A 144,179-nucleotide genomic window follows, 5' to 3' on the forward strand; every position below is an offset into this window, starting at 1 on the left:
GGTCCCTGGGAGGTTTGGCCCTTTAAATACAAGATTTGGGCATAATGGATTTGTGTTGTGCTGTTGCTGGCCCTTTAAACCACAGAGAAAGGATTTGTACTTTTAAACTGGCACTTCGGATGCTGCCGAAGTGGCCGCCATTCGAAAACCAAGCACGTGGCGGCGGCCATTTTAATTTAGTCGAACATGGTCAGCGGTGCGTGCCACTGAATCTATGGAACTAAAATCGGCTACGCATTTGCACGAACACCGCTGACCCTTACCTTCTCAGGAACTTCGACGCTTCGGCTGGAATCAAAGTGCGTTCGACAATTCGAACACACTGTTAGACTGGGCTACTTTCACGAACGGCATTGTTCGTGCATTCGAATGGGATTTAGTAGATTTTTCTAAGTGAACTGCCTTTAACATCAGAAATTGACCGGCCGCACAGCCCAAATCTATGGAACTGTTTTGGGCAGGGAAATGTGCTTGCGGTCGGTCATAAAGGACTTCCGGCTAACTTTTTATGTACTGGAGGGATTTGTATGATTGTTGGTTAGGTTTATAGTTAAAGTATGCTGATTCTGAATATGTATCATATTTATGTGAATATGATGCATATTTTTAAAGTTACAGTGTATGTATAAAAAGTGTATTTTTCCTGCCTGTGATAAATTACATTAACCCATTGTGTTCAGCAATTATATCACAGGCAGAGGGGAGGGATTGTATGTTGGTGCTGGGTGTGTTTTACGGTTTTCCTGTAAATGATTGGTTGTACTGTGTCCCACCCTGTGGGATGTCCCCTTGCATGGGGACTTGCATAAAAGCCAGTGTATGGTCATTAAAATCAGATCATCTTGTACCTTCATGAAGTTTCGGCTCATGTTTGGGGTATTGGAGAACTACACTCTGGAGATTGCTATAATCACTATACTCCCCAGGGTATGGTCACTAAGCTCTGCTAAGTGCTTGTTCCTGTTCCTGCTCTCTGGGGAAAGAGAGGTTCACCCACTGGAAGCTGGACCCTAGCCTTGGGTCCAGGGTGGGTGGAGACTGCGAAACCCCGGCGCAGCTGCTGATGGTGTCGGTTGGAGTGTATGGAGTCCTCAGCGAGCACTAAGCGCATCGATTGGCGGAGGTACTCAGTCGGAGTGCAAGCGGTCCGTCACAGGGACAATATCCTAGTAACTGGTGAAGATATTCTTACTGAAAACTACTAACTGGGCCATTCAAACATCAACCTAGCATGAGTAGTGGGATAACTAGTAATCAAGATGTTTAACCAGCGCTGGACAATAATCAAGAGAACAATGGGCTTTTGATTACTAGTGTTTGTCATATCACTATAATTATGATGGTTGGGGAGAGGTAACTAAGACAGAGGAAATTAAATATTGACAAGAAACTAGTTATGGCAAAGGTTAGGATTATACCTCCATAACGAATAACAATGAAGGTTAGAGGTTATCTAGTCACAGCATAGTTACCCAGTTAATCAGCAAGGATGAACATTAAAGTGGTAATTAGACATTGGCAAATTGGCAAGTTACATAGTTACATATATAGTTATTGTCAGGATTACAAGTTGATCCAGCACGCAGTACTGTGTCACACCTAGGACTAAGGATAACGTATAACCGGACCATAGAATGGCCGGACTTAACGTCTCCAAATATAGTCAAAATACTAGCCGAGGTCAGGGACACAGAATCAGACACAAAGATGAGGGAAAGCCAAAAGTCAAGGATACCAGATATCAGGGAAGTCAAAACAAAGTCAAATACCAGAAAATAAAGATCAGGAACGCGCTCTCGGATAACCATACGCATGAAACAACGACAGGGCACAGAGCAAGAGGAGAACTGGGCCTAAATACCCCTCCTGTGGATCTGATTGGCTGTAACCGGCCTTTGACCCCAAAGGCAATTACCAGGTTTCCATTTGCATGATTGCTGCTCAGCACAAACCCTCCTGTGGATTTGATTGCTGCTCGGCACACATTTTCCTGTCAGGACAGTAAATGCCATTAACCACATTTTTATGTGCGGATGAATATGTGACAGTTATACAGCTAGTTCAGCCTTCCTCACATATGTTTTTGCTGTTCAACGAAAAGAAGGCAAAAAACCCAGTCTGAAACGCTTCCAATTTTGCAACTGTGGCAAACCTAGCCACTTCTGAACTACATTCAGTACAGGTTGTCCGTAGGCTGAAGATATACTGTGTAACGTTAAATGTATATGTATTGTCTTATGGCCGTTCGCATGCTGGCAGCCGTATGCTGCCAGCATACAAAGCATTCATACGACGAAACACGGCTATCCTGGCCGTTCGCCGTACGACTGTGGACTCCCCAGGTAGACCACACATTCACAGGTCGTGTGGCACCAATTAACCGGTTGCAACATTGTTGCAATCGGTAATTAAGGGCTCTCCTAGGTGGCCGTCGTTCGACTACCGACCATGCGGCGGTCGGCCATCTTGGATCCTTTGTCTCTGCAGCGGTGTTCGGTCGTCGAGAGCCTGGAACTGAAAACGGCTACTCAATGATCCGAACACCGCTGGACTTCCAGAGCGTTCGGGAGTTCCGCGTTCGGTACATTATATGTCCCGTACTTATTCGGTACTTTTAAACCCACTTTAATGTTTAACTGTATTATGTGCGGCGTTCGGTCAATTCAGCTGGGATCAGAGCGGTATTCTCACAAAGTGTGCGCTCCGACCCCAGCTATCTACCGAACGTTCAGTTATTCCAAAGTACCGAATATTGTGTGAATTATGTATTTTAATGTCAATTGTCGGTTTTGCTGCACGAGGGGATAATCCACTTAATCGTCCATTTTAGTGGGAGTATCCTTCTCGTGCAGCAATGCCTGTTGGGAAAGTCACAGTGCATGTTGGGAGAAATCCCCTGGAATTACTGTCTGGAAACCCCTTGCATGGGGAACTGTATAAATATGCTGCTTGTGAATAAACCGAGTTAGTTGACTCCCAAACTGTGTTTCGTCCGGTTATTGGGAGGATTGGGAATATTGCCTTGCTTTCTACTCTGACTGTGGATTTCCTGGATGGACCAACGGATATCGTATGCTATTACACTGCATTCCGTTACAGCAACAAACTAGGAAAAATTCCTTCTTGACCCCAAAATGGCAGTCTGATGTCTCCTTGGATCAAGCAGCTATTACCCCACTAATTAGAAATGATATCCCTGTATGTTATGTTTTTGCAAGTATTTATCCAATTGCAGTTTAAACATCTGTATGGACTCTGATAAAACCACCTCTTCAGGCAGAGAATTCCATATCCTTATTGCTCTTACTGTGTAAAAAAAGAACAACTTTTCTTTGCCTTAGATGAAATCTCCTTTCTTCCAGCCTAAATGTGTGACCTCGTGTCCTATGTATAGCTCTGTTTATGAATTGATTTCCAGATAATGGTTTGTACTGGCCCCAAATATATTTGTATAATGTCATCATATCCCTTCTCAGGCGCCGTTTTTCCAAACTAAAGAGAGTTAAATTTTTTAACCTTTCTTCGTAACTAAAATGCTCCATTCCTTTTATCAATTCTGTAGCTCGTTTCTAGTGCCATGATATCTTTCTTTAGAACAGGTGCCCAAAATTGCACATCATAGTCAAGGTGTGGTCTTACCAGCGATTTATAAAGAGGCAAAATTATATTTCCATCCCGAGAATTTATGCCCCTATTTATACATGACAAAACCTTACTGGCCTTAGCAACTGCAGATTGACATTGCATATTGCTGTCTAATTTGTTGTCTATAACAATTCCCAAATCCTTCTCGTGTGTGGTTATCCCTAATTCACTACCATTTAGGGTGTACATTGCTTGGTTGCTTGGTAGTGGACGCATTGAATAGCCTTAGAGCTGAAGTGGTAGATATTAGCACAGTGAAACAGTTTAAGCATGCGTGGGATAGGCATACGGCTATCCTAACTATAAGAAAAGGCCAGGGACTAATGAAAGTATTTAGAAAATTGGGCAGACTAGATGGGCCGTCACTTTCTATGTGAATGGAGGACAGAGAGGTAGTTTGTTATAGATCACTAGTGATGGTGAATGGAGGACAGAGGTAGATCATTATAGATCACTAGTGATGGTGAATGGAAGACAGAGGTAGATCATTATAGATCACTAGTGATGGTGAATGGAGGACAGTGGTAGGTTGTTACTGGCAGTGGGGGAGCTGGTTTTAAACCCAGGATTGGGCACTCTATACTGAGCACATTTCTCCTTGTGTTAACAGAAACGTTCCCACGTTTTCCAGACGCGGTGTTAATAATGACCAGTACATAAGGTTAAAATGACAGAATTTATTAATCTTTTCCTGCCTGGCTTACAATATGTATTGCTGAGCCAGGCTTCATACAGTATATTTCTCCCTCCACACTGCATTGGAGTGTGTAACCCAGGAGGGGGCGCAATGAGTTCCCAACGTGTGGAGATCCGACTTTTCACAGTGATCATAGAGATGGAACGTGGCTCCCCAAAGCAGGGAACCAGCTGCACTATACAGCTGTCGAGTATGACCATGGACCTGTAACAGTCAGTTCTGCTGTTCAGCAAGAAGTTAGTTACCCAGCGGTCCTCACGGACAGGGCTTCCCAGAACAAACAGTCCATGATTTACACTCCTTATACCAGGAACAATAGAGGATGAAGCGGTTTCTGTTGTGTACAGATACTTGGTATCACTATACAGTGCAGCATGGTACTAGTAAATCTGCTGCAGTGTCCTCTCGTAGAGAGCAGTTACCTAACCCCTTATCCCATGGGGTGGGGGCTGGTGAGGTAGCTACACTGTGATTGGATGAAACGCTGGCTTACAGGGGGTAGGGGACAAGCTTGGCTTCCCAACAGAGAGCAAAGCTATGGGGGGCTGATTGCATAGTGCTACATGTGGTCCCTGTGGTGACAAGGAAGCAGCCAGTAGTATGATTGCGCCCCCCAGAGAACTTCCTGCAGCACATGGACGGGATGTGAGGGCACGTATGGCTTGTATTTGACTTTCTGCCCCTCCCTCCCCATCGGTGAGCAGCTCCTGGTCTCACAACCAATGGTTACTCTTTGTGACATCACAGGTCCCAGGAGTGCTCTCCTAATGTCAGTGTCCATGGGGAGAAAGGGGGCAGGGGTAGGTTAGTGCCCTCCGACATTGCTCTTCCCCGTCGTCACCCAGTCCACAATGATGAAACTCAGGCTCATTATCATGAAGACAAAACCAAGAGACGCAAACAGGGCAGCCTGTAATGAAAAAGTTGAGGGGAGATTACAGAGGCAGTTCATGTGGTAACCGTGAAGGAGGTGGGGGAGGCAGTTAATGGGGGAACATTTAAAGAGGTGGGGGATGCAGTTAATGGGGTGACAGTGAAAGGGGCGTGGGGGAGGCAGTTAATGGGGTGACAGTGAAGGTGGTTGGGGAGGCAGTTAATGGGGTGACAGTGAAGGGGGTGGGGGAAGCAGTTTATGGGGTAACAGTGAAATAGGTGGGGGAGGCAGTTAGTGGGGTAACAGAAGTATGTGCGGGAGGCAGTTAATGGGGAATGGTGAAGGAGGCCGGGGGTAGTTAATTGGGAAACAGAAGGTGGTGGGGGGCAGTTATAGGAAGACAGTGAAGGATATGGGGAAGGCAGTTAATGGGGTGAAGGGGGTTATATTGACATTTTTCAGGATGAAGTTAGAAGGATAAAAACTGGGGGGAGGGAGGAGATTCACCTGGATCTTTGGACGTGATGACAGTGGCTCCTTCTCATTGGGAACAATACGGATGTAGAATATACTAGGCAGGATGAAGATGAGACTAGGAGCTGATGTGGCCCCTGTGGGAAGAGACACGTAGTTAGTGTATGGGGTGCATACCAAGACACCATCACTACATGGGGTACGGATTAGAGAAACTGCGAGCAAAGTCTACTAAAATATGAAAGAAGGAATCGCCTCTGAGGTTGTTTCGTAATTTTGCAGCAATTGCTAAAGTGATATAAGGACTACTTTACCTTAAAGCCCTTCTTCCAGATGACGGTCACAGTGTTAAGCCCACTTCTGTTTGTGTCTTAGTAACTACAGCAGTGAATTCACACAAGGCATCAACCCAAAACAACTAAACAGAATAATAGTAAAAGAGTGTCTAGAGCTCTTCAATAAATAACCAAATATGGTAAAATAAATAATGACATTGTTTAATAATTGAGAAATGATTGAATTATCTCCCTTAAAGGAACACAAAGGCATAAGGAATACAATTCCAAGAAATTTTGACTTCCCTTTTTCCTCTGCTGCTCATACGACATCCACTAGAGGTGGACTTAACCCTTCATGGCAAACAGACGTTTTACATTCCAGGTTTAAAAGGACAGGGACACTGCAAACTGAAAGCATGGGAATGAGGGGAGGAGGGGTTGGGATTTATTACCAATGACGCCAAATATATCCTTGATGTTTGAAACACAGATGACCAGAATATTGACGGCTGTCAGCAGAACCACGGCAATAAGGATGTGACGCCACCATCGGAAATCCTGCCCGGGGCACAGCAGTTGCTGAACTGCTCTTCGTATCTGGAGAAAGAGCGACATGAGAATTTAAGGAAGGGTTTTGTGGTAGGACACACCGGTAGTATGCAAATGATCACTTACTGGGAAAAGCACAACCGGAACAGTGAGAGTGACTGCAACCAGCACTGCCAGGCGTACACACAGCACCAGTTTATCCATGGGATCAACCTTCATATAGGTGTGTAACATCTCCGACTCAACGTTACCTGATGGTAAAGAATAACGGTCACTCACTGGGAAACTGACAGACAGTATGGCACTGGGAAACTGACAGACAGTGTGGCACTGGGAAACAGAGACAAACAGTGTCACTGGGAAACAGAGACAAACAGTGTGGCACTGGGAAACAGAGACAAACAGTGTCACTGGGAAACAGAGACAAACAGTGTGGCACTGGGAAACAGAGACAAACAGTGTCACTGGGAAACAGAGACAAACAGTGTGGCACTGGGAAACAGAGACAAACAGTGTGGCACTGGGAAACAGAGACAAACAGTGTCACTGGGAAACAGAGACAAACAGTGTCACTGGGAAACAGAGACAAACAGTGTCACTGGGAAACAGAGACAAACAGTGTGGCACTGGGAAACAGAGACAAACAGTGTGGCACTGGGAAACAGAGACAAACAGTGTGGCACTGGGAAACAGAGACAAACAGTGTCACTGGGAAACAGAGACAAACAGTGTCACTGGGAAACAGAGACAAACAGTGTCACTGGGAAACAGAGACAAACAGTGTCACTGGGAAACAGAGACAAACAGTGTCACTGGGAAACAGAGACAAACAGTGTCACTGGGAAACAGAGACAAACAGTGTCACTGGGAAACAGAGACAAACAATGTCACTGGGAAACAGAGACAAACAGTGTCACTGGGAAACAGAGACAAACAGTGTCACTGGGAATCAGAGACAAACAGTGTCACTGGGAAACTGAGAGACAGAGTGTGGCACTGGGAAGCTTAGAGACAGAGTGTGGCACTGGGAAACTGAAAGACAGAGTGTGGCGCTGGGAAACTGACAGACAGAGTGTGGCACTGGGAAACTGAGAGACAGAGTGTGGCACTGGGAAACTGAGAGACAGAGTGTGGCACTGGGAAACTGAGAGACAGAGTGTGGCACTGGGAAACTGAGAGAGAGTGTGGCACTGGGAAACTAAGAGACAAACTGTGTCACTGGGAAACAGAGACAGAGTGTGGCACTGGGAAACAGAGACAGAGTGTGGCACTGGGAAACTGAGAGACAGAGTGTGGCACTGGGAAACTAAGAGACAAACTGTGTCACTGGGAAACTGAGAGACAGAGTGTGGCACTGGGAAACTGAGAGACAGAGTGTGGCACTGGGAAACTGAGAGACAGAGTGTGGCACTGGGAAACTGAGAGACAGAGTGTGGCACTGGGAAACTGAAAGACAGAGTGTGGCACTGGGAAACTAAGAGACAAACTGTGTCACTGGGAAACTGAGAGACAGAGTGTATCACTGGGAAACTAAGAGACAGAGTGTGGCACTGGGAAACTGAGAGACAGAGTGTATCACTGGGAAACTGAGAGACAGCAGTGTCACAGGACAGACAGACCGTAAAACAATGACTTCCGTGACAGTTACACAGGTTACCACCGCAGTGGGACTCACCATAGAAAGTCAGATACCCAAACACAGCCGTCAGTAGGTACATTATGAACATGGCAAATATAGACACGTTGGCCACATTCTGCATCCGAGATTTCGTAGCCCTGCAGGAGAAAAGTCATGTAGGTCGTGCAGCCATGCAATATGTTATGTGCAGTAACTGTATCTGTGTGATATGCCATAAGTACATTGCATGTACCTGTGAAGTTGTACAGTGGGCAATATAGCTAACTACAGAATTAAGAATTACTTGTTAATGGAGCAGAAAGTAATCATTTTGAGACAGAGCCAGACCAAACACTGCAAACAGGGAACTTTCAATATGAACATTCATTGTTCATCTTCAATGTTTTCTTAATACTAAGCTGCATTTCCCTCTTTAAAAAAAAATAAAAAATAAAAATATCCATACTTTTCTGCATTTGTGGGCAACATATCAAAGAGCATATTATGGTAAAATACATCATTAACCCCTTAAGGGCGGAGTCAAATGTATACGTTTTGATCAAAACAAAAAGTAAACAAAACCTGGAATTTGACCAAATGTCTGTTCAGCAGTAATTCACCTCTTTCATCTGAAGTGCACCTACACAGGGCCGGATTAACGTAGGGGCTGATGGAGCTGCAGCTCCAGGCCCAGGTCCATGGAATAGGCCCATTGGTTTAAAAAAAAAAAAAAAAAATTCTCAGAAGTATTTCTCAGGTATTTGAGGTTGCCTAGCCGGTGCTGGTATTGCAGTAATACCGGCAATACAAATGTATGTTTCAGTATAAACAGAGATTATTCTGCAATACCAGCGCCGGCCAGTAGGGGTCGCTGTTTGTGTGGAGAGAGGCACGGATAAGAAGTTACAGCATCTCCCTCTCTGCCTCTATCTACTCACTGATCCGCGGGGGAGCAGCTCTGCACAGAGAGTCCAGACAGCAGTTTCGAGCCCGAGAGACATGGGCACTGTGAGAAACTTGGGGACGCTGAGACATTGGGACACTGGGAGACATAGGGACACTGGGGAACATGGGGACCCTGAGACACTAGGGACACAGTGGCCCCTAGTCTCTCAGTGTCCCCATATCTCTCAGTGCCCCTATGTCTCCCAGTGTCCCTGGTGTGTCTCAGTGTCCCCATTTCTCCCAGTATGCCCGGTGTCTCTCAGTGTCCCTAGGGTCTGTGTCCCTAGTCTCTCAGTGTCCCCATGTCTCTCTCAGTGTCCCCAAGTCTTAAGTGTCCCAATGTCTCTAAGTGTGTCCTAGTGACATCGGGACACTGGGAGACATGGGGGACACAGACTCTAATGGACACTGGGAGACATGGGGATACAAACACTAGGGAACACTGAGACACTAGGGGACACTGAGAGACATGGGGACACTGTGCGACTATGAGACGCGGGAGATATGGGGCACTCCCAGTGTCCCCATGTCTCCCAGCCAGTATCCCTAGAATCTCAGTATCCCCACGTCTCCCAGTGTCCCTGGTGTCTCTCAGTGTCCGTAGTGTGCAACTGTCCCTAGTGTCTCGGTGTTTCCTAGTCTCCCAGTGTCTCAGTTTCCCAATGTCTCCCAGTGTCCCCATGTCTCCTAGTGTCTCAATGTCCCCTAGTATAAAAGAAAAATTCTCAGGCACTCACTGTGATAGATTTAAGCAGGTTTATCGGACACCGCAACAAAGGTACTTACCTTTCCTGCAGCTCCTGTCAGCTCTCTCCTCCTCCGCGCGTTCTGTGCAGCTCCCTCTGTCAGCTCACACTGTAAGTCTCGCGAGAGTCGCGGCTCTCGCGAGACTTACACTGGGAGCTGACCGAGGTGCTGAACGGACGGCGCGGAGGAGGAGAGAGCTGACAGGAGCTGCAGGACAGGTAAGTACAGCTCTGCCAGCCCCCCTCTCCCCCCAGTCTGTATTATGGCAATGCAAATTGCCATAATACAGACTATTGACTCGAGTATAAGCAGAGTTGGGGTTTTTTAGCACAAAAAATGTGCTAAAAAACTCGGCTTATACTCGAGTATATACGGTATATTATTTTGGATAATCTTTGTATTATGTTTTATTAACATATTTGCAATATGAAGGCTAAATAAGTGCCATCAATGACTAATACTGTTTCCCATATTTTCTATATTCTATGCCCTCAACCAAGATGGCCGCCGCACTACTACTACTAGTATGGAGAGATAAGATATGCCCACTCTCCATACTTTCTGTCTTGCAAAGCTGGCCCCTAATGAGCGCTTTTGGAACGCAACGCACGCCGAATCATGGGCGTTACGTGCGTTCCAGCGCAATAGTATCAGCTAATGCCGGTCTCCAGCTATACGCGAGCACCGCGTCATTTCCGGCATGACGCGAGTGCCGCGTCACTTCCGGTGCGCTGTATGCGTTCCACCGGTACCCGGAACTAGGAAGAAGAAACACACCAGACGAAAATCTACTAATCTACCACCATATAAAAACGGGTCTGAGAGGAGGTTGCACCACACTTCTGAAGAAGCCCTGTGAGGCGAAACGCGTTAAGTGGGACATTAACTTTTTATACCTTTTATGGTTTTTGTTTATATTGTATTAATATTAAAGTATACTTTTTAAGTTACTTTTTATATTCATTCTTTTACCTCCTGGATCCGGTATATCCTTGGTGGGGATTATACCACCTAAGCTGACCACACTAGAGTAGGTTACATGCTCTAGCAATTGTAAGTACAATACCATCCATTATTTACACCATTATTGGTACTTACTTCACCATTGGCTGCTATTTTTCCTTTTTTCTGCATATACCACGCATATTGCACTTTGGAAGCACCTGCATATACTACAACAACATATCCCAAGACGGGGATTGTACCGTCCAAGCGCTGCACAGCTGAGCTCTGTTATAGCTCATATAAATGTGAGTGGATTATATATAGCTGTACTCACCACCGTAACAATATTTTTTATCACTGTATTGCACTATTGTGTTTTATTCTCTGTTTTTATTCTGAGGTTCGGTTCCTTCTGGATATACTTGAGAACATATGTATGCATTTTTTGCACATATAATATACTAGGCGCGGGATGCACCTTTCCTTTTTCTATGTATGAGTTACTATGAGGACACAGCCTCAGTATATGTACCCACTATATGCTCTATGTATGAGTTACTATGAGGACACCACCTCAGTATATGTATCCACTATATGCTCTATGTATGAGTTACTATGAGGACACGGCCTCAGTATATGTACACACTATATGCTCTATGTATGAGTTACTATGAGGACACCACCTCAGTATATGTACCCACTATACGCTCTATGTATGAGTTACTATGAGGACACGGCCTCAGTATATGTACCCACTATATGCTCTATGTATGAATTACTATGAGGACATCGCCTCAGTATATGTACCCACTATAGGCTCTATGTATGAGTTACTGTGAGGACACGGCCTCAGTATATGTATCCACTATATGCTCTATGTATGAGTTACTGTGAGGACACAGCCTCAGTATATGTACCCACTATATGCTCTATGTATGAGTTACTATGAGGACACAGACTCAGTATATGTACCCACTATATGCTCTATGTATGAGTTACTATGAGGACACAGCCTCAGTATATGTACCCACTATAGGCTCTATGTATGAGTTACTATGAGGACACCACCTCAGTATATGTACCCACTATAGGCTCTTTGTATGAGTTACTGTAAGGACACAGTCTCAGTATATGTATCCACTATATGCTCTATGTATGAGTTACTGTGAGGACACAGTATCAGTATATGTATCCACTATATGCTCTATGTATGAGTTACTGTGAGGACACGGCCTCAGTATATGTACCCACTATATGCTCTATGTATGAGTTACTGTGAGGACACAGTATCAGTATATGTATCCACTATATGCTCTATGTATGAGTTACTGTGAGGACACGGCCTCAGTATATGTACCCACTATAGGCTCTATGTATGAGTTACTATGAGGACACAGCCTCAGTATATGTACCCACTATATGCTCTATGTATGAGTTACTGTGAGGACACAGCCTCAGTATATGTTCCCACTATAGGCTCTATGTATGAGTTACTATGAGGACACAGCCTCAGTATATGTACCCACTATAGGCTCTATGTATGAGTTACTATGAGGACACAGCCTCAGTATATGTACCCACTATAGGCTCTATGTATGAGTTACTATGAGGACACAGCCTCAGTATATGTACCCACTATATGCTCTATGTATGAGTTACTATGAGGACACAGCCTCAGTATATGTACCCACTATAGGCTCTATGTATGAGTTACTGTGAGGACACGGCCTCAGTATATGTACCCACTATAGGCTCTATGTATGAGTTACTATGAGGACACAGCCTCAGTATATGTACCCACTATATGCTCTATGTATGAGTTACTGTGAGGACACGGCCTCAGTATATGTTCCCACTATAGGCTCTATGTATGAGTTACTATGAGGACACGGCCTCAGTATATGTACCCACTATAGGCTCTATGTATGAGTTACTATGAGGACACAGCCTCAGTATATGTACCCACTATAGGCTCTATGTATGAGTTACTATGAGGACACAGCCTCAGTATATGTTCCCACTATAGGCTCTATGTATGAGTTACTGTGAGGACACAGCCTCAGTATATGTTCCCACTATAGGCTCTATGTATGAGTTACTATGAGGACACAGCCTCAGTATATGTACCCACTATAGGCTCTATGTATGAGTTACTATGAGGACACAGCCTCAGTATATGTTCCCACTATAGGCTCTATGTATGAGTTACTATGAGGACACAGCCTCAGTATATGTTCCCACTATATGCTCTATGTATGAGTTACTATGAGGACACAGCCTCAGTATATGTACCCACTATATGCTCTATGTACGAGTTGCTATGAGACACAGTATGTGTGACTGATATCTCTGTATAGGAGTTGTTACGTCACACCCTCAGTATATGTACATAGAAACATAGAATGTGACGGCAGATAAGAACCTTTCGGCCCATCTAGTCTGCCCAGTTTTCTAAATACTTTCATTAGTCCCTGGCCTTATCTTATAGTTAGAATAGCCTTATGCCTATCCCACGCATGCTTAAACTCCTTTACTGTGTTAACCTCTACCACTTCAGCTGGAAGGCTATTCCATGCATCCACTACCATCTCAAGAAAGTAATACTTCCTGATATTATTTTTAAACCTTTGTCCCTCTAATTTAAGACTGTCCTCTTGTTGTGGTAGTTTTTCTTCTTTTAAATATAGTCTCCTCCTTTACTGTGTTGATTCCCTTTATGTATTTAAATGTTTCTATCATATCCCCCCTGTCTCGTCTTTCCTCCAAGCTATACATGTTAAGATCCTTTAACCTTTACTGGTTTTATCCTGTTTTATCCTGCAATCCATGAACCAGTTTAGTAGCCCTTCTTTGAACTCTCTCTAAGGTATCAATATCCTTCTGAAGATACGGTCTCCAGTACTGCGTACAATGCTCCAAGTGAGGTCTCACCAGTGTTCTGTACAATGGCATGAGCACTTCCCTCTTTCTACTGCTAATACCTCTCCCTATACAACCAAGCATTCTGCTAGCATTTCCTGCTGTTCTAATACATTGTCTGCCTACCTTTAAGTCATCAGAAATAATCACCCCTAAATCCCTTTCCTCAGATGTTGAGGTTAGGACTCTATCAAATATTCTGTACTCTGCCCTTGGGTTTTTACGTCCAAGATGCATTATCTTGCACTTATCCACATTAAAGTTCAGTTGCCACATCTCTGACCATTTTTCTAGTTTACCTAAATCATTAGCCATTTGACTTATCCCTCCTGGAACATCAACCCTGTTACATATCTTGGTATCATCAGGAAAAAGACATACCTTACCCTCAAGACCTTCTGCAATATCACTTATAAAAATATTAAAGAGAATTGGTCCAAGTACAGATCCCTGAGGTACCCCACTGGTGACAAGCCCAAGCTTCGAATATACTCCATTGACTACAACCCTCTGTTGCCTGTCACTCAGCCAGTGCCTTACCCATTTAACAATATTGGAATCCAAACGTAAAGATTGCAATTTATTGATAAGCCTTCTATGTGCAACAGTGTCAACAACCTTACTGAAATCTAGGTAGCAATGTCTACTGCACCACCCTGATCTATAATTTTAGTTACCCAATCAAAAAAATCAATAATGCTGTATTTATCTTACTTCACTGTTTGACCAGACATGCCTAACATCTAGCAAGGTTTACCTTACCTAATCTATGTCTAGAAAGTTGAGCCAGACGCACAACGACTTTAGCGAGATGACTTGTACTCACACTACCAAACACTAACTTAATCACTCATTCTGTTGAAGCATACTGGTCTGCTTAATGTATAAGCACACAACATGTCATATTTCTTTGTTATTACACCCTAAAAAATGTGCAGTTACTCACGTCATGCCATTGTATTTACCTGTCTACTAAATTCCTGGCGATAGCTATTGTGGCATGGCCAGAAAAATGTTATCTGTATAACCTATGCACACAAAAATAAAGAATTTAAAAAAAATAAAATAATAATAATAATAATAAGATTAGTTTGGCATGATCTCCCTGAAGTAAACCCATGTTGTCTCTGATCTTGAAATCCATGTGTTTTTAGATGTTCAACAATCCTATCCTTTAACATGGTTTCCATCACTTTCCCCACTACTGAAGTAAGGTTTACTGGCCTATAGTTGCCCGACTCCTCCCTATTACCTTTCTTGTGAATGGGCACAAAATTCGCTAACTTCCAATCTTCTGGGACTACTCCTGTTCTCAATGATTGGTTAAATAAATCTGTTAATGGTTTTGCTAGTACACCACTAAGCTCTTTTAATAGCTTTGGGTGTATTCCATCAGGTCCCATTGACTTATTTGTTTTTACTTTTGACAGTTGAAATAGAACCTCTTCCTCTGTAAACTCACGTGTATAATATTTTTTGTTTTTGTTTATGCGGCCCCCAGCCACACCTCCCTTGGCTGTTGCCAATACAGCCAAATGTAGTAAACTTCATCCAGGTCTTACAGCAAAGTGTATTTACTTTAGAAGTTAACACTTCATGCTCTGTTACTTGAACTTTAATCCCATACAGGAGGTTCCTGCAGGCTATAACCAGAGCAGGAGATAATAAATTCTAAATTAAAAAGACTGTGCAATAAAGGAAGTATAAACATTAGATCTCTTTTTACAGGAAGTGTTTAAGTAGGCTGTGTAAGTTAAATGCAGGAAAGCATGACTGGATATAGGGGTACATTTCCCAACAGCTGTACTCCTACCTGCGAAGCTCAGTGTAAATGGGCAGGACCTCAGGGTGACACACAAAGGCAAAAGCCACGATCGGAATTGAATATGCAGTCTGTAAAAAGGAAATATACGCTGTAATTGGCAAATCATGGAATTAGAGCAATACTCTGCACGGAGAATCAGTGATAAATAGTGCAAAGCTCTGCACCGGGAGTCGAGAAGGGTCAGTGTATATTGCTCTGCACGGGGAGTCGGGAAGGGTCAGTGTATATTGCTCTGCACGGGGAGTCGGGAAGGGTCGGTGTATATTGCTCTGCACGGGGAGTCGGGAAGAGTCAGTGTATACTGCTCTGCACCGGGAGTCGGGAAGGGTCGGTGTATATTGCTCTGCACGGGGAGTCGGGAAGGGTCAGTGTATATTGCTCTGCACGGGGAGTCGGGAAGGGTCAGTGTATATTGCTCTGCACGGGGAGTCGGGAAGGGTCAGTGTATATTGCTCTGCACCGGGAGTCTGGAACGGTCAGTGTACATTGCTCTGCACGGGGAGTCGGGAAGGGTCAGTGTATATTGCTCTGCACGGGGAGTCGGGAAGGGTCAGTGTATATTGCTCTGCACCGGGAGTCTGGAACGGTCAGTGTATATTGCTCTGCACGGGGAGTCGGGAAGGGTCAGTGTATATTGCTCTGCACTGGGAGTCGGGAAGGGTCAGTGTATATTGCTCTGCACCGGGAGTCTGGAACGGTCAGTGTATATTGCTCTGCACGGGGAGTCGGGAAGGGTCAGTGTATATTGCTCTGCACTGGGAGTCGGGAAGGGTCAGTGTATACTGCTCTGCACGGGGAGTCGGGAAGGGTCAGTGTATATTGCTCTGCACGGGGAGTCTGGAAGGGTCAGTGTATATTGCTCTGCACGGGGAGTCGGGAAGGGTCAGTGTATTTTGCTCTGCACGGGGAGTCGGGAAGGGTCAGTGTATATTGCTCTGCACGGGGAGTCGGGAAGGGTCAGTGTATATTGCTCTGCACCGGGAGTCTGGAACGGTCAGTGTATATTGCTCTGCACGGGGAGTCGGGAAGGGTCAGTGTATATTGCTCTGCACGGGGAGTCGGGAAGGGTCAGTGTATATTGCTCTGCACCGGGAGTCTGGAACGGTCAGTGTATATTGCTCTGCACGGGGAGTCGGGAAGGGTCAGTGTATATTGCTCTGCACTGGGAGTCGGGAAGGGTCAGTGTATACTGCTCTGCACGGGGAGTCGGGAAGGGTCAGTGTATATTGCTCTGCACGGGGAGTCTGGAAGGGTCAGTGTATATTGCTCTGCACGGGGAGTCGGGAAGGGTCAGTGTATTTTGCTCTGCACGGGGAGTCGGGAAGGGTCAGTGTATATTGCTCTGCACGGGGAGTCGGGAAGGGTCAGTGTATATTGCTCTGCACCGGGAGTCTGGAACGGTCAGTGTATATTGCTCTGCACGGGGAGTCGGGAAGGGTCAGTGTATATTGCTCTGCACGGGGAGTCGGGAAGGGTCAGTGTATATTGCTCTGCACCGGGAGTCTGGAACGGTCAGTGTATATTGCTCTGCACGGGGAGTCGGGAAGGGTCAGTGTATATTGCTCTGCACTGGGAGTCGGGAAGGGTCAGTGTATATTGCTCTGCACCGGGAGTCTGGAACGGTCAGTGTATATTGCTCTGCACGGGGAGTCGGGAAGGGTCAGTGTATATTGCTCTGCACTGGGAGTCGGGAAGGGTCAGTGTATACTGCTCTGCACGGGGAGTCGGGAAGGGTCAGTGTATATTGCTCTGCACGGGGAGTCTGGAAGGGTCAGTGTATATTGCTCTGCACGGGGAGTCGGGAAGGGTCAGTGTATTTTGCTCTGCACGGGGAGTCGGGAAGGGTCAGTGTATTTTGCTCTGCACGGGGAGTCGGGAAGGGTCAGTGTATATTGCTCTGCACGGGGAGTCGGGAAGGGTCAGTGTATACTGCTCTGCACGGGGAGTCGGGAAGGGTCAGTGTATACTGCTCTGCACGGGGAGTCGGGAAGGGTCAGTGTATACTGCTCTGCACGGGGAGTCAGGAAGGGTCAGTGTATACTGCTCTGCACGGGGAGTCGGGAAGGGTCAGTGTATATTGCTCTGCATGGGGAGTCGGGAAGGGTCAGTGTATATTGCTCTGCACGGGGAGTCGGGAAAGGTCAGTGTATATTGCTCTGCATGGGGAGTCGGGAAGGGTCAGTGTATATTACTCTGTACGGGGAGTCGGGAAGGATCAGTGTATTTTGCTCTGCATGGGGAGTCGGGAAGGGTCAGTGTATATTGCTCTGCACGGGGAGTCGGGAAGGGTCAGTGTATACTGCTCTGCAAGGGGAGTTTGGAAGGGTCAGTGTATATTGCTCTGCATGGGGAGTTGGAAGGGTCAGTGTATATTGCTCTGTATGGGGAGTCGGGAAGGGTCAGTGTATATTGCTGTGCCTGGAGGATTAGTTCAAAGCTCTACATGAAGAATTGAGAATGGTCTGTGCAATGCTCTGCTTGGAGGATGGGGCTGAAACTTATAAGTAGTACGCTCTGTGCAGTCTCACCTGTGTGTTAACTGTGAATAACTTGGCAGTACACATGTCCTCATGGTCTTCGTCCACTGACTGGCTGGTATTGTTCACAATCTCAGTGGCATTCAGTGGGCATGGAATAACAGTCTTCTTGTAGATCACCTGGCAAGAAACTGCAGCATTAGAAACTCTAAAACCAGACGGTAGAGAATGGGGACAGAGAGACAGTCCGGGCGCGACCGAGACAGAGAGACAGTCCGGGCGCGACCGAGACAGAGAGACAGTCCGGGCGCGACCGAGACAGAGAGACAGGCCGGGCGCGACCGAGACAGAGAGACAGGCCGGGCGCGACCGAGACAGAGAGACAGGCCGGGCGCGACCGAGACAGAGAGACAGGCCGGGCGCGACCGGGACAGAGAGACAGGCCGGGCGCGACCGGGACAGAGAGAAGCATAATATTAATAGAGACAGGAGAGGAAAAATAAAAATCTAGCTGATATTTAGTCCTGAGGCGAGCACTTACCGAACACAGAAAGAATACCATGCAAGTCAGTGAGAAGCCACTGGTATAACCCAGATACCCTGCAGGCAGGAACATTCAGAGAGTGAGGACAGAGAAACAAAATTCTGATCACAAAATAAATAAATTTCCCAATAATAAACTGCACACAAAGCTCAGACTGACTATTCATTTAAATACACACACACACACAGAGCGCGGACTGACCATTCACTCACACACACACACAGAGCGCGGACCGACCATTCACTCACACACACACACAGAGCGCGGACCGACCATTCACTCACACACACACACAGAGCGCGGACCGACCATTCACTCACACACACACACACAGAGATCGCAGACTGACCATTCACTCACACACACACACACACACAGAGATCGCAGACTGACCATTCACTCACACACACAGAGATCGCAGACTGACCATTCACTCACACACACAGAGATCGCAGACTGACCATTCACTCACACACACAGAGATCGCAGACTGACCATTCACTCACACACACAGAGATCGAAGACTGACCATTCACTCACACACACAGAGATCGCAGACTGACCATTCACTCACACACACAGAGATCGCAGACTGACCATTCACTCACACACACACACACACACACACACAGAGATCGCAGACTGACCATTCACTCACACACACAGAGCGCGGACCGACCATTCACTCACACACACAGAGCGCGGACCGACCACTCACTCACACACACAGAGCGCAGACTGACCATTCACTCACACACACACACACAGAGCGCGGACCGACCATTCACTCACACACACAGAGCGCGGACTGACCACTCACTCACACACACAGAGCGCGGACTGACCACTCACTCACACAAAGAGCGCAGACTGACCACTCACTCACACAAAGAGCGCAGACTGACCACTCACTCACACAAAGAGCGCAGACTGACCACTCACTCACACAAAGAGCGCAGACTGACCACTCACTCACACAAAGAGCGCAGACTGACCACTCACTCACACAAAGAGCGCAGACTGACCACTCACTCACACAAAGAGCGCAGACTGACCACTCACTCACACACACAGAGCAGACTGACCATTCACTTACACACACAGAGCAGACTGACCATTCACTCACACACACACAGAGCAGACTGACCATTCACTCACACAGAGCAGACTGACCATTCACTCACACAGAGCAGACTGACCATTCACTCACACAGAGCAGACTGACCATTCACTCACACACAGAGCGCAGACTGACCATTCACTCACACACACAGAGCAGACTGACCATTCACTCACACACACAGAGCAGACTGACCATTCACTCACACACACAGAGCAGACTGACCATTCACTTTCAAACACAGAGTATAGACTGACCATTCACTTTCAAACAGAGCGTAGACTGACCATTCACTCTCAAACACAGAGCGCAGACTGACCATTCACTCTCAAACACAGAGCGCAGACTGACCATTCACTCACACACAGAGCGCAGACTGACCATTCACACGCACAGAGAGGACTGACATTCTCACACACGGAGCGCAGGCTGATTATTCATTTACATACACAGGAGGTTGGTGGATGTAGATCTTACCCAAGTGTTTCATGAGTGCAAGAGGTAGAATAACGATGATAGTGACTATAATGATGAGGTTGTTCCCATTCATGTACCAATCGCTGTAGAGAAGAAACAACTGAGATCTCATAATTTGGAAGCATATAAAACAATACATACAAATGAGACCATTCATCACACCTGCAAACACACAAATATACAGAGAGTAACAAACACATACAACATCCAGATATCATATCTGCAAGTACAGAGGTATATATAGACACGAAGACACATCATGTGGACAGGAAGGCATAGCCTGGGCACGGCACGTAGACACACAGGTATAGCCTGGGCACAGCACGTAGACACACAGGTATAGCCTGGGCACGGCACGTGGACACACAGGTATAGCCTGGGCACGGCACGTGGACACACAGGTATAGCCTGGGCACGGCACGTGGACACAGGTATAGCCTGGGCACGGCACGTGGACACACAGGTATAGCCTGGGCACGGCGACACACAGGTATAGCCTGGGCACGGCACGTGGACACACAGGTATAGCCTGGGCATGGCACGTGGACACACAGGTATAGCCTGGGCACGGCACGTGGACACACAGGTATAGCCTGGGCACAGCACGTAGACACACAGGTATAGCCTGGGCACAGCACGTAGACACACAGGTATAGCCTGGGCACGGCACGTGGACACACAGGTATAGCCTGGGCACGGCACGTGGACACACAGGTATAGCCTGGGCACGGCACGTGGACACAGGTATAGCCTGGGCACGGCACGTGGACACACAGGTATAGCCTGGGCACGGCGACACACAGGTATAGCCTGGGCACGGCACGTGGACACACAGGTATAGCCTGGGCATGGCACGTGGACACACAGGTATAGCCTGGGCACGGCACGTGGACACACAGGTATAGCCTGGGCACGGCACGTGGACACACAGGTATAGCCTGGGCACGGCACGTGGACACACAGGTATAGCCTGGGCACGGCACGTGGACACACAGGTATAGCCTGGGCACGGCACGTAGACACACAGGTATAGCCTGGGCACGGCACGTAGACACACAGGTATAGCCTGGGCACGGCACGTGGACACACAGGTATAGCCTGGGCACGGCACGTAAACACACAGGTATAGCCTGGGCACGGCACGTAGACACACAGGTATAGCCTGGGCACGGCACGTGGACACACAGGTATAGCCTGGGCACGGCACGTGGACACACAGGTATAGCCTGGGCACGGCACGTAGACACACAGGTATAGCCTGGGCACAGCACGTGGACACACAGGTATAGCCTGGGCACGGCACGTGGACACACAGGTATAGCCTGGGCACGGCACGTAAACACACAGGTATAGCCTGGGCACGGCACGTGGACACACAGGTATAGCCTGGGCACGGCACGTGGACACACAGGTATAGCCTGGGCACGGCACGTGGACACACAGGTATAGCCTGGGCACGGCACGTGGACACACAGGTATAGCCTTTTTAGATATCCCAATTTATTTTCTTGCCATGAGCGTGCATATGTTTGAAAAGTTGATGCCCCACGGTGTTGTATATGGAGTGTTTTTATGCCTTTGATGCAATCGTTTTAGTCAAAAAAACGTTTGAGAAAATGTGTGGTGGTAATTTTTCAATTTTCATTTTTACACACACATTTGTGTGTAATTTAGGGGAGCCTATTGTTGGTTATTGCAAAAAAACACTCCAGGTTGTTTTTTGCAAGGCCTCCTGAGTACATCATACCTCTTCCTCGACATACATTGGGAGTAAATGGGGGTAGGTTTGCCTGGATTTTGGGAAGGTTCAGCTACAATTGTATAAATTGTAATTTGAGTTGAAATTGAGAGCATTTCTTCTGGTAGGCCTATATTTAGCTTGGGGATTATCACGCATCCCATTTTTATTTATTATTATTATAGCGCCATCAGATTCTGTAGCGCTGTACAATGGGTGGACTAACAGACATGTGATTGTAACCAGACCACTGGACGTACAGGTACAGAGAGGTGGAGGGCCCTGCTCCATGAGCTTACATGCTAGAGGGAGTGGGGTTTAGTGACACAAAGGGTAAAAGTAGAGTTACAAAGTAAGTTGTTAGAAAAGTATTCACTGAGGGCTTAATAGGTCATTTCTGACAGTTGCAGGAGAGGAGTCATGGACAGTTTAATTGATATGCTTTCTTGAAGAACTGAATTTTCAATGATTTTTTAAATGAGTGGAGACTGGGTGAAAGTCTTATGGAGGAGGGAAGGGAGTTCCACAGAAGAGGAACTTTTGCCATTGCCATGAAAGTGTATATATTGGAAACATAGCCACTCCGAGGTATTGTATACGGAGTACTTTGATGCAACCGTTTTAGCCAAAGAAATTGGAGAAAGTGTGTGGTGGTAATTTTTTCCTTTTTTATTTTTACACACGCCAGTTGTTGGTTATTGCAAGAAAACACTCCAGGTTGTTTTCTGCAAGGCCTCCTGAGTACACCCATGTATGTACATAGGGTAAACGTAACCCAAAAAAAAGAAACAAAAAAAAAACTTTTTTAAATGGACAAGTGTGTGGTTTCATTTGAAGCAGTCCCTGATAGTGAGGAATCTATCAGTCCCCAATGCAGAGTCCAAGCTGTCCAGGACAATCAGGACAGTGATATACAGTATTTTTTCACTGCCCCCTCTTAAAACAGATTGCATCTTTTTGGGGGATTTTAAAAATAAAATGTGTAGCCCCAACTCTGCTCTCTCCCATCACCGCCCGGGGCGCAGATGCATCATGGTACAAAATCCCCAAAATGATCTGGAGCTGAAACTGTAAAATACTCAGATTCATTCCGGGGTTTCCTTTTGTGCACAACAAAAAAGCATTGTGGGTTGCAATCTGCATTTAGTAGATTGCAATCTTTTTGTACCAGGCCCTTGTCTTCCGTATAATTAGGTAGGGCTGCAGCAGCTGATCTGCCAGATCAACCCCACCCATATGACGGTTATAGGCCTTGATGCACACTGGCTTCCTTGTGCTCTCAGCTCTGCCACGTACAGGGACCTCCACAGTTCCCTCAGTGTGGATGGTGGTAAGAAGGTACACATCCTTCTTGTCTCTGTACTTAACTGCCAACAGCTCCTCTTGGCGCAGAGCTGAGGCCTCCCCCCTCCGTAGCCGGGTGCGTGCAAGTTGTCCTGGGAAACCTGTGCTGTTCTTTTTAATTGTGCCGCAAACTACTGTATCAAAACAGTACAGTAGCTTGAACAAAGGGACACTTGAATAAAAATTGTCAGTATACAAGTGGTACCCTTTGTTCATCAGGGGGAATATCAGGTCCCAGACAATCTTGCCACTGGTTCTCATATGTTCTGGGCAACCTGGAGGGTCAAGGTGGCTATCCTTTCCCTCGTACACCCGGAAGGCCTGAGTATACCCAGTCTTTCTATCACAGAGCTTATATATCTTTACACCATACCTAGAGCGCTTGGAAGGAACATACTGCTTGAATCCCAGCCTTCCCTTATACTTCATCAGGGATTCATCCACGCAAATATTCCTTCCAGGTGTATAAGCCTCTGCAAACCTGGCAGCAAAGTGGGTAATCAGGGGGCAGATTTTATACAGCCTGTCAAACTGGGGATGCTCCCTAGGGGGACGCAGGCTGTTGTCGCTGAAGTGCATGAAATGTAGAATCATACCTCTTCCTTAACATACATGGGGGTAGAGCAGATGGGACTACTGCTCCAGTAGGAGCGGATGGAGGGCTTCTTTATGATGCCCATCACCATAGTCAATGCCCAGAATGTTTTTAATTCTGTCACATCGATGAGGGCCCATTGCTGCTTTGCCAAAAAAGACCCAGGCTTAGAAGCACGGAATTGATGGGCATAACAATTAGTTTGGGCGACAATGTTCCCCAATACATTATGGCCCCAAAAAATCAGAGTCGGAGTCAGACTAACGCAAGGATGGCATACTCAGCGCTATACAACCTCTGTGACTTAATCACAATCACTTTACTTAGTGATCTCTCACAAAAAAATTAAAAATAAAAATAAAAAAAATGCACAGACAGCAAAAAAGTGCTGCTGTGCAAGAACCAGTGATTATAGTGTTTTAACACTACAAGGTCAGGCATACATGTTTGTGTTCCTGACCCTATAGGGTACCTTTAAATCACTTTTATAAAGCCCTAGCCACACCTTCCTGTTGTTGACTTACACAGCCTTCCTAAACACTTCCTATAAAGAGAGATTCATATCTACTGCTTTGTAAATAGCTTGCTAGACTCTGCAGGAGCCTCCTGTGTGTGATTAAAGTTCAATTTACCGGGCAGGAGATAAAAACGTCTAAAGTAAGTTACATCTGATTGGAAATTATACCATTTTGTTTCATGCAGGCTGTCAGTCACAGTCAGGAGTACATAAACAGCAACAAAAGTTATTTAATTTCTAAATGGCAGAAAATCGAGCAGTGAGACTTCAGGGGAATGATCTATATACCAGTACTGCTTCATTAAGATAAAGTTGTTTTAGTGACTATTGTGTCCGTTTAACTCCCTGTCAGTCATTGTTCTAAGCTGGCGGTCAGTACTGAGAAGTAGAGAACCCAATGGGAGGAACTGCCATGGAGCAAACGGAGTCAGACCCGGCTGGCTAGGACAGTACTGGATTGTCATTAGCGAAGCCACAGGAAAAGAAACCTCACACGATATAAGTTAATACCACACATTACAGCGGCTTTCCAATGTTTACAAAACTAAATAGTGCAATTTCTAATGAAGTGATAATTATAGTTACATAGGCTGAAAAGAGACTTGCGTCCATCAAGTTCAGCTTTCCTCACATATGCTTTTGCTGTTGATCCAAAAGAAGGCAAAAAACCCAGTCTGATGCACTTCCAATTTTGCAACAAACTAGGAAAAAATTCCTTCTTGACCCCAAAATAGCAGCCAGATGTCTCCTTGGATCAAGCAGCTATTACCCCACTAATTAGAAATTGTATCCCTGTATGTTATGTTTTTGCAAGTATTTATCCAATTGCAATTTAAACATCTGTATAGACTCTGATAAAACCACCTCTTCCGGCAGAGAATTCCATATCCTTATTGCTCTTACTGTAAAAAAACACCTTTCTTTGCCTTAGATGAAATTTCCTTTCTTCAAGCCTAAATGTGTGACCTCGTGTCCTATGTAAAGCCCGGTTTATGAATAGATTTCCAGATAATGCTTTGTACTGGCCCCGAATATATTTGTATAATGTTATCATATCCCCTCTAAGGCGCTGTTTTTCCAAACTGAAGAGATTTACATTTTTTTAACCTTTCTTCATAACTAAAATGCTCCGTTCCTTTTATCAATTTTGTAGTTCGTCTCTGCACTTTTTCTAGTGCCATGATATCCTTCTTTAGAACAGGTGCCCAAAATTGCACAGCATATTCAAGGTGTGGTCTTACCAGCGATTTATAAAGAGGCAAAATTACATTTTCATCTCGAGAATTTATGCCCCTATTTATACATGACAAAACCTTACTGGCCTTAGCAACGGCAGATTGACATTGCATATTGCTGCCTAATTTGTTGTCTATAACAATTCCCAAATCCTTCTTGTGTGTGGTTATCCCTAGTTCACTACCATTTAGGGTGTAAATTGCTTGTGCATTCTTAACCCCGAAGTGCATAACTTTGCATTTTTCTACGTTAAATTTCATCTTCCATTTTAGTGCCCAGTCCCCCAATCTATCCAAATCCCTCTGCAGCAAGGCAATATCCTGCTCACATTTTATTACTTTACAAAGTTTTGTGTCATCTGCAAACACTGATACATGGCTTTCAATGCCCATTCCTATGTTTAAATACAGCTGCTCTGTCTACTTGGCTTAGCATGCTTCCACAAGGTGCCACTGTTTTGGGCACTTCCTGTGTTTTATTATCCATCACAGGAAGGGTTAAACAGACATTTTATTCCTCTTGTATTTAAATCTGCAAGTTAGGACTGAACACTCTGCTCCCTCCTTGTCCCATAGCATGGAGACCGTAACAAGAGTCTCCCGTGCATTAAGAGATGTTTGGACCCGCCATCGCTGGGGTATTTTGATGGGCAGTGCATAGTATGGTAACATCACATGAGATGGGGGTTTAAATCACCCCAGAGGGCATTGATTAGCAGCCTTATACTGGAGATTTAACAGACACAGGTCCACGTGGAATAAAACATTTCATCTCACCTTGAATTGCCTGTCAGACCCATGAAGGTTTGAATTACAAGAGGCAACTCTGACTTAATGATGTACAAATAGCTGGACATTGCTGGAAGAGAGAGAGACACACACAATCAGTATTCCTCGGGTAGTAAATACCTGTAACAGCCTTCCAGAGGAAGCCGTAAAGACCAACAGTGATATAGAAAGGGAAGGAGATACCTGGAATAGCCTTCCAGTGGGAGTAGTAAAAGTGTTATAGAAAGGGTAGTAGATACCTGGAATATGGTGCTGAGCTTTTTGCCCCTTTCTCACACCTCACTTGGTACCACGGTTTTATCACTATGCTTAATTTTTCATAATAGAGTTTCTTTTGGGTTTTTTCGTTTAGCTCTAGTAAGGAGATATAGTTTAGGTAGGCATTAGTGGCTAGCCCACGGTGCCAAGGTAATCAAAAGGGAGAGACCATTGAGGTTTTTATTTTTTATTTTATAGAGGCTGATCTGTTAAACTCTATTCTCCAATTACCTACTTACTGCTCTGTACCTACCCACTCAGCCGGATGCTAGGGGGAATTAGGGGCTTTTTAATCATAATAACATTATTATATTACATTTAGGAGGCTCTCTGTATCTCTCCACTGTTCCCTTATTTCTGGAATTCAGATTGCTTTACCCCCTTAACACCGTTTAGTAAATCTCCCTCTTGCCTTCCTTCTTATTGCTAATATTTACACATATCCTTAGATTCATTAAAGGTCGGGTCTCCTTCCCTTATTCTTCTGTGTTGGTCGAAGCTCCATTTCAGTCTCCCGAAGTGGGATTCTACATTAGTAAATGCTTCCTGGGCTCTGGCTGTATGGGACGCACAGCGCTCCGCGGGCTCTGGCTGTATGGGGCGCATAGCGCTCCGCGGGCTCTGGCTGTATGGGGCGCACAGCGCTCCGCGGGCTCTGGCTGTATGGGGCGCACAGCGCTCCGCGGGCTCTGGCTGTATGGGGCGCATAGCGCTCCGCGGGCTCTGGCTGTATGGGACGCACAGCGCTCCGCGGGCTCTGGCTGTATGGGGCGCACAGCGCTCCGCGGGCTCTGGCTGTATGGGGCGCACAGCGCTCCGCGGGCTCTGGCTGTATGGGACGCACAGCGCTCCGCGGGCTCTGGCTGTATGGGACGCACAGCGCTCCGCGGGCTCTGGCTGTATGGGACGCACAGCGCTCCGCGGGCTCTGGCTGTATGGGACGCACAGCGCTCCGCGGGCTCTGGCTGTATGGGACGCACAGCGCTCCGTGGGCTCTGGCTGTATGGGACGCAAAGCGCTCCGCGGGCTCTGGCTGTATGGGACGCACAGCGCTCCGCGGGCTCTGGCTGTATGGGACGCACAGCGCTCCGCGGGCTCTGGCTGTATGGGACGCACAGCGCTCCGCGGGCTCTGGCTGTATGGGACGCACAGCGCTCCACGGGCTCTGGCTGTATGGGACACTGTGTATATATAAAACTTACCTCCCACATTGTGGATCGTTATGATAAGAGCCGCTAGAATCTTCCCACCGGATCCAAACGCTCTCTGTCCGAGCTGCTCATAGGCGCGAATACCTGGGCAGTGCGGATAGTAGAGAGGGATAAAAAATTAAAGGTTCATAAATGGAGGAGACAGATATGACTGAGCAAGGGGGAGGTTTATTTTTGTGAAAAGATAATATGAAAATAATGAAGTTTTGTAGATTTATAAATGTAATACTCACCTACCACACTCGAGCACTTCAACAAGAGATGGATGGAATAGCAGGACAGTACGGCAATGGAGATTAGCAAGAACCTGCAACACACAAAACATTTTCTTCAAATGGACACCAACAATCTTGAAACATGGTCTCTGGCTGCAAACAAAGTACAGATATGGGCTGGTGACGGAGAGTGCACCGCACGTGCAAGGGTGGAGGGGCAGGCAAGGTGGTGCATGGAATGAGAGATGCTATAGATTGAGGAGGCAATGTCTCAGGGAGCCAGCTATATTGATTACTTGCTGATAAAGAGGTCACGCCTGTAAAAATGTGAGAAGGAGGTCAACGAGACAGCGAGCTACTTACACAAACAGGATGATGCCGGTGCTAGCCATGGCAAACGCAAGGCCCAGAATACCGCTGCCCATGATAGCATTGCTCAGGTTAAACACAGACATGCCAAATGAGGTTTTCCCGTCAAACTGCAGGAGTAAAACAGCACAGGATTAGAGGACGCTGAACAGCAAAGCTAGGAGCTAAACAAACCAGGAGGGTGTAACTGGGTTAATTTATATAAGTGACAATTTATATTGAAAGCTGCACTTTTTGTAAAATGGAAGGAAAAAATACACACTTTTCACAGACAAAACATTCAGCAAGATAAACTGCTTTAGAGGTTTGGAGTGTCCCTTTAACGGAGTTTATCTGGCGTATTAGAATTAGAGAGAGGTAAGTGGCTCTAGGTAAGGAGTGGACATGTTTGTACAAGGATTAGCCCAGTTGATTCCCAGGCAACTTACTGATGCTGGTAAGCAGGACATGAAGAGAGCTTCCCTGAGATATTTAGTAGTATTGAAATGCTACAGGTAGGAAATCAATGATTAGACACGAATAATCCTGAAAGATGGCACTTTTAACATGAAGAATGCATGTCTAGTAGCTCCATGTGTCCATCAATATGTTACAAAGCCTACAGCTCTACTCCAATCATTTATTTACATAGCTCCAACATAGTCTGCAGCACTGGGGACTCGATACACAGAAACACTATGGACTACTAGAACATTCTGAGAGACGCGTCTTCAAGCTTGCAATGTAAACGGATGTGACGGGGAGGGGGTGATAGAGCAATGTGTTGGTTACACAGTGTAAGAATATATAGGATTTGCATTAGTTCAGAGAGGTTCTGGCCCAGAGGAATGGATTGGATGGACTGTACACACACCTATAGGGTGTTCAGAAATGGCTTATTTACTTAGTGACTTGAAATCCTGCAGTAAAATGTTATTTCTATTTTCCTAGTTATTTCTTATAGCTGTATTATATTTTATGTTACGTGCAGATTGCTGGCTCTAGAACCCACAGATCTGGTGACGTTTTACCCACAAGGGCTGCTGCAATGTCTAATAAGGGTTGTTACCCACATCCAAGAGGGAGGGGGGAGCACTTATAGATTTAGAAACTTAGTTTTTTTTTATCACAACTGTACCCCTCAAGGACACAGCTTCAGAAGCAAGACTTATACTTAAAGGGAAAGTATAGTCACCAGAACAACTAAAGCTAAATATACAGCTTATTGTATTTGTTCTGGTGAGTAGAATCATTGCCTTCAGGCTTTTTGCAGTAAACACATTTTTTTCTGAGAAAATGCAGTGTTTACATTACGACCTAGGGATAACTCCACAAGCTACTCCTCAGATGGCTGTTAGAGGTGCTTCCTGGGGCAGTGCTGCACAGTGTGACTGCCATTCAGTGTTTCCACCCTCTGCATGGAGACACTGAACTTTCCTCATAGAGATGCATTGACTCAGTGCATCTCTATGAGAAGATGCTGATTGACCAGGGTGGCGTTTGGCCCCGCCACCCACACCCTCGGCAATGTGGGAACTCATTGACTCAGTGCATCTCTATGAGAAGATGCTGATTGACCAGGGTGGCGTTTGGCCCCGCCACCCACACCCTCGGCAATGTGGGAACGCATTGACTTGGCTGAGCTCATCAATTCTGTGGAGATCTGTAAATAATGTAAGTTTTACCCTTCCTAAGGGGGCAAGTAACCTAAATAGTGCAGTTGGAGGGTCAGACATAGTGTTAATGGGTCTGTTTTCCATTGCATACCATTTCTTAAAGAAGACACCCCAGGGCAAGCATGTCAAACTCAAAGTCTAGCACAGGCCAAATAAAGAAGGTTTAAGTTTGTGGGCCGGAAAAAAACAAACTTACATTTTCATAGAAACTTAGGTTTATTTTTAAATTACAGTATACATTTTTTTTTTTTTTTTTTTAAAAAGCCAGCATCCGCCTCTACTGAACTACAGCACCCCTCTCTACTAAATCCCAGTCCCCCCATATACCAAACTCCAGTTCCCCCCTCTAATAAATCCCAATACCCCCTCTAGCCAACAAGCAGACTCCACTCACATTGCCGCTGTCAGTATGAGAGTCCGGAGTCCGGCCTCTGGTACATCCCAAATGGTGCCAAAGCAGATCCTCCCGCTATTTCTTGAAGCCGTGTGAAGGTGGAGCCAGTCGACGTCACGTTGGAATGTGACGTGGCATTGCGTGCCTCTGTGCACCACCACTGCGGCCATCGCAACACTGACCGATACAGACACACTCACTGACACACACACACACTGACAGACACACACTCACATCATTGTATTTATCCCTGGGGTCCAGTGGGGATCTACTATCTGGAGATCTCCTTCCTGCTGCTCACAGCTCCCTCACGCACGCAGTGTAGTGATGCCGGGTGCCAGAATCTGACAGCATATACCGGCATCACTTCAGACGGCGCGCCGAGGGAGCAGGAAGACTGAGCTCCTCCAGCAACCGCTCCTCCTGGCCGGGTAGGAACCTGCAATGTGGAGAAAGCAGGTGCCTACTCTGCTTTAACACGAAGCATGTACTCGCGGCTCGCCGGGCCGCAAGTTTGACATGCTTTCCCCAGGGGATTTGTAACCTTAGTGTGGGATCATTTGTTTTGCTAGTTTGTACCAAGTGTAGTGGAAATAAGTATTTTTTTAATACTGTTACCTCCTAACTAGCCTAACACTAAATTCCCCAATCTCCCACTAACTAAATAACCAATTTAAAAATATTACAGTAACCCAGAGGGTTAAAAGAAAACAATCAGATTGCAGTAAAATACTGTGATCTGTATTTTGATCATGACAGGCAGCGATTAAAAGGCCCAGAAAGGTCTACATTTTATTAGAATGGGGTAAAGGTGGTTGGAGTTCTTCACTAACTTTTATTTTTAATTTACAGGTAGAAACAGATCAGCACGGAGGTGGGGTAAGGCAGATCAAATGTCCCAGCATCACAGTGATCGCTGTGACTGACTATCACATGTGCCGGGATAGAGTGATTGGCTACTGCTGGTCTGCCACGGTGTAGCGGTACTTACCCTTCCGGGTGCCGGCCGGGGTCCTCTATTCAAGCCGCGCACGGCTCATCCGACGGCTGGAAATGGAGGACGGGCAGTGACCGCGAGAAGCGGTCACGTGTCCCGCCTGAGACTAAGAGCACGCCTAATTAGAAAAGGTCTCCCATTGGTCCCTGTCATGCGGATATGACAGGGACCAATCATAATAGATGTTTGGCTATTTATACTTGCCTCTTTCCCTTTGTTCCTTACCCTATCGTGGTTTCTGCTACAGTTCCCTGTAGCGCTTGTGGTGTTCAGTTGTGTTTCTTCGTTTTGACCTTGGCTTTGTATTCTGACTTAGTTTACTCTTTATCCTTATCTGTTCTGTTTGCCGGCTTGCTGTTTACTGTGTACCAGACCCCGGCTAGTTCTAGTTTACGCTGTCTCTTTACCCCTTTACCTCGGATCGTTCCTGACTCTGTACTTCTCCTATATACGTTGAGTCCGGCCACTCTAAGGACCGGTAGACGTATCTTCCCTCTGTGTTGTCTTCTGTTTTGCTGGATCCTGCGTGTTGGGGTATAATCTCGTTACACACGGTCATTGAGGCAACCTGCATCAGCATTAACCCAACGATCACAGCGATTTGGCGTTAATTTTGGTAAATGATGGTGTGGGGGACCGCCTGGCACCCCAACCGGGTGCCTCCGCCAATCGATGCTCCTAATGCTCACAGAGTACTTCCAGCACTCCAGCAGACACCATCAGTACTGTAGTCCTCACTTCCAGCGTTACAGGTTGGTTGGGGTCTCGCTGTCCTCCACCCACCTTGTACCCAAGACCAGGATCCAGCTTCCAGGGGGTAGACCTCTACTCCAAGAGCAATATGCTCTTAAAAGAACAAGTGATTATAATCCCAGGGGAGTATATTGATAAAGCCTTGTCTCATGTGTGGGGGAAACGGCTCTATCTACCCTGGGTATTGCTATATGTTAAGGGTAAGCAGAAACTCATTTATTGGTAGCCACAGTTGGCCTTTTATGCAAGTCCCCATGCAAGGGGCCATCCCCTCTGGATCTGAGAGTAGACTACAGTAAAAACAACCAAACAATGACATTGGCTCTCAGGTCCAAGACACTCCCATACATAATCGGATAATCCCTCCTGTGTGCCTGAGAGATAATGGAATCAGGAACTGTACTAATCTTATCCAATTTCCAAGCACAGAAAAACATATTTTTACAAAATCCCCATAATACCTTTAAACACACAAACCCCCCACAAAAGTTACACCCCCCGATAGCCCTGATGTAGGTGACCAACATATCCACAAATATCACCCAGATTGGTTCAGGGGTTTGGAATTTTTTTTGAAGTCATAATTTTGACCGACTGTGCACATGGTCCTATTCCCAAAACAGCTCCATGAAATCAGTGCTAACGGGCAGTCAAGTTTGGTAGTCTTTTACAGGTTTCCATGCAGGGCCCATAGTCTGTGGGCAGGAGGCTGGCAAGCAAGCTCCTCCAGGAGCTCGTGGCCAACTCACGTGGGAAGGGGAGTTTGTCACAGATGGAAATTTTCCGCCCAGCGTCCTTAAGGGTAGGACTGCCATGGCGGAAAAGTTCTGTCCCGCGTTAAAGGGTTTAATGGTATTTTGCATATATTTAAGTATTTTGTGTAAATGAAATAAAACAGGAAGTTGGTGGTCCAGTTAGTAAGAGCCTGGTCAGGTAGCGTTATAATGGAGGTGATGAGCCTCCTAACACAGGCGAAACGCGCGTCGGGTTGAAGTGTGGCACCTACCACTGGCTTCGGGTTTGATACTTACCCGTCCCCCTAAAGGTTACCTTTATTCCTCGGACATCACCTCACTCACTTCCCGGTTGACCAGAACCACTTACTCCGGTTGCATTATTATATAGTAACCTGGTTCACTACTCTATTCATACGGGACGCTAATTGAGCCCTCCGGGTGAACAGGAACCTTGAGTACCTATCAGGGTACTATTCACTTTCTTAAGGCAAATACAAGGGCAAACACCGACTACATACCCTCCTTTCTTCCTCCTCTCCTACTTCTTTACTATACCTGGTGCCCATGAAGGCACCGTTCCACCTTCTTTGCAATAATCCTTTCAGTTTATCATGCACATATTGATTAGGTGGATATTTAGTATTTGATGGTTAGGACGAGAGCTTTGATATATATATTTAGTTACCGCTACTGATTGCCCGACACCGGCAACCATAGGTAACAATAGTGACTTCGATCTACATGGGTATGCACGTTCGCACCCTGAGGGAGACGCACTTTGATCTGACATCTTTTTTAGTCGGATGACAGTTCTCCCCTCTCTCCCTTCCCGAAACCGATACCCGGTAACTCCTGTCTCTTCTACACTGCCTATTACCGGTCACGACCTCGAGTCAGGGACCTGGACTTAGATATTTTGTGATATATGCGCTTTAATATCACACTTAGTATCACTTACCTCATGAATACAATTTAATTAATCAGCTAGTGTTTATAGTTAGAGACTGATCTGTGACACTTCTGTGTTACTATATGACTTTTCTGTTCTCCGAAAGAGACCCACTTTTGGACACATTATGTTACTGTAGGATATCAGTACTTTCTGTCTAAATAATAATACCATTGCCACTACGAGATATTTGTTACACTACTCCTTACCGTTACTTACCACATCTGTTGCTGGGCTATTGTCACATCTCTCCATATTTACTATTAGAAACCTTTGTGGCACCTGCAACCAGCAAATAGACCAATTGCGGTAGTAGCAGTATAACGCCAGTTTGGCGGCAGTAGGGCATCAGTACCTACATCTATTATTATTTAGCTTTTATTTGACACACACTTCCTTCCTCTCAGTGTGTCTTACCACTCTTCCCTCTACCTTTTTCGTTAATAGTTTTTCGTTATGTTTACCCCATCCTATTAAAGGGTATTTTTAACTGTTTCTTACCCAACTGTATACATTGCGATTTATACTTCATAGGACAGATCCTTCTCTTCCTTGTTTCAGGTGGGTAAAGGTGTTCCGCTCAGTATATGGGGTCTGGTTAGGAATGTGGTTATAATGGAGGTGGGTTAAGGTGATCCGCTCAGTATATGGGGTCTGGTTAGGAATGTGGTTATAATGGAGGTGGGTAAAGGTGTTCCGCTCAGTATATGTTGTCTGGTTAGGAATGTGGTTATAATGGAGGTGGGTAAAGGTGTTCCGCTCAGTATATGGGGTCTGGTTAGGAATGTGGTTATAATGGAGGTGGGTAAAGGTGATCCGCTCAGTATATGGGGTCTGGTTAGGAATGTGGTTATAATGGAGGTGGGTAAAGGTGATCCGCTCAGTATATGGGGTCTGGTTAGGAATGTGGTTATAATGGAGGTGGGTAAAGGTGATCCGCTCAGTATATGGGGTCTGGTTAGGAATGTGGTTATAATGGAGGTGGGTAAAGGTGATCCGCTCAGTATATGGAGTCTGGTTAGGAATGTGGTTATAATGGAGGTGGGTAAAGGTGATCCGCTCAGTATATGGAGTCTGGTTAGGAATGTGGTTATAATGGAGGTGGGTAAAGGTGATCCGCTCAGTATATGGGGTCTGGTTAGGAATGTGGTTATAATGGAGGTGGGTAAAGGTGATCCGCTCAGTATATGGGGTCTGGTTAGGAATGTGGTTATAATGGAGGTGGGTAAAGGTGATCCGCTCAGTATATGGGGTCTGGTTAGGAATGTGGTTATAATGGAGGTGGGTAAAGGTGATCCGCTCAGTATATGGGGTCTGGTTAGGAATGTGGTTATAATGGAGGTGGGTAAAGGTGATCCGCTCAGTATATGGAGTCTGGTTAGGAATGTGGTTATAATGGAGGTGGGTAAAGGTGATCCGCTCAGTATATGGGGTCTGGTTAGGTATGTGGTTATAATGGAGGTGGGTAAAGGTGATCCGCTCAGTATATGGGGTCTGGTTAGGTATGCGGTTATAATGGAGGTGGGTAAAGGTGATCCGCTCAGTATATGGGGTCTGGTTAGGTATGCGGTTATAATGGAGGTGGGTAAAGGTGATCCGCTCAGTATATGGGGTCTGGTTAGGAATGTGGTTATAATGGAGGTGGGTAAAGGTGATCCGCTCAGTATATGGGGTCTGGTTAGGAATGTGGTTATAACGGAGGTGGGTAAAGCTGTTCCGCTCAGTATATGGGGTCTGGTTAGGAATGTGGTTATAATGGAGGTGGGTAAAGGTGTTCTGCTCAGTATATGGGGTCTGGTTAGGTATGCGGTTATAATGGAGGTGGGTAAAGGTGTTCCGCTCAGTATATGGGGTCTGGTTAGGAATGCGGTTATAATGGAGGTGGGTAAAGGTGTTCCGCTCAGTATATGGGGTCTGGTTAGGAATGTGGTTATAATGGAGGTGGGTAAAGGTGTTCCGCTCAGTATATGGGCCTGGTTAGGAATGTGGTTATAATGGAGGTGGGTAAAGGTGTTCCGCTCAGTATATGGGGTCTGGTTAGGAATGTGGTTATAATGGAGGTGGGTAAAGGTGTTCCGCTCAGTATATGGGGTCTGGTTAGGTATGCGGTTATAATGGAGGTGGGTAAAGGTGTTCCGCTCAGTAAGTAGGGTCTGGTTAGGAATGTGGTTATAATGGAGGTGGGTAAAGGTGTTCCGCTCAGTAAGTAGGGTCTGGTTAGGAATGCGGTTATAATGGAGGTGGGTAAAGGTGTTCCGCTCAGTATATGGGGTCTGGTTAGGAATGTGGTTATAATGGAGGTGGGTAAAGGTGATCCGCTCAGTATTTGGGGTCTGGTTAGGAATGTGGTTATAATGGAGGTGGGTAAAGGTGTTCCGCTCAGTATATGGGGTCTGGTTAGGAATGTGGTTATAATGGAGGTGGGTAAAGGTGTTCCGCTCAGTATATGGGGTCTGGTTAGGAATGCGGTTATAATGGAGGTGGGTAAAGGTGTTCCGCTCAGTATATGGGGTCTGGTTAGGAATGCGGTTATAATGGAGGTGGGTAAAGGTGTTCCGCTCAGTATATGGGGTCTGGTTAGGAATGTGGTTATAATGGAGGTGGGTAAAGGTGTTCCGCTCAGTATATGGGGTCTGGTTAGGAATGTGGTTATAATGGAGGTGGGTAAAGGTGTTCCGCTCAGTATATGGGGTCTGGTTAGGAATGTGGTTATAATGGAGGTGGGTAAAGGTGTTCCTCTCAGTATATGGGGTCTGGTTAGGAATGTGGTTATAATGGAGGTGGGTAAAGGTGATCCGCTCAGTATATGGGGTCTGGTTAGGAATGTGGTTATAATGGAGGTGGGTAAAGGTGTTACGCTCAGTATATGGGGTCTGGTTAGGAATGTGGTTATAATGGAGGTGGGTAAAGGTGTTCCGCTCAGTATATGGGGTCTGGTTAGGAATGTGGTTATAATGGAGGTGGGTAAAGGTGTTCCGCTCAGTATATGGGGTCTGGTTAGGAATGCGGTTATAATGGAGGTGGGTAAAGGTGTTCCGCTCAGTATATGGGGTCTGGTTAGGAATGTGGTTATAATGGAGGTGGGTAAAGGTGTTCCTCTCAGTATATGGGGTCTGGTTAGGAATGTGGTTATAATGGAGGTGGGTAAAGGTGTTCCGCTCAGTATATGGGATCTGGTTAGGAATGTGGTTATAATGGAGGTGGGTAAAGGTGTTCCGCTCAGTATATGGGGTCTGGTTAGGAATGCGGTTATAATGGAGGTGGGTAAAGGTGTTCCTCTCAGTATATGGGGTCTGGTTAGGAATGTGGTTATAATGGAGGTGGGTAAAGGTGTTCCGCTCAGTATATGGGGTCTGGTTAGGAATGCGGTTATAATGGAGGTGGGTAAAGGTGTTCCGCTCAGTATATGGGGTCTGGTTAGGAATGTGGTTATAATGGAGGTGGGTAAAGGTGTTCCGCTCAGTATATGGGGTCTGGTTAGGAATGTGGTTATAATGGAGGTGGGTAAAGGTGTTCCTCTCAGTATATGGGGTCTGGTTAGGAATGTGGTTATAATGGAGGTGGGTAAAGGTGTTCCGCTCAGTATATGGGGTCTGGTTAGGAATGTGGTTATAATGGAGGTGGGTAAAGGTGTTCCTCTCAGTATATGGGGTCTGGTTAGGAATGTGGTTATAATGGAGGTGGGTAAAGGTGTTCCGCTCAGTATATGGGGTCTGGTTTGGAATGTGGTTATAATGGAGGTGGGTAAAGGTGTTCCTCTCAGTATATGGGGTCTGGTTAGGAATGTGGTTATAATGGAGGTGGGTAAAGGTGATCCGCTCAGTATATGGGGTCTGGTTAGGTATGTGGTTATAATGGAGGTGGGTAAAGGTGATCCGCTCAGTATATGGGGTCTGGTTAGGAATGTGGTTATAATGGAGGTGGGTAAAGGTGTTCCGCTCAGTATATGGGGTCTGGTTAGGAATGTGGTTATAATGGAGGTGGGTAAAGGTGATCCGCTCAGTATATGGGGTCTGGTTAGGAATGTGGTTATAATGGAGGTGGGTAAAGGTGTTCCGCTCAGTATATGGGGTCTGGTTAGGAATGTGGTTATAATGGAGGTGGGTAAAGGTGATCCGCTCAGTATATGGGGTCTGGTTAGGTATGTGGTTATAATGGAGGTGGGTAAAGGTGTTCCGCTCAGTATATGGGGTCTGGTTAGGAATGTGGTTATAATGGAGGTGGGTAAAGGTGATCCGCTCAGTATATGGGGTCTGGTTAGGTATGTGGTTATAATGGAGGTGGGTAAAGGTGATCCGCTCAGTATATGGGGTCTGGTTAGGAATGTGGTTATAATGGAGGTGGGTAAAGGTGATCCGCTCAGTATATGGGGTCTGGTTAGGAATGTGGTTATAACGGAGGTGGGTAAAGGTGATCCGCTCAGTATATGGGGTCTGGTTAGGTATGCGGTTATAATGGAGGTGGGTAAAGGTGATCCGCTCAGTATATGGGGTCTGGTTAGGTATGCGGTTATAATGGAGGTGGGTAAAGGTGTTCCGCTCAGTATATGGGGTCTGGTTAGGAATGTGGTTATAATGGAGGTGGGTAAAGGTGATCCGCTCAGTATATGGGGTCTGGTTAGGAATGTGGTTATAATGGAGGTGGGTAAAGGTGATCCGCTCAGTAAGTGGGGTCTGGTTAGGAATGTGGTTATAATGGAGGTGGGTAAAGGTGATCCGCTCAGTATATGGGGTCTGGTTAGGAATGTGGTTATAATGGAGGTGGGTAAAGGTGTTCCGCTCAGTATATGGAGTCTGGTTAGGTATGCGGTTATAATGGAGGTGGGTAAAGGTGATCCGCTCAGTATATGGGGTCTGGTTAGGAATGTGGTTATAATGGAGGTGGGTAAAGGTGTTCCGCTCAGTATATGGGGTCTGGTTAGGAATGTGGTTATAATGGAGGTGGGTAAAGGTGTTCTGCTCAGTATATGGGGTCTGGTTAGGAATGTGGTTATAATGGAGGTGGGTAAAGGTGTTCTGCTCAGTATATGGGGTCTGGTTAGGAATGTGGTTATAATGGAGGTGGGTAAAGGTGTTCCGCTCAGTATATGGGGTCTGGTTAGGAATGTGGTTATAATGGAGGTGGGTAAAGGTGTTCCGCTCAGTATATGGGGTCTGGTTAGGAATGTGGTTATAATGGAGGTGGGTAAAGGTGTTCCGCTCAGTATATGGGGTCTGGTTAGGAATGTGGTTATAATGGAGGTGGGTAAAGGTGTTCCGCTCAGTATATGGGGTCTGGTTAGGAATGTGGTTATAATGGAGGTGGGTAAAGGTGTTCCGCTCAGTATATGGGGTCTGGTTAGGAATGTGGTTATAATGGAGGTGGGTAAAGGTGTTCCGCTCAGTATATGGGGTCTGGTTAGGAATGTGGTTATAATGGAGGTGGGTAAAGGTGATCCGCTCAGTATATGGGGTCTGGTTAGGAATGTGGTTATAATGGAGGTGGGTAAAGGTGATCCGCTCAGTAAGTAGGGTCTGGTTAGGAATGCGGTTATAATGGAGGTGGGTAAAAGGGAATAAGTGGGGCGTGGCCAGGAGTAGGATGATTACTTTGATCACTTACATCTGTGAAGTGCGTTTTTTGGCTCGGTATGTGGGGCAGGAATTCTTCTTGTTCTGGAACAAATGCTTCCTCTGGTTCATACCTGGAAAATAAAATGATCCGACTGAGAATGCAAAATATCCCACACTCACAGTAATAACTCACACTCACCGAGTAAAAATACGGCACTCACACTACACTTACCGAGTACTAATACGGCACTCACACTACACTCACCGAGTACAAATACGGCACTCACACTACACTTACCGAGTACTAATACAGCACTCACGGAGTACTAATATGGGCTCACACTCACAGAGTACTTATACGGCACTCACTGAGTACTAATACGGGCTCACACTCACGGAGTACTAATACGGCACTCACACTACACTCATCGAGTACAAAGACGGCACTCACACTACACTCACCGAGTACAAAGACGGCACTCACACTACACTCACCGAGTACAAAGATGGCACTCACACTACACTCACCGAGTACAAAGATGGCACTCACACTACACTCACCGAGTACAAAGATGGCACTCACACTACACTCACCGAGTACAAAGACGGCACTCACACTACACTCACCGAGTACAAAGACGGCACTCACACTACACTCACCGAGTACAAAGACGGCACTCATACTACACTCACAGAGTACAAAGACGGCACTCACACTACACTCACAGAGTACAAAGACGGCACTCACACTACACTCACAGAGTACAAAGACGGCACTCACACTACACTCACAGAGTACAAATACGGCACTCACACTACACTCACAGAGTACAAATACAGCACTCACACTACACTCACCGAGTACAAATACGGCACTCACACTACACTCACCGAGTACAAATACGGCACTCACACTACACTCACCGAGTACAAATACGGCACTCACACTACACTCACCGAGTATTAATACGGCGCTCACACTACACTCACCGAGTACTAATACGGCACTCACACTCACTGAGTACTAATACGGCACTCACACTCACTGAGTACTAATACGGCACTCACACTCACTGAGTACTAATACGGCACTCACACTACACTCACTACTAATACGGCACTCACACTACACTCACTAAGTTCTAATATGACTGAGAACTATCTCACAAGCAGCCATCACACGGTACCTGCATGGATCTGGCACAGGTATAATGATTTATATAGCACCAACACAGCGCTGCACAATAGATACACCAAGACAATTTATTTCTCACAGAACCAGTTGGGTTACGAATGGTGCGGCTCCTTCTTGCAGTTAGTGGATTTCTGCTCACCCTTCATCCAGGGTCATTCTGTCTGTGTTCAGACTCTCAGACACACTCCCGTTTAACATATGGGAATCTTCCCGATCACCCAACTTCTCCAGTTCCATGACGTCTTCCAGGCAGCTCCTCCGGTAAGCAGATTATAGGATACAAAACTAGGAATCGGAGTACAGACCTGAAAGGAGATCGGACAGACTACTGACAAAGCACTGGACAAGACTTTGTGTGTATTACCTGGTGGGCTTCAGTGGGGGGCTACCTGTTCTTCCATAGACTATCGTGGGCTGAGGGCTGCCTGTTTCCCCATGGACTCTGGTGGGGGTGGGTGGGGGCTGCGTGTTTCCCTACGGGCTGTGGGGGAGGGGCTGCGTGTTTCCCCGTGGACTCTGGTGGGGGAGGGGCTGCGTGTTTCCCCGTGGACTCTGGTGGGGGAGGGGCTGCGTGTTTCCCCGTGGACTCTGGTGGGGGAGGGGCTGCGTGTTTCCCCGTGGACTCTGGTGGGGGAGGGGCTGCGTGTTTCCCCGTGGACTCTGGTGGGGGAGGGGCTGCGTGTTTCCCCGTGGACTCTGGTGGGGGAGGGGCTGCGTGTTTCCCCGTGGACTCTGGTGGGGGAGGGGCTGCGTGTTTCCCCGTGGACTCTGGTGGGGGAGGGGCTGCGTGTTTCCCCGTGGACTCTGGTGGGGGAGGGGCTGCGTGTTTCCCCGTGGACTCTGGTGGGGGAGGGGCTGCGTGTTTCCCCGTGGACTCTGGTGGGGGAGGGGCTGCGTGTTTCCCCGTGGACTCTGGTGGGGGAGGGGCTGCGTGTTTCCCCGTGGACTCTGGTGGGGGAGGGGCTGCGTGTTTCCCCGTGGACTCTGGTGGGGGAGGGGCTGCGTGTTTCCCCGTGGACTCTGGTGGGGGAGGGGCTGCGTGTTTCCCCGTGGACTCTGGTGGGGGAGGGGCTGCGTGTTTCCCCGTGGACTCTGGTGGGGGAGGGGCTGCGTGTTTCCCCGTGGACTCTGGTGGGGGAGGGGCTGCGTGTTTCCCCGTGGACTCTGGTGGGGGAGGGGCTGCGTGTTTCCCCGTGGACTCTGGTGGGGGAGGGGCTGCGTGTTTCCCCGTGGACTCTGGTGGGGGAGGGGCTGCGTGTTTCCCCGTGGACTCTGGTGGGGGAGGGGCTGCGTGTTTCCCCGTGGACTCTGGTGGGGGAGGGGCTGCGTGTTTCCCCATGCGCTCTGGGGGGGGGGGGTTGCTGCATGGTTCCCCACGGGCTCTGGTGGGGGGGGGGGGGCTGCGTGTAAAAAGGTTTATTTTAAAGTATTTTTAGGCGTCTTTTAGGAAGGACTTAAGGAATAATGTATAATTAGAAGACAAAAAAAGGGTACACAACAATGGCATCATGACCAGTTCTTCTATTGTATAATATAAAGTATATGAGACAATTACACAAACCCCTCATTAGAATCTTTTGGTTGAAGTGGTCTAATCACATCGTAGTAGGCGGGGCTGAAACATGATGAATTGAGTGTGTCTGCTCTAACCAATGGGAACCCAGATATGGATCCTGACACAAGAGCTTAGAAACACTGTTTCAGATAAATGATTTCTCAGTGATGAACATTTGCATCACCTTACAGTAATTCTAAGATTAAAACCCATGTCTTCGGTAACATGTGCAACATGGCACATTTCTCTATGGTTATGTAGCTAAATTATTCTTCACATTGCATAGTAATAATCTGTTGGGAAAAAAAACACCCAATCCCTTTATGCTGTTGACCTAAAAGAAGATTCAAAAAGCACTTGATGCAAAAGGGAAACAAAAATTCAGATCAGATTTCTCTTTAGATCAACAGCCTGTTCACATACATATCAATTATATCCTTAAATATTTAGTTTTTACAAAAAAGCAAACATCCAGGTCTTTTTAAAAAATGATCTGTAGAGTCTGATAAGACAACCTCTTCAGACAGAGTTTCACATCTTTATTGTTCTTACTTTCCTCTCCTGTAAGTGAAAACTCCTTTCTTCCAGTCTCAATGGGTGACCTCGTATCTGTTGTATATTCCTGTTATTGAACAGGTTAGAACATAGCGGTTTGTACTGATCCTGTATATATTTGTATAGTGCCATCATATCCCTCTGAGGCACCTTTTTACTTAAAGTACATAAATGCAGTTTCTACCCTTTCCTCATAACTACGGTTTTCCATCCTCCTTATTAATTTTGTAGCTCACCTCTGCAATTTTTCTAGTTCTGCAATATCCTTCTTTAAAACTGCGTATTCAAGGTGTAGACATACCATTGATTAAAGGAACACTATAGTCACCTAAATTACTTTAGCTTAATAAAGCAGTTTTAGTGTATAGATCATTCCCCTGCAATTTCACTGCTCAATTCACTGTCATTTAGGAGTTAAATCACTTTGTTTCAGTTTATGCAGCCCTAGCCACACCTCCCCTGGCTATGATTGACAGAGCCTGCATGAAAAAAACAAACTGGTTTCACTTTCAATCAGATGTAATTTACCTTAAATAATTGTATCTCAATCTCTAAATTGAACTTTAATCACATACAGGAGGCTCTTGCAGGGTCTAGCAAGCTATTAACATAGCAGGGGATAAGAAAATCTTAATTAAACAGAACTTGCAATAAAGAAAGCCTAAATAGGGCTCTCCTTACAGGAAGTGTTTATGGAAGGCTGTGCAAGTCACATGCAGGGAGGTGTGACTAGGGTTCATAAACAAAGGGATTTAACTCCTAAATGGCAGAGGATTGAGCAGCGAGGCTGCAGGGGCATGTTCTATACACCAAAACTGCTTCATTAAGCTAAAGTTGTTCAGGTGACTATAGTGTCCCTTTAATAAAGAGGTAAAATTATATCTTGATCACATGAATCAATACTGCTTAATGTTGAAGGTGCACATTCCCTGATTTACCTTTGATTTGTGTGCTGGGGCGGAACGTTACAGAGTTTTACAGTCGTTGATGGCAGATCCCATTGCAGCCTAAAAGAAAGAGACACACTTTGTAGGCACTAAAACAAAATTAAAACTAAAATATAGAATTTCTTGTCGCCTGCTCTGTGAATTGCCTTCTAGAGCCCACAGCAGACTCCTGTCTGTGACAAAAGTTAAAAAAACAGAGCACAAGATGAAAACTTCTAAAGTAAACATACTGTGCTGTAAGAGCTGACTTAAAATGTAACCATTTTTTTCATGCTTGCTATTTGAATCTCAGCCAGGGGAGGTTTGACTAGAGCTGCATAAACAAAAACAAACGTCAACTCCTAAAACGTTAACTCCTAAATGGCGGTGAATCGAGCAATAACGTTGCAGGGGCATGATCTATACACCAAAACCACTTCATTAAGCTGAAGTTGTTTTGGTGTGTAGAGTGTCCCTTTAATGCATACTACAGATTCTAAACATAACTAGAATTGGTAAAAGAGAACCCTGCTTCTATACCTTAGCATATTAAACAATATAAGAACATATATGTCTCACAAATACACCATTTAGTATATATCTGCTATAATATCTATTGATTTTGCAATGCAACATTTAGTACATAATGTGTATATTATTAAACCGAGTGCTCACATAGTGTATGTTTAAAACTCCTCTATTCTCACGTCCAATCTGGTCAGACCTAGCAGTGTTCTATCTGCCATAGGGGTCATGTACATTTATATAGACGGTCACACATTGTAACATTCATTACAACACGTAATGTGGGTTCAAGCACTTTCTATCCGAGTTATAAACGTAAAGTGACACTATGGGCACCCAGACAACTACGTCTCGATCAACTAGTCTGGTTGCCTTGCCCCTGTTATTTTGGACCTGTAAAGAAAATCATGGCCATTTTTCTACAAACAGCCACTAGATGGAACTTTTTGCTTTATAACGGACTAAAACTCAGCTATGATCAAGGTCGACACAAAATGTCAGCTATGGTCAATGTCGACAGTCAATGAGGACGTATAACGTGACCTATGTTCAATGCCGACAGTCAATGAGTACATATAACGTGACCTATGTTCAATGAGGACGTATAACGTCACCTATGTTCAATGAGGACGTATAACGTCACCTATGTTCAATGAGGACGTATAACGTCACCTATTTTCAATGAGGACGTATAACGTCACCTATTTTCAATGAGGACGTATAACGTCACCTATTTTCAATGAGGACGTATAACGTCACCTATTTTCAATGAGGACGTATAACGTGACCTATGTTCAATGCCGACAGTCAATGAGGACGTATAACGTCACCTATGTTCAATGAGGACGTATAACGTCACCTATGTTCAATGAGGACGTATAACGTCACCTATTTTCAATGAGGACGTATAACGTCACCTATTTTCAATGAGGACGTATAACGTCACCTATTTTCAATGAGGACGTATAACGTGACCTATGTTCAATGAGGACGTATAACGTCACCTATTTTCAATGAGGACGTATAACGTCACCTATGTTCAATGAGGACGTATAACGTCACCTATGTTCAATGAGGACGTATAACGTCACCTATGTTCAATGAGGACGTATAACGTCACCTATTTTCAATGAGGACGTATAACGTCACCTATTTTCAATGAGGACGTATAACGTCACCTATGTTCAATGAGGACGTATAACGTCACCTATGTTCAATGAGGACGTATAACGTCACCTATGTTCAATGAGGACGTATAACGTCACCTATTTTCAATGAGGACGTATAACGTCACCTATGTTCAATGAGGACGTATAACGTCACCTATGTTCAATGAGGACGTATAACGTCACCTATGTTCAATGAGGACGTATAACGTCACCTATGTTCAATGAGGACGTATAACGTCACCTATGTTCAATGAGGACATATAACGTCACCTATGTTCAATGAGGACGTATAACGTCACCTATGTTCAATGAGGACGTATAACGTCACCTATTTTCAATGAGGACGTATAACGTCACCTATGTTCAATGAGGACGTATAACGTCACCTATTTTCAATGAGGACGTATAACGTCACCTATGTTCAATGAGGACGTATAACGTCACCTATGTTCAATGAGGACGTATAACGTCACCTATTTTCAATGAGGACGTATAACGTCACCTATGTTCAATGAGGACGTATAACGTCACCTATTTTCAATGAGGACGTATAACGTCACCTATGTTCAATGAGGACGTATAACGTCACCTATTTTCAATGCAGGCAGTCAATGAGGACGTATAACGTCACCTATGTTCAATGCCGGACGCTCTGTGAGCTTGCCTGCATTGAACCCTATGATTGCAGAGGTCCCATACGGAAGCATAGATCCTCACAGAGGAGTATTGAATTGGAGGAGGCTATGACCCATTCATGTCGTTGCCGGGTGGAGGAGAGCCGCGCCAATGGAGAAAGGTAAGCAAATATGTTTTCATTTGTTTTAGCGATCAGGGGATTGAAATAGACTAGGGATTGAAACACTAGAGCGTTAGAAATACAGATTTGCCTAACACTATATAGTGTTCTTTTAAAGGGTCAGTCTAGACACCATAAGTACTGCATGAAAAAGTAGCGCTTAAGTTGCCATTAGCATCTTGCAGTTCAAGAACAATATCAGTTTAATTCATATTTACCACCATTCACTGGCAGAGTCAAAAAAGTAATCAAAACTAATCATTAAAGGAACACATCATGTGAGTTGTAGTGGTTATGGTGCCTAGAGTGCCCTGATCCCCATCCTATTATAAGGAATTTGTGAATAGATTGACTTCTTACCTGGAGTCCATTAGCTACCCTAGGGTAATACATGCACTGCGAGTTCCAGTGGTTATGGTGCTGGGAGTGTTTCTTTCAAAATAGGCCACTTAATAAAATAATCATAGAAGAGGAAGCTAACGCTTTTCTGAAATTATTGAATAAGACATTGAAAATCACTTATAACCGCTTAACCTTTTTTCATGAGATTCTTCATTTCTTTATGTTAAAGACTTAATGACATCATAATCCAGTTCAGTCCAGGCACAGCTAGGGCACACATTGCTAATGAGGAGGAGCAATAAAACCATTGGTCCATTTCTCTTCCTCTCTGTATGCTGACTGCCAGGTGTAAAGGGCGGAGCTTATAACAATGATTGGCAGGGAGCTAAGATGGAGGTGGCTCTCTCCATACTGACTGCCAGGTGTAAAGGGCGGAGCTTATAACAATGATTGGCAGGGAGCTAAGATGGAGGCGGCTCTCTCTATACTGACTGCCAGGTGTAAAGGGCGGAGCTTATAACAATGATTGACAGGGAGCTAAGATGGAGGCGGCTCTCTCTATACTGCCTGCCAGGTGTAAAGGGCGGAGCTTATAACAATGATTGGCAGGGAGCTAAGATGGAGGTGGCTCTCTCCATACTGACTGCCAGGTGTAAAGGGCGGAGCTTATAACAATGATTGACAGGGAGCTAAGAGGTGGCTCTCTCTATACTGACTGCCAGGTGTAAAGGGCGGAGCTTATAACAATGACTGACAGGGAGCTAAGATGGAGGCGGCTCTCTCTATGCTGACTGCCAGGTGTAAAGGGCGGAGCTTATAACAATGATTGGCAGGGAGCTAAGATGGAGGTGGCTCTCTCCATACTGACTGCCAGGTGTAAAGGGCGGAGCTTATAACAATGATTGACAGGGAGCTAAGATGGAGGTGGCTCTCTCTATACTGACTGCCAGGTGTAAAGGGCGGAGCTTATAACAATGATTGACAGGGAGCTAAGATGGAGGTGGCTCTCTCCATACTGACTGCCAGGTGTAAAGGGCGGAGCTTATAACAATGATTGACAGGGAGCTAAGATGGAGGTGGCTCTCTCTATACTGACTGCCAGGTGTAAAGGGCGGAGCTTATAACAATGATTGACAGGGAGCTAAGATGGAGGTGGCTCTCTCTATACTGACTGCCAGGTGTAAAGGGCGGAGCTTATAACAATGATTGACAGGGAGCTAAGATGGAGGCGGCTCTCTCTATACTGACGGCCAGGTGTAAAGGGTGGAGCTTATAACAATGATTGACAGGGAGCTAAGATGGAGGCGGCTCTCTCTATACTGACTGCCAGGTGTAAAGGGCGGAGCTTATAACAATGATTGACAGGGAGCTAAGATGGAGGCGGCTCTCTCTATACTGCCTGCCAGGTGTAAAGGGCGGAGCTTATAACAATGATTGACAGAGAGCTAAGATGGAGGTGGCTCTCTCTATACTGACTGCCAGGTGTAAAGGGCGGAGCTTATAACAATGATTGACAGGGAGCTAAGATGGAGGCGCCCAGTTACAGGATAATGAGCTGGGGATTTCTAAATTTATTTGCATTTTTCACACCTTATAAATATTTGTTATATATAGCGATAAGTCATCAACATAATAAAAAAGCTGAAGGCTCTCCATTAAAATTTGTTGGTTACTTTATTCTCCCTTCTGCCTTTCACTAAGTCACAATTCCCTGTAAAATACAGAACAGGTAAATCCCACAGCTCGAACACGTTTAAATATGTCCCAATGTGCTAGATAAATGTCTTTATATTTAGCCATTACTGACCGTTTAATGAATTACCTCAGACTGACAGAAATAGCCCGGTTTTTACCTAAAAATATTCTTATGTTCCAACTGAGGAGCCGGAGTCAGAGTCTAGAGATTAGTGACTGACGGTAATCACAGGCTCCATTCTATCAAGTAATAAAATCTGCAAAAACAGATTGGATCTGTCTGTGCGCAAATTTGCCCAACTTTGTCAGGTGTGATATCACGAGAGGAGGTCCAATTTAAGGGTCGATAAGTTGATGCAATTCTGTTTTAAAGATTTTCTCTTGTAATAAGTCTTTTCATCCATAATGTAACAGAAATTTTATGTGTGGACATTAGGGTAGCCAGTTTGTCTCTCTAATATAAGCTTTATCTAGATTTTCTAAAAAGGAATTACAAACATATCACACATGCCAGCACACACACAGGCACACATTACACACAGCCATGACAAACACGCACATTACGCACAGCCATGACACGCGCACACATTACGCACAGCAATGACACGCGCACACATTACACACAGCCATGACACGCGCGCATTACACACAGCCATGACACGCGCGCATTACACACAGCCATGACACGCGCGCATTACACACAGCCATGACACGCGCGCATTACACACAGCCATGACACGCGCGCACACATTACACACAGCCATGACACGCGCGCATTACACACAGCCATGACACGCGCGCATTACACACAGCCATGACACGCGCGCATTACACACAGCCATGACACGCGCGCATTACACACAGCCATGACACGCGCGCATTACACACAGCCATGACACGCGCGCATTACACACAGCCATGACACGCGCGCATTACACACAGCCATGACACGCGCGCACACATTACACACAGCCATGACACGCGCACACATTACACACAGCCATGACACGCGCACACATTACACACAGCCATGACACGCGCACACATTACACACAGCCATGACACGCGCACACATTACACACAGCCATGACACGCGCACACATTACACACAGCCATGACACGCGCACACATTACACACAGCCATGACACGCGCACACATTACACACAGCCATGACACACGCACACATTACACACAGCAATGACACGCGCTGTCTGCTGTTTATCCAAAAGAAGACAAAAAGAAAATAAAGATTAACAGTTTGAAGCACTTCCAATTTTGCAACAAACTAGGAAAAAAAGTTCTTCTGGACCCCAGACTGGCAGTCAGATTTATCCTTGGATCAAGAAGCGATTTGTTGAAAAATTGTATCATTGAATATGTTTTTGCAGGTGTGCATCTAGTAGCTGTTTAAACAGCTGTACAAACTCTGATAAAACCACTTCTTCAGGCAGATAATTCCATATCCTTAATGTTCTTACTGTAAAAAAAAAAATTTCCTTCACCTTAAACTAAATCTAATTTTTTCGAGTCTAAACACATGACCTATGTAAAATCCTGTTAGTGAATAGAAGCAAAGGGGCGGTAAGTGGGGGAAAAGCGCAATAAAACAGTGCAGGCTGTAAAACGTGTAAGAGTGATGATGATGTTTGATCCAGCAGGTATGGGTTTTTTATTTTATTTTAAGTTCAACGGGTATAATGGATTTTTATTTGGCCTTTTTTGGGGCTGAAAAATTAAGATTTTAGAAAAAAGAAGACGTCGAATGGTAAGTTTAATTTTACTTTACAGGGTGGTAATTTTATTCCCCCCTCACTATCTGTTAGGGTGAGGGGGGTAGGTAGGGGCCTTTTTATTTGGGTGGGGGGGTGGGTGACTAGGGGCTTGGGGACCCCTAGTCACCTTTGATTGGGGGGGGGATTTGACTTAGGGCCCCCACCCGCCGCCCAGGGGTGGGGTCCGGGGGGAGGACAGTAGGTGTGTCCCCCCCGCCCCATCATCATTATGGCCCCCACCCGCCGCCCAGGGGTGGGGGCCAGAGAGGGGGTGGACAGTAGGTCCCCCCCCCTCATTATCATTATGGCCCCCACCCGCCGCCCAGGGGTGGGGGCCGGAGATGGGGAGGACAGTAGGTTCCCCCCCCCTCATTATCATTATGGCCCCCACCCGCCGTCCAGGGGTGGGTGTCGGAGAGGGGGAGGACAGTAGGTCCCCCCCCCTCTTTATCATTATGGCACCCACCTGCCGCCCAGGAGTGGGGGCGAGGACAGTAGGTCCCCCCCACCCCCCCCTCTATCATTATGGCCCACAACCGCCACAGGCTACTCACTGTTTACTAGACATGCCCCTACTCGTGGTATAGCGAGTAGGGGCATAATTTACTAATACTAAGTAATCTTTACTTAGTATTAGTAAATGTGGCTGAAAGACCAATTTAGGTCTTTCAGCCTTTTAGTAGATAACTCCCTAATTCCCACGGTATTAGGGAGCTATCTACTAAGTGGCTGCAAGATGCAGCCACAGCACGAATAGGATCGGAGTTTCATTCATTTGAATGAAATTGCGATCCGAACAAAGTCCCGAATTGCGTTCTAACTGAATGAGAACGGTATGTTCGTTTGTTTTAGAACGCAATTCGACAGTTTCGGCTACAATGACAGGAAGCATCGTGGGAACAGGGAGGAAAGGTAATAATTATGGGAAAATTGCTCTGACCAGCGGAAATGAAGCACACTTTGCTCCTCCGCTGGCCAGAGCTGGTCAAGCGGCGGAATCCTCCATAAGGCAAAGAGTCCTTACTTTGTCTTATGATTTTAAAGAAAACTATAGCAGACAGGAAGAAACGGAGAACAGATCCTGAGAGAGGGAGAGAAGAGGAAGAGATTGAGGAAAGGTAAGTTCGGCATGACAGTGCTGCTTTAAGTCTTTGGGGATACCTCAAGCTTTCCTCCGCTCGACGAGTTTTATCTAGTGACTTTTTCAAGAGCTGCGTCTCTTACTCTGTTCCGGCTGTTTAAATATCGTAATTTTGCGCAGCTTTCTATGGTACGTGCATGCACACAACAGTGGACTTATGCGCGCCCTTCCATAATGGATTTTAGATTGTGTTTTTTGATTTTATTATTTATAATAATAATAAAAAAAATTACAAAAACACCATTGAAAATCCATTCTAGCCCCTAGCACCTAGCACCTAGCACAAATAAGATCCCTTAAAGAAACATCTACCTCAAGAACCAAAGATTTTCTCAGGGAAAAGCCTAAAGGCTGTTTTAAAGGACCACTATAGTGCCAGGAAAACATACTCTGTTACAGAAAATAACAGAGTTTAAAAGTACAATCACCAAGGAAGTTTTTAAAATTAAACATTTTATTAGCTGCCAAACTAAATTTTTTTATCTATTTACTTGAATGCAAATGACGAATACAGTACATTGGACACACCATTAGAAAATGACACATTAGGCTTTTAGAACATTTTAATGGTATCTAAACACTGTATAAGTTGTACTCTTTTTAATTTTCAGAACTGTATATGTATAGGGATTGATGTAATAACCCCACACTGGAGAGGCGGACACATAGAAAAACCATTAGATTGAAAAACACCTCTCCTATGGGTTTAAATGTGGATTTCGATGTATTCGTATTTATGGATTGATTTGTATTACATCTTTTTATACATAGCATCCTTGGACTGATGTAGCCTGTTTTATTATTTTTATCACTGTATTAGACCACATCAATTTTTTAAATTCGCCTCTAATCCCATTTTTTCCATCTTTACTATTCTTTTCTATTTGATTTATGTATTCCTTTCACTGGATTCTGTACTCACCTTTTTGATTTTGATGCTCGTCAGTATGTGTGTGTATATATATATATATCATTGTTAAGTTATAGTATCTTCGATCACTCTTGTAATGTTTTAGAATGTATGGACCACCTAACATTGCTACATTGGATATTAGGGTATACTAATCCTTTAATTCATAACTGCTCCTTGTCTTTGTAAAATATAACCAGTAGCCAATTTTGTAACATCTATTGTATGCAAACAAAATGTTGATATGCTCACTTATTGGTTTATTTTTTATTTTTTTTATTCATTCTTTATTTTTAGCGTGCATAGAATAACAGAACATCTTACGATACCACAACAGCATTAGTAAGTATATTATTAACACAGAAGGTCACGACACGACTGAGGTGACGACACATTTTAAATTGTTATTATGAAAGGCAAAACTGTTTTGCTACGGTAGTGTAACTTTAACATTGAGTACAAGCCAGACATGCTAAATTAGCTTGCATTTGAGTTAGACAAAATCATGCGATTAAATTCAGACAATAAATTCAACGGGTGCTCTGAGTCCTGGCGTATTTGGACTTGGGTGACTAGAGATAGGGTAGCCCTGGACATGTGAGGCCAACTCAATCTGGTGTATATCTAAGTGATAGCTGGGTTACCCAGTAATAGGGCTATGTTTCACTGTCGCTGGTTGTTCTCAGTTTTAAGTGTGTGATTATGTGTGGTGTGTCTATGTTCGTGTCCCCCAAGATTTCCCTGAGTGGTGTGTACCTCTGTCCGGTAGTTGGTTCAATGGGTGTGGGGTGAGGCTTGCTACATCTGTAGAGCTATAGGAGCGTGTGTTTCTGGGTCAGTCATATTGTGTGTGGTACATCTCCCCTAAGGGGGTTATTGTCCCAGAGTCTGCATGACTACCCTGCTGTCGAGGTCGTCAGCCGATGCCTTGAGGGGTCTTTGCGGCGTCATGGTGCGACTGGCTTAGTCTCATGCTCTGCGATCCGGGTCTGCAGTAGAGGAGAGCGACAGTGTGGGGTGCATGTTCGTCCGGTGAGTAGCGTGGGTTCCCAACTGAGATTCGTGGTCGCTGGCTGCTGCCGATTCGAGGTGGTGGTTTAGCGTTCTCGGCCAGGTCATGTTTCACCTTCTGCCGACTTCTTGGTCTGACTGGGTGGACTTTGCCCCTCTTGATTCCTCGCTGGGTCGTTGCCTGTCGGCGGGGCTGCATGTGAAGCTGTGTCCCAGGAGTCTCTGTAGCTTTATGGGCTTTGTGCTGACTGTGTCTGGTCACAGCTCGGCTCCATTTGGGAGTTGTTGGGCAGACCCCGTTCTGGTGAGTGTTTGTTTTCAGAGTGGGGTTTGTCCCATCTCTCTCTTTGTTTTTGCGTGTCGGGCCCTGCAGCATACTGCTGGGTGGGGGTTCCGTTTGTGGGGACTGCAGTAGGGCCTCCAGCCTCTCCCAGACTGCCCTGAATAAGCGGTCGTACCGGAGTTCAGTTTCCTTCCTGATCTTGCTCGTTGTAGTGGTGTGTGGGTTGACCGCCATTTTGTATACTCCGCTTGTGGCATCCGGACTTCGTGGTCCTGTCGTTTGGGTATGGCTTACCCGGCTGATCATGTGAGGGGGACCACGATATCCCCCGCCGGTCCAGGGGGGGGGGGGGGGGACGAAGGCTCCGAGTCTGCTTTCCCTTTGTTCTCGGCGGCAGGTAGGTCTCATCAGTGCGTCGTGCATAGATCGGGTCCGATGTCGCTTGTGGGGTCTGTTTGCCCCGACTTCCCCCTTCGCTTGGCTTTTCAGTGCCGTTTTTTCAGGTGCTGGCCGCTGGAGCTGTGAAGAATAGCTGCCGCTCAGCTCTGCGGTCCGGCTTCGCCCATTTATTGTTTTATTATAATTATCCTTGGTTTCTACAATCTCTTTGATGTATATGACATCCATTTTTAATTTTTTTACTTTCACTGTGTTTATGTATTAAATATTGGCCACTTTCATAAATTGTATATCAGTTAACTATATATTACTTTTATAACAGATATTAGTTTGCAATTAGAACTTAATATTTTTTGCTTTAGGATGTTTCTCGATTGCTGATACACTTAGTTCCGTAGTATCTGTTGTTTTTATTACTTTTTTTTTCTGTGTTATTAAATGCTTCACTATGTTTATGTTCTTTTTTTGTTTCGATTACATGCCTAATCCTACAATTTGTATGGAACTATACATGCACGTTTGTGACTGTGCGCTCTCACCGGTACATGTTTGTAACTGTACTACTTGTTTACTAATGGTTTGTATTGACCCCAAATATATTTGTATAATGTTATCATATCCCCTCTGGGGATTACTTCAAAACTAAACAGATATAAATGTGTTAACCTTTCTTAATAACTAAAATGTTTCATTCATTTTATTAATTTTGTAGCCCGTCTCTGCACTATTTCTAGTGCCATAATATCCTTTCTTAGGACAGGTGCCTAAAATTGCACAGCATATTTAGGATGTCGTCTTACCATTGATATATAAAGAGGCAAAATTATATTCTCATCCCGAGAATTGTGTCCTGTGTCCGTTACAGGGTAGAGGAATGGCGGCTCCTGTGTCCGTTACCGGGGGGAGGAGCAGCTCCTTTTGTATCTCTGTTATCAAGGAGTTAAGTATGAAGTAATTCTATTATGATATTAAGATGTGTCCAACAGCTGGTATTATTCTACTAGCTGTGTTTTGGCTCTCTCTCTGTTTTAGTTCTGTGTTGATCTTTTGTTTTACACACACTTACAGTTTAGTCAAGGCCAACAAGCTATAACTTGTGGGGCAATTCTCGACATTGAACTCTGAGTCTCTGAGTCTCTGAGTCTCTGAGTCTCTGAGTCTCTGAGTCTCTGAGTCTCTGAGTCTCTGAGTCTCTGAGTCTCTGAGTCTCTGAGTCTCTGAGTCTCTGAGTCTCTGAGTCTCTGAGTCTCTGAGTCTCTGAGTCTCTGAGTCTCTGAGTCTCTGAGTCTCTGAGTCTGAGTCTCTGAGTCTGAGTCTCTGAGTCTGCCCCTAACATGCATATATGGATTGATGGACGGACGCACAGACAGAAAGACAACAGATATGGATTGATGGACAGACGCACAAAGACAAACATATGGATTGGTGGACAGACGCACAGACAGAAAGACTAACAGATATGGATTGGTGGACTGAGGACAAATTACTGTATTTGCAGATTATGCCTGAAGCCACAATACATTATAATCAAATATCCTGTTTTCTTTCTTTCATAGTGCTCGCACATCGGTAGGTAATTCTGCTCTGCTTGAACACGTCTAAAGATCACTCACACTGCAGGGGACATACCTAGGATGGAGAGACAGGAGCCTGGGTTTGGGATTGTCTAGCTGAACATGAAATAGCTGGAGTGTATGTATGGACAGCTTTACAGAATTGGGAAACAGAAATCATAAATAGTGCAATGATGTCTCCTCTCCTGACATGTAGTTATTACGAGCCAGTGCTGCCCTCTCCCTAAACATCTTCCCTTACCCCATAGACTGCCCTACCAGACAAACCCCCACCTACAGATCTCATGTAAAAGTGTATTTAAATGACACTCCAGACCCTTAAAGCACTTTAGCTTGCTGAAAAGCTTTGTGTGTCAAGAGTGTGTCTTATTTACTCTTTATTTTGCTAGAAGTGCAGATTTCAATAAAAATGTAAAAAAAAAAAATGTAACTTGATAAACACCCCCTAGCTGTCAGAGACTGGCGAAACACACGTACGGGGTGGGAGGAAACAGACGTACGGGGTGGGGGGGGGGGAACAGACGGACGGGGTGGGGGAGGAAACAGACGGACGGGGTGGGGGAGGAAACAGACGGACGGGGTGGGGGAGGAAACAGACGGACGGGGTGGGGGAGGAAACAGACGGACGGGGTGGGGGAGGAAACAGACGGACGGGGTGGGGGAGGAAACAGACGGACGGGGTGGGGGAGGAAACAGACGGACGGGGTGGGGGAGGAAACAGACGGACGGGGTGGGGGAGGAAACAGACGGACGGGGTGGGGGAGGAAACAGACGGACGGGGTGGGGGAGGAAACAGACGGACGGGGTGGGGGAGGAAACAGACGGACGGGGTGGGGGAGGAAACAGACGGACGGGGTGGGGGAGGAAACAGACGGACGGGGTGGGGGAGGAAACAGACGGACGGGGTGGGGGAGGAAACAGACGGACGGGGTGGGGGAGGAAACAGACGGACGGGGTGGGGGAGGAAACAGACGGACGGGGTGGGGGAGGAAACAGACGGACGGGGTGGGGGAGGAAACAGACGTAGGGGGTGGGGGAGGATACAGACGGACGGGGTGGGGGAGGAAACAGACGTAGGGGGTGGGGGAGGATACAGAAGTACGGGGTGGGGGAGGATACAGACGTACGGGGTGGGGGAGGATACAGACGTACGGGGTGGGGGAGGAAACAGACGTACGGGGTGGGGGAGGAAACAGACGTACGGGGTGGGGGAGGAAACAGACGTACGGGGTGGGGGAGGAAACAGACGTACGGGGTGGGGGAGGAAACAGACGTACGGGGTGGGGGAGAAAACAGACGTACGGGGTGGGGGAGGAAACAGACGTACGGGGTGGGGGAGGAAACAGACGTACGGGGGGGGGGGAACAGATGTACGGGGGGGCCCAGGGCAATTTGCGCACCACCTATGCGGTCAGACAACAGGTCCTGTTACTTCCTGGTTGGTTAGCTCAGTAGAGATAAACTCTAGCGGCAGCAATTGCCCAGAGCACCTGCCTTGCAAAGACTTCTCATTGAGATGCATTCTGGGTGTGGTTAGAAGGGGAGGGCTTGTAAAGGCTGCAGACAAGTTATCTGTAGCTTTTACAAGATATGTTTATATATACCAGCAATTGAAAAATGTATAATTAAATGCATGTATGTTTTCATTTGATGTATATCTGTTAAACTGTGATTCTTATTTCTTTTTTTATTTGGGCAGTGGATTGTTCCTTTAAAGGGAAACTCCAGTGCCAGGAAAACGATCCGTTTTCCTGGCACTGGAGGGTCCCTCTCCCTCCCACCCACCAATCCCCAGTTACTGAAGGGGTGAAAACCCCTTCAGTCACTTACCTGAGGCAGTGGCGACTGTGCTTCCGTCGGCCGGTGGGCAAGACTGATCCCGCCCACCGGCCGAGGAGACCTAATGCGCATGCGCGGCAATGCCGCGCATGCGCATTAGCGCTCCCCATAGGAAAGCATTGAAAACTAATTTCAATGCTTTCCTATGGGGATTTGAGCGACGCTGGAGGTCCTCACACAGCGTGAGGACGTCCAGCGACGCTCTAGCACAGGTTTCCTGTGCTATGAAGCAGGAAGTTCCCTCTAGTGGCTGTCTAGTAGACAGCCACTAGGGGTGGAGTTAACCCTGCAAGGTAATTATTGCAGTTTATAAAAAAATGCAATAATTACATTTGCAGGTTTAGGAGTAGTGGGAGTTGGCACCCAGACCACTCCAATGAGCCGAAGTGGTCTGGGTGCCTGGAGTGCTCCTTTAAGGCAAAAAAATGCCATCTCTGGGTTCTGGAGTCATTTATAAAAGCACCCACCGTTCGTTCTCATGGTTTATTCTGCCTCCTCCTTTCTTGTCCTGACAAACGATTCACTAACGAGAAAGATCTGACTTAAAATAATGGAAGCTGCTACCATGGAGTGTAACTCTCACTAATCTCAGACAGTATGAGTGATGCATGTCTTGGCACCAAAATGAAGGGTCCCAGAAGTGTTACAGAAAATATCAACCACCGTGTTTCCAAACATGGACACATAGATTTGTTTATATAGCATATACACAGAGGTAATAAGGCAGCTGTCTATCTAAGTTTAGGATGATTAATGAAAATTTGTCAGCCTTTGTAGGTAACGTGTTAAACAACATAACGGACCAAATCATTAATTATTAAAATCTGAATAATTCATTACAAACACTGCAGATGTCACGGATTATAAAAGGTCTACGGCTCATATCATTATCCCTAACCCTAATTCTAACTGTAACCAAACACAACCCTAAATCTAACCGACCCCTAACCAAACATAACCCTAAATCTAACCCACCCCTAACCAAACATAACCCTAAATCTAACCCACCCCTAACCAAACATAACCCTAAATCTAACCCACCCCTAACCAAACATAACCCTAAATCTAACCCACCCCTAACCAAACATAACCCTAAATCTAACCCACCCCTAACCAAACATAACCCTAAATCTAACCCACCCCTAACCAAACATAACCCTAAATCTAACCCACCCCTAACCAAACATAACCCTAAATCTAACCACGCTTTATAAGTGATATTAACCATAGAACTAACCAAATCCTAACAGTAACCGAGCCAAACGTAACCGACCCCTAACCCTAAAGCTAACCGACCCCTAACCCTAAAGCTAACCGACCCCTAACCCTAAAGCTAACCGACCCCTAACCCTAAAGCTAACCGACCCCTAACCCTAAAGCTAACCGACCCCTAACCCTAAAGCTAACCGACCCCTAACCCTAAATGTAACCGACCCCTAACCCTAAATGTAACCGACCCCTAACCCTAAATCTAACCCACCCCTAACCCTAAATCTAACCCACCCCTAAATCTAACCGACCCCTAACCAAACATGACCCTACATCTAACCGACCCCTAACCAAACATGACCCTAAATCTAACCGACCCCTAACCAAACATGACCCTACATCTAACCGACCCCTAACCAAACATGACCCTAAATCTAACCGACCCCTAACCAAACATGACCCTACATCTAACCGACCCCTAACCAAACATGACCCTACATCTAACCGACCCCTAACCAAACATGACCCTACATCTAACCGACCCCTAACCAAACATGACCCTACATCTAACCGACCCCTAACCAAACATGACCCTACATCTAACCGACCCCTAACCAAACATGACCCTACATCTAACCGACCCCTAACCAAACATGACCCTAAATCTAACCGACCCCTAACCAAACATAGCCCTAAATCTAACCGACCCCTAACCAAACATAACCCTAAATCTAACCGACCCCTAACCAAACATAACCCTAAATCTAACCGACCCCTAACCAAACATAACCCTAAATCTAACCACGCTTTATAAGTGATATTAACCATAGAACTAACCAAATCCTAACAGTAACCGAGCCAAACGTACAAACACGTCCCACCACTGGTTTTGTTGTGGTCTCCAGAACCACCTATCATCAATAAATATTTCAGGGTAACTATACACAAACAAGATATTGTTAAGAGATAAAGACCCTAAAGTTGGTTATTGGAGTTATGCTGTGAGCAGGCCGTGTGTACATCAAACCTATTTTATCCTCTATGTGACATGTTGAATTTAGCCACACAGGTCTGCTGATAGGAAGACCTAACCGACCCCTAACCAAACATGACCCTAAATCTAACCGACCCCTAACCAAACATAACCCTAAATCTAACCGACCCCTAACCAAACATAACCCTAAATCTAACCGAACCCTAACCAAACATAACCCCAAATCTAACCCACCCCTAACCCTAAATCTAACCGACCCCTAACCCTAACCGACCCCTAACCCTAACCGACCCCTAACCCTAAATCTAACCGACCCCTAACCCTAAATCTAACCGACCCCTAACCCTAAAGCTAACCGACCCCTAACCCTAAAGCTAACCGACCCCTAACCCTAAAGCTAACCGACCCCTAAAGCTAACCGACCCCTAACCCTAAAGCTAACCGACCCCTAAAGCTAACCGACCCCTAAAGCTAACCGACCCCTAAAGCTAACCGACCCCTAAAGCTAACCGACCCCTAACCCTAAAGCTAACCGACCCCTAACCCTAAAGCTAACCGACCCCTAACCCTAAAGCTAACCGACCCCTAACCCTAAAGCTAACCGACCCCTAACCCTAAAGCTAACCGACCCCTAACCCTAAAGCTAACCGACCCCTAACCCTAAAGCTAACCGACCCCTAACCCTAAAGCTAACAGACCCCTAAAGCTAACCGACCCCTAACCCTAAAGCTAACCGACCCCTAAAGCTAACCGACCCCTAACCCTAAATCTAACCGACCCCTAACCCTAAATCTAACCGACCCCTAACCCTAAATCTAACCGACCCCTAACCCTAAATCTAACCGACCCCTAACCCTAAATCTAACCGACCCCTAACCCTAAATCTAACCGACCTCTAACCAAACATAACCCTAAATCTAACCGACCCCTAACCCTAAATCTAACCGACCCCTAACCAAACATGACCCTACATCTAACCGACCCCTAACCAAACATAACACTAAATCTAACCGACCCCTAACCAAACATAACCCTAAATCTAACCGACCCCTAACCAAACATAACCCTAAATCTAACCGACCCCTAACCAAACATAACCCTAAATCTAACCACGCTTTATAAGTGATATTAACCATAGAACTAACCAAATCCTAACAGTAACCGAGCCAAACTTACAAACACGTCCCACCACTGGTTTTGTTGTGGTCTCCAGAACCACCTATTATCAATAAATATTTCAGGGTAACTATACACAAACAAGATATTGTTAAGAGATAAAGACCCTAAAGTTGGTTATTGGAGCTATGCTGTGAGCAGGCCGTGTGTACATCAAACCTATTTTATCCTCTATGTGACATGTTGAATTTAGCCACACAGGTCTGCTGATAGGAAGACCTAACCGACCCCTAACCAAACATGACCCTAAATCTAACCGACCCCTAACCAAACATAACCCTAAATCTAACCGACCCCTAACCAAACATAACCCTAAATCTAACCCACCCCTAACCAAACATAACCCTAAATCTAACCCACCCCTAACCAAACATAACCCTAAATCTAACCGACCACTAACCAAACATAACCCTAAATCTAACCGACCACTAACCAAACATAACCCTAAATCTAACCCACCCCTAACCAAACATAACCCTAAATCTAACCCACCCCTAACCAAACATAACCCTAAATCTAACCGACCACTAACCAAACATAACCCTAAATCTAACCGACCACTAACCAAACATAACCCTAAATCTAACCCACCCCTAACCAAACATAACCCTAAATCTAACCGACCCCTAACCAAACATAACCCTAAATCTAACCCACCCCTAACCAAACATAACCCTAAATCTAACCCACCCCTAACCAAACATAACCCTAAATCTAACCGACCCCTAACCAAACATAACCCTAAATCTAACCCACCCCTAACCAAACATAACCCTAAATCTAACCCACCCCTAACCAAACATAACCCTAAATCTAACCCACCCCTAACCAAACATAACCCTAAATCTAACCGACCCCTAACCAAACATAACCCTAAATCTAGCCGACCCCTAACCAAACATAACCCTAAATCTAACCCACCCCTAACCAAACATAACCCTAAATCTAACCCACCCCTAACCAAACATAACCCTAAATCTAACCGACCCCTAACCAAACATAACCCTAAATCTAACCCACCCCTAACCAAACATAACCCTAAATCTAACCCACCCCTAACCAAACATAACCCTAAATCTTACCCACCCCTAACCAAACATAACCCTAAATCTAACCGACCCCTAACCAAACATAACCCTAAATCTAGCCGACCCCTAACCAAACATAACCCCAAATCTAACCCACCCCTAAATCTAACCCACCCCTAACCCTAAATCTAACCCACCCCTAACCCTAAATCTAACCCACCCCTAACCCTAAATCTAACCCACCCCTAACCCTAAATCTAACCGACCCCTAACCCTAAATCTAACCCACCCCTAAATCTAACCGACCCCTAACCCTAAATCTAACCAACCCTAACCCTAAATGTAACCGACCTCTAATCAAATCTAACCGACCCCTAACCAAACATGACCCTACATCTAACCGACCCCTAACCAAACATAACCCTAAATCTAACCGACCCCTAACCAAACATAACCCTAAATCTAACCGACCACTAACCAAACATAACCCTAAATCTAACCCACCCCTAACCAAACATAACCCTAAATCTAACCCACCCCTAACCAAACATAACCCTAAATCTAACCACGCTTTATAAGTGATATTAACCATAGAACTAACCAAATCCTAACAGTAACCGAGCCAAACGTACAAACACGTCCCACCACTGGTTTTGTTGTGGTCTCCAGAACCACCTATCATCAATAAATATTTCAGGGTAACTATACACAAACAAGATATTGTTAAGAGATAAAGACCCTAAAGTTGGTTATTGGAGTTATGCTGTGAGCAGGCCGTGTGTACATCAAACCTATTTTATCCTCTATGTGACATGTTGAATTTAGCCACACAGGTCTGCTGATAGGAAGACCTAACCGACCCCTAACCAAACATGACCCTAAATCTAACCGACCCCTAACCAAACATAACCCTAAATCTAACCGACCCCTAACCAAACATAACCCTAAATCTAACCCACCCCTAACCAAACATAACCCTAAATCTAACCCACCCCTAACCAAACATAACCCTAAATCTAACCGACCACTAACCAAACATAACCCTAAATCTAACCGACCACTAACCAAACATAACCCTAAATCTAACCCACCCCTAACCAAACATAACCCTAAATCTAACCGACCCCTAACCAAACATAACCCTAAATCTAACCCACCCCTAACCAAACATAACCCTAAATCTAACCCACCCCTAACCAAACATAACCCTAAATCTAACCGACCCCTAACCAAACATAACCCTAAATCTAACCCACCCCTAACCAAACATAACCCTAAATCTAACCCACCCCTAACCAAACATAACCCTAAATCTAACCCACCCCTAACCAAACATAACCCTAAATCTAACCGACCCCTAACCAAACATAACCCTAAATCTAGCCGACCCCTAACCCTAAATCTAACCCACCCCTAACCCTAAATCTAACCCACCCCTAACCCTAAATCTAACCCACCCCTAACCCTAAATCTAACCCACCCCTAACCCTAAATCTAACCGACCCCTAACCCTAAATCTAACCAACCCCTAACCCTAAATGTAACCGACCTCTAATCAAATCTAACCGACCCCTAACCAAACATGACCCTACATCTAACCGACCCCTAACCAAACATAACCCTAAATCTAACCGACCCCTAACCAAACATAACCCTAAATCTAACCCACCCCTAACCAAACATAACCCTAAATCTAACCGACCCCTAACCAAACATAACCCTAAATCTAACCCACCCCTAACCAAACATAACCCTAAATCTAACCCACCCCTAACCAAACATAACCCTAAATCTAACCGACCCCTAACCAAACATAACCCTAAATCTAACCCACCCCTAACCAAACATAACCCTAAATCTAACCCACCCCTAACCAAACATAACCCTAAATCTAACCACGCTTTATAAGTGATATTAACCATAGAACTAACCAAATCCTAACAGTAACCGAGCCAAACGTACAAACACGTCCCACCACTGGTTTTGTTGTGGTCTCCAGAACCACCTATCATCAATAAATATTTCAGGGTAACTATACACAAACAAGATATTGTTAAGAGATAAAGACCCTAAAGTTGGTTATTGGAGTTATGCTGTGAGCAGGCCGTGTGTACATCAAACCTATTTTATCCTCTATGTGACATGTTGAATTTAGCCACACAGGTCTGCTGATAGGAAGACCTAACCGACCCCTAACCAAACATGACCCTAAATCTAACCGACCCCTAACCAAACATAACCCTAAATCTAACCGACCCCTAACCAAACATAACCCTAAATCTAACCCACCCCTAACCAAACATAACCCTAAATCTAACCCACCCCTAACCAAACATAACCCTAAATCTAACCGACCACTAACCAAACATAACCCTAAATCTAACCGACCACTAACCAAACATAACCCTAAATCTAACCCACCCCTAACCAAACATAACCCTAAATCTAACCCACCCCTAACCAAACATAACCCTAAATCTAACCGACCACTAACCAAACATAACCCTAAATCTAACCGACCCCTAACCAAACATAACCCTAAATCTAACCCACCCCTAACCAAACATAACCCTAAATCTAACCGACCCCTAACCAAACATAACCCTAAATCTAACCCACCCCTAACCAAACATAACCCTAAATCTAACCGACCCCTAACCAAACATAACCCTAAATCTAACCGACCCCTAACCAAACATAACCCTAAATCTAACCCACCCCTAACCAAACATAACCCTAAATCTAACCCACCCCTAACCAAACATAACCCTAAATCTAACCCACCCCTAACCAAACATAACCCTAAATCTAACCGACCCCTAACCAAACATAACCCTAAATCTAACCCACCCCTAACCAAACATAACCCTAAATCTAACCCACCCCTAACCAAACATAACCCTAAATCTAACCCACCCCTAACCAAACATAACCCTAAATCTAACCCACCCCTAACCAAACATAACCCTAAATCTAACCCACCCCTAACCAAACATAACCCTAAATCTAACCGACCCCTAACCAAACATAACCCTAAATCTAGCCGACCCCTAACCAAACATAACCCCACATCTAACCCACCCCTAACCAAACATAACCCTAAATCTAACCCACCCCTAAATCTAACCCACCCCTAACCCTAAATCTAACCCACCCCTAACCCTAAATCTAACCCACCCCTAACCCTAAATCTAACCCACCCCTAACCCTAAATCTAACCGACCCCTAACCCTAAATCTAACCCACCCCTAAATCTAACCGACCCCTAACCCTAAATCTAACCAACCCTAACCCTAAATGTAACCGACCTCTAATCAAATCTAACCGACCCCTAACCAAACATGACCCTACATCTAACCGACCCCTAACCAAACATAACCCTAAATCTAACCGACCCCTAACCAAACATAACCCTAAATCTAACCCACCCCTAACCCTAAATGTAACCGACCTCTAATCAAATCTAACCGACCCCTAACCAAACATGACCCTACATCTAACCGACCCCTAACCAAACATAACCCTAAATCTAACCGACCCCTAACCAAACATAACCCTAAATCTAACCCACCCCTAACCAAACATAACCCTAAATCTAACCAACCCCTAACCCTAAATGTAACCGACCTCTAATCAAATCTAACCGACCCCTAACCAAACATGACCCTACATCTAACCGACCCCTAACCAAACATAACCCTAAATCTAACCGACCCCTAACCAAACATAACCCTAAATCTAACCCACCCCTAACCAAACATAACCCTAAATCTAACCAACCCCTAACCCTAAATGTAACCGACCTCTAATCAAATCTAACCGACCCCTAACCAAACATGACCCTACATCTAACCGACCCCTAACCAAACATAACCCTAAATCTAACCGACCCCTAACCAAACATAACCCTAAATCTAACCCACCCCTAACCAAACATAACCCTAAATCTAACCCACCCCTAACCAAACATAACCCTAAATCTAACCCACCCCTAACCAAACATAACCCTAAATCTAACCACGCTTTATAAGTGATATTAACCATAGAACTAACCAAATCCTAACAGTAACCGAGCCAAACGTACAAACACGTCACACCACTGGTTTTGTTGTGGTCTCCAGAACCACCTATCATCAATAAATATTTCAGGGTAACTATACACAAACAAGATATTGTTAAGAGATAAAGACCCTAAAGTTGGTTATTGGAGTTATGCTGTGAGCAGGCCGTGTGTACATCAAACCTATTTTATCCTCTATGTGACATGTTGAATTTAGCCACACAGGTCTGCTGATAGGAAGCATGTCGGGCTCCTAAAAAAAAGCGTGAAATATGCGTGCAGTGGCCCTTTACGGTCTCCACTCCGCATATTGGGACTCCTTGTCACTATGCTCTGTATAAAAAGCAGAACAAGCAAACCATTCTTCTGGGGAACCGGCCAACATTGTATACGTAAAAAGGGTTATTACATTAAAGTGACACATGTTGGCAATTTAAAGTAAATTTCAAATTTAAAGTCAGAGCTGCTAACCTGAAAACAACCTCGAAGTCAGTTTACTATGTGACTATTTTAAGACGGATTTGAAATTCACATTTTAGTGATTAACCCTGAAAGGGTTCTCTTAACTTCTGTGACATCGATTTAGCTCTCTGTATACATAGTATATCTGCATGTATGTGTTTATCTGTGTACATGTAACATGTGCTGTGGGTCATGCGATAAGTGTGTACATGTAACATGTGTTGTGAGTCATGCAATAAGTGTGTACATGTAACATGTGTTGTGAGTCATGTAATAAGTGTGTGCATGTAACATGTGTTGTGAGTCATGCAATGTGTGTACATGTAACCTGTTGTGAGTCATGCAATGTGTGTACATGTAACCTGTTGTGAGTCATGCAATGTGTGTACATGTAACATGTGTTGTGAGTCATGCAATAAGTGTGTGCATGTAACATGTGTTGTGAGTCATGCAATGTGTGTACATGTAACGTGTTGTGGGTCATGCAATGTGTGTACATGTAACATGTGTTGTGGGTCATGCAATAAGTGTGTGCATGTAACATGTGTTGTGGGTCATGCAATAAGTGTGTACATGTAACGTGTGTGCTCTCCCCCAGTTTTGGGGTGTCAGTGCAGACTCCGAGCTCTCTATAAGGCTACCCTACTGTGAAATGAACCCCATTTAGCTGCTGGGGCCCCCACCCTGACAGAGGGAGGGGCCCCATACCTTGTGCTACAAACAGCAGATCAAGTATCGTCTGATGCAAGACTTGCCTGGAGTTACACTGAGAGCCGGGGGAGCCTCATGTTAACTCCGGGGAGTGCCCACTCCCTGCCCAGCCCATGCCAGCACTCACCCAGCTCTCCAGGACAAGGCAGCACACTCCGGGGAGGCTCACTCGCAGCAGCAGCACTCACTCAGTGAGCAGAGCTCAGCCTCCAACACTCACAGGCTGACAGACTGCCAGACAGACAGCCCCCTCCCCAGCCAATGACAGGGAGTGAGAGACAGCCAATCACAAAACTACAGCTTGGGGGGGCCACGTGGGCAGGAGTAGCACTGCCTAATACAGAGAACAGTAACCTTATACAGAGAGTAAACCTAATACAGAGAGCATTAGCCTTATACAGAGAGCATTAACCTTATACAGAGAGTAAACCTAATACAGAGAGCATTAACCTTATACAGAGAGTAAACCTAATACAGAGAACATTAGCCTTATACAGAGAGCATTAACCTTATACAGAGAGTAAACCTAATACAGAGAGCATTAACCTTATACAGAGAGTAAACCTAATACAGAGAACATTAGCCTTATACAGAGAGCATTAACCTTATACAGAGAGTAAACCTAATACAGAGAACATTAGCCTTATACAGAGAGCATTAACCTTATACAGAGAGTAAACCTAATACAGAGAGCCTGAACCTTATACAGAGAGTAAAGCTTATACAGAGAACATTAACCTTATACAGAGTAAACCTAATACAGAGAACATTAACCTTATACAGAGAGCATTAATCTTATACAGAGAATATTAACCTTATACAGAGAGTAAACCTAATACAGAGAACATTAGCCTTATACAGAGAGCATTAACCTTATACAGAGAGTAAACCTAATACAGAGAACATTAACCTTATACAGATAGCATTAACCTTATACAGAGAATATTAACCTTATACAGAGAGTAAACCTAATACAGAGAACATTAGCCTTATACAGAGAGCATTAACCTTATACAGAGAGTAAACCTAATACAGAGAACATTAGCCTTATACAGAGAGCATTAACCTTATACAGAGAGTAAACCTAATACAGAGAACATTAGCCTTATACAGAGAGTAAACCTAATACAGAGAACATTAGCCTTATAGAGAGAGCATTAACCTTATACAGAGAGTAAACCTAATACAGAGAACATTAGCCTTATACAAAGAGCATTAACCTTATACAGAGAGTAAACCTAATACAGAGAACATTAGCCTTATACAGAGAGCATTAACCTTATACAGAGAGTAAACCTAATACAGAGAACATTAGCCTTAAACAGAGCATTAACCTTATACAGAGAGTAAACCTAATACAGAGAGCATTAACCTTATACAGAGAGTAAACCTAATACAGAGAACATTAGCCTTATACAGAGAGCATTAACCTTATACAGAGAGTAAACCTAATACAGAGAACATTAGCCTTAAACAGAGAGCATTAACCTTATACAGAGAGTAAACCTAATACAGAGAACATTAGCCTTATACAGAGAGCATTAACCTTATACAGAGAGTAAACCTAATACAGAGAACATTAGCCTTATACAGAGAGCATTAACCTTATACAGAGAGTAAACCTAATACAGAGAACATTAGCCTTATACAGAGAGCATTAGCCTTATACAGAGAGTAAACCTAATACAGAGAACATTAGCCTTATACAGAGAGCATTAACCTTTTACAGAGAGTAAACCTAATACAGAGAACATTAGCCTTATACAGAGAGCATTAACCTTATACAGAGAGTAAACCTAATACAGAGAACATTAGCCTTATACAGAGAGCATTAACCTTATACAGAGAGTAAACCTAATACAGAGAGCATTAACCTTATACAGAGAGCCTGAACCTTATACAGAGAGTAAACCTAATACAGAGAACATTAGCCTTATACAGAGAGCATTAACCTTATACAGAGAGTAAACCTAATACAGAGAACATTAGCCTTATACAGAGAGCATTAACCTTATACAGAGAGTAAACCTAATACAGAGAACATTAGCCTTATACAGAGAGCATTAACCTTATACAGAGTAAACCTAATACAGAGAACATTAGCCTTATACAGAGAGCATTAACCTTATACAGAGAGTAAACCTAATACAGAGAACATTAGCCTTATACAGAGAGCATTAACCTTATACAGAGAGTAAACCTAATACAGAGAACATTAGCCTTATACAGAGAGCATTAACCTTATACAGAGGGTAAACCTAATACAGAGAACATTAGCCTTATACAGAGAGCATTAACCTTATACAGAGAGTAAACCTAATACAGAGAACATTAGCCTTATACAGAGAGCATTAACCTTATACAGAGAGTAAACCTAATACAGAGAACATTAGCCTTATACAGAGAGCATTAACCTTATACAGAGAGTAAACCTAATACAGAGAACATTAGCCTTATACAGAGAGCATTAACCTTATACAGAGAGTAAACCTAATACAGAGAACATTAACCTTATACAGAGAGCATTAACCTTATACAGAGAGTAAACCTAATACAGAGAACATTAGCCTTATACAGAGAGCATTAACCTTATACAGAGAGTAAACCTAATACAGAGAACATTAGCCTTATACAGAGAGCATTAACCTTATACAGAGAGTAAACCTAATACAGAGAACATTAGCCTTATACAGAGAGCATTAACCTTATACAGAGAGTAAACCTAATACAGAGAACATTAGCCTTATACAGAGAGCATTAACCTTATACAGAGAGTAAACCTAATACAGAGAACATTAGCCTTATACAGAGAGCATTAACCTTATACAGAGAGTAAACCTAATACAGAGAACATTAGCCTTATACAGAGAGCATTAACCTTATACAGAGAGTAAACCTAATACAGAGAACATTAGCCTTATACAGAGAGCATTAACCTTATACAGAGAGTAAACCTAATACAGAGAGCCTGAACCTTATACAGAGAGTAAAGCTTATACAGAGAACATTAACCTTATACAGAGTAAACCTAATACAGAGAACATTAACCTTATACAGAGAGTAAACCTAATACAGAGAGCATTAACCTTATACAGAGAGCCTGAACCTTATACAGAGAGTAAACCTAATACAGAGAGCATTAACCTTATACAGAGAGCCTGAACCTTATACAGAGAGTAGACATTATACAGAGAGCCTTAAACTTATACAAAGAGATAACCTAATACAGATAACCTTACCATAATACAGAGCTCCTAATATAGAGAGTGAACCTTATACAGAGAGTGAGCTTAACATTATAAAGAGAGGTTGATGTCTTATTTCAGTGTATTGTATTCCATATAATAATAATAATAATAATAACAATATAACAGGTTCTATAGAATGTCTGTGAATACAACGTATCATCTGCTGCCTGTAACAAGATTCCATTAACGCCTGCAATGCCAATATTAGTCTCTCTACAGTGGCCATAGTAGCCCCTCATGGTCACCCCATTCTTTATATTAACCCTTTCCATGCAGCAAATGGCTAATCACCCGCTCTGTCTCATTTAATCCCATTCAGTTCAGACTGACATCCTTTATTCTCCATTCTGTACAGTCCCCAAATTAACACAATTCAATGTAATCACTAATTTACCACCCCATTCTTACCCATCCCAAAGTGAATTTCATGCCCCCTTGCTTCGCTCCTGCTTGAACTCAGGTAATTCGTGTGGCCCTTCACATGCAGCAACTTACCTCCCAGTCCCTACAGACACTTTAAAGGCGCACTCCAAGCACCATAACCACTACAGTGTCCTGGTGCCCCTCCTTCTGACTTCTTGTCTGGTACTGCTGGAGACTGCTCCGGACCTCCAGTCTAGCTCAGTGAGAGCCACAAGCTCCATTAGCGGTCCTGAGCAGAGTCCTGGAGGGCTGGGCTAGCTCATTGGCTGATAGTGTCAGCTGCCTGCTCTCAGCCATGCACCGCCAGATTTAGTTCAGTGAAGAGAGCGTACAGCGTTCACTGTGCAGTAGTGGAGACATGGAGCAGTGCCCAGTGGGAGTACCAAACCAATCTAAAACATTTTGACTCCTTACAATGGGAGTGCATTGTAGTGGTTATGGTATTTGTGGTGTTCCTTTAAATTCATTGTGTAAATTTGTGCTCAAAACTGTTCATTGTCATAAACACCTTCCACACGCAATTAACTCCGCCACGTTCATGTATATAACCCACATTAACCCTTTCCATGCAGCCAGCTGCTCCCCATTGTAACGGACGTAGTTCCGCCCAGCCTACAGACTGTGCAGACCCAGGCTGAGTTAAAGTCACTGGATTAAAGTAAATTCTCTGCCATTTTGGAGTTACATCATGTTTGTTTCTGTTTATGTAATTCTGGCTGTGACTGACACAGCCTACATGAAAACAAAATGCTTTTATTTTCAATAAGATGTAACTTACTTTAAAGGGACACTATAGTCACCCGAACAACTTCAGCTTAATGAGGTTGTTCAGGTGAGAACTATAGCTCCCTGCAGCCTTTCTCATGTAAACAATGTATTTTCTGAGAAAATACAGTGTTTTTACATTAGAACCTAGGAACACCTCCAGTTGCAGTCACTCAGACGGCCACCAGAGGGACTTCCGAGTTCAGTGCTGCCTAACTCGCATTCATCACGTTTGACGTCTTCACGCTTGGGTGAATACATCAAACGTGATGACAGGAGGCACTGTGAATGCGCCTCTTGTGTCCTGTAGTAACCCGTAGCTATCAGAGCTCACAGTGTGGGTTAACCATGGGCGTCCCCCCCCCCCCAGGATTTTTCAACTTGTTCTGCTAATTTTCGTGTGAGATTGAAAATACAGTGCAATACTGGCACCGGCCAGTAGGTGGCGCTGTGTATGGAGAGAGACAGGGATAGGAAGCTGCATCTTATCCCTGCTTCTCTCTGACTGAATCCGCAGGGGAGTGAGGCATGGGGGGTGGGGGGAGAGACAGCCTACAGATCAGGGAAGTGAGGCATATGGGGGGTGGGGGGGGAGATAGCCTACAGATTAGGGAAGTGAGGCATATGGGGGGCAGAGATAGCCTACAGATCAGGGAAGTGAGGCATATGGGGGGCAGAGATAGCCTACAGATCAGGGAAGTGAGGCATATGGGGGGGGGGGGCACAGATAGCCTACAGATCAGGGAAGTGAGGCATATGGGGGGGGGGGCAGAGATAGCCTACAGATCAGGGAAGTGAGGCATATGGGGGGGGGGCAGAGATAGCCTACAGATCAGGGAAGTGAGGCATATGGGGGGGGGGGCAGAGATAGCCTACAGATCAGGGAAGTGAGGCATATGGGGGGGGGGCAGAGATAGCCTACAGATCAGGGAAGTGAGGCATATGGGGGGGGGGCAGAGATAGCCTACAGATCAGGGAAGTGAGGCATATGGGGGGGGGGGGCAGAGATAGCCTACAGATCAGGGAAGTGAGGCATATGGGGGGGGCAGAGATAGCCTATAGATCAGGGAAGTGAGGCATATGGGGGGGGGGGCAGAGATAGCCTACAGATCAGGGAAGTGAGGCATATGGGGGGGGGGGCAGAGATAGCCTACAGATCAGGGAAGTGAGGCATATGGGGGGGGGCAGAGATAGCCTACAGATCAGGGAAGTGAGGCATATGGGGGGGGGCAGAGATAGCCTATAGATCAGGGAAGTGAGGCATATGGGGGGGGGGGGGCAGAGATAGCCTACAGATCAGGGAAGTGAGGCATATGGGGGGGGGGCAGAGATAGCCTACAGATCAGGGAAGTGAGGCATATGGGGGGGGGGGCAGAGATAGCCTACAGATCAGGGAAGTGAGGCATATGGGGGGGGCAGAGATAGCCTATAGATCAGGGAAGTGAGGCATATGGGGGGGGGCAGAGATAGCCTACAGATCAGGGAAGTGAGGCATATGGGGGGGGGGGGCAGAGATAGCCTACAGATCAGGGAAGTGAGGCATATGGGGGGGGGGGGCAGAGATAGCCTATAGATCAGGTAAGTAAGGGATGGGGGAGACAGCCTACAGGAAGGGTCAGCAAGGACCAGGAAGGTAAAGTTAGAGAAGGAGCAGAAAGGAGAAGGAATAGAAATTGGCAGCAAGGAGCTGGAAGGGACAGCAAGGAGCACAACAGGTAAAGTAGGAGAAGGAGCACAAAGGAACACAAATGAGCAGGAAGGGTCTGCAAGGAGCACGAAATGTCAACAAGGAGAAGGAAGGGTCTGCAAGGAGCAGGAAGAGTCAACAAGGAGCAGGAAGAGTCAACAAGGAGCAGGAAGGGTCAGCAAGGAGCTGGAAGGGTCAGCAAGAAGCAGGAAGGGTCAGCAAGGAGCTGGAAGGTAAAGCAGTACAAAGGTAAAGTAGAAGGAGCAGAAAGGCTCCGCAAGGAGCTGAAAATGGCAGCAATGAGCAGGAAGGGACAGAAGGAGCACAAAGGTGAAGTAGGAGAAGGAACAGAAATGAGCAGGAAGGGTCTGCAAGGAGAAGGAAGGGTCTGCAAAGAGCAGAAAGGTAAAGTAGGAGAAGGAGCAGAAAGGGTCTGCAAGGAGCACAAAGGGATCAGAAAGAGAAAGGAGCAGAAGGGGGAGCACAATAAGCAGAAAGTAGCAGAAAGGTAAAGGAGCAGAAGGAGCCAAGGAGGAGAGCAGACAGTGTCAGAAGAAAAAGAAGACTGTGTCAAATGAAGGAGAAGAAAATGAGATTGGAGCAGGAAGGACAAGTGAAGTGAACCCTCCACTTTATTCTGGACACCACATCATAAGGCTTTGATACCTGGGCCTGGCAGGGAAACTTTGGACCTTCTCATCTCCCCAGGTAAAAAAAAAAAAACATCAGTGTTAATGAGTTCACTTTTATTTACTGGGTGTCAGGAAGCACAGAGGGCCGCTGGGGAGGGGTGTCGCTGATTGGCTAGAGCGGTCAGCTGTCACTCTAAGCCAACCAGTAGCTCCCCATTCATAAAAAAGTAAAACATTTTTTTGAACTGGGAACAAGTGATTGGCTTAGAGCATCAACTGACCACTCTAGCCAATCTGTAGCATCCATGCCTGACCTCAATCTGCGCTTCCTAACGCTCCGTTTCAGAAGCTGAATACCACTGAGCGAACTGGAAATCTGGAGCTGGAGGAAGCCTTTGGGGTTAAACCATTTGAGAGCAGTTTAACCCCTTAAAGGAAAGAGAGCACCCAGGGGCTTCATGGAATTATAGCATTTTCATTTAGATGAAGTTGTTATGGTGACCAGAATGTTCCTTTAATTTGCTTAAAGGAACGCTATAATGTCAGGAATACAAACATGTATTCCTGACACCATAGATGTGAAAACGCTATTCACCCTGGCTTTATGTGATAATGACTCTGCTCCTCCCCTTCATGACACTGTCAAAAAGGGACCAAGAATGGATGTCATTACAATTATGCCCCCCTCCCCCCCCAGAACAATTCCTGCGGATGTCCATATGCAGAGATCTCCTGACTTCAAACAGTAAGTACACTTGTTTTAAAAATTGAGTGTGAGTGAGAGAGAGTGAGTGTGAGACGGTGAGTGTGATAAAGTGAGAGAGTGAGTGTGAGAAATAGATAGATAGACATAGATAGAGTGTGTGTGTGTACACACACATCTCTATATATAATGTTTCTATGCAAACACATAAAGTTTGGGTTGAGGAGGGTTGCGGTAGGAGGGGGCGGGCATAGGCAGCAAACCGAGCTGTCAGTCAGCTCGCGAACGCGCATACCACGCACATGCACGGTAGAGCGCTCCGTGTTCATTCATAGTGCGGCATTCAATGCCGCTCTATGAAGAACGAGATTGGTGCAGCGCGAAGCATGCGCACCAAATCGCTATAATGCTTCTCTAGGAGGGGGCGCGGCCTGCCGAGGATCTCAGCGCTGGAACGGAGGTACGGTTATATGAGAAAAAAGACTCCGATTTTTTTTTTTTTTTTTGTAATGGGAAGTTCATATAAAAGCAAGAAAGAAGGCCAGGGGACCTGTCTTTCTTGCTTTTATATGTTGACTATAGTGCTCCTTTAAAACTGAACATTAATCACACACAGGATGCTTCTGCTGGGCTCAGCAAGCTATTAACGGAGCAGGAGATAAGAAATTCTAAATTAAACAGACTGTGCAATAAAGGAAATGTAAACATTAGATCTCTCTTCGCAGGAAGTGTTTAGGAAGGTTGTGTAAGTCACATGCAGGGAGGTGTGACTAGGGTTCATAAACAAAGGGATTTAACTCCTAAATGGCAGAGAATAGAGTAGCGAAACTGCAGGGGCAGTGATGATCTATACACTAAAACATCTTCATTAACCTAAAGTTGTTTTGTTCTGAGTGGGTGTCAAACTACACACAACAAAGATTACATTACATTCCTAATTGGTATTTAGCGTGTTTAATTTGTCGGTTGGTGTGAGAGGCGATAACAGTACATCTGGGAGTGTCTTAGACAGTACGCGGATATGGAGGCAAATTAATACTCTAAAATACATACAAAGATACATTGTAATATCAGATATCCAGAGTGTCTCTACCTAGTCAGATCAACCCCCATTTTGCGTGCCGATATGCCTCCATACTTTCTGAGACCCTCCATAGTGTACTGTTACCCCTCTCTTTGTTCTCATTGGCCTTCTTTAATAAAATATATAATAGGATGCAGTGTAATATTAGATGTTCAGAGAGTGTCTCCACTGTAACGGATCACCTGGCACCCCGACTGGGTACCTCCGTTGAAGGATGCTCCTACTGCTTACAGAGGGCTCCAAGCACTCCAGCAGACACCATAATCACCGCAGACCCCACGAACCGGCGCAGCTTAGTTGGGGTCTCGCTGTCTCTTTCCCATCCTGGACCTCCAACAAGGCTCCAGGTTCCAAGAGAGGGAAGCAGGAACAAGCTCTTACAAGAGCTTAGAAGTGATTATCCAAGGGAGCATGCAAAGCATAGCAATCCCTTGTAGTGATATAGCAATTCCCCCAATAAGAGACAGAACTCTAGATTGAGGGTGAAGAAGAACTCTCCTTTAATGACACACACTCTGCTTTTATGCAATTCTCCCCTGCAAGGGAGACGCCCACATACAATTATACATTAGCCAATCACACAATGGTTACATCCCACAGATTCCCTCCCCTTAGCCTGAGAGGTAACACAATTATCCGTACAGTTTAAAACATACTTTTTACCCAACTTTCATAACTCGAAAACTATACATTCAATCTTCATAAAAATTACATATTCAAACTCAACACACTTTACTTACAAACATATCCAAAATTCAACCAATTCCATCCAGGGGTTAAAGAGTTAGCTGGAAGTCCTTTATGACCGTTCCATAGATTTGGGCTGTGCGGTCGGTCAATTTCACACTGAAAAAATGACTAAGTCCCATTCGAACGTGCGTTCGATTCTTCAAACGGGACTTAGTCTCTGTGGCTGAAAACTCGGTGCAGGAGAAGGTAGCCGATTTCAGTTCCATGGATTTGGCTACACATACCGCTGACCTCGTTCGAATGAACAAAGATTGCCGCCGCCACGTGTTCGTTTGTCAAATGGCGGCCACTTCGACTACTTCAGCACTTCGGCTGTATCCGAAGTGCCAATTTAAAGTTGCAACACTGCTCCAAAGTAATTAAAAGGCCAGAAACAGCATTATAAAAATCCATTATGCCCAAATACAGTTCTTAAAGGGTCAGTAATAGTATAATATAAGTCCATAAGCCCCAACTCAGTTCCTTAACCCCTTAAGGACACATGACATGTCATGATTCCCTTTTATTCCAGAAGTTTGGTCCTTAAGGGGTTAAAGGGCAATACATCCCAGGGCCATAGTCGCAGGGCAGGAGGCTGGCAAAGAGGCCCCTCCAAAAACCAGTGGCGAGGTTACTTTCGCCACATCCACGACGTAGTCAGATTTCCCCCCAGTGTACCGATATACCTCCATACAGTGTCTGAGACCCTCCTAGATGTACCGTTACCCCTTTCTTTGTTCTCATTGTCCTTCTGTAATAAAATACATAATAGGATACAGTGTATTATCAGATGTCCAGAGAGTGTATCCACTTAGTCCGATCTCCCCCCAGTGTCGCGATATACCTCAGTGGCAAAAATGCCTCTGCCACGTGTTCTTGGAGGGGCCTGCTTGCCAGCATCCTGCCAAAAGGACTATGGGCCCTTTAAAAATTATGTGATTTAGGTACTTTTGTACTCCAGAAAGAGAGACAGTTAGCCCTAATTCCCTGGAACTGTTTTGGGCATAGGACCATATGCACGGTCGGTCAAATTATGACTTCCATGGAAACCCCAATATAGTTATATCTCCTGATAGCCCCGTTCTGGGGGACCGACATTTCTAAAAATCACCCAGATCAGTTCAGTGGTTCATGATTTCCATGGAATCTTAGTTTGACTGACTGCACGCATGGTCCCATGCCTAAAACATTTCCAGACAATCAGGGCTTGCGGTTGGTCTAGTTCGGTAGTTCACAATATAACAGAAATACGAATGCGACCAGTATGTGCACTTATTTTGTATCTCTTATTCAGGAGTGTGTTTCCACTGAACGCCGCTCTTCTCAAGTGAATCCAGTCGAATGAATAAAGAGATGGAAGTTCCAGCGGTGTTCACGCCATTGAGTGTCTGATTATAGTTCCAAGCACTCGACGACCAAACACCGCTGTATGTATTTACGGCTAAAGATGACCGCCACCACGTGTTCGCACATACGAACGACGGCCACCTAGCTAACCACTTAAAATGTTGCAGTTAGCGAGGGCAATAAGGGCAATAAGCAGAACACGGCTGTTCTGGGTGGTCAGTCTGTTCGACAGTTAATTCGGTATACGAACAGCATTAGTCTAATCTGTTCGGTAAGTCCCATATACCGAACCATAGAGGGGAAAAGGCACCAACAGAGCCTTTCCACAGTCCTGAATTAAGATCTAATACATAGGCCATAGTCCTGGGGCAAGAGTCTGGCAAGCAGGTCCCTCCAAGAACCAGAGGCGAGGTTACTTTCGCCAAACACACATTTACATAGATAGACAGATACGCACACACAGATAAACAGATACACACACACACACAGATAAACAGACATAAAGGAACACACACTTACACAGACATACAGATACATATACAGATACAGACACATAGGTACAGACATTCACACACATACAGATAAAATGACACACACAGATACCAGGGCCAGCCTAAGACATTTTGCTGCCTGGGTCCTCCAAAACCATGCCACCAAAACACATCCACTTTCATTATGTTGTAAATGAAATATATCATTATTAGATAAATACATTCCAGTAACATATTTAGATCAATGCACACGTAATTAAACATAACAACATATATTCTTCTGCAGTGGTATTAAAATATTAATTAAGTACAATTTAGAAGGGGCCTGGTTGCGCTATTAAAGTGCTACAACGCATGACCAGGCCCCTCATAGCACATGACCATTGGGTGGCCCTGAGTCTATTTATACTTGTTTGCCCTCCTGTTCCCTCTCCTGTCTACCCCCTTTATTCCTATCCCTATTTAAAGCTTATTTTCCGTTTTTGTCTGCTACCCAGAGCCTACTCTTCCTTACTGAGGGCCTGAGTCTTAGCTCTGTTAGCCTCTCTCTCACGCACATTCACTTGTGCACTGCATTTCTTTGCCGCGATCGCGCCGCTTTTTGCTCTTTCGAGACGTTCTGGGGCTAACCTGAGGGGTACTGCAGGCTGGGGGGAGCACCATTATGTTCTCCGGCGGGCCGCGATATCGGGCAGTGCCGGCAAAATTGTGCGCGAACGTCGGCCATCTTCAATCTCGCAAGATTCACGTTGGCCATCTTAATTTACCCAGATCGTGATTCCCACGATCTGGGCTGTTCTACACAATTCCTGCAGGTTTTCAATGCCTGTTAGAAGTTGTAATATTTATGTAAATAGTGTGTATAATGTGTAATAGATGAATACTCACAGGGTGTGTGTAAAGTATGTAGTTTCAGTGGTGTATATGTATGATCACATGGTTTGTGTAATAGATAGAATATATATATATATATATATATATATATATATATATATATATATTACATGGTATGTATAATAGGTATATTATGTAGATCTGTGTAATCACATAATAGGTATATATGTTTGATCACCAAGGATTCTTTCCCTACACTTTAACAGTGTTCCCATCCCAACTAGGGGGTATACTCCTCATATATATATATATATATATATATACACACATATATAGTCTCTCACTATTCCACTTCAAACTGTGCACACTGGGGTGACTCCCCAGGCTGACTTTACACATCCTGAGACTTATCAATTGGGGGGGGGTGTCCCCTTACTACTGGGGCGAAACCCCACTCACAGATGTGCGTTCACCAACGGATTACTATGCACTTTATTATTGGGGTGACCCCCCTATCGCTAGGGTGAACCCCAGCATATTTATATATATATACACACCAAGTAATGGCGAGCAGTTTCTAGGGGTGACCCCCTTTAAGCTAGGGTGACCTCCCAAGCACTCTAGTATCACTGAGACACCGTAAATGGGGTAACCCCCCTTCTTGGTACTATATATGGACTGCATGCTGGAACAGTACCATTCCACATCAACCCTTTATGATGCAACTAGGGGACACATCTATTCCACGCATACTCAGTGGTACTGACCCCAACTTAGTGGGACATAACTAGGGTGAATCCCTAACACAGTAATGAGACTCCTCATGTCTCTCTATTTCACAGGGACTACCTGTCACGTATTCTTCCGCTTATAGAAATGTGGTTAATGATTTTACTGTCCACACAGGAAAAGTTGTGCCGAGCAGCAACCTAATCCACAGTGGGTGTTCCTCTGGCCTGAAAAGTTGTATAAAAATCCCACCTGTACCATTAAACTCTGAGATCACCTTGCACCTTCATGAAGTCTCGGCTCATGTTTGGGGGATTGGAGAACTACACTCTGGGGATTGCTATAATCACTATACTCCCCTGCAGGGACGTATTTGCCGCAAGGCAAACAAAGCATTTGCATTGGGCACACTTTCCAGGGGGCGGCAAAAAAGGTAGGGAGGCTGGGTGGATTTAAATTAAAATAGAAAAAGTAATGGTTAATGTTAATGTTTGGGAAGGGGGGGCTGTCAGTGTGTGTATGTCTGAGTGATTGTATGTGTTTGGCTGTCAGCGTGTGTATGTCTGTCAGTGTATGTCTGAGTCTGGCTGTCAGTGTGTGTATGTCTGAGTGATTGTATGTGTCTGGCTGTCAGTGTGTGTATGTCTGTCAGTGTATGTCTGAGTCTGGCTGTCAGTGTGTGTATGTCTGAGTGACTGTATGTGTCTGGCTGTCAGTGTGTGTATGTCTGTCAGTGTATGTCTGAGTCTGGCTGTCAGTGTGTGTATGTCTGAGTGATTGTGTGTGTCTGGCTGTCAGTGTGTGTATGTCTTTCAGTGTATGTCTGAGTGATTGTGTGTGTCTGGCTGTCATTGTGTGATGTCTGTCAGTGTTTATGTGAGTGATTGTGTGTGTGTGTGTGTGTGTGTGTATGTCTGTCACTGTGTGGCTGTCTGTCAGTGAGTGAGAGTGTGTGTGTTTGTTTCTGAGTGATTATGTCTGTGTGATTGTGTGTGTGTGTGTGTGTGTGTGTCTGTGAGTGAGTGTCTGTCAGTGAATGTGTGTGTGTGTGTGTGTCTGAGTGAGTGTGTTTGCCTGTCAGTGTGTGTATGTCAGTGATTTTGTGTATGTCAGTGAGTCAGTGATTGTTTGTGTCAAATAAGTGTGTGTATGTCAGTGTATCTGAAAGTGTGTCTGTCAAAGTGTGTGTTAGTCGTTTAACAGGAAGAGGTGTGGCATTGACAGGGAGGAGTGGGGCAAATTTAAATTAGGGGGTGCCCGAGTTCCGTCATGCCTAGGGCAGCAAAGATACTAAATACATCACTGCTCCCCTGAGTATTATCACTAAGCTCTTGTAAGAGCTGTTACTGCTTGACTCTCTGGAACAAGAGAGGTTCACACACTGGAACCTGGAGCCTTTTCATAGGGTGGGTAAGAGGTGGCGAGACCCCAACCAAGATGCGGCGGTTCGTGGGGTTTGCAGTGGTAATGGTGCTCCAGCGCAGTACTTATGGTACTCATCAGTAATAGGAAGCAACAATTGACGGAGGTACCCGGTTAGGGTGCAGTCGATCCGTCACAGTTTCCCTCCCTTTTGGCGGCTATTTTTACTTTAGTCTGGTTTCGTCCTATTAGTTTTACCCAGTTAGTGCTGTTCATACTGATGGTGTGACTCTAGATACGCTGACTTGTCTTGTGGTGGTACAGGATTATTGAGTTGTCCACTACAGACTATTGCCATTCAGTACATCTTGTATACAATGTACTCATTTCATATGTTGAATAATAATATCCTAATATTGAATTACATATTGATCGTCTATGCTATGTGGACATCCGTTTATTACCATTACCTTTCACTTGTTTCTGTTATTTTCAGTGTGGCCTTAATATCTATGGCCTCGAGATTGGATGTAATGGAAGTGTCCGTTCTTTAACTCTATCTAGTGTTATGAAGTTTCTTTAAAGTTATTGTTATATCGCCTGACTTTGTACTAGACTGTCAATTCACATCAAAGAAAGAGGAGGAGCTATGCCTGTCAGGGCTTTATATGGAATGTGCTACTGGTTTCCGATTGGTTTAAGTTTTATGATTGACTTGTGCTGCTGGAGACATAAGTAAAGAAAGATTATGCAAAATACTCGCCTCCTGTCATTATTAAAATCAAGGTTATAGGTACACTACGTTAGCATAATCAACAATTATATGGTTCGTTTACCGAACAACCGCACAAACCAGAGACCACCCTGGAGCTTAACACCTATTAACACTTGGAACGTTTCTCACCGCAGTGTTCTAATTCTTCGTCTGGATGGCCGTGATTCCTATGAACAACCACGAGGTGGCGGCCATCTTGTTCGCATGAGCGCAGGCAGCAGTGTTTGGGCATGAATCTCATGGAACTAAAATCGGATACAGAAACTCCTGAACACCGTTTGACTTCCATCATCGCCTGTGTTTGATTCTATTCAACTAAGAAGGGCACTATTCGGTGAGATCATTCATCTGTTGATGGGTGATTTTGGGATATGTTGGTCACCCAGATCAGGGGATGTGACATTTGTGGGGATATTATGTGTGTTGGGGTACTTTTGGGACTTTTTAGAAATGTGTGTTTTTTTCTGCCTGGAGATAATTGGGTTAATACAGTATCTGATCCAATTATCTCCCAGGCAGAGGGGAGGGATTGTATGTTTGTTATGGGAGTGTCATGCATTTAATCACTGTTCTTATTGGTCCATGTGGGCCTACCCCTTACATGGGGATTGTCATAAAAGGCCAGTGTGGCACAATTAAAATCCATTCCTGCTTACACTCCAAAACTGTGTGTCGTCCTGTTATTGGAGGGAAAGAAGATTTACTCCTGTGTCTGCTGTTCCAGCTTGCAGGGGAATCAACTGGGAAAGTCCTTGTAAGGACTAGAGCTCCCAGGACTGACTATCGCTCAGATCCTGGAGGTGTCTAGAGCTAATTCCCCATTCGGCTCCAGGAGGGAGCGGTTCCAGGACCCCAGTCAAGCCACGGCGACTGAGGGCAAGAGTGCTGAGGTTTGTCCCCTGTTCCAGCTAGAAAGCGGTCCTTGGCAGAGATACCCAGTCGGGGTATAGGGAGCTCTGTTACAGGGAGTATTATGGCTGTGGAACTCTTTTATTCATTCAGACACATTACTGGAAGTATTATTGCTGTGGGGCTCTGTTATACACACAGACACATTACTGGGAGTATTATTGCTGTGGAGCTCCGTTATACACTCAGACACATTACTGGAAGTATTATTGCTGTGGGGCTCTGTTATACACTCAGACACATTACTGGGAGTATTATTGCTGGGGAGCTCTGTTATACACTCAGACACATTACTGGGAGTATTATTGCTGTGGGGCTCTGTTATACACTCAGACACATTACTGGGAGTATTATTGCTGTGGAGCTCTGTTATACACTCAGACACATTACTGGGAGTATTATTGCTGTGGAGCTCTGTTACACGCTCAGACACATTACTGGGGGTATTATTGCTGTAGAGCTCTGTTATACACTCAGACACATTACTGGGAGTATTATTGCTGTGGAGCTCTGTTACACACTCAGACACGCTATATAGAGAGCGCCCCATAACATCCAATAGCATGCACCTAATGCACAGAGTGCCTTATATAGAGAGCACCCCTTGGCGTTATACAGAGCGCAGTCCATGTCGTGTAGTGCAGTATCTGTGGTTATGTGAGATCTGGGAGTTTGTATGGTGTCCAGCCGTGCCCCTGGTAGCATTGTCTGTCATTTCAGTCTACGGATTGGAGGACTTCCTATCAATATTATGCTGCTGATTTAACTACTTTTAGTAATGCTCCAGTCGTTTTTCGCCGTGACATATTCTGTTGTCGCTTGCCTTCATAGGGTTAGCAATACTAAACAAAACCATCAAAACTACCTCCGGAAAAAGCGCCAGCCTGGCATTTCATGCAAATTAACTTTTCCCATGATCCTCCTGTACAATAAAATAGTTTGAGCTCCACTGTGCTAGTCTACTCGAGTATTGTCATTGTATAGCGCATGCAAAGTGCCACCAGCTATTCCATCAAGACAAGACCACATGAGAGCGGGCACCGTGTTGGGAAACTTGCTATCACGTGAGAATGGCCATTTCTGCCCACTACCATGGAGACTCACAGAGCAGGTTGCTGGGGGAGACTGTGGGGAACTTGAAGTTAAAATGGCAGCACACATGACCTGGTTCATCTAAGACAGATTAATTTAGATTATAAATGCTATTATTTACGATGTGACAAGAGGTATCATCCATACTGATTACTGGGCCAGATGTACTATAAAACGTCGCACACATGGGCAGTAACCATTACTGTGATTACAGAACAAACACATTGTGCAGGAAATTCCGGGACTTTCTTCTTTGTTTTGAAAACGTGTAAAAATAGATTCACTTATTGATCTTTATTTTATTACATACTGCGCACATTCAACATTGCTTGGTTATTTGTAGCAGCAGCTATTACATTCCAGAATTCCGTGCTTCCTGTGAGACATAACACGTTTAGCCTCTGTCTCTGCAGGGTCTAGTTCTCTTTTCTTTTCACACCCTAACTTATCACACTGTTTGCTAAGAAAACTGCTTTCAGCATTGTGTATCTTTCTTTAATTCAGTGTTACTGTTAGAGTGTCAGGCCTCCGCTCTACTCCCTTCTTACCTCGCACTCCCTCGCCGCATCTTCCTCTCTCTTCCCAGAGGCGCCTTTCCGCTGCGCACCTCCTGGTCTTCTCGACCGGCTAGTTCACCACCGTGGGCTGGTGCAGGGTTTCTTGCTGTGAATGGAGAGAGCAGATTTCACCTCAGTATGGTGGGTAATGGGTAAAGATTCAGGGAGGACCAGTGTCCATAGGCGTCCGTGTGCTGGAGTGGTGTCTTATTAAAGCGAGAGTAGGCAGTCCGAGACAGGGAATGTATGTGGTAGGCAGAGGTGACGTGGGAAGGGTATGCCTCTTCTCCCCTTTTTAACGGCACTTGTCCTGTCCCTCCTTGCTCAGTTATACTGTGCTCCTGGTAGTGTTCACGTCTGTTTTTTGACCCTTGCCCGTTTATCCATATAAGAACCTGTGCAGCCTAAACTGACCTTTGGCTTTCCTCACTGTAGCGGAATGGATGCTTGCTAGGCACCTTTTATTCCCCTTTTTCGGCTGTCCATTCCCCCTGTATACTTCCACCTTTCATGATATTTTTACCCCTGTTATTTCATGTGGTTCCTCTTTGGCTGTTCGGGAGACTTCATACGATTGGAATCCCTTCGTCTCCCGAACAAGGACCACCCCTGTGCCCCTTTAGAACGTTGACACCAACCACTTAAATGCGAAACCGCAAGGGAAGCAATTAATGAGTGCTTCCCCTGGGTGGCCGCCATTTCATATAACCGAACACGTGGCAGAGAGATTGGCGGCCATCTTGTCTCCCAAACGTGGGCAGCAGTACTTGGTCTCGAGTGCCTGGAACTCTTTTTGACCAGGCACTCGCCCGAACTCCAGTAAACCTTACCGTTGCTTGTTCCAGTTCCCGACCACCTACACGAATGACATTCGAGAGATATGAACTACCGAATAGGGGGAGCATTCATATCCTGAAATAAAGAGATTCCCTTGTATGGTATTCACACAGGAGCCCCACAAACGGTGACCGGCCAGGACACCTAATTCCCTGGAACTGTTTCGGGCTATCGCCCTGTGTCTGGCCGGTCAAAACTTTACCACAATGGCATTCCTGTTCTGCCAAACCTATCTGAGTGATTCTTGGATATTTTGGACACTCAGATCGGGGTATGTTCTTTTCATGGGGTTCTGGGGTATGGTTGAGGTACTTTTGGGGTACAGGATATTTTGTTGGATTTTCTGTACCTGGGAGATAATTAAATTAGAGGAGTTTCCTCGGGCAATTATCTCCCAGGCACAGAGGATCCTGGGATTGAAACCCCTGCATATTTGTGTATAAAACCCCTTGCATGGGACTGGGCATAAAAGCCGTGTATGTGTCAATAAACTTCAGTTGTACTCCCAGAACTGTGTGCCGTCCAGTTTTTGGGGAGGAGGTGGGGTAATCCTTGGTTTTATTGTTTCAGATTATATTTTGGTCGATCCAGCTGAGAAGAGTCCCTGCTAGGACTAGGGCTTCGCTACACTGACCACTCTTTTGGCTGACCCTTATCTGTACTGCGACCCTCATATAGTGCTATCCAGCCCCCTATTGCATTGTGGGCTCCTTCCATTAAAGTGCGCACCTTACACAGGGTTTAGGCAACAGTTAGGTAAGCGTTAAGGTTTTAGTTATGGCTAGTGTTAAGTGTTAGGGTTAGAGTTAAAGCTAACCGCTACACTCCTACTGTTACCATAACCACTGCACTACCACTGCTAACAAAACCACTACACTACCACTGTTACCTATTTGAAGCATGGGCTTGTCACCAGTGGGGTACCTCAGGGATCTGTACTTGGACCCATTCTCTTTAATATTTTTATTAGTGATATTGCAGAAGGTCTTGATGGTAAGGTATGTCGTTTTGCTGATGATACTAAGATATGTAACAGGGTTGATGTTCCAGGAGGGATAAGCCAAATGGCTAATGATTTAGGTAAACTAGAAAAATGGTCAGAGTTGTGGCAACTGACATTTAATGTGGATAAGTGCAAGATAATGCATCTTGGACGTAAAAACCCAAGGGCAGAGTACAGAATATTTGATAGAGTCCTAACCTCAACATCTGAGGAAAGGGATTTAGGGGTGATTATTTCTGATGACTTAAAGGTAGGCAGACAATGTAATAGAGCAGCAGGAAATGCTAGCAGAATGCTTGGTTGTATAGGGAGAGGTATTAGCAGTAGAAAGAGGGAAGTGCTCGTGCCATTGTACAGAACACTGGTGAGACCTCACTTGGAGCATTGTACGCAGTACTGGAGACCGTATCTTCAGAAGGATATTGATACCTTAGAGAGAGTTCAAAGAAGGGCTACTAAACTGGTTCATGGATTGCAGGATAAAACTTACCAGGAAAGGTTAAAGGATCTTAACATGTATAGCATGGAGGAAAGACGAGACAGGGGGATATGATAGAAACATTTAGACTAGATGGGCCGAATGGTTCTTATCTGCCGTCACATTCTATGTTTCTATCACTACATTACCACTACTAACAAACCACTACACTACCACTACTAACATAATCACTACACTACCATTCATAACATAATCACTACATTAACACTACTAACATAACCATTACACTACCACTAGTAACATAACCACTACACTACCACTAACATAATCACCACATTACCATTAATAACATAATCACTACACTACCACTAACATAATCACTACATTACCACTACTAACATAATCACTACATTACCACTAGTAACATAACCAGTACACTGCCACTAGTAACACGACATCTACACTACACTGTTACCAAAACCACTACACTATCACTACTAGAATAATCACTACATTACCACTAGTAACATAACCAGTACACTACCACTGTTAACATGACCATTAAACTACCACTAGTAACATAGCCACCACACTACCACTACTAACATAACCACTACACTACCTCTGCTGACATGACCACTGCACTACCACTGCTAACATAACAACTACAATACCACGGTTGCCATAACCACTCCACTACCACTGCTACCACACCCACTACAGCTGTCTGTAGTGATATGCTGTCTATGGTCCCCTAGCACCGACCCTTGGTTTAATATCAAACTCTTTAAGAATGGCACAATATAAACCAATGTTTTGGCAGTGCGAGGACCCTCTCCTTCTCTAACCCTGTGTGGCGAAGGTAACTTCGCCACTTGTACTTGGAGGGGCCTGCTTGCCAGCGTCCTGCCGACAGACTATGGGTCCTGCGGGGAAACGTGTAAAAGACTACCGAACTTGACCGACTGTTAGCACTGATTTCCCTGGAATTGTTTTGGGCATAGGACCATGTGCACGGTCGGTCAAAACTATGACTTACAGGAACTCCCTGAACCCCTGAACTGATCTGGGTGATGTTTGAATATGTTGTTCACCCAGATCGGGGCTATCAGGGGATGTAACTTGATTTATGGGGTTTTATGTGTTTTTAAGGTACTTTTTGGGGTTTCATAAAATCGTATGTTTTTCTGGGCTTGGAGATAATTGGGTTAGATTAGTACAGTTCCTGATTCCATTATCTCCCAAGCACAGAGGAGGGATTCTATTGTTTGTGTATGGGAATGTCTCACTGTATGACTGGTTTTATTGGTTTATTCACTTTGTGTCTCTGTGCCCAACAAGATCCACCTGGGTGTCACCCTTGCATAAAAGACCAGTGTGCCTCCATTAAAATTCTGTTCCTGCTTACCCTCAACATAGAGTCTCATCTCATGTGTGGGGGAAACGGCTGTATCTATCCTGGAGATTGCTATATCACTATACTCCCCAGGAATTATAATCACTAGCTCTTATAAGAGCTGTTCCTGCTACGCTCTCTGGAAGTAGGAGAGATCTGCCCACTGGAAGCTGGATCCTGGTCTCGGGTCCAGGGTGGGTGAAGGACGGCGAGACCACGGCGCAGCTGCATCGCTGGAAGTGCGTTCTGCAGTGCTTATGGTGTCTGGTGGAGTTCTGGAATTCCTCGGTGAGCACTAGGAGCATCGATTGGCGGAGGCACTCGGTTGGACTGCCAGCCGGTCCGTCACACCCTGATAATGCAGAATTAACACTGTTAACATTGTCAGTGTCCGTCTTGTTCAATCTGGATAACATGGGTTGGAGTGTCCATATAGTGATGGCAGCTATAAATAGTGTAACTCCCACTACTCCCAGTGCTGTCCTAAGATTAGGGGCCCAGCATTGAACCCTGTTTATAATTGTAATTATTATAGTATATATACTTCTCTATGGCCCCATAGAATTTCCCAGCTCAGAGCTGTGCGTTTACTCTGCTTGCTAACTGACCGTTTGACTAAAATAAAAAATAAACAAAAATTAATCAAATTCAATATAAATGCAATATATTCACTCAGCAACGACCGAGACAGGTCCTGCAAACTTTAAGCTAAATTCATGAAGTTGGACAGAGCGAGTCTGGCTGCGATCCAGCTGGCCGAGCCTGAGCTATGATAAAACAGATATTTATAGCAGAAGGCCACCAGCGTATGGGAACATGGAGGATACATTGATCCAATTCAAGCCTAATTCTAAAGGCCAAATCTGCTGCTGGAACATCATCTGGCTTCATGTCACAAAAACACAACCAGTTACATTATGTACAAGTAACATGTCTCTGTATTCTTCTAAACCAGGAAGAAGTGGCCCTTAATTAGCCACCAGCCACGTTCACTCCCCATATTGGATACCCATGTACTAATGGTGGAGGTGTGGGGTGCAGTTATTCTGATCAGTAGGTAGCTTCCCCTTGGGCCCCCTCACGGCGTCCAAACCCTGTGGGCTGCGGCACCTGATGTAATCAGGGGCCTCCCGCCCTTTAAGAGTGCTCCGAACCGGACCCTTGTCATGTAGCCTGCTGGGAGAAAGAGAGGTGAGATCACTTCCACCCAAGTACCAGAGTGCCGCTGGGGAGGAGGAGAGGGACCGAGGAACCTCACACTGGATCCCAGGGAAGCCACCCTTCTGTACCCAAAAGGTAAGGAGACAGGAGGGGGCTAAAATATGATGTAAATTGATATGTGTGTGTACCTGGGTGTGTGTGTACAGCTATGTGTGTGTGTTTATCTGGCTGTGTGTGTGTGTTTATCTGGCTGTGTGTGTGTGTTTATCTGGCTATGTGTGTGTGTTTATCTGGCTATGTGTGTGTGTTTATCTGGCTGTGTGTGTGTGTGTGTGTGTTTATCTGGCTGTGTGTGTGTGTTTATCTGGCTGTGTGTGTGTGTTTATCTGGCTATGTGTGTGTGTTTATCTGGCTGTGTGTGTGTGTGTTTGTGTTTATCTGGCTGTGTGTGTGTGTTTATCTGGGTGTGTGTGTGCATGTGCATCTGGCTGTGTGTGTGTACCTGCCTGTGTGTGTGTATTTAGCTGTGTTTGTGCCAGTGTATCTAGCTCTGTGTGTATCTGTCAGTGTTTGTATCTGGCTGTGTGTGTGTGTCTAGCTGTGTGTGCATCTGGATATTTGTGTCTTTGTATGTACATCTGGGTGTAACTGTATCTGTATGAATGTATACCTGTGTAATTGTGTGTCCATGTGTATGTGTACCTGCGTGTGTGTGTGTGTGTGTCAGTATGTGTAAGTGTGTATCTATGCATGTGGCAAAGCATTCATCTCAGCATTCCAATGCCAACACTGCACACACATGCGCTAACAATGCACAAAAATACACCCCTGCATTCCAACACTAACACTGCACACACATACACTCCTGCATTCCAGCAACACTGCACACAAATACACCCCTGCATGTGTACCTGTGTGTCTGTGTGTATCTGAGTGTGCGTATATCTGTGACAGTGTGTATCTCTGTGTGTGGATGTGCCAGTTTGTGTATCTGTGTGTGTGCACCAGTGTCTGTATCATAGTGTGTGTCAAAGGGTGTATATGCCAGTGTAGTGTGTTAGTGTGTATCTATGTGTCCAGGTGTGTGCATGTATCAGTGTGTTTATGTGTGTATCTGCATGTCAATGTGTATGTATATCTGTGTTAGTATGTATGTGCATACATCAAGGCAATCAAACACACCTCTGCAAACACAATTACTATATACAAACACACCCCTAATTACAAACTCCAAAATTGTATACAAACACACCCTTCACTCACACCAATACTATGCACAAATGTACATCTGCATTTAAAATACACTACATCCAAACACAACCCCTGCATGCAAATACACACTTTACATACAAACACATCCCCTTAATCCCTTGATTAAAACACAAAAATTATATACAAACACCAACCATATACACAAAAGCACACCTGCACCCCCCTGCATTCAAAGGCAAACACTACAAACAAGTACACCACTGCATTCCAATGGTAACAGTACATTCAAATACACTCCTACATACTCATGCATACTCTATACAAAACATGCTTACATTCAAATTCACAAACACTGCTCACAAATACAACCCTGCAAGAATGGCCAAATGGTCTGACTACTCCATGCATTCACACCCCTTCCTTCTCAGTGGATGTGATGTAATTAATACCTGAATGTGATGTCACTAGCCCTTTAACTTACTATCTGTAATGTTGTGAGTGGAGGCTGAATGGAGGAAGCTGAGTGTGCTAGTGGTTTATACGCACAGAGAGGCATCAGGTGCTGTATCACACGCAGGTAATACCTGAAACATTTTGACAATTATGCAACAGGAGCTTTTATTAGCTCAGGATCATTGACATAGCAAGGACTCTGTGAGCGGCAGCTGGAGATTGGATCCCACGTGGTCATACAGTGACACCGTCTATGAAAAGGGAAACTGGCAGATGGCAGCCAACACCACACATGTCCCCCATTAAACCAGTGCTACATGCTCCTATTAAACCAGCCAGTGCCACATTACCCCCATTGAACCAGCCAATGTCACATTACCCCCATTAAAGGACCACTATAGGCACCCACACCACTTCAGCTTAATGAAGTGGTCTGGGTGCCAGATCCAGCTAGGATTAACCCTTTCTTCTATAAACATAGCAGTTTCAGAGAAACTGCTATGTTTATAATAGGGTTAATCCAGCCTCTAGTGGCTGTCTCATTGCCAGCCGCTAGAGGCGCTTCTCACTGTGATTTTCACAGTGAGAAGACGCCAGCGTCCATTGAGAATGCTTTCCAATGGACTGACTGAATGCGCGCGCGCGCGGCTCCTGGCGCACATGCGCATTCAGCTGATGACGGTTCCCCGCCCAGTGCAGGAAAAAGAGGTACATTTAACCCCTTCCATCCCCTAGAGCCCTGGTGGGAGGGGGCCCCTGAGGGTGGGGGCACTATAGTGCCAGGAAAACGAGTATGTTTTCCTGGCACTATAGTGGTCCTTTAAACCAGCCAGTGCCACATTAACCCCCATTAAACCAGCCAGTGCCACATATACGCCCCATTAAACCAGCCAGTGCCACATTACGCCCCATTAAACCAGCCAGTGCCATATACCCATTAAACCAGCCAGTGTCACATTACCCCCAGTAAACCAGCCAGTGCCATATTACGCCCCATTAAACCAGCCAGTGTCACATTACGCCCCATTAAACCAGCCAGTGTCACATTACGCCCCATTAAACCAGCCAGTGCCACATTACGCCCCATTAAACCAGCCAGTGCCACATTACCCCCAGTAAACCAGCCAGTGCCACATTACCCCCGTTAAACCCGCCAATGCCACATGCCCCACAATAAACCAGCCAATGCTGCATAACCCCCCATTAAACCCGCCTGTGTTACATTATCCCCCATTAAACCAGTGAATGCCACATTTCCCCCATTAAACCCCCCAATGTCACATTACCCCCCATTAAAACCAGCCTGCGCCACATTACCGCCCATTAAATCAGCCAGTGTCACATTACCCCCCCCCATTAAATCAGCCAGTGTCACATTACCCCCATTAAACCAACCAGTGTCACATTACCCCCCCATTAAATCAGCCAGTGTCACATTACCCCCTATTAAACCCGCCAATGTCACATTACCCCTCCGTTAAAACCAGCCAATGTCACATTACGCCCCCATTAAACCCGCCAGTCTGTGTGATGGTTTCCTTGAATTGGAAACTGAAGCAATGCAACGTAAGCCCCACTCAGTTTGTGTGATGGTTTCTTTGGGTCGAGCCATATTCACTCATAGTGAGGACTTGCCCAGCTCTCCGGGAAGCAGAGAGTTAAGGTGACAAACACTGTAGCAGGTCCAGTTTATTTATAATATCCGCACACTTTGTACTCCAGGTTCCCTGCCGGTATCGGCGCCGTATCCAGCATTGCTGCTATTTCCCATCAAGAGATCTGTGACAAGCAAGGAAGCCAGGAACAATGCACTGGGGTCCCGATAAAGGCCAGAGAAAAGCCAGTCACAGGGACCAGGACACTTCTATGGAGGGAGATAAAAAACACACTGTTATTATCCCTTCCATTTCCTGTTCAGGAGAGTATTCTGACCAATTCTTCCCACTGTATTAGTCTCTACCATCTCTGCTGCAAGGCTATTGCATGTATCTACATATCTTTCTGAGATCATTTCTTGACATGACTCTTTAGATCACATCCCTTGCTGCACACTGGAAGTTTGGTCACTGGTTTAAAGGTGGCATGCCATTATAGGGTTATTCACACCACTCCAATGTGAATGGGGCGTCATTCCACACAGACAGAGTGCTTTATCCATACAGGATTGAAAGCATAGCCTCCCAAGTGGTGGGCATAGCGTTCCATGTGGTGGGCATAGCGTCCCTGGTGGTGGGCATAGTCTCCCAAGTAGTGGATATAGTGTTCCCGGTGGTAGGCATAGTGTCCCAAATGGTGGATATAGCGCCCCAGGTGGAGGGCAGTGGTATCCCAGGTGGTGGAGCAAATTGTCACAAGTGGTGGGCATAGTGTCCCAAGTCATGGGCATATTGTCCTAGGTGGTGGGACATAGTGTCGCAGGTGGAGGGCATAGTAGGTGCAAGGCTATATGGAATCACAGCTAAGCAGACATGTAACAGCTCCGAGTAAATCGGAGAGGTTCCACCACAACAGTAATAACTGTATGACCAGTCTGAGTGCCGGCTAGCTTCTCCCCCAATGATATTATTAATCAGGTTCTATAATTCGTAATTACTGAGTGCCGGCTAGCTTCTCCCCGTCATATTATTAATCAGGTTCTGTAACTCGGTAATTACTGCGTGACCGGTCTGAGTGCCGGCTAGCTTCTCCCCGTGATATTATTAATCAGGTTCTATAACTCGGTAATGTCTGAGTGCCGGCTAGCTTCTCCCCGTGATATTATTAATCAGCTATAGTCAGAGCTCGGCTCCTGTTGTAAATTAATAAGCTGGTTTCCAGTTCTGTGAGATACACTGTTTAGTAGTGGATACACCTTGTATGTGGGAAACACATGCAATGCCTAGCTCCTTTGTGCCATCTAGTGGACAAGATAGAGCAGTACATCCCAAACAATATTCATTACATGGCTGGTGGGCCTCCAGTCACGGTTCAAAGAGTAGCCAAACTGAAAGCATAGCGGACTTAAAGAATTTTTCACCCTATTTTGACCGTAAATGTGAAATTCTCTCTAAATTATGACTTTGGTAAATAAAACGTGACTTCTCTGTATACACTGGGAATTACTTACACGTACACTCTAAGAACCAAAACTACTTTATTTTAATGAAGTCATAACACGCCTATGTGACGAACCGAACCTAGTCACGGGCTTCTGGAGGAGCCTGCTAGCCAGCCTCCTGCCCCGGGATTATGGGCCCTGCAAAATACACTGAAACAAGAATTGGTTTGTGCAATTTGGCTTATATTGTTCGGGAAACTGAACAGCCGCATGAACCAGAGACCACCCGGGTGCTTGTTAAACCCAATTGATACTTTGAAGCAATTTCCACTGCAGTGTTCTAAGTGTTCGTCTGGGTGGCTGCATTTCGTATGAACAACCACGAGGTGGCAGTCATCTTGTTCCCGCAAACACAGGCAGCAGTGTTTGGGCATGACTCTCATGGAACTAAAAACGGATACAGAAACTCCCGAACACCGCTGGAGTTCCATCATCACCTGCGTTAGTCTCTACCCCGAGGTACTATTCGGTCAAAACGTTTCCAAGGAGAACAGGCTACACAAGTAACTTAAGGATTCCGTTCGGTGGTTTATGTACTTTTGTGCTCCCGAAAGAGACCCTGATTAGCCCTGATTTCCTGGAACTGTTTTGGGCATAGGAACATGTGTGTGGTCGGTCAAAAATGAAAATCCCGAACCCCTAAATCGTTCTGGGTGATTTTTAGATATGTTGGTCACCCAGATCAAGGCTATCAGGAGATGGGACTTTTGTGGGGTTTCAATGTGTTTTGGGGGGTTTTGATATATATCGTATGTTTTTGTGCCTGAGGCAGGGCCGGATTAACATAGGGGCTGATGGAGCTGCAGCTCCAGGCCCAGGCCCATGGAATAGGCCCATAAAAAAAAATGTTTTAAAAAAAAAATTTTTTTTTTTTTTACACACTACTCTTAGGTATGCCACCTGACTGGTATTTTACTGGCACAGCCAATATTTGAGGATGCCGTGCCATGCCGGTATTGCAGTAATACCAGCAATACAAATGCAGGTATTTTTCTCAGAATAAATGGAGATTACTCTGCAATACCAGCACCGGCCAGTAGGGATCACTGTGTGTGGAGAGAGGCAGGGATAGGAAGTTACAGCATATCCCTGCCTCTCTCTACTACTTACTGATCTGTGGGAGAGCAGCAACACAGCACAGAGTCCAGACCAGCTCTACAGCTCAGGTAAGTAAGTGATGGGGGGAAAGGCAGCAGGGACACATGGGGACACTGAGACACTCGGGGACACATGTGGACACTGAGACACTAGGGGACACTGAGACACTAGAGGATATATGGGGACACTGAAACACTAGGGGTCACATGGGGACACAGACACTAGGGGGCACAGACACTAGGACACATGAGGACACAGACACTGGGAGACCTGGAAACACTGAGACACTTGGGGACACTGGAAAACACTGAGACACTAGGGGACACTGGGACACATGGGGATGCTGAGACACATGGGGACGCTGTGAGACATAGGGACATTGGGAGACACTGAGACATTGGGACACAGAGACACTATGTCCCCACTTCTCCCAGTGCCCCCCATCCAGTGTTGCTAGTGTCTCAGTGTCTGTGTTCCTAGTGTCTCAGTGTGCCTAGTGTCCCCATGTGTCCCCATGTCTATGTCCACAACTGTCCCCATGTCTCCCAGTGTCCCCAAGTGTGTGTTTCCCAGCCAATGTCCCCTAGTCTCCCAGTGTCCCCTAGTCTCCCAGTGTCTGTTTTCCCATGTCTCTGTGCCCCTAGTGTCTTAGTGTCCCCAAACGTTTCAGTGTCCCCATGTCTCCCAGTGTCTGTGTCCCTAGTGTCTCAGAGTCCCCATTTCTCCCAGTTTCCCTAAATGTCTCAGTGTCCCCATGTCTCCCAGTGTTCCCATGTCTCTGTGTCCCCGGGTCTCTCAGTGTCCCCATGTCTCTCAGTGTCCCCATGTCTCACTGTGTCCCCAGTATCCTAGTGACATGGGGACACACTGAGACATTGGGACACTGAGAGAAATGGGGACACTGAGAGACTAGGGGACTGGGCGACATGGGGACACTGACACTGTAATACATAGGGACACTGAGACACTGGGAGCAATCCATCTATACAGCAGAATCAAACTGTGAGTAGTTTGTTGGTGATTTTACAGAATTTTCTCTGATGTCACTCCTTGTGATTATATAAATGATTAAGGCTGGTATTTTTTTCCAAGAAAGGTGGCAACCCTAACTACTCTTCGCATACTCTTACTTAAAGGAGCACTATAGGGTCAGGAACACAATCATGTATTTCTGACCCTATTATGTTAAAACCACCTGGCCCCTTCTTGCCTCCCTAAGTATAGTAAAATATAATTAGTATTCAAGTCTGCAGCTGCTGGCTCTGCCTCTGAACTGACTGCCTGCTGACATCATCAGAAGTGGTGGTCTGAGCAAATTACAATACTTCCCCATAGGATTGGGTGAGACTGTCAACTAGGCAGATCAGGGGCAGAGCCAGCACAAGTCCAACATAGCCCTGCCCAATCAGCATCTCATCATAAAGATAAATTGAATCAATGCATCTCTATGAGGTAAGTTCAGTGTCTGCATGCAGAGGGTGGAGACACTGAATGGCAGTGCTGCACACTAGGCAGTACTGCCCCAGGAAGCACCTCTAGCAGCCATCTAAGGAGTGGCCAGTGGAGTTATTTTATCTGAAAAGACAGTGTTTACTGCAAAAGGCCTGAATGGAATGATTCTACTTACCAGAACAAATACAATAAGCTGTAGTTGTTCTGGTGACTATAGTGTCCCTTTAAGTTTGGAAGCTTAAGAGGGATGTATGTGAACAAAACTTGTGTGGACTGGCTGACAATAAAATTAGTTTAGGTAATGCAGATGTTGGTCTCTCTAACACTGTGACATGTTCCCTTTATTCTACACTCACTACATACACCTTTTCTCTGTCTCAGACTGTATACCAGGAACTTCTGCCTGCTAGTAAGAAGGTAAGGAGACAAGTGGACCAGCGAGTGCTAGGGGACAGTCCTTAGAAAGCATGGAGTGAGCGCATCATTAGACGCCTTTATGTCAAGCTCAGGGTGCTACCTGCATAGAAAGCCCTTAATTGGACAGCCTGCAGGATTGGCGGGAAGCCTGACATGCATTCATGCCAGGCTGTCCTTCAAATTCTTTGGACAGACATGCCCCCTTTTTGGGCATGTTCTCCCCTTTTGGCAGGACTGCTCACGTGATTCGCACCAGTGGCCCACCCTTTTACCCCGCCCATTGACTTCCTGCTTCACTGCTGTTAGGGGTTATGAATTTACTTGAAAGATGAAAGCATAAATTAGAGACATTAGCATAGAGTATGTGTTTTCTTATAGCTGCATCCTATGAGTTTCCCTCCAGCACCATCTCCATCAGATACATGACGCTTGGGAGGTATGACTGTTTTAGTGTTTTTGGTCGATAAGATTCCGTAATTAGGCCCATCATAATTGTCAGCACCAGGTCCACTGGGCTCTTAATCCGGCCCTGGCCTGAGGGATAATTGAATTATATGTTTGGAGTATGGAGTATGTGAAATGTTTGCTTGTAACTAGTCTCCTCTCAGGTCCAGAGGGGAATGCCCCTGGAATATGTATCAGGAAACCCTTTGCATGGGGAGTTACATAAAAGGCCCAGTGTGGGTCCCATTAAACACATTAGTTTTACCGCTTCATGAAGTCTAAGCTCATGTTTGGGAGATTGGAGAGCTCTACTCACTACTCTGCTGGAAACAGGAGAGCTCGGATCACTTGGGATTCGGGAGACTACTAACAGATATACTCAGCCGGAATATAGGGGATCTGTTACAACGCCCATCTGTGTAGCATTAAGGTTCCGCCATATTTGCGTCACCCCCGTCTGATGGTATCACCCAGTGCAGTCTGATCCTCCATCTACCTAGCACTAACAGGTGTACTCAGCACTTAACAGGTTACATTACAGTAGAGGGAGGTACAGTAAGTGCAGTAGGTATACAGTGTATGTATATTATATTTATATAGCGCTAACAGGTGTACTCAGCACTTTACAGGTTGCATTACAGTAGAGGGAGGTACAGTAAGTGCAGTAGGTATACAGTGTATGTATATTATATTTATATAGCGCTAACAGGTGTACTCAGCACTTTACAGGTTACATTACAGTAGAGGGAGGTACAGTAAGTGCAGTAGGTATACAGTGTATGTATATTTTATTTATATAGCACTAACAGGTGTACTCAGCACTTTACAGGTTACATTACAGTAGAGGGAGGTACAGTAAGTGCAGTAGGTATACAGTGTATGTATATTATATTTATATAGTGCTAACAGGTGTACTCAGCACTTTACAGGTTACATTACAGTAGGGGGAGGTACAGTGAGTGCAGTAGGTATACAGTGTATGTATATTATATTTATATAGCACTAACAGGTGTACTCAGCACTTAACAGGTTACATTACAGTAGAGGGAGGTACAGTAAGTGCAGTAGGTATACAGTGTATGTATATTATATTTATATAGCGCTAACAGGTGTACTCAGCACTTTACAGGTTGCATTACAGTAGAGGGAGGTACAGTAAGTGCAGTAGGTATACAGTGTATGTATATTATATTTATATAGCGCTAACAGGTGTACTCAGCACTTTACAGGTTACATTACAGTAGAGGGAGGTACAGTAAGTGCAGTAGGTATACAGTGTATGTATATTTTATTTATATAGCACTAACAGGTGTACTCAGCACTTTACAGGTTACATTACAGTAGAGGGAGGTACAGTAAGTGCAGTAGGTATACAGTGTATGTATATTATATGTATATAGCGCTAACAGGTATACTCAGCACTTTACAGGTTACATTACAGTAGAGGGAGGTACAGTAAGTGCAGTAGGTATACAGTGTATGTATATTATATGTATATAGCACTAACAGGTGTACTCAGCACTTTACAGGTTACATTACAGTAGAGGGAGGTACAGTAAGTGCAGTAGGTATACAGTGTATGTATATTATATTTATATAGCGCTAACAGGTGTACTCAGCACTTTACAGGTTACATTACAGTAGAGGGAGGTACAGTAAGTGCAGTAGGTATACAGTGTATGTATATTTTATTTATATAGCACTAACAGGTGTACTCAGCACTTTACAGGTTACATTACAGTAGAGGGAGGTACAGTAAGTGCAGTAGGTATACAGTGTATGTATATTATATGTATATAGCGCTAACAGGTATACTCAGCACTTTACAGGTTACATTACAGTAGAGGGAGGTACAGTAAGTGCAGTAGGTATACAGTGTATGTATATTTTATTTATATAGCGCTAACAGGTGTACTCAGCACTTTACAGGTTACATTACAGTAGAGGGAGGTACAGTAAGTGCAGTAGGTATACAGAGTATGTATATTATATTTATATAGCACTAACAGGTGTACTCAGCACTTTACAGGTTACATTACAGTAGAGGGAGGTACAGTACGTGCAGTAGGTATACAGTGTATGTATATTATATTTATATAGCGCTAACAGGTGTACTCAGCACTTTACAGGTTACATTACAGTAGGGGGAGGTACAGTAAGTGCAGTAGGTATACAGTGTATGTATATTATATTTATATAGCGCTAACAGGTGTACTCAGCACTTTACAGGTTACATTACAGTAGAGGGAGGTACAGTAAGTGCAGTAGGTATACAGTGTATGCATATTATATTTATATAGCACTAACAGGTGTACTCAGCATGTTACAGGTTACATTACAGTAGAGGGAGGTACAGTAAGTGCAGTAGGTATACAGTGTATGTATATTATATTTATATAGCGCTAACAGGTGTACTCAGCACTTTACAGGTTACATTACAGTAGAGGGAGGTACAGTAAGTGCAGTAGGTATACAGTGTATGTATATTATATTTATATAGCACTAACAGGTGTACTCAGCACTTTACAGGTTACATTACAGTAGAGGGAGGTACAGTAAGTGCAGTAGGTATACAGTGTATGTATATTTTATTTATATAGCACTAACAGGTGTACTCAGCACTTTACAGGTTACATTACAGTAGAGGGAGGTACAGTAAGTGCAGTAGGTATACAGAGTATGTATATTATATTTATATAGCACTAACAGGTGTACTCAGCACTTTACAGGTTACATTACAGTAGAGGGAGGTACAGTACGTGCAGTAGGTATACAGTGTATGTATATTATATTTATATAGCGCTAACAGGTGTACTCAGCACTTTACAGGTTATATTACAGTAGGGGGAGGTACAGTAAGTGCAGTAGGTATACAGTGTATGTATATTATATTTATATAGCGCTAACAGGTGTACTCAGCACTTTACAGGTTACATTACAGTAGAGGGAGGTACAGTAAGTGCAGTAGGTATACAGTGTATGCATATTATATTTATATAGCACTAACAGGTGTACTCAGCATGTTACAGGTTACATTACAGTAGAGGGAGGTACAGTAAGTGCAGTAGGTATACAGTGTATGTATATTATATTTATATAGCGCTAACAGGTGTACTCAGCACTTTACAGGTTACATTACAGTAGAGGGAGGTACAGTAAGTGCAGTAGGTATACAGTGTATGTATATTTTATTTATATAGCGCTAACAGGTGTACTCAGCACTTTACAGGTTACATTACAGTAGGGGGAGGTACAGTAAGTGCAGTAGGTATACAGTGTATGTATATTATATTTATATAGCGCTAACAGGTGTACTCAGCACTTTACAGGTTACATTACAGTAGAGGGAGGTACAGTACGTGCAGTAGGTATACAGTGTATGTATATTATATTTATATAGCGCTAACAGGTGTACTCAGCACTTTACAGGTTACATTACAGTAGGGGGAGGTACAGTAAGTGCAGTAGGTATACAGTGTATGTATATTATATTTATATAGCGCTAACAGGTGTACTCAGCACTTTACAGGTTACATTACAGTAGAGGGAGGTACAGTAAGTGCAGTAGGTATACAGTGTATGCATATTATATTTATATAGCACTAACAGGTGTACTCAGCATGTTACAGGTTACATTACAGTAGAGGGAGGTACAGTAAGTGCAGTAGGTATACAGTGTATGTATATTATATTTATATAGCGCTAACAGGTGTACTCAGCACTTTACAGGTTACATTACAGTAGAGGGAGGTACAGTAAGTGCAGTAGGTATACAGTGTATGTATATTTTATTTATATAGCGCTAACAGGTGTACTCAGCACTTTACAGGTTACATTACAGTAGGGGGAGGTACAGTAAGTGCAGTAGGTATACAGTGTATGTATATTATATTTATATAGCGCTAACAGGTGTACTCAGCACTTTACAGGTTACATTACAGTAGAGGGAGGTACAGTAAGTGCAGTAGGTATACAGTGTATGCATATTATATTTATATAGCACTAACAGGTGTACTCAGCATGTTACAGGTTACATTACAGTAGAGGGAGGTACAGTAAGTGCAGTAGGTATACAGTGTATGTATATTATATTTATATAGCGCTAACAGGTGTACTCAGCACTTTACAGGTTACATTACAGTCAAGGGAGGTACAGTAAGTGCAGTAGGTATACAGTGTATGTATATTGTATTTATATAGCGCTAACAGGTGTACTCAGCACTTTACAGGTTACATTACAGTAGAGGGAGGTACAGTAAGTGCAGTAGGTATACAGTGTATGTATATTATATTTATATAGCGCTAACAGGTGTACTCAGCACTTTACAGGTTACATTACAGTAGAGGGAGGTACAGTAAGTGCAGTAGGTATACAGTGTATGTATATTTATATAGCACTAACAGGTGTACTCAGCATGTTACAGGTTACATTACAGTAGAGGGAGGTACAGTAAGTGCAGTAGGTATACAGTGTATGTATATTTATATAGCACTAACAGGTGTATTTAGCATGTTACAGGTTACATTACAGTAGAGGGAGGTACAGTAAGTGCAGTAGGTATACAGTGTATGTATATTATATTTATATAGCGCTAACAGGTGTACTCAGCACTTTACAGGTTACATTACAGTCAAGGGAGGTACAGTAAGTGCAGTAGGTATACAGTGTATGTATATTTTATTTATATAGTGCTAACAGGTGTACTCAGCTCTTTACAGGTTACATTACAGTAGAGGGAGGTACAGTAAGTGCAGTAGGTATACAGTGTATGTATATTTTATTTATATAGTGCTAACAGGTGTACTCAGCACTTTACAGGTTACATTACACTAGAGGGAGGTACAGTAAGTGCAGTAGGTATACAGTGTATGTATATTATATTTATATAGCACTAACAGGTGTACTCAGCACTTTACAGGTTACATTACAGTAGAGGGAGGTACAGTAAGTGCAGTAGGTATACAGTGTATGTATATTTTATTTATATAGTGCTAACAGGTGTACTCAGCACTTTACAGGTTACATTACCCTAGAGGGAGGTACAGTAAGTGCAGTAGGTATACAGTGTATGTATATTATATTTATATAGTGCTAACAGGTGTACTCAGCACTTTACAGGTTACATTACAGTAGGGGGAGGTACAGTGAGTGCAGTAGGTATACAGTGTATGTATATTATATTTATATAGCACTAACAGGTGTACTCAGCACTTTACAGGTTACATTACAGTAGAGGGAGGTACAGTAAGTGCAGTAGGTATACAGTGTATGTATATTTTATTTATATAGTGCTAACAGGTGTACTCAGCACTTTACAGGTTACATTACCCTAGAGGGAGGTACAGTAAGTGCAGTAGGTATACAGTGTATGTATATTATATTTATATAGCGCTAACAGGTGTACTCAGCACTTTACAGGTTACATTACAGTAGAGGGAGGTACAGTAAACGCAGTAGGTATACAGTGTATGTATATTTTATTTATATTGCGCTAACAGGTGTACTCAGCACTTTACAGGTTACATTACAGTAGAGGGAGGTACAGTAAACACAGTAGGTATACAGTGTATGTATAATGTATTTATATAGCGCTAACAGGTGTACTCAGCACTTTACAGGTTACATTACAGTAGAGGGAGGTACAGTAAGTGCAGTAGGTATACAGTGTATGTATATTTTATTTATATATCGCTTACAGGTGTACTCAGCACTTTACATGTTACATTACAGTAGAGGGAGGTACAGTAAGTGCAGTAGGTATACAGTGTATGTATATTGGTATTTACATAGCACTAACAGGTGTACTCAGCACGTTACAGGTTACATTATAGTAGAGGGAGGTACAGTACGTGCAGTAGGTATACAGTGTATGTATATTTTATTTATATATCGCTTACAGGTGTACTCAGCACTTTATAGGTTACATTACAGTAGAGGGAGGTACAGTAAACGCAGTAGGTATACAGTGTATGTATATTTTATTTATATTGCGCTAACAGGTGTACTCAGCACTCCTGCCCACAGACTATGGGCCCTGCAGGGAAACCTGTAAAAGACTACCAAACTTGACCGACTGTTAGCATGGATTTCCCTGGAACTGTTTTGGGCATGGGGCCATGCTTGCTGTCGGTCAAAACTATGACTTCCAGGAAATTCCTGAACCGATGGGTGATTTTTGGACATGTTGTTCACCCAGATCAGGGCTATCAGGGGATGTGTTGGATTTTGGGGTACTTTCTGAACTTTGTGAAAATGTGTTTTTTTTGCCTGGAGATAATTGAGTTGCTTACAGGACTTATCTCAATTATCTCCCAAGCAGAGGGGAGGGATTGTGTGCTGTACATGGGTGTGTCACAGACTGTATGTTTGTTCGGATTGGTTTATGTCCTTTGTGTTCCTGTACCCCATCAGGTCCAAGGGGGTGTTCCTCTGGCCTGCTTACACTCCAAAACTGTGTGTGTCGTCCAGTTATTGGAGGGAAAGAAGATTTGCTCCTGTGTCTGCTGTTCCTGCTTGCTGGAGATTCAATGGGGAAAGTCCTTGTAAGGACTAGAGCTAATTCCCCATTCGGTTCCAGAGTTCCCAGGACTGAGTGTCGTCCAGTGCCTGGATGTGTCAGAGATAATTTTCGCTTCGGATCCAGCAAGGAGGTGGCAGTTCCAGGGTCCCAGGACTGAGGGCAAGAAGTGCTGCGGTTTGTCCCCTGTTCCAGCTAGGAAGTGGTCCTCTGGCGGAGGTACCCAGTCGGAGTGCCAGGTGATCCGTTACATTGGTGGCAAGCGGCAGTATGGCATCCTAGCCTTGGGAAAACCAGCAGTATCCCAGTTTGATGCCAGGCTCCAGCAGCGACTACAGGATGTGCTGCGCAGAATGGAGTACCCTATCCCAGAGGAAAGAGAGACAGAGTGGAGGGTTGCTCTTCGAACCGATCTCTGAGAGGAGGACATCGACGAAATTCGACCCTTCCTGTGTAAGGAAATCCTTACCACCAACCAGCGCTAAGCAGAACAGCTAGAGCTGTGGATGCCGTTATTGGGAAACCAGCCCTTAGAGGAATGGGTAAGCGAACTGGAAACACTAGTTGCGACTAAGGTGTGGTCATGCGGTGGCATGCATACTATCTACCCGGGGCGGGTAAATGCATCAAGGGAGAGGACTATGATGGCCCTGGTCTTTTGTGGGAGGTTTTTGAAGATTGTATAGCGTCATGTAGAATGTAGCGGAGCTCCTTGTACCCCGGCTGGGTACCTCCGCCAAAGGACCGATTCCTAGCTGGAACAGGGGACAAACCACAGCATTTCTGCGCACAGTCGCCATAGCTGGAACCGCTCCTCCCTTCAGTGGTTAAAAAGTTAGTTGGAGGGGGGGCGTGGCTTGGAAGCCGAGGAAGATGGCGGCATAAACCCCGAGCTCCCTAACAGGCTCCACACCAAACTCGCCGACAGCACCATAATACCCCGAAAATGGGTAAAACACACAGAGCATCGCACACCCCCAAACCTGCTGACACCCCCAAGGGGAACACTCATCCCTCAATGTGACAGTTCCTGGTCGCCCAGGCGGACCCGGACTCACAGGCCTCTAACGATTCTACGACCTCAGGCGGGTTGTTCTCGCCCTCCCCACGCGGCAACGAGACACAGACAGAGGTACCTGGCATCAGCCTCACGACACCGCAACCCGATTGGACGGATATGCTGTGCAACTTGACAACTAAAACAGACCTGAAAGCAGCAAATGCCGAACTCCAGGCCTTCATCACTACGGAACTCCAAGCCATGCGGGAAGATTTCTGCGGCCTACGCCAGAGGGTGTCCCAACTCAAAGCGGACTGCGACCACATGGCATCGGCGCAGTCTGCAAACATGGACACCCTACAACTCAGATCGCGACAACCGAGGCTGAAGACAAAACATTAGGATCCACGGGATGCCAGAGGAGGTGGATGACAATATCCCAGTACAGACTACCCTAACGAGCATATTTTTTACAACATCCTGGGACACCCCGCACAGAACCTGATCGACATGGCGAGAGCACACAGGGCACTTAGACCGAAAAGGCCGGCCGGGAGCATACCCCGGGACATCATATGCTGTGTAACAAATTTCCAACTAAAAGAAGAAATTCTTAGAAAAGCAAGGGAAGCGGGCAAAGTGCTCCTAGAGGGCACGGAGATACAACTATACCCTGACCTATCGCCAACCACACTGGCGTACCGACGGGCCTTATGCCCCTTCACCAGGCAATTGCAGGCGAACAAAATAAAATACCGCTGGTGCTTCCCGAACGAACTCCAGGTCCACACGCCTAAGGGCCCCTTTGAAATCAGTGAGAGAGCAGACATGGACACTCTCGCAAGAGAACTACAGATCACGCCGGCTCACTTACAGTGGCCAGATCCCCTGACGCTCTACACACCCGCCCGGGGTCAGGGGAACCAAGCCGCAGGACCTTGAATCCCAAGGACCACCCGCCAGCAGGCAACAGACCCCCGAGGCCACTGACACAGCGGAACCAATTAAGGAGCCTAACCTAAGCATACAGTGCTTGACACTAGGACATTCATCCCATTTGTGAGAGACTCGCATCCAGCCTGCCTGGGTTACTAAAAACTGCAACGCCCTCACGACAGCAGGAGCTAAAAGCACACCCCTTTAACAACATAGAATGGACACTAACGAACTGCTTGCCCCGACCTCTACGCACTCACCATGACCGGGACCCCCGAGTTGACACTCGGCATGGAACCCAACTGCTTAACCACCGAGCTCCTCTATCACCACAGAATCTCCGGCCCTAACTTAGCAGAGACAGAACAGACATCAGCCAGGACACCCTTTAAAGTTGGGCCGGACAGGGACATACCTGAATACCATGGGACTATTACAACATTATTGAAAAACGCAAGTACAAAACCACGCAGGTCACATGACCCATGGGACTCCACTATAAGCAGGACACATAGACGTGGGGAGGGGGAAACTTAACCTGGGGGACACATACTGGGGAATGGGGGGGGGGCAGCAGATCGGATTGTAAAACAAACACTGCCTCCACAAATATGACACAGGCTACAGGGGGAGGGAGAGGGGAGCTGGGGATCGACCCGGGCCTGTGATGACTCGCCCGGGAGCAGGCGGGGGGGCGAGGGACCGGCTCGCTCGGACGCACAGAAGGGGATGGGGAGATAAACACACAAGATGTGAAATGCATATCAAGACGGGAGATGAGAAAAGGAGATAGAGAGGAATACAGGCAGCTCAGCCACTCCAGGAGGGAGACCCCCTGGCCAACTAACCCCGATTACTAATAATTATAGCTACCTACAGTGCCCGGAGGTGGGATGGGAGAGCCGGGTGCCCCCAAATAAGGGAAACGGGAACCAGAGAGGCGGGAGGGGTGCGACAACTCAGCCGCAAGCCTGTAATATCACCCCTTCACCGATCATAGCTCACAAGTAAAGGGAAAGGTATATTATAACAAACAAGTTGAAATGTAAATGTTGATGCAAGTTTAATGGTTTATGACATGCACAGTTGTATGTTAACGATGAAACTTAGATGCCACAAACGTCCTAGGCGAGGACACACACACGACACCAAAACAATTTGAGCCATAAAGGAAAGACATGGGAGATTGACGGAACAAAACAGTTCAGACCGGACAGAGATAGCAGGTTGAACTTCCCAGGACCGACAGCCAAAGCGGGACCACGACCCGCCGAGAGACTTCAGCCTTCCTTCCACTCTCCTACGGGATAGGTGCCAAAATCAGGTAGCCGAGACACTAGGCCTACAGATAGGTAAAGGTCTCGGAGACCACCCAGATGCTATAACCCTAACGCCGCCCAAGCGGCGAATCCTACCCGGATCCGTCCCTACCCCACACCCCGGATCCGCCTAGACATCCCCCCCCCTCCCAACCCCTTGAACCGAAACCCTGAAACTCCCTGAAACTCTACAACCTGCTGCCAGGTAATGCTATCACCCAACTGACACAGATTGTAGATGACTAATTACGGGTGCTGCATGGCCATTCATGATTTTAAACGGGGACAGTGCCATATGTCTGGTGGGAGTACTACGAATACGCAACAGTGCTTCTGGCAAAAGAACATTTCATTTGAGTCTCTTGGCACATTTTGGCTAGCTGAGTCTTTATTGTTCTATTCATTATTTCCACCTTTTCAGAGCTCTGAGGTCTATAGCAGTATGTAGTCGCCACTTGATACTGATACTTGCTGTAGGCATTTATGTACGAAAGCTGGACCATTATCAGACCCTATAGAACACGGAAGTCTATATCTAGTGTGATCCTTGTTTGCAGATAGCACGGTCCTCTAGGGTAAACAACAGGCACAGTCCTTTTTTTTTCATATAATCCAGGCACTTTATTTGTAAGTCCACACGGAAGACAGCAGCAAATGAAAACATAAATATAACACAAATCCCTATAAACAAAAACCTAGCTCGTCCGAGCACTTACTAACTTCAGGTTCCCTATCTCTCAGGGGTTAAACTAGAACAAAACAATATTGGTTTCACCAACCTAGTGTCTTTGTCAGCTCTCTGCACTCCCAGTGCTCCAAGCCAGCCTTAACTGCTTTCCTTTCTGCACTCCCAGTGCTCCAAGCCAGCCTTGACTGCTTTCTTTCTGCACACCCAGTGCTCCTAGTCAGCCTTAACTTCTTTCCTTCTGCACTCCCAGTGCTCAGTCTCCTTGACTCTCTCACTGGAGAGATCAGCCTCTCTCCTACCTGCTTCCAGGGAGGAAGCCAGACATCTCCCTTTACCAGCCTAGCAGGGAGGGGTTTTCTTCTCACTGCTACAGCTGATTATCTGCAGCTGAGCAGTGGGTTGGAGACCGTTCCAAAAAACTCTGGCCTGGACCTTATTTCTCCCAGTTGTGTATAAACTGAGGAGTGGAGCATTGGCCCACCCTGCTCTCCAAATGCTCCACCCCAGGGGCCCATAACTAAACGTAGCTTCGTGTTGCACACCACACATACAAGACGTACTTCCCCTGGGGTTAAGTGTTAAATGCCTCTCTGCGTTCACTTTATCACACTAGGAACTTCTCGCAGCAGAAAACGCACAAATTCTCCAGCTTTTTCTGTACGGGTTGGATAGGCCTCAACTCAACCAGAGTAGGTACATACCGCTACCAGCAGGTAACGATATCATCCAGATTTTGGCATAACTGTCACTACTTGGAAGTCTGACATGGGGAGGAGTCCTCCTATATACTGAACTCCGGGAGGCTTAGCAGACCCTTGTCTTGCATTATTGCAGGCACACTGTACACAACGTCTGGCGATGGCTTGAGTGAGATTTGATAATTCTGGTATATAGAAATTTCTGCTGAGAGAATCTTCCATATTGTCTCTTCCCAAGGGTTTACCGCTGTGGAAGTTCTGGACAATTTCTATAGCTAATGATGCAGAAATAACTATTCTTCCATCTTCTACCAATTATTCTCCAAGTATTTTCCAGATTCAGTTTTTAGCCACTCCTGAGATCCATATACAGGGAGTGCAGAATTATTAGGCAAGTTGTATTTTTGAGGATTAATTTAATATTGAACAACAACCATGTTCTCAATGAACCCAAAAAACTCATTAATATCAAAGCTGAATATTTTTGGAAGTAGTTTTTAGTTTGTTTTTAGTTTTAGCTATTTTAGGGGGATATCTGTGTGTGCAGGTGACTATTACTGTACATAATTATTAGGCAACTTAACAAAAAACAAATATATACCCATTTCAATTATTTATTTTTACCAGTGAAACCAATATAACATCTCAACATTCACAAATATACATTTCTGACATTCAAAAACATAACAAAAACAAATCAGTGACCAATATAGCCACCTTTCTTTGCAAGGACACTCAAAAGCCTGCCATCCATGGATTCTGTCAGTGTTTTGATCTGTTCACCATCAACATTGCGTGCAGCAGAAACCACAGCCTCCCAGACACGGTTCAGAGAGGTGTACTGTTTTCCCTCCTTGTAAATCTCACATTTGATGATGGACCACAGGTTCTCAATGGGGTTCAGATCAGGTGAACAAGGAGGCCATGTCATTAGATTTTCTTCGTTTATACCCTTTCTTGCCAGCCACGCTGTGGAGTACTTGGACACGTGTGATGGAGCATTGTCCTGCATGAAAATCATGTTTTTCTTGAAGGATGCAGACTTCTTCCTGTACCACTGCTTGAAGAAGGTGTATTCTAGAAACTGGCAGTAGGACTGGGAGTTGAGCTTGACTCCATCCTCAACCCGAAAAGGCCCCACAAGCTCATCTTTGATGATACCAGCCCAAACCAGTACTCCACCTCCACCTTGCTGGCGTCTGAGTCGGACTGGAGCTCTCTGCCCTTTACCAATCCAGCCACGGGCCCATCCATCTGGCCCATCAAGACTCACTCTCATTTCATCAGTCCATAAAACCTTAGAAAAATCAGTCTTGAGATATTTCTTGGCCCAGTCTTGACGTTTCAGCTTGTGTGTCTTGTTCAGTGGTGGTCGTCTTTCAGCCTTTCTTACCTTGGCCATGTCTCTGAGGATTGCACACCTTGTGCTTTTGGGCACTCCAGTGATGTTGCAGCTCTGAAATATGGCCAAACTGGTGGCAAGTGGCATCTTGGCAGCTGCACGCTTGACTTTTCTCAGTTCATGGGCAGTTATTTTGCGCCTTGGTTTCTCCACACGCTTCTTGCGACCCTGTTGACTATTTTGAATGAAACGCTTGATTGTTCGATGATCACGCTTCAGAAGCTTTGCTATTTTAAGAGTGCTGCATCCTCTGCAAGATATCTCACTATTTTTGACTTTTCTGAGCCTGTCAAGTCCTTCTTTTGACCCATTTTGCCAAAGGAAAGGAAGTTGCCTAATAATTATGCACACCTGATATAGGGTGTTGATGTCATTAGACCACACCCCTTCTCATTACAGAGATGCACATCACCTAATATGCTTAATTGGTAGTAGGCTTTCGAGCCTATACAGCTTGGAGTAAGACAACATGCATAAAGAGGATGATGTGGTCAAAATACTCATTTGCCTAATAATTCTGCACTCCCTGTATCGGAGTCCATTGGAACAAAGGTGCCGGTATAAGTGCAATGTGGCGAACACAACCTCGCCACAGGCTTTTGGAGAGGCCTGCTTGCCAACCTCCTGCCAAAAGACTATGGGCTAGGTCAGCAACTGTGAAGACCCTTATTTTATTTCCCCTGGTTCGGCACTTTCCATAGAACCGAATGCTAGCTCCCTAGTCTAAGCAGCCCCTATTTTCAGTTTCAGCTGGATCAAATTTCGGAGACTAGAATCTAACTGAACAAAAAAATTTTATACAATGTCCAGCTAGTTATACGTTTCCAAACCAGCCCGTAGTCTAACCCTACACTAAACCTATCCTGAGCCTATTCTAAACTATTCTATAGAGCCCATATTCGAATACAGGCCATATTCTAATCTAACTGAACTAGATTTCATACCAAGTTCAATTAGTCATATGTTTCCAAAACCAGAACAGACCCTACAGCCAAAATGGTCTAGCTACAGAACGTTTAGCTAAAGAGGTGATCAGCCCCTTCTTCTTTCCTGTGGGAAACGCCAGAACAGAACAGATTTTACCCCTAGTGGGTTACCTCTAGTTCCTCGACCCGGGGTTCGAAATTAATCGACGGGACACCCCGACACCCACTGCACAGAAGCCGATGGTCTCCTGGACAAAGAAGGCCAGTGGCGCGGAGACGAAAGGAGGTCACGCAGTATCGGTCCAGGGTGTTGCCGTGGAGAGGTGGGTGAAATAATCACAGTCTCGGCGGTCTCTGCGATAACTTCCCGGCCAATGCAATTGTTATAGGGGAACACTAAAGACGCCACACACAGAGAGTCCGGACACAGGTCAGTTCAGGAAGCAAAGATCTTTATTTTCACCGATTGGATCTCAGTCGACTAGTGTCCAAGATCTGAGCCCTGATCACATGGAGTACAGGCTTTTTATAGACTATACATCCCCATCTGTACCCTTACACCAATCAGCAAACAGGATTCACAGGATTATCTTATATGAACAGGCAGCATGGAACTTAGGAGAGAATTAAATGTGGTTTCAGTTCTTGCACACGCTCAGTACATTGATGACAGTTTCCTCACTACGTGTAACTAACTAACAGATACATGTGCTTGTATATGCCATGTGGAGATTTTAGGCCGACTAAATTTTGGGCCTAGCTGAGATCCCCTCACATTACAACTATCTGAAACTGCAGTTCTGCCTCCAAACCAAAGAGGCTCATCACCTTAATGTCTAAACTAACCTGTATGACTTAATCCTTTATATTTCTTGTGGCGGACTGCCTTGTACCCCAACTGGGTACCTCCCCCAATTCACGCTTCCTAATGAGTACCATAAGCACTGCACCGGTACACCATAAGCACTTCCAGCCCCTCACCGCCGCAGCTTGGCTGGGGTATAGCCATCTCTGCCCACCCTGGACCCAAGTCATGGATCCAGCTACCAGTGGGTAGACCTCTCCTCCAGAGGTTAATGCTGGGAGAAGACGGTTTAATGCAGGAAAGCACTCACAATTTAAACATTTAAACCCCCAACAGCCTCATTTACATACAATAGGGTACATAGAGCACTATAATAAGGGTGCGGTCAGAAAATAGCAAGGGCTGATGGGAGATTGAGGAGGGACAAAGCAGCCAGTTTAAACTGGTCTGGCAGTGTCCCTGGGACAATGTCCTACTGGGGAAACAATAGAACAGGAAAAAGGGGGAGGGGGAGAGGCACAGACAAGCAATACATTCAACATACTCCTGCTCTGTGCCTGAGAGATAATTGAGTCAGGAACTGCACAAATCTCCAGGTACAGAAAAACACACAATTTCACAACACCCCAAAAGTACTCCCCAAATCCATGGAAACTCCTCAAGAGTTACATCCCCGGATAGCACCAATCTGAGTGACCAACATATCCAAAAATCACTCCGATCGGTTCAGTGGTTCGGATTTTGTCTTTTTACATGGCCCATAGTCTTTGGGCAGGAGGGTAGCTAGGAGAACCCTCCAGGAACACGTGGCAGAGGCACCGTTGCCACATTTCTGTTTAGTTCTATCTAGCTGTAGTTTGTCTACCTGGAACCTGTAGTTTCATATATAGGTTCTCCCTATCTTGATTCATCTATAATCTCACTTACAGGTTGTCCTGCTACCTTAAACCTGTCTGGGGCATATTGCCTACCTCTTGTTTTCTGTTATATCCCCTTCTTACTATTACCTATTATTTCATTTATAGGTTCTCCTTCCACCTTCTGCCTATAATCTCACTTATAGGTTTTTCTGCTACTTTATAATCTGTCTGGGGCTTATTGTCTAAACTCTTTATTTTATAGCCCTCAATATACTTACCTGTAATTTCTCCCTTTGTCTTTATTATTTCCACTTCCCTTTAGGACCTGCTACTCTTATTATTTCAAGACTAACCATGTCAAAGCTTTCTAATAAAGAACCTAACGTTAACCCCGGTATAAGTCTCTTATCTGACCTGATCAGAATCATGACAACGTTGTCCACATCACAGTAACAGTGTAATTAACTTAAATTAATATTATAGGTACACTACACAATGAAATCCAATGAAGGGGGGGCGGGGCCTGACTGCCATGGAGGGAAGACGTGCCTGACTAGAGCTCCCTAGGAAATTGGAAAAATGGCTAAAAAGGCACTCTTTAACTCACCACACGAGACCCCAAGCGACTTACCACCTCCAAGTTACCACGGTGAACCGTTAAAGCGGCCCGTGAGTGGACGATGGGCAGCAGAATATACCCGCGAGGGCATGCGGCCTGGTATGTGCCGGGCGGGAGAGGCGACCGACCTCCCAACCTGAAGCCATCCGGAGACTAAAGGCTACAAACGGGCACCCCGCAACCCCCCCCCTTGGACCGGTGGGGGTGATCCCGGTCCACCCCAGGGGGTCTCCCCCGACACAGTGCTTATGCCGGAGAGAACGACCGGAGAGACAAAGGGCCCACCCACAATGGCGGAGACCACGAGTTCCCCAGGCAATCATGGGGCCAGGCCCATCTCTGAGTCCAACCTGGACCGCATCTTCATGGACTTCTGGTTGAAACTCGAACAAGTACTGCAACTAAACGACACTCATCCACCCAGCTCAAACCATCCACCTCGACAGTCACCCCCTGATCCTCAACGGTGGGGAGCTGAGCCAGCGAATCGCACAACCAAAAAAAAAATGGCATCGGAAAGGAAAGCGTGTACCTCACCCATACAGAACAACCCCACGAAGGACACTGCAGAAATCAAGCAAGGGCCCGCTCCGGGCACCCGCAGCCACAGGGATGACCCCACGAGGGCACCAAGTTCCTGATTTCCCAAACCCAGTAAGAGCTATTTCTATGAATAACACGGCGGAAGTTCAATGCATTGACAACTTCCTCGAATTGCAATACTTGGGGAAACTTGCCAGAGGTTTACAATCACTTTCCCTGAACTACAGAAGAAAGCGCAAAACCTGCCTCCCTGTGGCATTCCCCACCGACAACCCCAGCATCTTCCAAGCCTGCTTAGAGAAACGTCCATCCCAAGGAATCGGCTGAGTGGAACGCGGACCCGCAGACTGGCAGGTGATGGTTGCTGGGGAAGACGGAGGCCATACAGAACTGTACCCACCGAGCAGTGTCACTGCCCTTTTTCACATTGGACTTGAGATATGTTTTCCCACTTAACCCCAGAGCAGCATTGAGTCTCATCATTAGCCCCACAATAGTGCTTTCCCAGCAAACATACCTTCATGCTACTATATACCTCACACAGAGATATAGCGCCTCTCACATCACGCTACTCACTCATATCGGATTGTTAACCTGAAACAAACTACAAAACTAACATGCAACACATGCTATATTTCACCATGGAAGCTAACTCACACCACACAGCTTGTACATGCATGCTTTCATAGATGTTTTAGCAAGCATTCACATGTCTGGCGAGTCCACAAAGATACATATACTCCCTACTACGACTAGGCATGTGTATTCTGTTCTAGAATTGTTGATAAGCCTGTCTCACAATCTGCACGACTAGAGTACACACGCAGGTTTGCATGTTTACCTTACTTTTACCGATGAAGCATCACTGAGCTAAACGTGTTTATAATTAAAATTGCATTGAAAAATCCATTGTTTACGCCAATCGAGAACTTAAACTGTTGCAATTTTGTTATCTTTAACTAAAAATGTGCCTGACAATCGACCACAACCTGTAATGCAAATGTTTATTAACATACCCTGATGTCGCTGTTATGGCACACCAAGGCTTAATGTTACTTTTGTGCACACCAAAAATAAAGAATACAAAAAAAAAGAAATCCAATGAAGGGACGAATATCGCCTTGCAATTTCAAGCTTGTATGTGAAGTAGCCAGTCATTTGAGTGAGGAGGTCTCGTAGAAGGTGGAATCCTTCCGATGTGAAATGCCACTATATAACGTAGCCATGTCGCTATCCCTCGTCTTTTTCTTGACCAGGAAGATGATGCTGAAAAAAACTACTTCTGTCCGATGAACTGGGATCGAGTCTCTTTATCTATGAGAACACTAGGTTCCCATTTGTTTGGCAGTTTGGTGTTGATCCTCAGTAGCGCGGCCTTGCGTCGTTCAGCACACAGTGCTGTGTTAGCATTAGCCAACATACAGATGGAGCGAAGGGCCCATTCAGGACTGGCACTTGGATGCAGTTGCATGCCTCGAGAGGGCCAGATTAGCAATGTATAGTATTTTAGTTAGCAGACCGAGTAGATCCAGCAGCGTTTCCTGTGTAGCCTTGAGGCCCCAGTAAAGGCTGTGACCTTTACTGGGTCACAGCCTGATCAGGACATAAAGACCATTACTGTTGTGTCAAATTCAGGTGTGTTGGCGATTTTTGTCAGGTAGGAGAGGTCTAGGGTATTCGGCCCTGAAACGTGTACAAATCTCTTTCTCCAAACGCATGCAGAGCCAATTTTGGACAAACTGAGCCAGGTGGTCAGGTAGGCTCTACTCTGACGATCTTGGGTGTCAGATAGTACAGGGTTCAAATAAGGGGACTTCTTGGGTATCCAGAATGACACCGTCCTCAGTCACCGAGGTCAGTGGGATATGTGCATCTTTCTGGTAGAAGTCATCACCCAACAAACGTTCCTTGACATACTGTGAAGTGGATAGAGGCAAGTCCTGCCAATCATCCTCTTTGGAGGTGGTCCCCACAACTTCCCATTCATCGACAAGGAATGAGGAGGTTAAGAGTCATCCAAAAGAGGCAGGTATTGACAGTGGGTGCTCACCCCATTTGTACGACAGAGCTATACGCATGGTCACCAATAAATGGGCTGTAGATGCTTCTTTTATGTGGAAAGAGTTTTAAGGTACCATAACAGGGGGCTCACCCCTGAAAATCTGCCTCAGCAGAACATATGTATGCCTGACTGGTGGCTCATCCCAGGTAGTGTATCTTGTGCAACAGAGGACACCCACTATGGTGTAACTGCGGCTTGTTCACTTATTTAACACTATAACGTCTTAAAGCCTAGAACTTAGCAGGGCTAACCATACAGATATCTTAGCCATAATTTTATATAGTTAGTAAGAGATCCTCTATTTAACATATATAAATAATTGAGAATAAAATATAAAATAAGGATTGTCTTGGAAGCAATAAAGTTTGTCTTTTAGATATTTATTATATAAAAATATAAATATAGACATATAAAATCCATTGCAATAATTTATAGCAGAGTTTATAAGATTAAACTAAATGCTTGCAAATATCATTAATAGGTTAACATACCCTCCTGAACATGTCATCATGTCAGCCTCTCAGTCATTTTAAGATGGAGCAGCGTCTGTCTCCAAATCTCTCCTCTGTTTCTTAACATTTAAAAGTACACCTATTTATACCTTAGGTGTCTTCATTTTAGGGTTACCGTAGTTCATATATGAAAAAGTAACACTTCTTTTACTTTATTCATTTTACGACCTCCCTTTATTTGGCAAAAATACAAGGCCATAAGTAAAGGGTGTATACGTCATGGAAATTTTCCTGACTTAGTTCAAGATGGCATCTTAAAGTCTGAACATCTTTATCTACTTAAGGTTACCACAGTATATTGTGTACTGAAAGAGTCGTAGCATAGTCTTGAAGCTTGTTTATGCATTATTGTTATTGTAATTCGTCTGGGACTAAATGGCGTAAACATATTATGCACTGAATGTAGGTAAGAGGTTATTGCTTAAAGAAACATGTATAAAAAACAATATGTTCCATTTCTAACACCTTGTCAGTTTGCAATATCTCTTAAAGACAAAGTACACAGTTTAAGAAATACAACATTCTAAAACTTGTAATATTTACATTTGCCCATAACACCATCTCCATTAAACTGTGGGCATTGTAGAGCATTTCTTCCTTAAATTAGTGAACCAAAGTTCTCCAACAGTCTTTGGGTTTTCATGCTCCCAGCATCTTTGATTATTGTTGTAACAGTAAAACATCCGTAGTGTGATCTTTGCCTGTAAAGGTGGTTGATTAAAATGAGCAAAGCTTTTGTCTGGGAAAGAATTGAAAAGAACACCAGGTTCCAGAGTAAGATATTCTCGGATGGATCCGGATACGAATTTTAATACAAAGTTAAAAGTAGTAATTGTATTTGTAATCCAAAGTCTGTAAATGCCTGTAGAATTTTACATTCCTTAGATACATTGCTGGAGGTTGTGTTTGTAGAATACCCGGGTATTTGTTGTAGAGTATAGATTGTAGAGTCCAGCTTTCCAAATATTTGGGTAGAATTGGTTGCAGATATTGAATCGGCATCATCTGTTATCGCTGTGGTGATGGCGTTGGTATTTGTCTTTGTCTTTGCTTTTTTTATTTTGTTTTTTTTTCCATGAAACAATTTTACACCGTTTATGATGTGTTTAGATTGGATACTCTCCGATATTCTTTTACGGAATAAATTAATTGACAGCGTTTCCAAGACATTGTCTTAAGTGACATGGATCCCATTATAGTAAATGTTATGTTGATACAGCAATCGAAGTGGATTCTCAAGAACGCCTCTTTTTGCGGTAATGGAATCTTTGTAACATCTCTACATCTCAATGACATATAATGACATCAGGTGCTGTTGTGCTAAAAAACAGGTAAAATCTGTGGAAAAATCTTTACATTTGTTATACTTTGTATAATAATGATAGATGAAATAGTAATATAGTTAATCTTTCTAGTGTTTTTTTTCAAGATAAAAACCATTGTATATGGTTTAGATAAATAAGGATAATTTGAAGCAGCAAAGTATTTACCACCTTTGTTCACAATAGTATGTAAAATTACATTCTCTTTAAATGTTAAAAATACTCCTTTATTCAAACTCTCTCAATCTATTTAGAATAGTTGCTAATTGGAAATATGACATTAATTATCTTTCTTTGACCTGTAGAAGATTACGCTCCCTGGCGTCCACTATCTACGACACGCTCAAGCCTGAACCCCCGTTCCCCCCCTATGGACCGGTGGGGGTTATCCCGGTCCCCGCCAGCCCAAGGCACACAGCAAAGCCACCCATGGTAGCACTTCACCGACCAAGCACTACTGGCGGCGGCCAGTACAAGATGGCGGACGGGCCCACGAGGACAGAGCTTCCATTACCACAGCCTACTGGTAAGCAGCTCACCCCGGTAGAGCACTATTCAATGCAGCTAGACATAATTTTCCAGCACTTCTGGGACAGCCTGGAACTACGCTGTAAGCCAACGGAACCAGCTTCAGAGAAAAGGTCAGAGAGGCGGGAGGCGCAGAGCAGGAGGGGGCCACATCCAGGCACACCACACAGAGAAGCAACCGACACTCGCCCTGGCAGCCATCCTGAGCTGAAGGCCAAGCGGAGAGTCACTCCATGGCACCAACCACACTGCCGGAGGCCCGACCAGGCGGCGGCAGCAGAACATCCGGGCTTTCCGAGACGTCCATATAGGAATCGACCCGGCCTCAAAGAGCCCCCGGGTCAGTGGCCTACAGGTGCTGGCCTTCCCACCGGCCTGGGGCTGGAGGGCGGCCTCCCAACACTCACTCCTCGCCATGCCCTTGGGGACACTGCAGACGTGTGTTACCTTCCCTCCACGCAGAAGTATCGGCTGAAAAAGGGTCTATCGGCCCGCGAGATCAGCACGCAGACACCTCCAACAGTGAGCTGCAACACCTACAAAGAACATCTCCGGGACTATCTGTGACACCCTCCCAGAATTCAACCACATCTAGCCTGTTCTCACCTTGGGCTGCCAAAACGGACTGACGGCCTTTATAGCCTGTTTCACAGACTCCTGCAGCCTGGTTTAGTATCACACGGTTCTTACTTATGTATGCTCAGCCTGAGACACACCAATCTACGAATGAGCATACTCCAAGACATACTCTTCTTATGATTACTATTAAGTTACTGTCCATTGTTGTTTTACTCTTACTGTGACTTTACCTAACTAACCTAAGCTAGAACCTTAGACGTATGTTTAACTATGAGTGCTCATAAGCCGTAGATATGTCTATTCTGTATAGCTACGTTTACGCATATTTTGCTAGTTACCTATATCTTGCAATCGCATGTTAACTACCTACATAGTGTATCAGCAGGTTACTTCGCACTGAATAGCTCTCTAACACGTTTATAGACCCGCAGCACTCAGACGATTCCAACGTATTAACTATTGGCTAGGTGAATAGCATGATTGTATATACATTGTATCTGCACTGAATACAGAGCTCCAAGCATAGCTCCAGTATCCTGGTAGTAACTTAACATAAGCTGTGTTTGCTTGCCTTTAAAATGCTTTGTATATGTTTCCCTTAACCCCTTCAGGACGAAGTCAATAGTGCACGTTCTGATCAAAACAAAACGTAAACAAAAACTGGAATTTGCGCTAAATGTCTGTTCACCCGTAGTTCCCCTCTTTCATATTATATGCACCCACACTTATTATATATCATTTTGTTCAGGAGAAACAGGGCTTTAATTTAGCATTCACTATTCATATATGGAACATAATTTATTATGAACAAAATTGAAAAAAATGTGAGAAAATAAGATTTTTTTTAAATTTGCATTTCCGTCTGACATTTTAACTGTGAATGTCATAATACTGTTAGGTTTTACTGCAAATAAATGCACATATTTGTAATCAGCGATGTCTCACGAGTACAACAGTATCCCCCATTAACAGGTTTTATGTTGTTTTGGAAAGTTACAGGGTCAAATATAGAACATTCCATTTTCAAATTGAAATTTTCCAGATTAGTAATGTTACCTTTGAGACGGTGTGGTAGCCAGGAATGAGAATTACCTCCATAATGGCATAGCATTTGAAAAAGTAGACAAGCCAAGGTATTGAAAGTGGGGTATGTTTAGTCTTTTTTAGTAGCCACTTAGTCACAAACACTGGCCAAAGTTAGCGTTCATATTTGTTTTTGTGTGAAAAAAGCAAAAAACGAATATTTGGCCAGTGTTTGTGACTAAGTGGCTACTAAGAAAGACTGGAAATACCCCACTTGCAATACCTCGGGTTGTCTACTTTTGCAAATGGTATGCCATCATGGGGGTAATTCTCATTCCTGGGCTACTATACGCTCTCAAAGGCAACATAACCAATCTGGCAAATTTCAATGTGAAAAAAATGAAATGCAAGCCTTATATGTGACTCTCTAACTTTCCAAAACACCATAAAACCTGTACATGGGGGGGTACTGTTATTCTCGGGAGACTTCACTAAACACAAATATTAGTGTTTTAAAACAGTAAAACATATTACAACAATAATATAGACCATAAAAGTGCAGTTCGCTTGTAAAAAATGCGAAAAAAGTCACTTTTACTTAAAATATCATTGTTGTAATACAATTTACCAGTTTGAAACACTAATATTTAAGTTCAGCGAAGTCTCCCGGGTAAAACAGTACCCCCTATGTACAGGTTTTATGTTGTCTTGGAGAGTTACAGGGTCAAATATAGTGCTTGCGAATTAAATTCTCTGCACTTTCTCCCTGTGTTGTCAGGCATGTCAATCAAATTTTAATTAATCAAATCACATAATTACATTAAAAGATTATTTAAATATACACGTAGAATTTTAATATATATGCATTTATAGGTATTTAAATTCTACGTGTATACTAATGTAATTTTTTATGTAATTATATGTATTTATCTATATATATATATTTGCGGTTATTTGTATTTTATATATATATATATAGATATATATAGAATGTCATTCTAAGTGTATTTTGTTACCGATATATATATATATTAATAACAAAATACAGTTAGAATGAAATTACATATGCATATATAATTTATATTAAATTTTGTTTCAATATTTTATTTATTTTATTATTTTATTTATTTATTATTTTAATTATACGTATTTAGATATAATATATATATGTACATCTATTATATATATAATATATATACATATTATATATATGTAACGTCATTCTAAGTGTATTTTAATATTAATATATATACTTATATTAATATTAAAATACACTTTGTATGACGTTACATATATATAATATGTATATATATTATATATATAATATATATATATATACATATTATATATATATAAAATTATATTAATTTTATTTTTACACATGTCTAATTTATTTTTTTTACACCTCCTACCAGCAGGGGGACTGTCTGATATTTCAAACAGTCCCCCTGCTGGCAGATACATAGCCAGCTATAGGGGGCCATGTGATCGCTCTTTGAGAGCGATCACATGGCCCCCGGGGGCCTCATTTGCCGGAAGGGGGCTGCCTGGGCTGTCAGGCAGTCCCCCAGAAGAGGATCGCGGCGGAGGTAAGTAAATCATACCTCCTGGGGCTGCAAGCCGTTACGGCGTACCATGCCGTCGCAACGGCTTTAAAGCCCATTTAATGCGTGACGGCATGGTACGTCGTAACGGCGGGAAGGGGTTAATCAACTTAAAAAACAAAAAAGTGGCATTACTAAACAAGGAAATGTATCTACCTAACCTAGCGCTAACGATGTATTAACCCCATCCTGTGAACAAACCGTACATTTCCCCTTCTCACTCTTCTGTATCCCATCTCATATGCCGCAATAAAATAAAGAAAGCACTCAGATACAATATTGAAGGTATTTATATTTTAACTCTACCTTTGTATAAGTGTTTTTAACACTTTTTTTTATAATAATAATATATATAATAATATATATCAGAATCTGTTGTAACTATAACTGGTTGAAGTGGGGGTTACAATCAGAATATGAATTAATAATCATATGTATGATGTATTGATTAAACAATCAATAGATATGACAGGATCATTGCCACCAGGTATATGTACCTTTAACCATCACAAACCAAATAACATTTTCTTGGTATTTGAAAAACCAATAAAATATTTGATTACGTGTATTTTAATATATATACATAGAGTGGTATGGATGGTGAATTTATATCTTTGACATCTTTTCACCAGTTTGCAATAGGTGACCTAAATAATCAATTTCCAAAATCATTGTGTATATCACCTGGACGGGTTAATCCATAATACTCTTTGATTTCCATTGGCTGGCCTTAGCTCTGGCAGACTGAACATGTTTATCATTGTAAATAAACTTTCTGATAGGTGAAGTAAAGTTTCTGCCTGTCTTTCAGTTACATTTTAACTGTTGAAGTACTTCACTTATATTAATTAGATTGTATATTAATTATACCACTCTGCAAACTTTGAGTAGTTTCTGATTTAATAAAAACAGTTCACATTTTCTTTTAAGGTTTAAACGTTATTGCAGTTGTTATTGTAATCATATGATCTTTAACTATCACGATTCAATTATGTAAAGCTACATTGTTGAAATCAGATCATCTGGCCCCTGCTTGGATTTAATCTACAAGTAAATGTCCTTTGTAATTAACACATTGTGTTTATTTTATACCAATAATTATAGTATCTGTATTATATTACACATCGTCACAGACACATTTCTGATACAGGGAAAAAATAGCATGATTGCTTTAGTAATTAGAATTTTTCTTTCCATGCACCACATTCCTGGAAGTCCAGAATATAGCAAGAATCCTTTGTCTATGGTTCTAGGGAGCCAAAAGAGCAAGGAATACATCGGTAGATCACATCTGTAACAGAACCATTACAGATCCCTTGTTGTATCAATGTCTCTGTGTTTATGTTTACAGGAGTTCCTTGCTTTGCAGGTATGTACATAATATGTAGAGTTTAGTACAAGGTTCCCATGATGTCAGGTTTCTGAAAGATTTTGCTGGCCTTTTATATTCCATTCTCTTGGCAGGGCATCTGCTCTTAGTAGGCCGGTCTTATTATTTATTAATTGCATCAAGGTTTCTTTCGTTAATTGAAGTGTTTCTGCCGAATTCAAATTCATATGCCACCAAATGTCATAATAAAGTTCATTGTTACAGAATATTGTTCCAGGATGGTTTTCACTCCAGTAGGAAATCTATATTCCTCTTCTTCTGCCCCTTCATATTAACCACTTTTAACAATCTGTGTCCTGTACTGTGAGGTGCTTTGATAGCCAATCAGGTTTTCTCAGTACCATGTTCCATCTTGAGAAATAGCTGGGTGTTGACAATCATCAGCCTTTATTTCTTTTTCCGGTCATCTTCTGTCTGGATAATAGCAATGTCCAGAATTAGCATAGCACTTCTTTTCAGCATAAGAAGGCTGTTTGCGGTAGTCATTCAATGATAAACTATATGGCAAAGTCTTTTCTTAATCACCTTCATAGTTGCATCCAAAGTCTTTCACAAGCATCTGTCCTGTCTTTTTCTGATTTCAGCATGCTTTGCCATCATCGTTAAGTCCATTATTGGGATTTGTAGTCCAATCACATCTTTCTCATGTATAATCGGTTTTTGGAATGATCTCAGTAGACCTGAGAAAGTAGGAAACGTGAATTTCTGAACAACTTAGATACTTTTTAAGCTATTCATAACGATTGGGGCATAACTCGTACAGCCAACTTTAGTAAAACATCGGTTGACTTTTTAGATTTAAATATATTTATAGACAACAATCGGATACACACTGTGAAAAGGATATAATAAGGAAAAAATCAAATCTAGTTTCATCCAAGTTTTAAATATGGAAAGAAAATACCTCTTAAAATATAAAATGAAAGATATAATCAGTGAGAATAATGGTGTATGTATTTTGAGTGATTTTAATCAAAATAGTCATCTGTTCAAAAAAATTGTACACAAACATTGGCCAATATTGAGACCATAACCCACATTACAGGATATCCTGCCAGAGAAACCAAAAATTATATTTAGGGGAGCCCCTAGCTTGAAACAAAACCTAGTAAAAAACCATATCAAAAAGAAACCATGCAAGACTTTTTTAAACAACGATATGGGTTTCTTTGGATGTGGAACTTGCTTAGCGTGTAGAAGTACCAATAATAAAAAGAGGCATATTACTCATTTTAAAAATCCTTCACAAAAAAGTCATAGAGAATATAAGATAAAAGAGCTAATTACCTGTCATACAAAAAATGTGCATTTATTAATATGCCCATGTGGACTCACTTATGTAGGTCGCACAAAGAGAGCACTTCATGTCAGAGTTGAAGAACGAAAGGAGGCGGCGGGTGTGGCGGGACATCACCACTACGTACCATGCCCACTTTATGTGCCTATGTGATTGCCTTGTGTTTTTGTCCCCAATGTGTATTGTATGATTTTTCCTTTGTTAAATGTGTATTTTCCCTTGTATTTCACTTTTCCGCCACATTGGGGCGCACGGAGCACTGTGCACCGTACCACCCCGATATTCCATTTAGAATGTGTGGTTAGAATGTTCACACCTAACGAGGTGTGAAAACCGCAGACCACAAGGTAACAAGCGGCGCGTGCTGCCCCTGGGTGGCCGCCGGTTCATATAGCCAACGCACCGGGGGCAGCATTTGTACGCCGAGCCAGCCTGCGCACCCTGTCTTTAGTCCCCATGTCTGGGACCATCCTACCCACTCTGAAAGGAGCTGTAATCACTTGTCCTCTGTGCCCTATCTGGGAGATACGAGGCTAAGCTTGTGGCTGTAACGGATCACCTGGCACCCCGACTGGGTACCTCCGTTGATGGATACTCCCTGCGCTTCTTGAGGATTCCAAGCACTCTAGCCGACACCACAACCACCGCAGGACAAACCTCTCTTCCTTCAGAGCGAAGCAGGAACGAGCTCTTAAAAGAGCTTAGGAGTGATTATAGCAAGGGAATATGCAGAGCATAGCAATCCCTTGTAGCAGATTCCCCCAATAAGAGACAGGACTCCAAATTGAGGGTGAAGTAAAACGGGGTTAAACTTATGCGGTGGTCGTTAGTCGAGTGGCAGTCTATTTCCCATGAAAAGATGAAAAAGTCCCAATTGAATGGGTGTTCGAATCTTCGAACGGGACTTAGTCTCCAGCTGCGGTGTTGAAGAAGGTACGGGTCAGCGGTGTTCGTGCAATTGGGTAGCCGCAATCAGTTCCATAGATTTGGCTGCACACACCGCTGACCGCGTTCGAATATGTTAAAATGGCCACCACCACGAGTTCGTTTGTCGAATGGCGGCCACTTCGACGACTTCGGCACTTCGACTGCATTCGAAGTGCCAGTTTAAAAGTTGTAACACTGCTCCTAAGTATTTAAAGGGCCAGGAACAGCATACAAAAATCCATTGTGCCCAAATCCAGTTCTTAAAGGGTTAATACACCCCAGGGCCATAGTCGCAGGGCAGGAGGCTAGCAACCAGGCTTCTCCAGTGCACAGTGGCGAGGTTGGAACAAACGCTATGTATGAGCCAGGGGATCCGTTCGTCGATTTGTTCGGTTTTTAGACTTCCGAAAGAGACGACCGCACAGCCTAATTTCATGGAACTCTTTCTGAGCAGGAGCCCCGTGTGCAGTCGGACAAATTAAGACTTCCATGGAACTCCCGAGCCCCTGAACCGATCCGGGTGATTTTTGAATATGTTTGTCCCCCAGATCAGGACTATCAGGGGATATAACTTTTGTGGGGTTTCCGTGGAGTTTGGGGTACTTTCTGTGTTTTGTGGAAATGTGTGTTTTTTGTTTGGAGATAATTGAGTTTCATACAGTGCTTGAATCAATTATCTCCCTGGCACCTTTGAAGGACTATATTATTTTATGTAGGAGTGTCCTGGACCTGAGAGCCAATGTAACTGCAGAACGTATTTTGTCATTGTCCCCTCTCAGGTCATGTGGGGAATGCCCCTGGAATATGTCACCGTAAACCCTGTACATTTGTAACTGCATTTAAACCGGCCGGTTGGCCTGAATAAAATCACTCCTGTTATACCCTTCATCTAGTCTAGGCTGATGTTTGGGTATCCGTCTCATTTGCTTGGTGAATATACTTGGATGCTGTGTTTTGTCTGGAGAACGTTCAAATCAACACCTGAACTGCGAGCTATAATCACTCAGCCTCTAGCAGTTTGTGAGGAAACAGACGAACAGATATCTGAAATACCAGTGTTCGTTACACTGATACTCTCCTATATTTCCCTTTCCTTCTTTCAAAATGGACATTTACAACTTCCCTGAGGGAAAATACATATAGGGGACTATGAAAACAGCTGATATACCCACTGACGAAACCGGAAGTGACGCTCCGCAAATCCCGTTGCGTCACTTCCGGTAGACTCAACCGAAGATACACATCATCCAAAACCGCTGGAAATTGACTTCACTTCTGGTGGAACGAGGAATAACCATCATATTGCAGTAAGGGCATCTTGCCCATAAAGCTCTTCCATAAATCCATCTTAATGGATTAATTGAACATGGATATTTAAATTAATTTCTGAACCTGGAAGACATCACAGCCATCTGAAGAAGCTTATCCAGTGAAACGCGTATTGGCATTTAAAGGACCACTATAGGCACCCAGACCACTTCAGCTTGAAGTGGTCTGGGTGCCAGGTCCAGCTAGGTTTAACCCTTTTTTCTATAAACATAGCAGTTTCAGAGAAACTGCTATGTTTATATTAGGGTTAATCCAGCCTCTAGTGGCTGTCTCATTGACAGCCGCTAGAGGCGCTTGTGTGCTTCTCACTGTGAAAATCACCGTGAGAAGATGCCAGCGTCCATAGGAAAGCATTCAGACCGGCGGGAGGGGAACCCTGAGGGTGGGGGCACCCTCAGGGCACTATAGTGCCAGGAAAACGAGTATGTTTTCCTGGCAATGTGGTCCTTTAAGGACTGCACTACAGACTGATAAGTTCATTTTTATTTGTTTTTAAATATATGCATAGTTTTTTGTTTTAAAATTGATGCTGAATAAATAGTGGATTTTAACCCCATTCGGTAGGCAGTCCTGTTCCAGGTTCCAGACAGGGGAGTGTCACCCCAAAATTTGACACCAGGCATTTACACCTGAGAGCCAAGGCTCCTATGGGCTCTCAATAAGGTGAGATTCCATTTCTAAAAGTGGTTATTGTCAATGAAACATCCAGATATGCTGCACCATAATCATTTGACTTGTTTATTTTGAGATTTTCCATCTATCCAAGAAGGTGGGGTGCTGCCTATCAGTGCCTTATCCTCTGGCTGTGAAAATTGTGAGTGTGTCTAGCTATTCTGCTTTGTGTTTGGCATTTTTCAAATACCATCTGCACTACGTCTGTTTTGTTCTTTTTTTCTCTTCACATATTACCCCACATCGAGATCTCATATAACTTCTCAGTAAGGAGTAAGCAAATACTTGCCTGATGACCAATTAGCGCTTCACCCACCGATTATAAAGTCTGGCACCCCGTCAGTGGCGTCTCTAGGATTCATTTTTAGGGGGGGCACAGGGTGGGCCAGGGACAAAAGTAGGGGGGCACATTCAACCCCGCCCTCGCCGCAGTTTGACCCCGCCCCTGCCACATGTTAAGCCCCGCCCCCGACAACATGTGTTGTTTTTTTTTTTTATAATCCCTGGTGGAGGATTATTTTCCACCAGGGATTATTAAAAAAAAAAAAAAACACATTTCCTTTGATACAGTGCCATAGTTACCAACATTTGAAAAAAAATTCCAAGGACATTTTGCAGCACAGCAATCAATTACTGTCTGTGTATAATATCCCTGGACAGTCAGTGATCTCTGTATAATACATGGCTGTGTGTATAATATCCCAGGACAGTCAGTGCTCTCTGTATAATACAGGGCTGTGTGTATAATATCCCAGGACAGTCAGTGCTCTCTGTATAATACAGGGCTGTGTGTATAATATCCCAGGACAGTCAGTGCTCTCTGTATAATACAGGGCTGTGTGTATAATATCCTGGGACAGTCAGTGCTCCCTGTATAGTGCTGCTCTCTGTATAATACAGGGCTGTGTGTATAATATCCCAGGACAGTCAGTGCTCTCTGTATAGTGCTGCTCTCTGTATAATACATGGCTGTGTGTATAATATCCTGGGACAGTCAGTGCTCTCTGTATAATACAGGGTTGTGTGTATAATAAATTGGGACAGTCAGTGCTCCCTGTATAGTGCTGCTCTCTGTATAATACATGGCTGTGTGTATAATAAATTGGGACAGTCAGTGCTCCCTGTATAGTGTTGCTCTCTGTATAATACATGGCTGTGTGTATAATATCCCAGGACAGTCAGTGCTCCCTGTATAGTGCTGCTCTCTGTATAATACATGGCTGTGTGTATAATATCCTGGGACAGTCAGTGCTCCCTGTATAGTGCTGCTCGCTGTATAATACATGGCTGTGTGTATAATATCCTGGGACAGTCAGTGCTCCCTGTATAGTGCTGCTCTCTGTATAATACATGGCTGTGTGTATAATATCCTGGGACAGTCAGTGCTCCCTGTATAGTGCTGCTCGCTGTATAATACATGGCTGTGTGTATAATATCCTGGGACAGTCAGTGCTCTCTGTATAGTGCTGCTCTCTGTATAATACATGGCTGTGTGTATAATATCCTGGGACAGTCAGTGCTCTCTGTATAATACAGGGTTGTGTGTATAATAAATTGGGACAGTCAGTGCTCCCTGTATAGTGCTGCTCTCTGTATAATACATGGCTGTGTGTATAATAAATTGGGACAGTCAGTGCTCCCTGTATAGTGTTGCTCTCTGTATAATACATGGCTGTGTGTATAATATCCCAGGACAGTCAGTGCTCCCTGTATAGTGCTGCTCTCTGTATAATACATGGCTGTGTGTATAATATCCTGGGACAGTCAGTGCTCCCTGTATAGTGCTGCTCGCTGTATAATACATGGCTGTGTGTATAATATCCTGGGACAGTCAGTGCTCCCTGTATAGTGCTGCTCTCTGTATAATACATGGCTGTGTGTATAATATCCTGGGACAGTCAGTGCTCCCTGTATAGTGCTGCTCTCTGTATAATACATGGCTGTGTGTATAATATCCTGGGACAGTCAGTGCTCCCTGTATAGTGCTGCTCGCTGTATAATACATGGCTGTGTGTATAATATCCTGGGACAGTCAGTGCTCCCTGTATTGTGCTGCTCTCTGTATAATACATGGCTGTGTGTATAATATCCCGGGACAGTCAGTGCTCCCTGTATAGTGCTGCTCTCTTTATAATACATGGCTGTGTGTATAATATCCTGGGACAGTCAGTGCTCCCTGTATAGTGCTGCTCTCTGTATAATACATGGCTGTGTGTATAATATCCTGGGACAGTCAGTGCTCTCTGTATAGTGTTGCTCTCTGTATAATACAGGGTTGTGTGTTTAATAAATTGGGACAGTCAGTGCTCCCTGTATAGTGTTGCTCTCTGTATAATACATGGCTGTGTGTATAATATCCTGGGACAGTCAGTGCTCCCTGTATAGTGCTGCTCTCTGTATAATACATGGCTGTGTGTATAATATCCTGGGACAGTCAGTGCTCCCTGTATAGTGCTGCTCTCTGTATAATACATGGCTGTGTGTATAATATCCTGGGACAGTCAGTGCTCCCTGTATAGTGTTGCTCTCTGTATAATACATGGCTGTGTGTATAATATCCCTGGACAGTCAGTGCTCCCTGTATAGTGCTGCTCTCTGTATAATACATGGCTGTGTGTATAATAAATTGGGACAGTCAGTGCTCCCTGTATAGTGTTGCTCTCTGTATAATACATGGCTGTGTGTATAATATCCCAGGACAGTCAGTGCTCCCTGTATAGTGCTGCTCTCTGTATAATACATGGCTGTGTGTATAATATCCTGGGACAGTCAGTGCTCCCTGTATAGTGCTGCTCGCTGTATAATACATGGCTGTGTGTATAATATCCTGGGACAGTCAGTGCTCCCTGTATAGTGCTGCTCTCTGTATAATACATGGCTGTGTGTATAATATCCTGGGACAGTCAGTGCTCCCTGTATAGTGCTGCTCGCTGTATAATACATGGCTGTGTGTATAATATCCTGGGACAGTCAGTGCTCCCTGTATTGTGCTGCTCTCTGTATAATACATGGCTGTGTGTATAATATCCCGGGACAGTCAGTGCTCCCTGTATAGTGCTGCTCTCTTTATAATACATGGCTGTGTGTATAATATCCTGGGACAGTCAGTGCTCCCTGTATAGTGCTGCTCTCTGTATAATACATGGCTGTGTGTATAATATCCTGGGACAGTCAGTGCTCCCTGTATAGTGTTGCTCTCTGTATAATACATGGCTGTGTGTATAATATCCTGGGACAGTCAGTGCTCCCTGTATAGTGTTGCTCTCTGTATAATACATGGCTGTGTGTATAATATCCTGGGACAGTCAGTGCTCCCTGTATAGTGCTGCTCTCTGTATAATACATGGCTGTGTGTATAATATCCTGGGACAGTCAGTGCTCCCTGTATAGTGTTGCTCTCTGTATAATACATGGCTGTGTGTATAATATCCTGGGACAGTCAGTGCTCCCTGTATAGTGCTGCTCTCTATAATACATGGCTGTGTGTATAATATCCTGGGACAGTCAGTGCTCCCTGTATAGTGCTGCTCTCTGTATAATACATGGCTGTGTGTATAATATCCTGGGACAGTCAGTGCTCCCTGTATAGTGCTGCTCTCTTTATAATACATGGCTGTGTGTATAATATCCTGGGACAGTCAGTGCTCCCTGTATAATACAGGGTTGTGTGTATAATACATTGGGACAGTCAGTGCTCCCTGTATAGTGCTGCTCTCTGTATAATACAGGGTTGTGTGTATAATAAATTGGGACAGTCAGTGCTCTCTGTATAATACATGGCTGTGTGTATAATATCCCAGGACAGTCAGTGCTCCCTGTATAGTGCTGCTCTCTGTATAATACATGGCTGTGTGTATAATATCCTGGGACAGTCAGTGCTCCCTGTATAGTGCTGCTCTCTGTATAATACATGGCTGTGTGTATAATATCCTGGGACAGTCAGCGCTCCCTGTATAGTGCTGCTCTCTTTATAATACATGGCTGTGTGTATAATATCCCAGGACAGTCAGTGCTCCCTGTATAGTGCTGCTCTCTGTATAATACATGGCTGTGTGTATAATATCCTGGGACAGTCAGTGCTCCCTGTATAGTGCTGCTCTCTGTATAATACAGGGTTGTGTGTATAATAAATTGGGACAGTCAGTGCTCCCTGTATAGTGCTGCCCTCTGTATAATACATGGCTGTGTGTATAATATCCTGGGACAGTCAGTGCTCCCTGTATAGTGTTGCTCTCTGTATAATACATGGCTGTGTGTATAATATCACAGGACAGTCAGTGCTCCCCGTATAGTGCTGCTCTCTGTATAATACATGGCTGTGTGTATAATATCCTGGGACAGTCAGTGCTCCCTGTATAGTGCTGCTCTCTGTATAATACATGGCTGTGTGTATAATATCCTGGGACAGTTAGTGCTCCCTGTATAGTGTTGCTCTCTGTATAATACATGGCTGTGTGTATAATATCCTGGGACAGTCAGTGCTCCCTGTACAGTGCTGCTCTCTGTATAATACATGGCTGTGTGTATAATATCCTGGGACAGTCAGTGCTCCCTGTATAGTGCTGCTCTCTGTATAATACAGATCTGTTTGTGTATAATATCCCAAGACAGAGAGCAGCACTATACAGGAACACTGACTATCCCGGGATATTATACACACACAGATCTGTATTATACAGAGAACAGCACTATAGTATTATACAGATAGCTGAGCATATACCCCATGTCCCAATCTCTAGACTACTAGTACCTGTCAACAGCAGCTCCCAGACGCGTGTAACAGGGCTAACGTGTGCGGCAGCTCACACAGATGATTCAGCGGTAAAGCGCACTCGCTGGCAGAGCCAAACTGAGAATCCAAAGCAGCCCTGGAAAAAAATGTATGCCATTTCTACAAGTCAATATGTATATATTGTACAGTAAGCACACAAGCTCACTGACATGCGCAAATAGGCTCACTGACAGACAAAACTCTCTGACTCACACACAAGCTTACTACAGACAAACTCACTTGTATAAACACAAGGCTCACTACAAAGAAGTTCAGGGACACACAAGCTCACTAAAGACAAGCTCACTGACACACACATGCTCACTAAATAGAAGCTCACTGACACACACAAGCAGTACCATCTTAACAGCGTTAAGGGCCCCCGGGCAAAGCAGTGCACTGGGGCCCTTCCTAAACAACAACTCACAGGAATAAAAATTTTAATTATTGATAGACTGCTGAGTACATACACACAGTACACTGAATACATACACACACACACAGATTTCTGAATGCACACAGATTACTGAATGCACACAGGTGTTGCTGAATGCACACAGGCTGATTTATACACGTACACACAGACTGCTGAGTCCATACACACACACACACACACACACACAGACAGACAGACATACAGACGGCTGAGTCCATTCACACACAGACTGCGGAGTCCATACACACACACACGCACACACAGACTGGTGAGTCCATACACACACGCAGACTGCTGAATCCATACACACACACACACACACACACAGACATACAGACTGCTGAGTCCATACACACACACAGACTGCTGAGTCCATACACACACAGACTGCTGAGTCCATATACACACACAGACTGCTGAGTCCATACACACACACACACACACACACACACACAGACTGCTGAGTCCATACACACACACAGACTGCTGAGTCCATACACACACACAGACTGCTGAATCCATACACACACACACACACACAGACTGCTGAGTCCATACACACACACACATACTGCTGAGTCCATACACACACACAGAGACTGCTGAGTCCATACACACACACAGAGACTGCTGAGTCCACACACACACATACACACTGCTGAGTCCATACACATACACAGACTGCTGAGTCCATGCACCCATAGACTGCTGAGTCCATACACACGCACAGACTGCTGAGTCCATACACACACACACACAGACTGCTGAGTCCATACACACACACAGTCACACACACAGACTGCTGAGCCCTTACACACACACAGACTGCTGAGCAGGGCTGCCATCAGAAATTTTAGGGCCCCTGACACAGCTCAAGATCTGGGTACAGCATGATGTAGGGGGGGCCATGCCCCCCCCCCTAGCGACGCCACTGCCCCCCCCCCCCCTAGATTGGTTTAACGCTGCCAAAGATGTTCCCTTCCCAAATACGAAGTCAGCTACCGAACACAGGATAGAACATAACCTCCATTTTATAATGGCAATAAAAACACATAAAAATATACAATTCCTAAACTACCGAACAGAATCCCTACATTCAACGTATCCCCAGATAGTTTAGATCTGAGCGAACAATATCACCGAATAGCGCTCAGATCCCATACACACAGTTCAATTGCCATGAAGCTAAAGTCTTTCACATAGTATATTCGTCATACGAATGGGATGGCTATCTGGGGTGGCTCTGTTCGTATAGTGAATGTACCGAATGGCACGGCGTTCGTATGAACTGATGAAAAGGACAAAGGAGGGTCGGCGACTTCAGCGGCGTATGAAAATAGTGTCCATTTTCAGTTCCATAGATTTGTCAACGAACATCGCTGGGCGTTCGCATGTCCAAGATGGCCGCCGCCATGTGTTCGTTCATACGAATGATGACCATCCAGCCGACCATTCGACAGTAGAGGTGTCTGCGGTTAACCACAACGTTCTAATGAGGCCAAGAGGTTAACAAGCAGCACACTCCCTTGCTCAGTGGCCTGCCATTTGGTAGTTTGTTCGTGAGAAAAGGAATTAAACATAGGGGCCGTACGGACAGGGCAATAACCGAACAAACAGACGAACCAACGTGAAACAAAAGTAATCCGAAGACAGAGAGATCTGTCACATTGCTCCATCTTTGTGGGACACTCTGGCAGACCCGGCTTGATCCTTCTCAGGTCAACTTGGGGATGTCCGGAACTAGGAAGCCGGAGTGACGTCTGTTTGCCGGGACAACCCATCAGCAGTGCCATTTTGCTTACCGGGTCGGTAACTGATAGTGAAATTGTACGGTTGCAGGGCTAAGCGCCACCGCAGCGACCTGCCATTGTCTCCTGCAACCCGGTTAGGCCAGACCAATGGGTTGTGGTCGGTGACCAGTGAAAATTCCTGTCCGTACAGGTAGGGGGTTAATTTTTTAAGTGCCCAAACCAGTGCCAAACACTCCTTCTCCACTGCTGCATAACTCACTTCCCTGGGTAGTAATTTTCTGCTGAGATATGCGACAGGGTGCTCTCCTCCATCCTCCCGACTTGGCTCAGCAGAGCCCCCAGTCCAAACATGGAAGAGTCTGTGTGGACAAGGAAACGTTTGTTAGGTACTGGAGCAGCCAAGACAGGGGTATTAAAAAGTGCTTGTTTGAGGGATTGGAACACGGCTTCACAAGCTGGAGACCACAGGACCTGCGTAGGTAAATTATTTTTAGTCAGGTCAGTCAAGGGCTTGACTATAGTACTATAGTCAGGGACAAAACATCTGTAGTACCCTGCAGTCCCCAAGAAGGCTAGTACCTGGGTCTTAGTACGGGGTGTGGGCCAGTTAGCTACTGCCTCTACCTTGGCTGGTTCTGGTCTCTGGTTCCCACACCCTACTCTGTGACCCAAGTACTGCACTTCCTCCATACCTACATGGCACTTATCTGGTTTCAAGGTTAGGCCTGCGGCCCGAATCTTGTCCAGAACTAACCCTACGTGAATCAGGTGTTCTTCCCAAGACCCACATTGGATCGCAATGTCGTTCAGGTATGCACATGCAAAATCCTGGAAGCCATCGAGTAGCCTATCCACCAAGTTCTGGAAGGTAGCTGGAGCATTATTCATCCCGAATGGCATGACCTTAAACTGGTACAGGCCAAACGGGGTGACAAGTGCCGACTTGGGGATAGCATCCTCGGCCAGGGGAATCTGCCAATAGCCTTTACACAGGTCTGTTGTAGTTAAATAGTGTCCCCTGGCTATACGATCCAGCAGTTCGTGCACCCTGGGCATCAGGTAGGCGTCAGTGGTCATCTTCTCATTGAGTCGCCTGTAGTCCACGCAAAACCGTGTGGTTCCGTCCTTCTTGGGTACAAGGACTACAGGCGAGGCCCAAGGGCTGTCAGAGGGATCAATGACTCCTAACTGAGTCATCTCCTTCAGGGATATGGTAGGGAGTTGTCTGAGGGGTGTTTGTCCAGGGGTCTCTACTTTATGTACAGACAGAGTCGTGTAGCCCGGTTCTTTGGAGAAAGTCGCCTGTTTCTCCCACAGAAGTCTCTTAGCCTGTTCCGTCTCTGTGGGGCTTAACTGGTCCCCTAGCTGTACAAGGTCAGTCTGGGTGTCCCTCTCTAATAAGTCAGGGAGGATTTTGTGTGGGAGTGTGAGTGTATTGTACGTGTTTATTGGTTGTTTTCCAAAACCCTGTTGGTGGTACTAATGTGTATATAAGAACAATAAACCCACAGCTCTGTCTGTTCACTGCTTGACCCTCAAAATGGAGCCTTGTCTCGTTCTTGGGGGGGTTTATTGTATGCTGTTCCAGTTCGACTGCTAGGAGTGTAAACCTATTCGTATGGTTTTTCCTATTCGGCTGTTTACAGCATTCGTATGGTTCCGGTTCGACTGTTTACGGCATTCAAATGCTTGTCCGGTTCGGTTGCTTGGTGTCTACAGTAGCTGCCTGTATATCTGGAAGGGAATATCTCCTAAACGGCGGTTTAACCCTTTTATGCCTGGGGGTGGCCCATTATCTGCTCTCTGGTCGACACCTACTTACCCTATGCTCTCTCTCTAACTAAGCATCCTGCTTGAAACACAGGTCCTCAATTTCCCTGCCGAGATAAGCCTGATATTAGGATCCAGCATGCTAACACTAAAGTTGAATTGTAGTCATAGCAACAAATGTGTTAGTTACACTATATTGATATTTATACTATTCATACTCACCCACCATGTTTGTACCTCATAGCTCACTCGTGTTATAAGATAAAAAATGTTTATTTTCTTGCCATATTACTATTTCAAAATTAATGTTAATGCTGTTGTGGCGCTACAGGTTCACTTGTAATCATTTGCACTCAAAAATAAAGAATTAAAGGGGCGGAGCCTGACCGGGGAGCCGACTAGACGCAAAATCTATGAGCTCCCGAGCCCGGTCCTGATTTACAGCGGAAAACGGGGGGAAAATCTTAGACCCTGAACCCCAACTTACCCTACTCGACGACGCCAAAGACGGGGAGCAGAATGATACCCCACACACCCGGGAAGAACGCTGGATCGGTAGATCGGAGGCTTGGGGCCTACACGACGAGGCGCAGGGGAGAGGCGGCCGCTCTCCCTACTCATCAAAGCGTGCGGCACCTGAAGTATCGGGCCTCTCCTCCCCCCCCAGGACCGGTGGGGGTTAACCCGGTCCAAACACCCGCAATCTATGGACCCACACAGAAAACTGGCGACCTAGAAACCCACTTGCAGGAGGCTCTAGACGGGGACGAAGCCAAGATGGCCGTCCATCGTAGGCCCACGAGGCGGAGCACACGTGCCCGACAAGCAACGGACCCTATACTGGCACTCGATCGGCTCTGCGCGAGCCTCCGGGCAATGCTGCACGATCGCGGGTTGGCTCACAGATTGGCTGCCAAGCTGGTGGCCACATGGCTCCGTCCGAAAACCCGACGCCTTCACTACAGGTACCCTCCGCAGGCACCCAGAAAGGCCGCCACGATCCGCAGTGACAAGCGACCCCACAGACCTGAACAGACGTCTGGCTGTCTGGGCAAACGCACGGACCCACATATACACGAGAGAAGCCACGCCAAATACGGCCCCCACACTAGTCACTCACCTGATCCGGGAACCAGGAACCCATACCATCCCCTTAACGGGAAAATGCAGGACAGTCCCGAGACCTCAGCAGCATATCAGGGACCGACAGCGACGCCACCAGCGACGAAATCCACCTACAGACACCCGGGGAACGGGCACCGAAAGGGCAGGGGCACCTCAGCGCCAGCACGGAAAACAACACGGGGAGCGGAGAGGCCGCCACATCACCAGGGAGGCATCACCGCCACCCACGATACCCACACAAGTCAGGGTAGCAGCGGTGGAATCCCTCTAGCCTACCTGACACGCAAGGCCGAGGCCCTCGAAATGTCTTCACATGGAAGCTTACAGCCCAGCCAGGGAATTGGCTGAATGACTGCCTGACTGTACTGACATGCCAGGCTTACTGCCAGGGCAGACCACCTCTACAATACCAGCGCTGTAGGACTAACTAACCCAGTTCTCTTTGCCATCAGCTGATGCTTAAATGATTTTGCTAGCTATGTCTTTTTTAATGTGGTTCCCAACTCTTACCCTCTGTGCCAGTTTGAATGCCGGGTAACTATGTTTTATGCAGCCAGCCTACTGTCTTAATCCACATTTAACCAAGAGTCAAACGCTAATCAGCCTAGCCCATAATCTATGCATGTAAATATTTACTGTGGCCTACATTACTTACCTTTAAGGCCAGCTATGCGCCAGTTATCTAGATTTCATGTTGCCAGCTTACTGACGTACTCGACGTCTAGCCACAGGCCAAGCATGAATAACCATAGCCTATGTTATTATACTTATAAAAATGTTTATTACCTCTTCATCAATGTACACTACACTGTTAAACTTTGATAAATAACAAAAATGTGCCAGACTAAAATAATGTGTATAACAATCTACAAACATAGATAATCATTTTGACATTATTATAGTTTAGGGATAAGCGCAGAAAATCTACTGAACTAAGCTGGAAACATACACTACTTAGATCCTTATCGAAATGTTTAAACGTGTTTTCCTTAAATGACAAAAATGTGCAGGTAACTCTCAATACGCCATTGTTTAAAAATCTATGCTATAACATGACAATCACTCGCCTGTTACTGCTTAAAAAACATGTTATTAAGCCGTGTTTAACACACTGAATGTCCATCATCTTGACCTTTTTACTTTACTATGCACTCTCTCAGTTAAGCTTGTTTATAAAATATAAAATGAGGCCGTTAATCTGCGGAGATATTGCAATTTACCATGATATGTACAACCTGTATGACCCCTGCATGTCTCCCTCTCTTTATTCTGTACCACTATAATCACATGCCTCAATAAAATAAAGATTGACAAAAAAAAAAAAAAAAAAAATAAAGAATTAAAATAAATAAATATAGTTTATATACCCACTCCCTTCTAACCTGCAGCTCAGCTAGAGTTCACTCTCACGAGAACGGAGCGTTGCCATGGTAATCGCAGCAATGCTCCGAGCTTGCGTGAGAACTCGGGAGAGCTGCAGGTAAGTGCTCCCCTGGGTCCTCTCTTCCTTTCCTGTCGGCTGTCCAGCAAGGTGCCTGTGAGTTCAATGATCTCCCCTCCAGTCCGTGAAGGCAAATAGCAGGGCCGGCGCTTGGAAAGGGACTCTAGCATGGGCTGTCAGGAGAGACCCTCGGCCTGGACTATTTTCTATTTTGTCGGGGGAGGGGCATCTTGGTGCACCCACGTTGTGGCGGAACCAGCCTCGCCACTGGGCATTGGAGAAGACTGATTGCCAGCCTCCTGCCATGTGACTATGGCCCCTGGGATATATTGCCTGCTCTCCTGTACTGCTGAGGCTTGCTACCAACTAGGTGGATTTGGCTATGGAGCTTGTGTAGTGCCCTCTGTTGGTAGCAACAGCAATATGCACTACCTGAATAGCAAGACTGGTTCATTTGCATATTCGGGTAGATTTGCATATTGCTAATTCTGCAGGCATGTGAGATATTTTCTGTTAATTATGGTCTTCCCCACCCATTTATAAATATGTAATTATGTTATAATAAATCACTGTATGTTGCCTGCTATGATTTGACTGTTTGTAATTTTATTGAGTTTTCACAGCAATGTTAATGTAATGACCATATGGGTTAGTCCCAAGTAAAATAATGTTTTAGACAGTTCTACTAATTCCTCAATTTAGAGTGCCGTCTCTTATTGGGGAAATTGTAATATCACTACAAGGGATTGCTATGCTCTGCATGTACCCTTTGATTATCACTTCTAAGCTCTTTCCAGAGCTTGTTCCTGTCTTGCTCTCTGAAGGATGATTTGGTGGTTATGGTGTAGGCTGGACTGCTTGGAGCCCTCAGGAAGCGCTAGGAGCATTCTTCAACGGTGGTACCCAGTTGGGGTGCCAGGTGATCCGTTACACACGTGGCAGCGATTTCTGCGACTATAAGGATGACCACTCCTTCACACAGTGCATGCCTGTGTCTCCGCTCCTGCTGCAGATTCTGCAAGTGAACTTCCTCAATTCTACCAGTTCTGCAATAGAGAAACATACAGTATATCACCTCTGACTATGACCCGGGAAGATGTGGCCCTTTAATTACAAGATTTGGACAGAATGGATTTTTGTTGTGCTGCTGCTGGCCCTTTAACATCTCACAGAAAGGGTTTGTACTTTTAAATTGGCACTTCGAATGCCGTCGAAGTGCCGAAGTGGCCGCCATTCGACAAACAAACATGTGGCGGCTATCTTGGTTCATTCCATGCAGTCAGCGGTATGTGTAGCCAAATCCATGGAACTGAAATCGGCTACACAGTTCCGCGAACACCGCTGAGCCTTACCTTCTCCCACGGTGACCTATGGAACTGTTTTGGGCATGAAAATGTGCTTGCGGTCGGTCCTAAAGGGCTTCCATATAACTTTTTAACCCCTGAACCGATTGCTCTGATTGTTGAGTATGTGTTTATTTCTCGCAGGCTGATTATGAAAATGTATGTTTTATGTCTGTGACATGTATATTTTAGAAGTTATAAATATTGTGTAAAAACAGGAGAAGTAATGAGGAGAGCTCCTCGTATTACCGGGGTGCTCCACCTCACCACTACTACCCCTTGATAGATATCCAATAGTACAGGCTTAAAAACTGACAACCTTTATTGAAACAAAAAAATAATAATTATGATAATAATAATATAAATCTCCAACACACTCACAAAAATTAGTGAACAACACACACCCTCATATACCATAAGTGGTGAAAAATAAAACAAAGACTAGAGACTAAACATCTAACTGGTAAAGTATTCAAGCATTTTCCTTGTGTGAGCAGATAAGTCACAATATATCAGAGCAGTGCAGCTCAATACAAATAGGTCACAGTGTATCAGAGTAGTACCACTCTTGTATAATTAAGTGAGACAATTGAGCACACTGACAAAAAATTGTGTATCAAGGAAAACCAGCCTGTTAGTGGTTAATTGTAATATATAGCAGGAGATCTCCTCTTTGCATGGATCAAGTAGGGAAAAAAAGGAAATAAATAATAATAATAAATAAATGACATAAGCACAGAAAAACTCTTCCAACAGATCCCTAATTGGACATTGACTTCCAGTAGTAAGGAGAAAAACCTCCTTATATTAAGTCTAGTAGAAGTTAAATCGAAAGGATAGGGAGATGAGAGATAGAGGAAACAAATCGGTTAAAGAAAGTGCTGTCTAAACCGAGTCCATTGTACAGAAAACAGACTCAGTCACTACACTTAACATATGTCATAAATCCCTATAGTATAGTATAAAGTTAAAGACCTCTTTAGGGAGTATCCTGCTAGCTGTAGTCTCAGTCAATAAAAGCCATGACCAAAAACATTTAAGTCATAGCCAAATAATAATGGTGATGTAAATACAGGTCGTCCTGCTCAGGTCGCCCAACGCGCGTTTCGGCGGTATAACCGCCTTTCTCAAGGGCAGGTAGCTGGCAGTGTGACAACCTCCCTTAACTCCTTAAATACCCACACCACTAAGGACCCTCCTACCTGTCCACGGGAGGAGGGATTCGAACGTGTTCCGCCAAACAGCTGATCCCAGCTGTACGAGGAGTGTAATCACTGTCCATGAATGAAGTGCGCATGACCGTAGCAAATTGCTTGCGCATGCGCACGCACTTAGGATTTGTGCTTAGTAGAATTTAGGACGTGATTCCTCTTCGTAGAAGGGTAGTTTAGCTTTGGAATTGACTCTAAAATGGATATAGACTATAGCCCCAATTGGATTTTTGTGGGCAGTGGTGTATGTATATATACATACACGAAAACCCCCTTTCCCTTAGAAAAATATGTATACCAAAATATATATATACATGCCTCCATCCAACAGTATATTACTGGAGGGAATTACCCTTCATCCATTTTAATATGAGGAGCCACTGTATATATGTAAAAAGAATTCTCATATTGTACTGTCCACAGGTATTTTTATTAATGGCATATCCACAGCAAATTAATATAAGGGGCCACTGTATATATGTAGTGTAATGGTACTCCCATCCACACTACCCATAAGTGGCACTAGTTTGTGGAGGGGGGGGGGGGAGGGGGGAAGTCTCATTTTTTTACACAATTCCACAAGTTTTTCTGTTAATGGCATATCCACACATGTGGGAGGATAAGGGAGGGTTAATAGGAGTGGAGAGAATTAACCTCAGAAGAAAGGAAACAAAGTGAAAAATAAATTGAAAAATAAATAAATAAATATTTCATAAGTCAGAAAGAATAGCAGATCGATGGATTAAAAAACAGAGTGGTGTAGTATATATAGTAGAACATAGGCCTGGTAAGTAAGACCCTCATATAAACAAGGGAATAATTATAATAAGGCAAATAAGAAATAAGTACATAACTAGATAAAGTAAATAAGTGGGATGAAGTAAAATAAAATAAAATAAAATAGAGTAAAGTAAATAGAGCTAGATAACCCAAGGTAGGACACTTAAAAGGATATAATAGTAATGAGGTCAAATAAATGGGGCAAAAGAGAAGCCTTCATTCAGACCCCGAGGTTGGAGTGTTTTTAGTCTATATATCCATTTTGACTCTCTCTGTCTCAGGACTCTGTCGAAGTCTCCCCGTCTTAGGTTCCTCTTAACTAGTTCCAAGCCACAGAACCTCAGATTATTGGAGTCACCATGATGGTGTTCTTTCAGGTGTCTTGAGACAGGTGTTTCAAGGCGATTTCTTGGAGACCGTACATGCTCCATGATTCTAACCTTAAATGCCCTAAATGTCTTGCCCACGTATTTAACTCCACAGGAGTTGGTGTTACAGTTAAAGAAATTCTTTATCTCAATTGAACCTTGTCCTGCACTGTCACTCACAGTTTTGGACCCTCTAGATATGTATCTACAGGCTACACACCTTCCGCAGCCATATGAGCCACAAGGCGGAGTACCCAACCAAGTAGCTCGGGAAGGTGGCCTGATAGAGAAGTGACTGGGTACCAACATGTCCCGGATATTACGTCCTCTTCTGGCCGTGATATCAATATGTGAGCCTAAGACATTCTTGAGGTGTGTATCGTTCAATAAGATGGGCCAAAACCTATCCAGGGACCTTTTGACTTCGGACCAACCAGCGTCATACGTCGCAATCATGCGAATTGTTCCAGCCCCTCTAGTCCCCTCAGGTTCAGGACGATCACTCAAAAGTGCATCTCTCTGAGTCTCAAGTGCCCTTTTGTATGCTTTCTTGAGGCAACGATTCGGGTAGCCTTTTGCTTTAAAGTAGGCTCTGAGTTGCTGTGCTTTTATTTTAAAATCAGAGAGGTCACTACAATTCCTGCGGAGACGGAGGTATTGACCCACAGGTATACCCTCCTTCAGGGGTTATAAATATTGTGTAAAACCTGTATTCCTCTGCCTGTGATTATGAGATTACCCATTGTGTTCAGTAATCATATCACAGGCAGAGGGGAGGATTTTGTGTGGGAGTGTCTGTGTGTATTGTACGGGTTGATTGGTTGTTCTGTAAAACCCTGTGGGCTGTACTGTGGTTGTGGATTGGGAATAAAAGAGGCTGTATGTGCCAGGACAGTCAGATTCTGCTTAACCCTCAAAACGAAGTGTCGTCTCGTTATTGGGGGAATTGGATTGTATGCTGACTGCCAGGAGTGTAACCCTTTCGTATGGTTTTCCTGTTCGGCTGTTTCCAGTATTCGTAGAGTTTGCAGTTCGGGAGATTGGTGCTTACAGTTGCTGCCTGGGCATCTGGAAAGGGGAATATCGCCTAAACGGTTTTTAACTTCTGGTGAGCAAAACGGTCCGTTACATCTGGTGATATCACTCTCACTTTCTCATACTGTTCACTGGAAGTTCAACATGGCATCTCATGGCAAAGAACCCTCTGAGGATCTAAAAAAAAAGAATTATTGCTCTACATAAGGATGGCCTGGGCTATAGGAGAATTGCCCTCAAACTGAGCTGCAGCAGGGTGGGCAATACTATACAGCGGTTTCAGAGGACAGGTTCCACTCAGAACAGGCCTCGTCATGGTCGACCAAAAGTGACCCTTAAGAGACAACCTCCCTCCATCCTCAACTTAAAGTTTTTAAACTTGTTGTGAAAGAGATCTACAAGCATGAAATTGTGAAACAGAGTGTAATAGTGCATTTTAACACTAGGTGGGGATAGAGTGTAAGTGAAAACTGTTCTAAGTATCTTTTGAAAGGGAGAGGCAGTGTGTCCCAAGTTCTTTACTTGATACATATGCAGCAGTTTGTAACACTGTATGATGTGTCGCCGTATAATTTGATGTGTCGCTGTATGATTGGCTGTGTTGCTGTATGATTGGCTGTGTCTCTGTATGATTGGCTGTGTCGCTGTATGATTGGCTGTGTCTCTGTATGATTGGCTGTGTCTCTGTATGATTGGCTGTGTCGCTGTAGGATTGGCTGTGTCTCTGTATGGTTGCCTGTGTCGCTGTATGATTGGCTGTGTCGCTGTATGATTGGCTGTGTCGCTGTATGATTGGCTGTGTCGCTGTATGATTGGCTGTGTCGCTGTATGATTGGCTGTGTCGCTGTATGATTGGATGTGTCGCTGTATGATTGGCTGTGTCGCTGTATGATTGGCTGTGTCGCTGTATGATTGGCTGTGTCGCTGTATGATTGGCTGTGTCGCTGTATGATTGGATGTGTCGCTGTATGATTGGCTGTGTCGCTGTATGATTGGCTGTGTCGCTGTATGGTTGGCTGTGTCGCTGTATGATTTGATGTGTCGCTGTATAATTTGATGTGTCGCTGTATGATTGGCTGTGTCTCTGTATGATTGGCTGTGTCGCTGTATGATTGGCTGTGTCGCTGTATGATTGGCTGTGTCGCTGTATGATTGGCTGTGTCTCTGTATGATTGGCTGTGTCTCTGTATGATTGGCTGTGTCTCTGTATGATTGGCTGTGTCTCTGTATGATTGGCTGTGTCTCTGTATGGTTGGCTGTGTCGCTGTATGGTTGGCTGTGTCTCTATGCTTGGCTGTGTCTCTGTATGATTGGCTGTGTCGCTGTATGGTTGGCTGTGTCTCTGTATGATTGGCTGTGTCTCTGTATGATTGGCTGTGTCTCTGTATGGTTGGCTGTGTCGCTGTATGATTTGATGTGTCTCTGTATGATTGGATGTGTCGC

General features: G+C 44.7%; 1 protein-coding gene across 1 annotated transcript; it reads right to left on the bottom strand.

Moving 5' to 3' along the window:
- Positions 1-4,307: 4,307 nt before the first annotated feature.
- On the bottom strand, positions 4,308-67,024 carry SLC38A5 (solute carrier family 38 member 5). The gene is made up of 17 exons (XM_063433144.1): positions 66,898-67,024; positions 43,686-43,754; positions 40,777-40,942; positions 39,492-39,573; positions 28,400-28,515; positions 28,055-28,128; positions 27,813-27,905; positions 26,341-26,422; positions 20,135-20,217; positions 18,535-18,593; positions 18,045-18,173; positions 15,505-15,584; positions 8,193-8,293; positions 6,644-6,768; positions 6,421-6,565; positions 5,724-5,827; positions 4,308-5,252 (listed from the first exon to the last, which is right to left on the bottom strand). The coding sequence occupies exons 3-17, from the start codon at positions 40,872-40,874 to the stop codon at positions 5,148-5,150; spliced, it is 1,476 nt and encodes a 491-aa protein (XP_063289214.1). The 5' UTR covers positions 40,875-40,942; positions 43,686-43,754; positions 66,898-67,024; the 3' UTR covers positions 4,308-5,147.
- Between the last annotated feature and the right edge of the window lie 77,155 nt (positions 67,025-144,179).

Source organism: Pelobates fuscus, chromosome 9, assembly GCF_036172605.1.
Source record: "Pelobates fuscus isolate aPelFus1 chromosome 9, aPelFus1.pri, whole genome shotgun sequence".
NCBI lineage: Eukaryota > Metazoa > Chordata > Amphibia > Anura > Pelobatidae > Pelobates > Pelobates fuscus.

Coding starts and splice junctions, on each gene's coding strand:
- SLC38A5 (XM_063433144.1), bottom strand. CDS start 40,874: ATGGAACTGGAGAAGTTGGGTGATCGGGAAGATTCCCATATGTTAAAC. Junction 28,516..39,491: donor AAAAAACGCACTTCACAGAT/GTAAGTGATCAA, acceptor TTACTCCTGCAG/TTTGACGGGAAAACCTCATT. Junction 27,906..28,054: donor GAAGTGCTCGAGTGTGGTAG/GTGAGTATTACA, acceptor CGCACTGCCCAG/GTATTCGCGCCTATGAGCAG.